This window comes from Sciurus vulgaris, assembly GCF_902686455.1.
Source record: "Sciurus vulgaris genome assembly, chromosome: 1".
Lineage (NCBI taxonomy): Eukaryota > Metazoa > Chordata > Mammalia > Rodentia > Sciuridae > Sciurus > Sciurus vulgaris.
This window is the reverse complement of record NC_136461.1, coordinates 170,770,952-170,915,130: the sequence shown is the minus strand read 5'-3', so window position 1 is coordinate 170,915,130 and position 144,179 is coordinate 170,770,952. Positions and strand designations below refer to the sequence as shown.

Sequence of the window (144,179 nt, the reverse complement as noted above, 5' to 3'; positions counted from 1 at the left end):
AAATAGACAGATAGATTAATAGCACAGAATACAGGACACAGACACAAACCCAAATAAATACAATTTTCTCATACTAGACAAAGGTGCCAAAAATATGCAATGGAGAAAAGATAGCCTCTTCAACAAATGGTGCTGGGAAAACTGGAATCCATATGCAACAGAATGAAACTAAATCCCTATCTCTCACCCTGCACAAAACTCAACTCAAAATGGACCAAGGACTTTGGAATCAGACCAGAGACCCTGCATCTTATAGAAGAAAAAGTAGATCCAAATCTTCAACATGTCAGCTTAGGATCAGACTTCCTTAACAGGACTCCCATAGCACAAGAAATAAAAGCAAGAATCAATAACTGGGACAGATTCAAACTAAAAAGCTTTCTCTCAGAAAAGTAAACTATTAGCAATGTGAAGAGAGAGCCTAGAGAGTGGGAGAATATCTTTGCCACTCATACTTCAGATAGAGCACTAATTTCCAGAATATATAAAGAACTCAAAAAACTCTACACCAAGAATACAAATAATCCAATCAACAAATGGGCTGAGAATATGAACAGACACTTCACAGAAGAAGATCTACAAGCAATCAACAGATATATGAAAAAATGTTCAACATCCCTAGTAATAAGAGAAATGCAAATCAAAACTACCCTAAGATTCTATCTCACCCCAATTAGAATGGCAATTATCAAGAATACAAGCAACAACAGGTGTTGGCGAGGATGTGGGGAAAAAGGTACACTCATACATTGCTGGTGGGGCTGCAAATTAGTGCAGCCACTCTGGAAAGCAATGTGGAGATTCCTTAGAAAACTTGGAATGGACCCACCATTTGACCCAGCTATTCCACTCCTTGGCCTATACCCAAAGGACTTAAAATTAGCATACTACAGTGATGCAGCCACATCAATGTTCATAGCTGCTCAATTCACAGTAGCCAGATTGTGGAACCAACCTAGATGCCCCTCAATTGATGAATGGATAAAGAAACTGTGATATATATATATATATGAAATTGGAGAATATCATGCTAAGTGAGATAAGCCAATCTCAAAAAACCAAAGGACGAATGATCTCGCTGATAAGTGGATGATGACACATAATGGGGGGGTGGGATGGGGGCAAGAATGGAGGAAGGAGGGACTGTATAGAGGGAAAAGAGGGATGGGAGGGGTGGGGTGAAAGAAAAAATTAACAGAACAAGTCAAAAACTATTACCCTAGGTGAAGTATGATTACACAAATGGTATGCCTCTACTTCATGTACAGAGAAACAAGATGTATCCCATTTATTTACAATTTTAAAAATCTAAAAAAAAATCATGGAGTAGTTCTAGTGCCTCTTTTGTGAGCATATCCTTGCTGGCTTATGTTTTGGCTTCTTTGCATTTTTCTTATTGAGTTGTTCAAAAGCTCTTTTTTGGATTTTCTGCACATGTTTTCTACAATTTCCCTTTTAACCTTCATTTTGCTGGTGGATTTCCTTTTTAATCAAATTTTAAAATTATCTCTACTGGTCCCCCTTTATCCATGGTTTTGCTTTTTATGATTTCAGTGACAAATCAACTGCAGTCCAAACATATTAAATGGAAAATTCAAAAACAAAAAAATTCATATGTTTTAAAAAATTTCCATTATAGTATGCTGTTACAATTATTCTATTTTATTAGTAGTAATTGTTCATCTCTTATTGTGCCTAATTTATAAATTAAACTTTATCATAAGTATGTTGTTATAGGGAAAAACATAATATCTAAAGGTTTCTGCATTATCCTTGGCTTCAGCTGCTTCTGAGCTTTAAAATGCTAAACATGGCTATTTCTGTCTTATTTTTCTCTTGCTAGAAACCACCTTGTGAGAAAATGCAAGCGTGTGCTTGTGTGTGTGCACACACGCGCACACAAAAGAGAGAATTCAGTGAAGAATTAAATGGGAGACTAAGAACACCGAGTCACTACAGGGCCCTCCTGCTTCTTGGTGATTCTGCTCTCTCTAATTCCAACTTCCCCACTGTATTTCTGTAGTGTTTCCTCTCCACAACTTGTCTCCTCACAAGAAACAAAGACATTAGCTACTTCTGTTGGGAGTAATTGCATTTTAATTGAGGTTTTCAGTCCCTGAACTACAAGGAATAATTTTCAAAGGAGTAATTCCAGGTGCCTGACAGTCAGTAGGAAGACAGCTTGAGGGAGGAACTCCTGACCACACCACCTGGCTTCTAAGATCAGCACTAAGTGTCACCTATCAAAATCTCATTTTTTTTTTTTTTTTTTTTTTTTTTTTTTTAATTTTCATGCTGACATTAAACACAGAGCCCAACTATCATTTGCTTGCCCTGTCTGGGTTAGCACGGCTTGATAGTGCTGTGTGGTTTATCTTTCCCTTGAGAGAGTGGCTCCTTCACCAGGTTACCCTACTTCTGTCCTTAGCCCTAATATAGGCTCAGTCCCCCAATGCCCTTCAGATATCCTCTCTGTTTCTGTGCTCTGGCAACACATCTCATCTGGAAATTTCTTCCACTTAACCAGAGCCACACAAGCATAGCTAACAGAAATCTTCTGAGCCCACAGAGGATCTCTGTCTATCGTAGCGGTCTCCAAAGTGGAGTGTCAATAGCAATCCTTTGGGATACAAAATGAAAGCATTGGATCTATGCTCACAAAGTTTCGACTTTTTAAGCCTTCCATTTTTTAAAATGGATATAATATATTCATTTAGAATCACATAGCTGGGCACCATGATGCACGCCTGCAATTCCAACAACTCAGGAGACTGAGGTAGGAGGATCTTGAGTTCAAAGCCAGCCTCAGCAAAAGCGAGGTGCTCAGCAATTCACTGAGACCCTGTCTCTAAATAAAAATAAAAAGTATAGGGCTGGGAATGTGACTCAGTGGTCAAGTGGCCCTGAGTTCAATCCCTAGTACCCCCCCCCCAAATAAATAAATAAAATAGAAATGCCTCACTTTTCTTTTGATCAGTTCTAAGGCATTCGTCATTTCACATTTTAACGTGTCTCACATTGGCATATATTTTACAATTGATGCCTATGCCATGATTTAATCGGCAATGGGCTTTTTTTTCTTTGTGGCATGTAACATGAAATAATGTACAACTGATAGTGTCTTGAATTCTATGAAATATATATTTTATAAACATATATATTATAAATATAAATTATATTCTATGAAATATAAATAAATATATGTGTGTATGTGTATATTTTGAGCTTGCTCAAAATGTTTTTAACTTTTCTTTTTAGGTGTAGATGGACACAATACCTTTATTATATTTACTTATTTATATGTGGTGCTGAGGATCAAACTCAGTGCCTCACACAAGCTAGGCAAATGCTCTACCACTGAGCCACAACCACAGCCCTGTTTTTAACTTTAATGGGGTTGCAAAATGAAAAAGATTGGAGGCCACTCCATCTGTATACTTGTTTATTTCTTGTCAAACACTACCTTGAATTAATGATGAATTTTGCATATGTGTGCGTCTATGTAGTTGTGCACATTACAATATAAACTTGACAAAGTACAAACCATGAGCAGCATCCATGGTCCAGGTAAGTAATTCTCATCCTTATCAGCAAAGACCCCTTCCTTAGTTCCTATTTAATAATGCCCTTACTACTTTAAAGTGAAATCCATAAATAAGTTTTTAATTAATATGACAATAGTAGTTAGGGTAACCTAATTGCTAAGATAAATACAGCCTCATATGTTTAAAGGCTTAAACACATTAGAAGTCTATTTTTAGCTCTTGATTGAGCTAGCTCTTTATTTCTAGTTCTGAGATTGGTTTCTGCAGTCAAGCAATGAATGGGGAGGAGAACCAGACATGGGAAAGTACATGTGGGAGCTTTTCACTGACCAGGCTTGGAAGAGGCATGTGTCACTGCTGCTCAGGAGTCATTGGCTAGAATTCAGTCCCTTGATCAAGGACTACCTGCAAGGGTGGCTAGGAAATAAAATCTAGATTGGGGGCCCAGAGGAGAGCATGGATTTGGGTGGGCAGTTTCTGCTGCAAACATAATGGCCTGTTTAAAAATAGAAATGTAAAATTTATATTAAAATAATATGATGTTCTGATGTAAATCCCCAGGATGGCCACACCATAAGACATAAGCCAAATACTTATTCCCATTGGAGACTCATGAACCTTGAATGCCTTCAGGTGATGTGTTGCATTGGTGATTAACATATTCTTCCCGATTTTACTAATACTACCTCAAAATGTATTACTACCAGCAATGAAAAAATGGCATTACTCCAGTAATGAGAGTTCCTGAGATGCTATACAACTATTGGTTAAAATCAAAACAAAGACAATCTTCTCTAATTTTCACAGATAACATATTCCTGGAAAACCCAGTGTGTATTAGAATTCTGGGGAAAAATACTTTGAATTTATATATAAAATAAATGGCTTTAGGCTCAGATAATTATGAAGTGTTTAATTTTTTGGGGGGTGCTGGGGATCGAACCTAGGGCCTTGTGCTTACAAGGCAAACACTCTACCTATTGAGTTATCTTCCCAGCCCCTTAAATTTTTCTAAAGACACAAATATCTAGTGAGATATGAAGAGGCCATGAGAGATGAAGGACACGTCTTCCTTCTGCAGGACTTTCCTATACACTGCAGGTTGTCCCTGGACCCTTCTGTTAAGTGCCAGTAGACCCCTTTCACGTACATACAAATCACTGAGACAACCAAATATAACTCTGCACTCTTTCGAAGCATTCCCTATGGGGTAGTACTGCTTCCACTGAGAACCACTGACCTTACTCAATAAATGCTTTTACATGGGTGCATGGATGAATAAATAAGCTAATTCTTAATTCCAGGATATTGCTATGAAAAAAGGAACATGAATATATTGGAATGCTAGTCTTGTGCTCTGTGTATTATACACACACACACACACACACACACACACATATACATATATCCTCCTAACAGTTTTGCATGGTATGTGTTAATATCCCTCATCTTTACAGAGAGCAAAGTGGGACTTCTGGGGGGTGAAGTAGCATGTCTGCTCATGTGTAAGTATGTGGGGGGCTGGGCATGAAATCTGGGCTTGACTTCAGGATTCATGGCATCTCCACCATTACTAGGGCAACTGTTTGAGTCAACATTTTCGCTGCTGTGACTAAAAGACCCAACCAGCACAGTAGAGGAGGAAAAGTTTGAGAGCTCATGATTTTAGAGGTCTTAGTCCATAAAAGGCAGACTCCATTCCTTGGGGCTCCAGGTGATGCTGAACATCATGGAGGAAGAGCAGAGGGAAGCAGCTCAAATGGTGATCAGGAAGCAGAGAGACTCTGCTCTCCAGATACAAAACATACCCCAAAGTCATGCTTCTAATGGCCTGCTTCCTCTAGCCACACCCCACCTGCCTCCAGTTACCATTCTGTTCATCCCATCAGGTGATTAATCCACTGATTGGGTTAAGGCTCTCGTAACCCAATCATTTCTTCTCTGAAGCTTTTGCATTGTCTTACATGTGAGCTTTTGGGGGACACCTCACATCCAAACCATAACAGCAACTATGTCTCCATTCAACTGTGTGGTTCTGGGGCACTAATTTCTAGCACTCCCTTTCACTCTCAAGGGGTCCCAGTCTGGATAATAATTTACATGACCATCCTACGTATCATATGCGGCTATTATCATTATTTTCTGTCATTGGGAAACTCGGGAGAGAGAATGAAAAACAATGTCCTTACGTCTCAGACGTCAGCGAATGATGAGGACACAGACTTGGTGTTCTCTTCCCATGCATTGTCTCTACACTTCTTAAATCATCCATAGAGATTTGCATCTGTTTATCTTTCAGTAAAACAATTTTTTAAACAGTAGGAAAAATCAACGCAGACTAGATATTCAATCTTTTCCCATCCAACAGATGTTGTTTTTTTACTTTGAAATCAGTTATGCAGTTGTGCTATCCATTGAAGAAGTCAAAGACTAGATATTCTTAAGCCTGAGAAATAGCTGAGGACCACAGGGGAAGATGAACTAGGACATTCCAGCCGGAAGAGGCTCTGACACTTGTTTTCTTTTGATGAACTGGACTTTTGATTCTTGAGTCAGGGAGAAGCCCTTGTTTTTTGTGTTCAAAAATCAGAATCCTACCTCTATGTGCTCCTGTTCCTGACAGTTTTCAAACAATTTTTTTTAAAACCACACATGCATGTATTCAGTCTCAAAGATATGGGAAAGTGCCAGAAAAACTCATAGGGCAATCTGAACACCCATAGGCAATATTCAACTTGGCTGAATATGCATGCTTAGTCTCTGGAACCTTTTCTATCTAGATCCTGGTGAGGAACTTCCCCTCACTCTATCCTGCCATCTCCTCACCTTTTGTCTCAGTTCCCCATGATTTGTTTGTTTGTTTGTTTGTTTGTTTGCCTTCCCAATCTGCAGACCAGCATCAGGGTCTGACTAGGCAATACTGATCAGCTTACCCTATCTCTCCCAGAACTGAACATTATCATGCTGGTTCCAATACAGATCAACCCAAACCCACCAGGGCCCTTCCACAGTTCCTGCCCCCACTCCCCTTTTGGGCAGTCTGAAGACATTTATTGAACAGGTTTCACCTTCTTGGTTTCCCATCAACAGCTCCTATATAGAGAGTCCTGGTTGGAGTCTGAGCCTAACTCCCTTTGGGACCTGATGGAAGACATGTCTCAGACACAGGTGAGGCAGAGCAGAAACAGGGAACTTCTGGGCTTTTCTGTTTATCTATGCACCGTTGCCAGAGCTTGGGAATGATGCTAGGCAAAGAACATAGCCTTCCATCAAAGACTCATATTAAAATTCTAAAATTTTAAAAATAGTAATGACTGAATTGGGCTTTTGAAACACCATCCTGTTGCAGTTGCTTGCTTCAGATTCTGCTGTCTCACTGAGGAAAAGAAATCAGAAATGGGTACAAGTTATTAAAATTTCCCACTCCTCGAGTCTCCACTGCAGCACAAAGACTGCCAAGGGACACCTTAAATCCTTAAAGGGAAGTAAGAAGGTAGATGTTAGACATCTTTTGCTGTATAAAGAAAATTGTTCTGCTGTGGCCATGGGCAATGCACTCCATAAATGCAATCTTTCCTCCCAACTCCCACAGCAGACACTGTTAATTGATCACCTACTATTCCTTGCTAATTCTCCATAGAGCACTTCAGGGAGAAACTGATGAAAGTTGGAAATGAAGGTGGAAAGCAATTTTCCCTTCTGACTGAGAGTCAAAACTCATACCTCTAAAGAGGTGCACATGTCTAGAATCTATTGCTCACCCAAGGGAGTTGTAGCACTGCATGCAGGAATTTGGAACATTAGTGAGTGGAGCTTAGATTTCCCTGCTAGGGATCTCCTGTCTCTCTGTTGCACCATCAGTGGATCTCGAGAAGTCTAGTTGTGCTGGAATATCTCCAGGTGGAAGGGACAGGTGCCAGGAGCCAGGTAGGGAAGCCTTGGAGAGGAACTCACAAGCTGGAGGTGACTAACTAACGCTTTGTAAGCCAGATTCCTTACTTAACTATTAGCTCTCTGGGTCTGCTTTTCTCTTTCACTATCTCTGGGCCTTAAGTAAAGCTCATTTATTCATTCATTCGGCAAACAATTGCTGAGCATCTATCCTGTGGCAGTCACCAAGCTATGATCTAGAATGTGAGGATGAGCGACATAGATACATTCCAAGGAAGGCAGACTAAACATCCCTTTGTGTGCTTGGTGGCAAGAACTTTGAGTGAAGAAATGCTGAAAGGAATGTGGGGAGCACATGACAGGGGGACGCAGCGCTCAGGCTAGGGGTGTTTATTCTTCACTATGGATTCACCAAATGGACTGGACATAGGGGAGGAATTATGGGCAGGACTTGGCAGGAAAATCAAAGAGGTAGTAGCTACTCCCCGACCAGTCAGGGATGTGAAATCCAGGCATCTCATCCACTAAGAACTCTTCTTCCACTGCCAACCTTAGAGGACTGGGCATGATATTCACAGGGGTTGAACTTTTGACAAGGGGTCGTAAAAGCTAAATCCTTGGCAACTAGCAATCTGTGAGTTTCCATTGTGTCTTTCTTTTCCCTCCCATTGGTGAGTCTTAGAAGTCTGGATTCTAAAGCCCTCTGGTCCTTCAACCAAGTATCCAACTCATCTCCACAGTTCTTCAAAGTCACCTTGAAGTCACTCCTCAAAGCTACTTTTCTTACCATTAAATACCACTACCAACGTTGTTCCTAATGAATAAGGCAGGAGGATCTGGGGCCAGGAGGCCAGCACGGTTGAAGAGGTGAGCAGAAAGTAGGCAAAGGCAGAGAAGCTTGGGAGTGGAGAAGAATTTCCTAAAAGCTATAATAAATGGAGACTTGACAGCTTTTCACAAACAGCCTAGTACGAGAAGAAGTGAAGAGGAAGGAGTCAGGTAGAGATAACACAGAGGGTGGGTGCCTGGTCTGTTTAGTGACTGAAAAGGGACTTATTGAGGGCTTGAGGAGCAGATCTGTAAAGAAGATATGAAAGAAGTAAGGAACTCAGTGTCTGGCATTCAGGTATGCAGTGGGGGTGAGAGGTGGTGGTAAACTGGACTAGGGAACCTGAGGGCTGGGTTGTCAGTTTGTGTTCTTGGAATGACTTCCTGAGGGCTTCATATCTAAACAAATATTAGCATTCATTTACTAAGTAAATACTCCTCTGTCTCTTGATGGGCAGGACTGGAGCATCATGTTTGATGTCATGCCTCTGAAAAAATAGCCACAAAGTGTTGTAGTCAGCTCTTTCACTGCTGAAACCAAAAAAACCTGACAAGAACAATTCGAGGAGGAAAAGTTTATTTTGGGGCTCACAGTTTCAGAGGTCTCAGTCTATAGGTGTCTGATTCCATTCCTCAGGACCTTAGGTAAGGCAGAACATCATGGCAGAAGCATGTGGTGGAGGAAAACAGCTGTGAACATGGCACCAGGAAACAGAGAGAACACTTCTCACCACAACAAAATATAACCCCAAAGGCACACCCCCAATGACCCACCTCCTCCAGCCCCACCCTGCCTGCCTATGTTACAACCCAGTTAATCTCTATCAGAGGATTAATGCACTGATTAAGTTAAGACTCTCATAACTCAATCATTTCACCTCTAAACTTTCTAGCATTGTCTCTCATGTGTGCTTTTGGGGGACACCATGAATCTAAACCATAACACAAAGACAATTCAATCTGTGATTCCAGGACTGTCCAGACTGAATAGTGCCTGAGAGCCTGGCAGGATTAGCTTGGTATGCAGACTAAGTGTCCAGGGATCCTAAGTGGCTGAAGAATACCCAGACTCATGACCCCCACAAGTTCAAGGTTGAGTTCAGTGAAGTATGGAGGAATAAACTCTTTCTAATATTGAAGTAAATAGGAGCAGAAAGAAAAAAGGTTCCATTATAAAATCACATTACAAAAAGTGTAATACACAAGGCATATGCAACAGAGGGTGGGAATCTTGGAACCATCTTTGAATTCTGCCCATCACAGAACATCTTAGCCACAGTCTGTGTGGAACAGCAAGTCACAGGGGCCTTGGTTGGGTCAGCATCACAGTGAAATTTCCCCCATGCCCAATCCTGCTTCCTTTCTGCTCTACTGTTGGTGGCTCCTATGGCTCTCCCAATAAACTTTCTGTACATAAATCTCTGCCTGTCTGTCTCTCAAGGATCCTGATCTAAGACAGCAGCACTGTTGTGCCACTGAGCCGGATGGCATGGAGGGAAGATTGACAACATTAAAAAAAAACCTGGGCATCAGTTATATCAGGTCAAAAATATGTGGATGGAGCAAGGGGGGTGTCCCTGAGGTGTCAAGTCAAGAGCATTGTACAGATGATCACTGACAACCATGTCACTCAATGGTCTTCCTCCAGATTCTGCTTGTTTTATAACTTGATCCTCCTCCTCCTTATAATCATCATCAGCAGTACCACCATCCCTACCACCACCACCATGATATCATGGTTACCACCCACTGAGAGCTCCAGAAACTGCAAAACATTTTATCCACCACCTAATGAGTCATTATAACAGAGCAGTTAAGAGTAGCAGGAGTTAGACTATGAATACCTCCTTCTCCATTTGATAATAATAGTAATCAATATATTGATTATATATACTGATAATATATATTGATAATCATATTAATTAATATGGCTTTAGTTATAGAAACTTCTGAAACCTCAGTATCCTCGCTTATAAAATTGGAATGATATCTATTTGGTCTAACAATCCTTCATATACCAACTTGTTTTTTTTCTTTTTGGTACTGAGAATTGAACCCAGGGCCACTGACTTTATCAATGAGCTAAGTCCCACCCCTTTTTATTTTTTATTTTGAGATGGGGTCTCACTAAGTTTTTGAGGCCATCCTGGAATTTGTTATCCTCCTGCCTCAGACTCTCAAGCTGCTGGGATATAGTAGTGCACCACCACATCCTGCCAAGACGCCTAAAACAAAGCCCAGTACAGTGCAAGCGTTCCATAAATGTCAGTCATTGTGTAGTCTCGTCTCTTACAGAACTCTGAAGGAGGGTTTGTAGCTGAATAAGCTGAGGTACAGAGAGGTCAAACAGCTACCAGAATCCAAACAGCTGAAGAGGGTCAGAGAGGTAGGATTTTCAACTAAGTTGCTTCTGAGCACAAAGAATCAGACCTTGGCCATTATTCTGCCTGGTTTCAGCATGGCAGGGCCCAGTGGGGTGATGAAGCCAATACTACCTTAAGTAAAGGTAAGGAAAGATGCAGAAAGAAGGAAAGATGAAAACATGCACAGAGAGTTGGAACTCTCTGAGAAGGACTGCTGGTGAGTGGCTCCTGTCACTTTCCTGAGGGGAATCAGGCTTCTGTCCCTAGCCTGCAGATGGGTCTGGGATTTCTGAAATGGGGCAGTGGAGATAGAGTTTCTCTTCTCAAGAAAACTAAGCTGGGCAATAGCTCCTCAGGAAAATAGGGTTACAGATCCGTGATCCAAAAATTCTGAACTTCAGACAGCTCTGACAACCAAAAGCTTTCCCTGATCATCCGTCATTTACTTGGTGGCCAAGCAGTGGACCTGCACTCGTGCAGACCCTTCGTGATCTTGTGGCCTCTTTTGAGGTGAATGGTTATGTTTGCTGCAGGAATGTTCAAAGGATGATTTATGAGGAGCTCATTTAGACCCCACAGAGGTGTCAGCTTGGCTGACAAATCTGAAAACTCTGAGTTCTAGAACACACATGGACTTCCAAGTATTTCTGATGAAGACTTGGGGACCTTTTATGTTTCCTTCTGACTATCTTCACTAATTGCCAGAGCATGAACACAAACCTACCAGATTTCATTCACAGGGTGACCTTCATTTAAAGAATCTTTGTCCAGGAGCTTTTCAAAAGATCCCTTGTTCTTAGATAAGGAAGAATAACAAGCCCCAGGCTGTGGGAACCTGTCCAGCTCTACCTGAAGGCGAGCCCAGGGATTCCTAGTGGCCACTGTCCAATCTGTTTCCCAGAACTATGCTTTTTGACTCTGTGTTGTAGGTCCCTCCTGCATCAGGTCCATGCCCCAGGACACTGATCCTGGTGTGACTGTGATGTATAGGACTGGAGTTGGGGTGAGGGAGGGTGTCGGGGTTGGGGATGAAGAAGTAGAAGAGAAACAAGAATTATGTCTTTCTCCAGCCTCCAGTTGCTTTCCTAGAACCCCTGGGAAGAGCAATCATCGGCTCACAGTATTTCCCACATAATCCCAAAGCACAAACTTTACATATTTTGAATACATAAATTTCACATCATCCTTTCTTCCTTTTTCACTATTTATTTAAATGAAATAAGTGCTCAATGAGATGTAGCCCTGGTCTTATTTTAAATGACAGATTCAGAATTGCAAAGGAAGGGTGCCTCTGAATAAATGACCTGTAGCTCGATATTCCTGCCGAGTCCATTTTCTAACATTGAAAACCCCATTTGGCCACTTTGATGTGGAGCCGAATAGGTAGAGCCTCATTTTACTACCATTTGTTCAGCTGCACTTTGGCAAATGTCAAGTCCAAGTCTGTATATTTGGACTGTGGTGGAGAAAATAAGGCCAGCATCCCGATGGTGGGCTTTCGGTCTTACTGACAGCACCTCGCCCACCTTCCCTCCACCAGGAATCACCACTCACAGAGAAGCATCGGGTGAATGTGGCTCACATGCAGTTGCTTTCTTCTCCTCAGGATAAACTAGGAGCTCAGTAGATGCAGAAGACACTTGCTACAACCCTAGCAGCAGAGTTCTGCCTAGGAGTAAATGCAGAGAAGATGTGGAACATTTGAAGTGAAAACAAACTAATGGTGTTTCTGTATTTGGTCACCTCCAGGTTATTCTCAAATTTATGGTCTTTCCCTGGTTGTGTCCCATCCATTCCCTTCTCATTAATTGTTTATCTTTGGCCAACCACATAGATGAGTGATCCCTCCTCTAAAGCATTGGTAGTAAACAGGTATGAAGGAAAACAAAATCAGTCTCTTTTGAGTTTAATTCAATTTTACAAACAAATGGAGCACCTATTCTGCTAGGCTCTAGAGTTACAGAAACTGGGAATAATAGCCAAATGCCAAGTGTAGGGGAAAGGCCCACTGACTCTCAAGAATAAGAAGTTAGCCGGACGAGGTGGCGCACACCTGTAATCCCAGCAGCTTAGGGGGCTGAGACAGGAGGATTGGCAGTTCAAAGCTAGCCTCAGCAAGAGGTGCTAAGCAACTCAGTGAGACCCTGTCTCTAAATAAAATACAAAATAGGGTAGGGGATGTGGCTCAGTGGTAAATTGCCCCTGAGTTCAATTCCTGGCACAGAAGAAAAAGAGAAGGAGGAGGAGGAGGAGGAGGAGGAGGAGGAGGAGGAAGGAGAGGAGGAGGAAGGAGAGGAGGAGGAAGGAGAGGAGGAGGAGGAGGAAGGAGAGGAGGAGGAAGGAGAGGAGGAGAGGAGGAAGAGGAGGAGAGGAGGAGGAAGGAGAGGAGGAGGAGGAGGAAGGAGAGGAGGAGGAGGAGGAAGGAGAGGAGGAGGAGGAGGAAGGAGAGGAGGAAGAAGTAGTTAGACCACAAAAGATGCTAAGAGCACATGGGAGAGGCATTCAAGTTCCCCTGTTGTGGAATCAAGGAAGGCTTCCAGGAGGAGGTGATAGCCATACCAAGACCTGGTTTGCATAGAGGTTTTTTGGGTAAATAGATGAAAAGAGAATGAAGACATTGTATGCAAAGGTTCTGAGGCATTGCACAAACAATATCACATATAATTGCTTTTTAAATACTTCAGCATGGACCGAGGAATGTGTGTTAGTTTTAATCAACACCCTAGGAGTACCTCGTTAACATGTGAAGTAACCTGATCAGGAATACATACTCCAGAGTGTTTCATTAGCTTTGAAAGGCTCTAATTGGAAGTTCACACTCCTGAGGTAGTTTCTGCAAGAGCTTCTGCAATCTTTATCTTCCTTCAGCACTGGAGGGTTCGTTCATTTGTATAATAGGTTTAGAAATGATTTTTCACTGGCAACACAAGTGGTACACATGATATATGGATGGCTAGGAATATGATCCGGGCCCTCCATGCTTGCATGAACACAGTGTAAGAATTCTTCAAGTTTGACAGCTTACATCCTTCATAATGGCTCACCAAGCATAAGGCCATCTGGTTCTATGTGCCAGACTTAACAAATAATTCTGTCGCCCGATTCTGACTAGTAGCTCTGCTAAATTCTGCCACTAGAATATTTTCTCATCATGCATGATGCATGTCGGACAGAGAGCAAAAATTTCAACAAGCTTAGAAAAAAATGCTCATGCATTAGTACGGTGTCTGCTTTTGGGCGGTTGGTGGTATGAATAGCAGAATTTGGTCTGCGTCTTACAACTTACTCATCTGCCTTAGTTGGGCAGTCACAGTGAAAGGGCTCTATGATGCTGTCTCGTTTTCACTATGGTAGGCTACAGATACCTTGCAAAAAGAACCTATTACCAGCTGCCAAATTGGCTAGAGTTGGTTTTCCACAGCACGGCTCCTGTGTTTGTTTTTAACAGTGCTAGCCATCCTTTCCCTCCATTCCAGGGAGGGAGTTATCCAAGGTGACTCAATTCAACTGAGCAGCAGGAAGGATCAGAATCCCGTGGAAAGGTGCCCACGTTCTGCCAGGAAGACAGTCCTGACAAATCTTCAGGGTAATTCAAGGACAAAAATAAGAAGATCTGGCGAACAGGGGAGCTGGGAGCAGGAAGAATAGGGTGTGAGGCACAGGTTAGGATGAGTAGGTCAGGACAGAGGCTCTGGCACACTTTCCTCTGGGTGCCAGAGCATACAGTGTCAGCTTAAAGGAGCCACCCCTGCTGTACACCAGTCAGCGATCCACGGTCGCGCTTACTACCTGTGACTCCTCCATTCACCTTCCCTCGTCTACACTGCCTCCTGTGTTTCCTGTTCAGCTAAAGGTGTGTCACCATTCTATCCACGTTTCCTTTTTTTTGGCACTGGGATTGAACTCAGGGGTGCTTTATCCCTGAGCTACATCCCCAGCCCTTCACTTTTTATTTTGAGATAGTGCCTCTCTAAGTTGCTGAAGCTGGACTCAAATTTGTGATCCTCTTGCCTCAGTCTCCCAAGTCGTGGGGATTGTAGGCATGAGTCACTGTGCCCAGTTCTTCTCCCCAATTTTAATTAATTACTAAGCCTCACAACTTCTACCATTGAAATGTCTCCTGATTCCTTCCGTTCCCTCTGACGCAAACCATCTGCCTTGGTCATGGCCCCCATCTTCTCTCCTTTGGACCGATGCCACAGCCCGCACTGCAGGAGGCTCCTGTGGGTCTCCCAATTCCAGCATCGTCCCTCCATTCCTACTTCAATGCCACATGACAGATGCCTTTCTAAAGCACAGATCGAAGCCTTATAGAGGCTCCCCATTGACACTAGTAAACTAAATTCCAGATCCTGGTGTATTAGGACTATTTTGTTCACAAGTAACAGAAACCTAACTAGAACTAGCTTGGATAAAAGTGGAAAAAAAACTGGTTTGGTTTATGTAACTGAATTACAAGCAATACAAGGGTTGCGCCTCAGGGACATGAATCAGGGACTCAAATGCTGAGTGGGTGTTTGGACACTATGACGAATTACCTGAGAAACTCAACTGAAAGGAAGAAAGACCTATTATGGCTCATAGTTTCGGAGGTTTTGGTTTATGGTGGCATGGCCCCATGGCTTTCTGCCTTTGGTGAGACAGAACATCATGGCTGGAAGCACCACGCCATGGTGGAACAGAGCGGCTCACCTCATGGCAGGCAAGAACCAAAGAGTCTGAGGAAGGGGCTGTGGACAAGATATGCCCTTCCAGGGCCTTCCCCAGTGGCATACTTCCTCCAACAAGGCCCCATGTCTTACAGTTTCCACCACCTCCCAACAATCCACTCAGTTGTGAACCCACCGATGAATCGACCTGTTGATGAGATCACAGTTTTATCATCTGTCACTTCCCCAAATCCCCAACTCTAAGCATTACCTGCATAGGAGACCAAGGCTTGAGCATGTGAGGCTTTAGGGACATTGCAGATCCAAATCATAACAAAAGGAACTGGAATTTTCTCTTTTTCTGTGTGTTGTCGATATCGTCTTCTCCAATAGCCTGCCTCATTCCCTGTTGCCTCCCGGGGTTCACAGCTACTCAATTGCACCCACTTTTTTCAGGTATGATTTTAAAACCCAGGGAAGACTTCCTATTGAACTGACTGGGATGATGAGACCATCTCTAGTCTAAGGAACAGGACTAGGATGGTTGACTGTATATGCTCCTGGACAAGGGCCAGAGTATGATGCACCATCAATACTGATGACAGTGGATGTCCTTACGTAACCTCTCAAAGTCCTGGCCATGGAAACACAGTCCAGTAATTTCCTCCCTGCCAGATGAGCCTTGGCAATAATAGTATAGGAGTCAAGCCCTCAGGCTCTGGAGTTAAAGATATATGGGGTCAAATCCCAGCTCTCCTAATTGTGGGTTGTGTGACTTTGGAGATGTAATGTGCATAACCCCAATGAGCCTCAGTTTCTTGATCTGTACAATGGAAAGGAAGGCATCGCAATACCTAAGTGAAAACTGAAGGAGATAGCCATCGAGAGCTCTTGGTACAGCCTTGCTTACAATCTGCACCTGCCAGCTCTTCCTGCTCTCAGTAGCCCTGGCATGAGTGGGCTGCCTTCGGAAGGCAGCCGGCTCCAGGGTACTGCCTGCTGCCAACAGAATGAGATCAGAGTCAATCGGAGGAACAGACTGACCTGATTCCCAGCACCCCAGTGAAGTGACCCATCTGACACCTCAGAGGAGGCAGTGCCAGGAAGAGTAGCTCTTGGCACATGCTCTCTTCCATACGGCCTGGTGGAGGTCCCTTCAAAGCACCTTTGTCTCCTTGCCAGAGGAGGACAACATCTGGGTGGCAGCTCTTCAGCTCTGTGGTTGAAATGCCTCCAGCCTTGCGGGTCACAGCCTGGAATCATCTCTTTATTAAATAATAATTAAGAGGTCCCTGTAAAGGGAATCTGGGTATAATTATCTGACTCATTAAGCTGCCCAGTCGAAACTGGGAGCCTGTTTTACTCTCTATGTTTCCACTCTTAGACAATTTTCATGTTTCTAGAAGCAGCAAGTGGAGTCTCGCTTTTTTGAGGGGCTCAGACTCAAGGTCACCCGTTTAAGTATACCCATCATTCAAGAAAGGCTCCCAACAAGCATTCGGCTAAAAGGGCAAGTCCTCCCCTTTCCTGCGCTGCTTGATCAAAATTGGTCTTGGAACAGAGAACACAAGGAAAGGCCGAGGGACCAGCCGGGCAAGGAATCAGCTCATTAGTCGTCTCTGTGGAGGTGTTGGAATTAAGCAAGTTAAAAGCATATTAGTTTAAATGAGACTTTTCATAAATGAGGGGAGGTGTTTAGGTAGGAAGCAAATGTAATCATTTTGTGATGGGGCATAATTTGATAATTAATGGGGAAGTTGTCAGTATAATCTTGAGGGAGCCCCAGGAAATGAAGAAATCTGTCTTTATTAAGAAAAACTCAGGAGAATAAGCTCTTGGAATGCAGGCAATTCACCAGTAAGGTCCTGATAGCAAGTCTTTATTAGATGTGTGTGTTGGGATGCAGCCTTTCTACCACATCTGTGTTTTGTCCTGATTCTCCAGGCCCACTTCCTCCCCTAATGGAAGTAGGGAGGAGAACAAAGAATGTCGCAGGGAGTGTGAAGCAAACAGTTTTCTTTCCGCTACTCAGATGATGGGGCAAGCATCTCTCCCTTGCTCCCCAAGAAAGCAGGGAAAGACTAAAGTTAACTGGCTCCCTGGAGGATCATCCGGAATCTCAATGCCCTACAGCCTGTCCAGCGGGTGCCCTGCTATTCCAGGGCCCTAGAAGCAAGTTACTAGTATCCCCCTATGAAGAAGGGCTGTACAGACTCCCAGTTGCACAGAAAAGGAGTCCTAGGGAAAAGTCCTACAAAGGTACCCATTGCACTGTGGCCAAGGCACCCTGGAGTCACAATGCCTGGGCTCACCTCTACTTGGCCACGCAGGGTCGCTTGACCTCATGCATGCTATTAAGGTCTCTGAGCTCCAATTTCCTGGTGCCTCACAGGGCCCTTGTGAGGATTAGAAGAGTCATTCTAGGTAAAGGACTCAGCACTGCCGCAACTTAAAGTCTGCCCCAAGCACCAGCTGTTACTAGAGCTTTTCTGTCCAGTACTAAAATTACTAGCCACATGTGGCAACTGAGCACTAGAAATGCAGCCATTCCTGGTTGATATGCGCTTTACATGTAAAATGCACACAGGTTTCAGATTCTGTACAAAAAAAAAGGATCAATTGTCTCATTGATCATTTTGATATTGATTGAGTACACAATGAAATGATAGCATTTTGAATAGGTTGAGTTAAATAAATACATTATCAAAATGGACTTCACATCGAAAAGATAGCATTTTGAATATGTCAAGTTAAAAAAATATATTATCAAAATGTATTTCACTTGTTCCTTTTAATCTTTTATGGTGACAAAAAGGATATAACATAAAAACTTACCATCCTGTTTTTAAGTGTCTGGTTCAGTCTTGTTGAGTACATTCACATTGTTGTAAAAAAGATCTCCAGAACTTCTTCATCCTGCAAATCGGAAAATACACCCATTAAATAATTCTTCATCTGCTCCTGCCCCAGCCTAGCAAACACCATTCCACATTCTGTTTCTATGAATTTGATGACTTCAAATGCCTAATGTAAGTGGAATCACATTTGTCTTTGTGCGACTGGCTTCTTTTACTCAGCATGATGTCCTCAAGCATCATCTATGTTGTAGCCAAGTAACAGAACATACATTCCTTTTAAGGCACAATAATATTCCATTATTTTATTTTTTTTAAGGTGGCTACTAGAAAACTCAGGGTTTTATTTGCATTTCATAGCACATTCTTGTTGGATTGTGATGGCCAAGAACCAAGGGTTCTCAGTCCTATCAGACCCAGACCTTCCTTATAACAATCCATTTGTAGCAGCCACCCCACAACTTTCCTGAAATGAATTCCATAGATAGTATAACTCATCTATACCTATAACTTTTATTAAAAAGTTCAATGAGGGCTGGGGAGATAGCTCAGTTGGTAGAGTGTTTTTGTTACAAGCACAAGTCCGTGGGTTCGATCCCTAGCACTGAAAAAAAAAAAAAAAAAAAAAAGTTTAATGACCTAACAGTAATATAAAGGATAAAGGAAAGGAATAAATAGAGAGAAAAATATATTTCAACATGAGTACTTGAAGACAAAGTAATCTTTGTATATGTAAAATCACCATTAATGGGATAGCTATCAGTGCAGAAGAATAACACAAGTGGTATTCCCATCAGATATGTGATTTTTCTAAAATGGAACAGCTCATTCAAGTTCCAACAAAACAAAGTGCAATCTTCTTTCTATTTATATGGTTACACTCCTGTGAAAATTAGTATAGATTTAAATGGATCAAAATATATAGGTACATATAGAAACTATCATTAGTTTCTAGGCTCAGACTTCCCAATAGTTTTTTTCTTTCTACCTAAATAAATGCCCAATGAGATATTTAGAAATAAGAGGACCCCACAGTAACTTTTCATTGTGCAGAACTACCCTGTGCACAGCAGAGCATCCTGTATCCCTGGGTACCCTGAATCCCCATTGAAGGCTGCAGCATCCCTCATCACTGGGACAATCCGAAGCAGCCTCTGTTTTCCAGCACTCCTCCTTGGAAAACGTAGAGCCTTCCTGAGGAGCAGCATGCTGTGTTTTGAGAAATGCTGTCTGGTGATACCAAAGGTCTGGTGTTCAGTGGGCTGCTCTGCTTTCTTCCCATTGGTCCCACCCAGCCACAGCTCCAGAAATGCGACATGAGTCTAGTCCTCTGCCCAGTATGGATCCCACTCCTATACTTGGAAGTTCCGCAGAACCTCAGACCACAGACAGCATCTTTCCCTTCCAACCTGCACCCTTCCTTGAGTTCCAGGTTCCAATATGACTAATGTTTCCTCAGCCCCAGAAACAACTTTCTCTCTCCCTCCACCCTTAGTCCTGATCCTGCTGCATGGCAGTCCCGAGAGCCGGTTCCTCTCTCATTCCAGCTTCATGCCTTGCACCTTGAGCCGCAGGCTTCTGCCTGGTTCCTCCCTGCTCTGCCGGCTGTCATTGGCAGCACCTCCAGGCCATCCTGCTCATCGCAGCCCCTGACTCAGCACTCAGCTCACCACTGGAGGCCCACGCTTCCTCTCGAGTCCTGCAGAAGTCCCCACCAGGACCTCTGGTCTCTCATCTGGGTTTGAGGCAATGTGGTTTAGTGGAAAACCCTGAGTGGGATCAGCAAGACCTATCACCCTGCGCTGGGTTTCTGTTCAAGCTCCACTCCTCGGCTGCCTGTGAGCCAGCTTCTCGCCATCTCCTCCCTCAACTATAAAATGGGCATCACGGCATCTGCTTTGTAGCACTGTTTTGGAGAATAAATAAAAACGTATTTGTAAGACCCCAATGGCTAGCCCGACACGCAGGAGAAATGAAGCAAATGCTGTTCCTTGAACCATATTTTCTCTTCTTTGGGTTTGTTCCCTCTTTCTCTGTACTAAGCCAAATATTTGCATGTGTCTCACATCATCTCCCTCAAGCAGATGTCCCGAAACAGACCACAAAGGGAACTAAAACGTCATTAGAAATGAATTGAGATGCAGAAATTTGTATGTTCTAGGGTACAAGGAAAGCACTTTCAGTGGGCTCCCAAGGGGCCTGAGAAGCAGCAAGGATAGCCACTGAGCAGGCCAGGTAACTGAATGCACAGCTGTGTTTTTGGAGGGTGGGAAGATGTTTGGGCAGAGCACAACTGGAGAGCCAGTAGAGACGGCCAGCCCTGCCCCTCGGTCCTGCATGCCCGCCACAGTCATCACGCCACGTTGCAGGTGAACATCAAGTAAAGATTTCGAGCACATTTGAAGGAGTACTCAACTGATGTTAGCTGAGGGTGACTTGTGTTTTCATTTGGGTGTGGTGATGTCAATCTCAGGCTATTATTTGCTGACCCCATGGCCCATCTGCTCTAGGGAACTTTTATATCCTCACAGGTCTTGACCATCCCTCCCCACCTGGAAGTCCTGAATACCTACCAAGGACACATCTGGTGAGCTTCTCTCTTTAGTTGCTTTGTCACTCTATGAAATTACGAATCTCTCAGGGGCAAGAACAGCATCTTCCTCTTCTTCTCATGCCTCAGCTCCAGGATACAGCTCTGCTAGGAGATACCTAGTAACATGGGACATACATGAAGGATAAAGATAAAGGAAGAGGCAAATGAAGGGGGGAAGTTGCAGAGTGTTGGCGGGTGGGAAAGGCTATGAGCTTACTTTCTCAGATGGCGTGGGCAAGGTCCTGCTTGGAGGGACAGGTGTGCTGGCCCAGCCCTAAGGATCCATGGCACTTCTGTCCTCGGGGAGCTTTGTTCTTCCCAAAATACACATGCTGAGACTCTTATAAGGATTTATCTTCCTCTGGGCAGATTTTGGCACAAGTTATCAGATAGAGATCAAAATTAGGTGTGGTCTCTGCTAACTAAAAGTTGAAGACCACCTCAGATTGCCCTGAGGAGCTGGACTTGATCCACCTAATGGTGCCTACCATCAGCTGGGGAGGAAATTGTTTTGGCATGAAAATCTAAGCATCCATTAGGAGGCCCTCCTTAAAAAAAGAAGAAAAAAAAAAGCTGTTCCCAAAATTGTTTCTTCCGAATATAGAACCTACTTGAAACAAAGTTTAACCTTTCTGGGGTTCAAGTTCATTTATTCTTTGCCTATACAACTCCAGCAGCTTCTTTATTTCTAAGAACAAAGGCTCGTTAAAAGAAAAAAAAAAGTCTTTAAAGTCTCCTTGGACATCAAATAGTTCTTCAGAGGAAACTCTTTGATGAGTTAAGTGTAAATGAGTAAGAAACATACGGATTAGATTTCTCATATTATACACATGGATTTGAGAATTGAGAGGGAAAATCTTTTTGGAAAATGTGGTTTGGATTTGGATTCTGCCTACTCGACAAACACTGATTAAGTTAAAGAAAATGGATTTTCCTTGTGTCTCATTCCCCACCTTCAACCTCAGGAACTAGCAATCATGCTCTCTAAAGAGTAATGTCAGACCATCAAAGACCAGGAGGATTTTTAAATAGGAAGCACACAGATTAGTGATGTTTAAGAACCGAAAAGATTTTGGTAGCCGACTCTCTTCCCAGCAGGCTGGTTTTAAAGCATTGCTTAGAAACACCTCCCTATTGGCTAACTGCGGCTCACTAAACATGAGGAACCCTGAGCCCTGTGTGTTGGTGAGCTAAACTCTCCGCCTCTGGTAACCAGATTCTGTGGCTGGTAATCCCATTTCAGGAGGCCTCTTCCTACCCTCGGGTAGATGATTTTACCAGTTGTGGCCTTGATGTGACATTATGCATACACCACAAGTTGAACCCAATTGAGAGTGTTTTCTTTGAGTCAGCATGAGCTTTCAAACAGTGAGATAAGAGATTAAATGGGATTAGGCTTGTGAAAACAGTTGACACAGAACGTGGCACATGGAAGGTGCTCATTAAATGTTGGTTCTGTCTAAAAAGTCTGAAAATAGACTCTTGTTGGCTCTAAGGATCAGAAAAGCTCATCCTGCACAGCCCTGCTAAGTGGAGGGCTGGCTGTAAAATCCAGGCAGCCTTGCTTCCTGGCACTGACCACTCTGGGCTAACAAGTCTCTGTCCAGGAGATTATGGAGATTCCTATTATATAGGCCCTGAAGCTGGAGAGAACACAGAGCAAGCCACAGGGCAGCCGTTTGTCCTTGGGTACAGAGAAAGGCAGTAGGAAATCCCTGCTCAGAAGGAGGGGGAGAAAGGTAGAAGCACAGAGAAAAGAGAGGAGCAGATCCCATCAGTTCTGCCTCCCAAGTATGGGTTGTTTTCCTTCTAAACAGCTTTGTCAAAATATAGTAACTCATATACTATACCATTCACCCATTTAAAGGGCACAATTGAAATAAAGTGGGGGAGGGAAGACTAGAAGTTCATCGGATTAGACAAAGGGGAATGGAGGGAAGGGAGGGGGGTGGGGTGGGAAAGACAGTGGAATGAATTGGACATGACTTTCCTCTATTCATACATGATATGTGACCAGTGTAACTCGATGTCATGTACAACCAAAAGAATGGGAAGTTATATTCCATGTATATATGATATGTCAAAATATACTCCACTGTCATGTATAACTACGAAGAGAGATTAAAAAATAAAGGGCACAATTGTAATCCATACACAAAAGTCAATTCAAAATGGATTAAAAACTTAAATGTAAAACATGAAACTATAAAAAAAATAATCTTAGAAGAAAGCAGGGGAAAAATTTCTAGCCATTGATTCTGCAATGACTTCTTGACTATGACACCAAAAACACAGGTAACCACAGCAAAACTGGACAAAAGGGACATTATCAAACAAAAAGCTTCCACACAGCAAGGAAACTACAGAGTGAAAAAGATACCCTGCCAGATAAGAGATGACATTTTTGAAGCATATATCCAATAGGGGTTATCCTCCAGAATATATAAGAAAGTCCTATGACTCAATAGTGAAAAATCCAAATAACATGCTTTTAAAACTGGGTAAAAGACCTGAATATACATTTTACCAAAGGAGACATGCAAATGGCCAACAAGTATATGACAAGAAGCTCAGAACCACTAAACATCAGGGAAGTGAAAGTCAAAAAATCAATGAGGTATTACCTCCACCTGTTAGAATGGCTGCTATTAAAAAAAAAAAAAAAAAAAAGTGATGGTGTGCTAGGTATAAATTCAGAATGAAGACCTTCCACATTCATTGCATTTGTATGCCTTCTCTCCAGTATGGATCCTCCAGTGACATGCTAGGAATGAATTCAGACTGAAAACCTTGCTACAGTCATCACATTTGTAAGATTTCTCCCCAGTATGAATTCTGTGATGATATGCAAGACATGAATTGCAGCTGAACAACGTGGCCACATTCATTACATTCATAAGGATTCCCTCCAGTGTGGATCCAACGTGTGCAACCTGATGAAGACCTTCCCACACTCATTACACTTGTAAGATTTCTCTCCAGTATGAATTCTACAAGGACTTGTAAGGATTGTTTTTTGACTGAAGACCTTGCTGCACTCATAGCATTTGTACAGTTTTTTTTTCCAAGTGTGGATTATCACATGTTGAACGAGATGTGACTTGTGACTGTAGACCTTGCCACACGCATTACATCTGAAAGATTTCTCTCCAGTAAGGATTTACCATGACTTGCCAGGGATGATATCTAATAAATGCACCGAGGGTGGCAAATCTTTAGTATGCACAGCCCTCTCTACACCTCAGGTCAGGCACAAAAGAATAATGACTTTGGTCAAGCCTCTCTTCAGTGTTTGCGTCTCAGTGGACATCGGTTGATCCACTCTGGAGAGAAATCATGGAAATGTCTGCACGTAACAAGTTTTTCTGGCACAGTTCATGACTTGCACACCACTGGAGAAGACGTCCTGGAGATAGAACTTGAATGTGGGGAGGGCGCATTATGAGTGCAAGCAGTAGTCAGAGTCCATGCTAAAGACGGACATCCAAAAAAATCATGACACTTGGGACAGGGACCTCCAGGCCTCAGAATCCAGTGGGCATCAAAGGGACATCTTTGAGGAAGCTGTGCAAAAGTCATGTGCATGATGGGGCTTAAATCCAAGCCTCAAACCCTGGAACAGAGTAACTGACCCAGAGAGCAACCATCCACCTGTCAGGAATGTGCTGAGTTTTTTGTCAAACATTTGTGATTTTGTTGTCCTGAGAAGATTTATTCTGGTCAGAAACCAGACAGACACTGTGACCCTGGATAGTTCATTCATCAAGGGAGTGTCCTCAGCATTCACCAGATAATCCATCCTAGAAAAGACACTAACGTCTGGTGTGGTACATTATTTCACCAATTCTCACATAATACTCCATGTCAGAGAATTTATAGGAAGAATAAATAAGTCTCCGATTCTCCAAGATTAGCTTTGGTCTTGCATACTATGGAAGAATTACAAGTCAGAATATGTTAAAACAATATGTCAAAGGAGCAAGGATGCTTGAAGAGGACCAGTTATCTTCAGGTTTTAAAGTGTATTTCTTGGAAAGCTACCTTGCTTGTCTTGGGTTCTGCGCCTTCTTTACAGGCCTTTCATGGCTGTGACCAGAAAGGAACCCACAGAAGCAAAGGTTAACTTACTGCATGAAATGAGGATCGCTGCTGTCCTTGCTCCTGGAGGAGGAGGACACTGACTATTAAAATTCAGTACTGTCTGCACCAAGGACCATTTGGAAGGGGCTGAGCAGGATGTAAGATTAGGATGCCAGTGTCCTGCTTGCTGTGGTCTGCGCACCCTCGTCCACATGGTCCAGTGTAAGATGCAGGTAAGGAACACTCTTCCAACTGCCTGAAGAATGGATTTTAATGCTTTTAAAACTGGGTAAAAGACCTGAATATACATTTTACCAAAGGAGACGTGCAAATGGCCAACAAGTATATGACAAGAAGCTCAGAACCACTAAACATCAGGGAAGTGAAAGTCAAAAAATCAATGAGGTATTACCTCCACCTGTTAGAATGGCTGCTATTTAAAAAAAAAAAAAAAAAAGTGATGGTGTGCTAGGTATAAATTCAGAATGAAGACCTTCCACATTCATTGCATACAAATGAAGAAGGGCAACCAAGACCACAGGGACTGGCTTAGTATTGGAGGAGAGGAGTGTGTTCCTAGGAACTGATTATGTCCAGGAAGAATGCAGGGAAATGGTGACCACCCACTGCATTTAATGGCCACAGCTGTTTAGTATGATTGGTCTTATTCTTGGAATTGAAAAGTTATCAGTGAGAAGAGATTAACTGAAAGAACCACGATAGCATGTTTTTGCTGAGGATTCACCTTTATCTGCTGATATTATGTTTGCTTCTGATTTATTCAGTTTTCATATGGTAACTAATAAAATTTAATCTTTTCATGTAAAGAAAAAAGCAAAAGATAAGAAGTGTGGGGGAGGATGTGAGAAAAGCAACCCTTGCACTCTCGGTGGGAATGTAAATTGGTATAGCCACTGTGGTGAACAGTATGGAGTTCCCTCCAACATATTAAAAACAGAATTACCTTATGATCTATCAACCCTGTTATGGTTTGGATCTGGGATGTCTCCCAACGTCTCATGTATTCAGAGGTGGGGTTCTTGGGAAGTGATTGGATCATGAGGTTTCTGACCTCTTCCGTGGATTAATTAATAGATGGCTAAATGGACCACGGGGAACTGGGACCTAGTTTGGGGACGTAGGTCACTGGGGACTGTGCTGGCAGAGTTTGTCTTCTCTCTGGCTCTCTTTTCCCTTTCTTCCTTCTCTTCTCTTTTCCTTTCTCTCTCTCTCTCTCCCTGCCCTGTCCCTCCCCCAGCTGCCATGAGCCTAGTAGCTCTCCTCTATTTGCCCTTCACAGTAGCCAAAAGGTGAAAAGCAGCTCTGCTTCCTGCTCCTGTCCTTTCCTGGTCAAGCATCTCTAAGTTCAGGCCATGCCCATGCAAGGGTGGGCGCTAAACAAGCTGGGGGTTTGTTCAGAGGCTTCCATAGGCCCCTGCCAGGGCACGCCCAGTGGACACTTTGTTCTGCAGAGCATGGGAAGGGACAAGGGCGGGACCAGCTCCCAGGTGGCCACACTGGAGGCCACTTGTTAGCCAGCACTGGCAGATGCATCCCTGGTGTTCCCCATCTGGATGTTACACAGCAGCTCCGGCCTCATCATCAATCTTCTGACGAGGCTGAGTCACCCCACTTCAATCTCTCCACTTTTACTCATTTCCAGTTGGTTCCTCTTTGCCCCAATCACAAGTGCTGCTAGCAGTAGGGGAATAGATTTAAATCCAAGGTATGATAGCTAAGAATGCTGTTTGGGGGGAAATATTTTGAAATAAGGAAGTGTAGGAAAAAACCCATCGGTCCCCAAGTCTTGAGACATTCTTGTAGAGACATTCCACAGGGTGACCATTAATCAATTCATTTGTACCCTTTAGGTACAGTCGTCAAACCAGCTGTGATTCCAATGAGCTCATTTTACCCTGTGTTTCTCTATCTCCTTCCCAGTTTATATGATAAAAGACTTTGCCAAACTTCACCTTGCTGAAGATTATCCAAAGCATCCTTTCTCCACATGTGTTTTGTGAGAAAGTTTCTTTGGTGCAGGACATCTCAGAGCCTTAATGTTCTACTGTGCCCTGTGACACTTGAGCTATACTGGACTTCTTGAACTATATGTACACACACACACACACACACACACAGAGTAGGATTTCTGGTCTGAGATTTACTCATTTGCTATATTCCCTTTATCTTCCAATTTAATAACCCTGTGGGAAAAAAATGATACAACACTAGCCTTGTGTGGCATGTTCCTGGTGACCTCCTGCTAATGCCCAGGGATCAATGGTTTCTTCTGTAAGGACAGTTCCAGAATACCCAGTAATAATCTGCTCTAGAAATTTACTGTAGGTTAAGACCAAGTTCATTTATCTATGCTTTTCAAAATCTACCCTTTCCTTCCTTTCCCCTGATGTGACCCTCCCTTGTTTCTCAGGACCTGACCCACACCAACTCTGAAGTTCAACGCCATGATAGTTAGAGTCCAGAGACGTGGTGTTTTAAACACGGTTAAGTGCGATCTTGGCCTTCAGTTCTCTCCTAGCCATGTGTGCTCCGCCCTTCCCAGAGAACATACAAACTAAATCTGAAAAACTCAGGTTCATGGTCAAGGTGGATTCCTACTGAACCTCCCTGAGACTTTCCTGATGGTCACAGGAGAAAGATGCTCTGGGGTGATAAAGGGTCTAGGTGAAGCCCTTCTTCCCAAAGTGCCGTTCCCCTTGAGAATGAAAGGAAGAGGGCGCACTTACCAGGGACGTGGGGGTGGGGGTGGGTGTGGGCAGGGAGGCAGGATGGAGAAGACTCTGATGAATATTCAAGGAATGAAAAGAGGGTCAGAGGACACAGATGAGGGGAAATGTTCCTGGAGGGTACAGAGCCACACCTTGACTTATAAGCCCCAGTAAAGAGCGAAGAGCCATTGTGGGAGGTTCTGAGCAGGAAGACACCATCACCTTGAACTTTTTCCCCAAACAATGGACACCCATTCTTTTGTCTCCTTCTCTTGTCCTGTATGTGGTTTTGGAAGCTCTGCCCTCTTCTTTTTAAAAATGGTCCTTAGCTTTTTCTAAACACCCCAGATGGCCCCATGTATCACTCCACTTTGAAGGGGTTTCTGCCACTCTTGGCATCTTTAGCTCTATGCACTCACTTTTTTAATAAATGTATTTTTACATACATTCTTAGTTGTTGATGGACCTTTATTTTATTCACTGATATGCATATGCAGTGCTGAGAATTGAACCCAGTGCCTCACGCGTGCTAGGCAAGTGCTCTACCACTGAGCCACAACCCCAGCCCCTGTGCACTCATTTTTTAACATGCCCTTTAACATTGTCAATTGTTAATGGTAAAGGCTTCAGAGGGCGGATCTGGGTTTCTGAAGATGAGTAATGTGCAGGTTGGGGAAGACAAAAAAAAAAAAAATAGTAGAAAAGACAAATTCCCCAAAGGCCTGAATCTTTGGAGGCTGTACAAGTAACCCTGGGGTCACCTTCTTCAGCTACTTGTGAGCAAACATGGTGAACAGGGGCAGGAACCTGAAGAGCAGGGATCAGCTGGTGGCCTGAACCCTGGCTCTCATACAGCCGGCTATGTGACCCCGGCCTAGGTAATGCTCTACTCAGTCTCGTGGCCTATGAAGTGTAGGGGTTCAGTCACTGATCTCTTCCTGCAGACTTCTCCATTGTCCCTTGTCTGCTCTATCTGCTTGTGCGTACATTGCAACGCATCAGCTATGTCTCCCAGAGCTTTTATCCATCCAAGCCACCACCTCCTGCCTTAAACCATTTGCAATTCAGAAGCCGGACGGCAGACACAGCATCTGGGAGCAACTTTCTTTGGGTGGGAAAGGGGGTGAAAATGTGTGATTTTGTTTCATTTCCTCAGCCATCTTTTAATACAGTTCTGTTTCTGGCATCCATCAGCAGAAGGGACTGGTAGGTGATTACAGGACTGTAATCTTGCAGAACTGAGGTCGGCCTTTCCCTGCAGCCAAATGAGTGATTTGTGTTTGGTTCAGTTAAACCCAGAGAGAAGTTAGATTAGCACAGACATTTACTTGGAAAAGGAGGATATTGCACATGAGAGTGACTTTCTTGAGGAAACACATTTCCAAAAACACACGTAAGTGCTTTTAGTCATAGGAAAACGTTTTACTCTATGGTCCGTCATCGGCCTGTTTGGAAAGCCTGTGGTGAGCAATGCAAGAGGGAAGAACACATGTGGACCAAAGCAAAAATAGTTCCCCAAACTCGTCACAGCAGGAGAGGGTTAGCAGGATGCCAGATAATTAGTTCAGTTTGGGAACAACCACCAATGGAAGTGCCTTTTATTTTGGGCTCTTTTTTTTTTTTTTTGTTAAAGAGCAGGCCTCACAAGACACAGAACATCTTCCTTAGATACAGAGCAGATGCAGCCTCTGGCAGCCCAGACCCTGCAGTTCAGCAAAGATGCAGAAAACCCCCTCCCCACCTTCACTGTCCCCATCTGAAAACCAGGGGGCAAATTTGTCAGATCCCCTGAAGCAGATCCTGCTGGCTTCTTAGGAGGAAAGAATCATATGACTGGGGACCGAGCAGCCTGCAGGAGCACAGCACTTCGGTTCTGCTCCTGTGGAGCACTAAAATACTTGCTTGTAACACCCGGTGTCTGCAAGGAGGGCCAGGGAGTCATCGTGAAGTCTGCAGAAAGGACACAGGGGAGGGAAGGGAGAAAGGGCTCCGCCCCTTTCCTTTTGAGGCTCCCCTCAATGGAAATCTCCTGGATGGATTAGTTGGTCTGGCAGGGATATGTATCAAGACCCCAAAGCAGAGCTCCCTGTGGGAAAGAGGATGGCTGGCTGGTGACGTGGTTTCCGCAAAGGGTGAGGAGTGGGTCTGGAGTAGAGTGTGTTTCAGGTTTGACCTCCAACCCTCCTGGCGTAGCCTTTGGGAATGACTTCTGGACCCATCCAGCTACCCACGTTGGAATGCTACCATTGTGGGAAAGGACTTGAAGTGTAATGGCAGAGCAGATCATTGTTCCCTGCCGGGTGCCAGGCCAGTGGGGCAGAACCTCAGGGCCACAGGGCTCCTGGGTTTGTGGAACGGCTCAGTTCTTTGACCTAGGATTGAAAGGCCTGGGGTGAGGTGATGTCACACTTCTGATGTGTGGCATCTTGGCATTTGAGCCATGAATTGGAAAACTAGGAGATGTGGCTCACTTGAACTCCATGCAGGTGAAGCAAACTATACTGGTCATGGTAGAGGGGGTCACTGTGAAGTCAATGAAGCTAATACTTTTCAGTCCCTTACTCTTGCATGGAGTTCTTTCAGACTCCAGAATTTGCCTAGCAATGGGGCCACATGGCATTTGTGAAATTTTGAGAGTAAGAGCTTTTTATATTATTCTTCTTAGAAGGAAACTCTAGGATTGTGAATCCCAAATAGAGGGTCCCACAAAACCTGAAGTTTGGCATTATTCCTATGAACTGGCATCCCAGGGAGAAAATCAGAATCTTCTTTGGGATCTGGCAATATCAAAACAGGAACTGGGGGAGAGAAGTGCTACCTTTGGCAACTGCAAGTGCTGAGGATCCGAAAGTTGCCCTCAGTTATTACCTCTGAAGAATGGATGTTTAGGAAACTTGTAAATATGGTATTTCCTGGTTAACACGTCAAAGGAAGGGCTATCAGTTTCCATGACTGGTGAGAGACTAAGAGGAAAAAAAGTGAGCAGAGTGGTCATCTGAAACACAGGATGGCCCCGTGCACTTGGTTCAGTGTATCAGCTGAGGAAGTGGGGACTGCAGGATTCACCTGCAGATGCATCCTGGGTGGCCTTGGCCAGAGGATCCCATGTAGGACTTCTGCACAATCAGAGGGAACCAGAGCTACATACCGGTTACAGGGAGCATTACTTCCTGGCAGGATTAGTTCATGGCCTCTGTCCTACCACCTCACTCAAAGAACATGTCCTGAACTGCTGCTGTGGGCCAGGAGTTGGGGACAAGCTCCTTAAAGAGTGCAGTCTAGTTGAGAAGAGGGTGGAAAACAACAGAACGTGGGAGGAGCAGGTCCCGTGCCTCAGGGGCGAGGGGAGTTGCACAGGGTGTGTCTGAGCTGACACTGGGTGAATGGAGTGTGCCAGGCAGAATGGCAGGTGTGGCACATGTGTTGAGAGTCTGAGGTGTGGTGTGCTTGGTGGGCAGTGGGGCAGGGCCAGAGGTAAGGAGTACAGAAGTCAGAGGAGGTGATGCTGGAACATGTCTGAGTTCCACCATGGTGATCCTGGATATGCCAGAGTGTGGGCTTTATCTGGGATTCCTCTCCCATTGGGTATCAAATCTCACTGCTTTTCTGTCCCTTCCTCTCCCTCCTGAGGCTGCCCTCGTCAGGTCCTCATCAGCTCCCACCCAGCTTCCTGTGATCACCTCCACTGTGGTTCTCTACCTCAAAAGAGGAGTTACTGTGCCATGATAATTGTGCATATTTATTGAGCACTTATAATAGGCTGCACACTGTTCTCTGTGTTCTTAAAAGAATGCATTTAGGGTTGGGGATGTGGTACAGTACTTGCCTGGCATGTGTGAGGCCCTGAGTTGGATCCTCAGCACCAAAAAACAAACAAAAAGAATGCATTTATTATCTCTTCTTAATAACCCCCTGAGGTAGATGTTATTTCCATTTTATAGAGGAGGAAACTAAAGCATGGAGATGAAATAACTTGCCCAAAGTCAAGTTATTGTTAGGGGTGGAGGCAGGATTTGAATCAGGAAAGTCTGATGCATGAGCTAGAATTCTTCCATTGTTGCCTCTCAGGTAGAGGGATCAAGACTTGCATTTGGGATTAGAATTCTCCAGTCACGTACCTTTTTCAAATCTTTTGTTTCTCCATCTGTAAAATGGGGCCACACCAGCAGGGTGCAGGGGCACACCTCTGTAATTCCAACAACTTAGGAGGCTAAAGAAGGAGGAATGCAGTTTTGAGGCCAGCCTCAGCAAATTAGTGAGGCCCTAAGTAACTTAGAAAGAACCTATCTTAAAATAAAAAAATAAAAAAGGGAGGTGGGCAACCTCAATGAAGAGGAATGAATCACATAATCCATGGGAATTGCCAAGCACTCTGTCCTGCCCACAGTTAGCCTAAGTGTTAGCTTTTAATATTAAGTATTTTGCTACGTAGGGAGAAAAGCATCACTTGCCAGTCACATTAGTGACTCAACAACAAAAGTGTGATGTCAATATATTAAATGTAAAGATTTTTTTGGGGAAACCTAAACATTCCTTTTCTCTCTCCCAACCCAAGCAGTAACATCAAAGAATTTTTCTAAACAATATATAACTAACAGTTTGTAACATTTTCTTCAAAAATCAAGGACTGGAATAGGACCAATGGGAGAAGCCGAGGCAGTGAGACACCCATGTTGTGGGTTTTTTGTTCTTATCCTTGGGCCCACTTTAGGATACCATCTTGGGTGAGATTTCATGATACTGGCCAGCTCTGAAGCAGAGTACCAGAAGTTGTGTTTACATCATTGTCATACCCTTAAAAGGCAATTCCGCTGTTCACAACAATGTTGTCTGAGAAAAGTGATGAGTTTATTTACACGGCAATGCATTTTGGAGCAGCCATTGCTCCAGAACTCTGACTCTGCCATTTCTTTTTTATTACTTTACCTTACAAACCAAATATGAGGCTGGGGATATCACTGTTGAACTTATCTCTTCTTTCTGCTGAAATTTCTTAGACTTATCCAAACAGAAGTTTCTGACAGGGACACAGTACTGAGGAAGGGACCTGCAGCTGAGATCATCTGGATGGTCAAAGCAAGCACATCCATCCGGACACCGTTGAGAACCAGATGGGTCAGTCCTCCCCTTCCTCCTCCGTGTGGATCTGGCTGGCCCCACCTTCAAGCTGAGGGTGGCATTTTATGAATCAAATGTGGCCCAAAGAAAATGACAGGAAGACACAAAGGGTGAGTGTGTGAGTGAATAGGTGTTTGTGAGATTATATATTGCTGAGGGTGGATGCGTTGGTGATTTTAGGCATCATATTCCCAGGTGCATCCTGCACCCTGCACCACCATCAGCATACCCACTGACCACACCAAAGAAAACCCAAGCCTACTGACTTCGACAGACCCTGGTAGAGTCAGGCTGTTGTAACAACAGCTTGGGAACTCTTGAGCCTGGCATATTTTTTCAGCTTTCACTCATCATTTTGAGCAGGGACCAGGCAGGATTTAAGGGGGAAAGTGCTGAACACCAGCACAGAAAACCCAGGCACTGACTCCTGTGGTCTGAGGATTCCGGCAGCAGGAATTCACGTGGCCACCAGTGGCTGCCCACCCCTCAGTGTGGCCAAGGGCTGCTGCTGCCCCACTTGTGAAATCTAAGCCAGGAGCTGACCCACCGCCGGAATGAAAACTGTAGAACAACTTTGTGGCTTCTCTTTACTGCTTGGGCAGCAATAAATCTGTTTCCAGTCAGCGAGCAGAATCCTAACTGATAAGGGAGACAGGAAGACAATTTCAAAAAAGTTTTACAGAAAATTCTTCTCCTACGAAGTTCAAATTATGGGGGTGGCTAAGTGAGAACACTGGGGGTGGGCTTGGGGTGGTGAGACACCAGATCACCAGGTTGATGAGTATGGGAATGTCACTGTCACCTACTGTCCCTTCCCCCTTCTTAGAGTGGTGTTTCAAAGTATTTGACCAGTGAGTCATCAGAGAAATGCTATTTTTCATTTTAGAAAAACACTGTATCTCAGCAGGACATTTTGCTGTTATCTGTTCTCCCTAGAAATATGGTTGTTGGGGGAAGGGTATTAGAAATTAAAGCCATATGCATCCCATATTTTAAAAAAAAATAACCCACCCAGGCCATTACATTATTGCTGACCATAGGAATTCAGTATTTATAATTTACATTCTTTCCCATACTTGCTGTTTTTCAGAAGTGAAGAGCAGAGCTTTACGGCCTCCCCAGATTGTAAATCACATTCCTGAGGGCAGAGGGAGCTGCTACGGGGGAGAGGAATTACCTTCTGACAGTTTGCAGAATACATCAAAAAGCCAGGAAAAGAACCCACATGGAGAGGCAGGACCCTGCTTCCAGGGCTGGCACCGTGGTCAATTTAGGCCAAAGACACAAAGGGATGTCAAGGCCTCAGCTCATCCACCCGTGACACTTGAGGGACACTGAAGACGGACACTGGTCATTTCTTCCACTAAATATGCAACCAGTCAATCAATCACATCTGGAGCCAACATCTGGAGAGTGGCTTGGCAGTGTGGCCATCTATAATAAAGTGAGCCCCTGAGATACGAGTCTCCTTGAAAGGAGACAAAGGTATGCGAGCCCACAAGGAGCCAGCTGCTCACCATCCACTTGCCAGCTGCTGAGGCTGGCCAGGAGCGGGATGGTGGGGTGACAGGAAACTGTGGTCCAGTGATGGGGAATAGGACACGTATCTGAGCAGCAAGGCAAGGAACGTGGGAGAAAGAGCCCCAAGCCCTGGGTTGATCTGACAGCTCCCTCCTGCACCAGTGTTCTGGGGGCAAGCACCCAACTGAAGCTTCATGTTCCAAGGGTGAGAACACCGCCAAATTCGCAGGAGTCCAAAAGAATATACGCATGGGCAAGAATCCAGGACACCTCTTCCCGTGGATCGAGATGCCACTCTGGCACATGACTCACTAGGGAAGCAAGCCTTGGGCTGTGGTGGCTGCTAGGAAGTTGGGGGCAAGAAGGGGGTCCTGAGAGCCCCAACCAGGGGGGTTTTGAAGACTCTAGTCTGAATTCCTTTGACTCCCGGGTGTCATCCCCCTTGAAGGAAAGGTGGGGGATCCAGAACAGAGAGCTGGAGACCTTCCATGAGCCCTGCCCAGGCTGCACCCATGATATACCTCATCAGCCCAGGAGTATGCACCTGGGTCAGAGGGGGAAGATGAGCCCAAACAGCCCTTGGTTAAGGCAGCAGGACTAGTCAGGTTTATTGTGCAGATTTCCAGTATGGGGTGTTCTGTAACCCTGCCTGTAAATGGACCCCATAATTAAGGCTATTGTGTGGATACTCCAGACACAAAAATGCAATGTTCTGGTTCTTTGGTCTCAAATTTTAAAAAACTGTTTTTCTTTTAAAGGTAGGCAAACCTCATTTCCCATGGTTTGTAAAGCCACAAGAGTCACCTTTACTCAGCAACCAGAAAGGGGACACACCCTGCCCTGAAACACCAGTGTCTGACGGCTGGAAATGAAGGTTAGGCGGCTGAGAGCCTTCCTGCTATTGCAGGGCACCATGGATGGACAGCATGCTAGCCCCTGCAGCTCAATGTCTTCAGAACCTTCCAGTATCAAAGAGAAAACATTAATTAGCACCAGGGCACCAAAGGTACAAGCACCAGCCCAGAGCGGTTAGTCTGGGTGACTGGTTGAATCAGCTGTGAAAGCAAAGCCCCGGGGAAATGCTATTTTCTGAGTGATGTTATTGTCCTTATTGGGCTTTGTGAGAGGGGAATGGATTTGCCCACATTCTTCTTTCTACTCCAAGAGGACGAATAATACTGGGGGCTTAGGAGACCAGTTTTTGGCTACAGTACTAGAGTACCACAGCATCACCAGGTAAAGACTGAGTTTAGCCATGGGAGGCCTTGTAGGGACCTGGACCTGTTGAAATCTTTCAAACAGTGTTACACTATGGCAACAAATATTATCTCTGAGGATTGAAGCAGCTTCACAATTCCACCCTTGTAAGAAAGGGAGGATCAGGGTAAACCAAGTCATCGATGGAATTTCTGAAATGGATTCAAGGCATTTTTAGTGAATATCAGAGACAAGAGTTTTATGATTCACCATGTCCACACACACACACACACACACAAAATCACATTCAGCTATTTCTCCTCCTTTTGAAGACATTAATATTCCTTTAAATTCACGTAAGATAGCAAAATGCAAATTCCCATATTGTACACTTCACCTGTGGTCATCCTATCATTAGGTTTAGAATAAAATGTGGCAAAGATAAATGTTTAAGTTACGTGGTAGCAGTAAGACTATAGCCCATTGGTCTGAGCCATTTCAATACTGACCCTTGCAAAGAACCAAATCTCAAATATAACCCTGCAAATGTGCATGGACATACGGACAGAGGTGTTCCATTAGGTAGTGAGATGCAGATAAACAGTTTCTGGCTCACCTTCCATCTTGATGCCTGTCATATTAAAGGGAGATATACTGAGTTCTGCGACAGTCAGCCTGGAGGATTCCTAGTTGTCATAATAAGAATGACATAAACACCACTCGCCTGGTAAACACTGTGGTGAGCCCAGGATTTCCCAGCAGCCATTGAGCAGCATCCAAAGAGCATGGAAGTTGCCCACCCCACCCTGTGCCACCTCCCATTTTAAAGGGTTTATTTCAGTCTGGCTTCTAATGGCTACATTTTTGTCTTTCCCATCCTGTTAAGCCTTCCCTTTTGTATCCAATCTACCTCCCTTCTGGTGACTCTGTGAAGGCCAAAACACCCCCGGAGACCAACTCCAAAGGGCGAGTCTTGACAAAAACAGTTATTACTTTGGGATGCTAGAAAGAGAGTGGCTTTTGTAGAAAGATCAGTAGGGTTGAACCTGATGTATTTACTAACAGATTTTCTTTCTCCTGGGCGAGAATGGACTAAGAGCTTACTCTAGAAGCAGTCCTGGGAAATCAGCTTTGCATTTACAGGAGGCCTCGTATGATCAGAGTGCTTAATGGGGCAGTGGAATGTCCCAGTGCAGCTGTGTGAGAGCAGTTCAGGCCAAGGTTCCTACAAATGGTGCCGAGACAGAAGGAAAGCAGAGGGAGGCCCTGGAAAGACCAAGAATGACAAAGGGGGAATGCATCCAACACCAAATGTAATGTGACTTACAGAGAAAAGTACATAAAACATTCCTCGTGCTTTTGGCCCTAAACACAGGTGTCTTTAAAGATACCAATTTGCCCACAGGAAACATGAGGTAATTTGCAATCAAATCATTTCTGGCACTGAAGTTAAGACTTTGAGGCATGTACTCATGTAGTCTCTTTCCATCAGTGTGAGGTCCATTTCCATAGAGCTGGGTGGAAAAGTAGGGGAAGCACTGGTACAGTATGATTTGGAAGAGGAATGGCAGCCACAGTACTGGCCTAGTCACAGAAAGCACTGGATTTGCAACGACTATGGTTAAGAGCTTTAACTGGAAGGGGAAAAAGAAAGTTTGAACTCAAAGAGAGTGCATGGAAAGTATCTGAGGCCTTTCCTGGCAGTTTCCTGTAAAGTATGTAGACTTTCCTCCTTGCATATGCCAAGTCAAGTTCGCCTCGTGCTCCATAGGTTCCTCCTCCATGCCAGTCATAGAGAGGGGACGCATGCCTCTCAGTGGAAATGGGCTGTCCATCAGAGGAGTACTACAGGTCAGGCCCAGCTCTCCTGGAAACAGGAACCTGAAAACCCTTGGTGATGGGCCACAGGCACAAGGAAGGAGAGGCACATACTAGGGACACGAGCCTTCTGGAATCTGAAAAGCAAAATGTAGAGAGCGAAACAAACTCGCCTATTTACAAAGTAATGTCCACAAACTGTGCCTATGTTAAAAAAAAAAAGAAAAAAGAAAAGACCCTTTGATGGGTTATAAGAGTGCAGGCAGGCTGAGATGTGGCTCAATGACAGAGCACTTGCCTAGCATGTGCAAGGCCCTTGGTTCCATCTCCCACAATTGCCGAAAAAAAAAAAAAAAAAAAAAGGCAGGTTTATGCATCTCTTCGCCTCTCTTAATGCTTCCGTGGGCAGGCTGCGGATGCTGCTCAGACACTGTGGGAAAGCTCAGAGCTGCGGCCACTCCAGTAGGTTCCCTTACTCATCATGTGGGCCAGAGGCTGCTGATGCTGTTCTCCATGTCACGTGTGGCTGCGGGAGCAAGTCTGTGGGTGGCTCTGAATCAAGGAGTCGCCCAGAGCATAGGATGTGACCCTGCCTTTGCATGATTCATTTAACCCCTTCACCTTAGAATTCTTTTGCAAACAAAGAAAAACACAACACTCTGATGGTTGAAAGATTTCCTTAAAGGGAGAAAAGATAGTGAGACCCTTGTACTCTGTGAAATGAGGAAAAGATTGCTTTCGGCAAGTTTATATCTGTAAGCTAATTAACTGGGTATGGGCCACTTATTAGAGGGGGAAAAAATTCCAACTCAGTAACCATGACCATAGTGAAAAACAGTAACTGTGCTGTTCACTTCCTAAGGATCACTTGGGAAGGTTAAAAAATAGGACATATGAGCCATTTAAAATACACACTCTCTGTTCTTTCTTCTCACCATATAAAACACACACACACACACACACACACACACACACAAATACTAAAGTCACTTGAAAAATATAGAGATTGCTTACAAATGAAAATACTAATAAGATGCAAAGAAATGAGCATTTTACAGAGACAGACCTTTGACGGGCTTTAATGTGAATTGTTTTATTTCAAACAGGGAACCATCAGAGGTGGTGAACTATCAGGAGAATGTTCTAGAGCATGGCACAGATGAAAGGTAATACTCACCAGCACCTCACTTGGGACTAAAAGACAACGTGGGCAACACACAGTGGAAGGAAACCAAGCACATGTAAAAGGCACCTGGGGGGAGGAGCTGTGGCGTCTGCTGCCCCTCTAGCAGGGCGCTGTAGTGTGCTGTGATAAGTCTGGACAAAGGACATTTGGAATGGAACAAAAAAGGTTCTGATCTTTACCCAAGTTCCCACTCAGGCAGCTGACCCCTCCTCGGCCTGCTGCTTACCTGCCACGTGGCTGATGGTCTTATACAGGGGGCTGAAGTTGCTAAACAGGAACACAAAACCTTCCCCCAATTTCAATTTCAGCAGTGGATTCTGAAGGCCTTAAAGCTTCCTAACTTGAAAACAACAACAAAATAAAAGATGGAGAAGTAGCCTGAACTTAAACAAATCAATCAAATGGAAAGGCAAATTCATAAAAATAAAAACTAGTGACCAGTCCATTAACAGTCCAGTTAAAACTGTGTCTAAATGAAGATGTTCACGCTGTATCCACAAGACACACCAGCACAGAGCTGCTCTTGACTGTGGCAAATAGCTACCTTTTCGTTCCAACACACTGTACTGCTACTGGTGACCGCATGCCAAGTGATGAAGTTAGGAGAGACCCCCAAGTTGGCAAAGGACCCAGGCAATGGTCTGCCTGATGTGGCAAGGTCTATGGGAAACAAGACTTACACTCTCAAATGATGACCGCCCCCCAAGTTCCCTCTCCTCTTCCTGTTTGCTCTGCACATTTTGATCTCCTAATGGGGAGGTCCAAATGAGGGCGGTCCAAAGGAGTTCCGTTTCCCTTTCAGTTCTAGGCACTCTCTGGAGCATCTTTGATTAACCAGGGTCTTTCATTTCTTTCCAACTCCATTGGTGACTTTTGACTTGGAATGTCGGTTCCTTCTCCTGGAAGAATGGCTTTCGCTGTTGCCTGAATGCTTGGGTGGGCTGTCTTCAGAACCTGGCCAAAGAAATCGGAATACACCATTACCTTGGGCTGCAGGGCTGCCAGGGCTTACTCCTATGATTTATAGCTCTCCCTTTCAAGTCTACCCTGGCCTGCCAGCTAAGAACAGGCTCTTTCCTGATACTCGCTCTCCCTCTAGTGGCCTCAATAAATTAAGACCAGGCACTGAAACCTAGCACTGAATTGAGTACAGTGGGTGCTTCAGGTGTGTAAGCCAACAGCCTGCAAAATCAGGATGGTTCCTGAGGAATTTTTACACCTGCACTGTGTAAGGTAGATTGTGGTCACAGTGATGGGGACCGTAAGTGAGAGTACAAATGATATCAAAGCACAGAGGAGGGACAATTAAAATTTAAATCACACGGTGTCCATTTTAGCCTTGCATAGGACAGATTTACCTGAGTTTCTACATCTTGAGGGGCTATACACCAAGGTCTCTAAACACTAAATTGCAAGGATTCTTGACTTTATAAAATTAAAGATCTTTTCTTTTTGGACATAGGATCTTATTACATCGCACCAGGCTGGCCTTGAACTTGTGATCCTCCTGCCTCAGCCTCCCCAGTAGCTAGGATTACAGGTGTGAACCATCAAGCCTGGCTTAATTAAAACTAATATTGGGAGACTGACACCTTTACAAGCCAGTTCCCTGCTGCCCAAGATGTACAGCCCTGGAGTCATACAATCACACTGGGCTGGCTCTGTCTTCTGATGGTATCTTCAGTCAACCCTTAACCTAGCAGCCAGGCCAAAGGGTTCTCTGGTTCTGTGCTTGGATCCAACCTTGTGGGAAATCTCTAAGATAGTCATAAAAAAAAAAAAAAAAAAAGTTCTGAGTTCTGTCTTCAAAGTATCATTGGTCTTAGTCAAAAAGATTATTTTACCATTCTGAAGATTTTGACTGTTTCATTTTTCACCTTTCCATTTAATAAATAAATTTATCACTGCTCAATTCTTCCAATGGAAAAACTAGAAGATCTCAGGATTATCTCTGTAAGGGGATAGCTCTCGAGAAGGTAGGTCTATGCCCACTAACATCAGTATTCCACAGGGGCTCCTGACTGACTCCTTGATCTGGGAGAAACTGTCCTTAAGAGGGTGGCCAGCAATTCAGGATGCACACTAGCATCTGCCCAGGGTAATCTCTAATGAGCGTGGCCCTGGAAGGACTGAGGAGGGCAATTGCTCAGGAGAATTTTCTTCTTCTCAGGCCCCAGTTTCCCTGGGCAACTCTGGAGCTGTTTCTAGTGTTCCTCCCCCTAGCCACGCCTCCCATCAGCTCAAAGGAATAGACCAGTGGATCCTCTTAGTGTCACTATTACATAAATCTAATTCTTTCACATAACCAAGTGGCCCTAGATCTTTCCAAAACATGTCCTTGAGAGAGGCCAATGGGAGTCGCCAACTACACTACTGAAATCCCTCTTGCACTGCTCTGCCTCCTGAAAAAATGTGATTAAACTGATCCACCTCTTCTGAAAGTCTTTTCCTCCCCGTACACAATTCTTCCTAACTCTTTCCACTCTGGACAAAAGCCAAGAGGGAGAACATTCCCATTAGGGAGCTTGAGATGGCGCAGGCCTTGTTCCGTCTCCTGCCTCCGGAAAGGCAGAGCCACATAAGCCTCTTAAAAGCAAGTGTCTTGGTAGATTCTGTGAATGCTTCTTAACAGGTGACAGGCGGCTCTCAATGAGCAGGTCTGAGAACCTTCGAGGCCCATGCCACCAACACTTAAGAGGATGAGTACCGATCCCAAATCTACTGGGCCTACCAGGGCAGAGGATCCAGTAAGGTTTTAAACAATGAACGAGGCAACGATACCTTTTGTACCTTTCCTGGGATGCCAAGAGATGTCTGGACTGTAGGTGCTGTCTTCACACTCTGAATAGGTCTAGAGAGAGAGACGGCTTAGTGAGGGGATTCAGGTGCGTCTGGGGGGAGTTCAGGGCAAAGATGGGTTCCTAGGCTGAGATGGCCAGGGAGTGACAAGAGCCTCATGACTGCTTCTGGGTTAGAAAATCAAGGTTCTTCTGCTAGGCCACACAGAATCGCCTTCTAGAAAGTGCCCTTAGTTCCTGAGACTAAAGATATGAGTAAGGGATGAAAGCATTGTTTTTTCTTTACAAAAACATTAGTAAACCCATTCACACTGATTCCCTACTTTCACCTTTCTATATACTAAAAAGAGGGCGGGGCAGGTGCTCTGCAGATGGGAAACGTCGGCTGGGTCACAGGAAGAGGGCTGCTCAAAGCAGAAGATTCAGGAATAAACCCAGCCTTCCCAGGATTGGTCCAGGCCTCTTCCACCTTTTCCTTTCCTTTTATTAAACATGTAGTTAAGATTTAAATTCTTTACCAAAGGAGATTAAAAAAAAGAAAAAATACTGACCAGGCCAGCCACAGCAGGGCCAGTGCTGACAAGGCATGAACTCTGACCCAGTCAAGTTCCCACAGGGTAAGATGGGAAGAGCTCCCAGGGGCCACCCCACCACCTTCTTCCATCAGTGGCTTGGAGCCAATCCTCCAAGTACAGGTGGCTATTTTAAACAAAGGCCATCTCTACCTCTCCTTCCATACCTTTTCTCGGTGACCATAGTGCTCCGCATACCAAACCATGCCATACAGGCACAGGAATGTGGTGAAGGCCTGGAAGACAATAAAACAGGCATGAAGCTGCTTTATAAAAGCTGGCGCACAGAAGTTCCCCAGTTCCTAGAACTTCAGGGTTTCAGTGGGAATTCACAGAAGACAGTTCATCGCGTTTCTGTCACCTGTCAAAGGGTGCTGGTCACAAAATGGCTGGATATGGCAGAGATGGGACCCCAGGGGATGAGCAGGAGTTGGGGAGGGCAGTGAACGCCCAAAGCTTTTGATAAGGGTTACGATGAGGCCGCAGTTGCCACATGCAAGACCACCTTCAGATGTGGGAGGGCAGGTGCGATTCCTAGCAGCTGTGCAGGTTCTGTGGGAGGGGACAGGTGGGGCTCTGGGTTTCCAATTTGCGTGGTCCGTCTTCTTCACCCTTCCCCATCGCTGGGGAGTGCGAGGGGATCAGCTTCATTCAGAAGAGGATTGCTGAACGAAAAGGAAGTTTCACTCAGCCAGGTCACAATGGCGCTTGAGGGCAGGGAGGACACACACCCCTTGTGTCCTGGCAGAGCTCGGCAGGACAATGCTGCCCTTGCTTTTCATGGCTTTTCTATGTCAGGGGCCCCACCTTGACACTGGTTCTTTTGTCTTCTTTTTTTAAGTAGACTGGAAAATACAGAGGAAACAGATGCTCTCTAAGGCCCTGAGCGTAATGAGAAAGGCTGGTCAGTGGGCACCCAGAGGCAGGGTCAACCTCTCCCTGCCTTGCATCGCCATCCAACTGGCACCACACCGGAAATGACACTCCCGCATTAAGGAAAGAAAAGTACATACTCTCAGCCCTCTGCATCCATAAGTTCTGCATCTGTGGGTTCCACCAACCATGGACCAAAAATGCTTTTTAAAAACCTGTGTTGGTACTGAGCACACACAAACTTATTTTTCTCATCATCATTCCCCAAACAACTACTTGCATACCATTCACATCATGTTAGGTATCATAAGTCATCTAGAGATAATTTAAAGAACACAGGGGATGTACCATTGGTTAGGTGCAAATATTACACCATTTTACATAAGGGACTTGAGCACTGGTTTCTATGGGGTGTCCTGGAACCAATTCCCCATGGACATTGAGAGACGACTGTACAAGAATCCAAAATTTCAAAATATATCAAGAAACTGAAAGTCAGGAAAAGTTTCTGGCTCCCCAGAGCCAGGGGAGAGAAGGGCAGAAGGAGGGCGTGAGTGGGGAGAGGGAGGACCAGCCTTACCTTCCAGGCTGCAAGTGAGGCAACCAAAACAAAGTGACAGCCTGTCCTCAGAACCCAAGCTTTGGGAACCACTTACCCCAGACAATCCCGTCAACCAGTCTCATTTCTCCCACTGCCTGTGCACCTGTTATTGCCTGTCATCTCTCCCCAACCATGGGACAACTGTGAAATCATGGTGGGACCTTCTCTTCTTAGGGGAATACTTTATTCCCAAGAATCAAAACTTCAGATCTAGAAGGTCACCTCAGAGGTCATTGGTTATTCCCCTACATTTTTCAGAAGAGGAATGAAGGCTGCAAGAGGCGAACGGCCTCCTAATGATGCACAGGCTTGTGCACAGCAAAACTGGAGCCAGGACGTGTCTCTTGATACCCCTGGGTCCAGATTTTAGGGATGGTTATTGATATGAACAAATATTGATTTTATGCTTACATATCTTTATATCTCTATCCATTCATCAAACTCATCCATCCCCCAAGAAATAAAAGCATCCTGAGAAAATCCAATGCCAATCACATCTGCTCTGTAAAACCCATGGTCTGGCGGGTGGAGCAAAGGCAGGCAGGGGAGGCATGGGCTGTGAACCCTCATCACTGCAGCCTGGAGTCTGGTTTGACCCAGTTCCTTTAAATGTCAGCAGCATTTGCTGAGTGTTCGCTGAGTGTACACTGTCCTCTTAAGTTCCCAAACACAAAGGAGTCCCAGTGGCTTCCCCCTTCCAGGAATGAAGTGGGAATAGTGACATGGTGGCAGGAGAACATAAAACACAAGAGCCACTGGTTCATTTTATATCAAACCCACTGAGTCCCAAGTTTTCAATTCTGTGGATATTTCAATGAAATCAGTGAAGGTGCATTAAAGTAGGTTGGAAATCATAATCTAGAGCTTATATGTCCTTTTTATATATTTTCATGTTTTCATACACACACACATACATACACACACATACACTAATCATTTATCTAATGGTTTCCTCAAAATAATAGATCTCTAAAAACATATCAATTATTTCAAAGTTACCATAGATGGTATATTTGTTGCTCAATTTAAGTTTTTCTAGGTATTTCACATGTAGGACAAAATGGGTTAAATGCATATGCAAGCTGGCACACATCTATAGATTAAGAGAACTCATATTCTCCCGTTAGAGAGTCAGACAGTGAATGAATATATTAAAATTATAAAATGAAAATGACTTCTAACCTTTACCATACTCTAATATGTGCTCAGATTTCTAACACATGCCAACTTTAAATGTGCTGTTTTCAAGGCATGGGATGAGTGGCAAAAGATACACTACGTATGTGTTAGGTCCTTTACAAAGAGAAAACAGGTCATCCTGGGTTTTATACAGGGGAAAGGCACTGGCTGTGGGGTGGGGCTGGGAGAAGAGTGGCAGGTCACACCACTAGATTGTCATTGCAAGTTCTGACCACCAGAGGTCAGGAGCGCAGGGCTCATCCCTTCCTTGGTGTCAGATTTGGAAGGGCAGGTGGCGGTAGTGGGTCTTTCCAGCAGCAAGTAGCAGGCAAAGCTGGTTTTACAGAGGGGCCAGGCAAACACTGGCAGGTGGCAGCAACAGTGCTTATCATCATGATGGCTGCACAAAGGGCAAGCTATGGCTGCCAAATCTACCACTTCACCTGGGTACAGGGAGCCCATTTTATAATGCCAGGAGACAAAAGTTCATAATTTACAGGTTTGCAGTCACACCTCTGGAAGTCTAGGCACGTACCCACTTAAAATGTCAAAGCCCAGGTCTAAAATAGCAATTGTACAGATTTTGTTTAAAGAGGGGTGAAAAGGGAAGGTAGAAAAGAACACTATGCAGGATGAGAGCCAGGAGTTTGACCATGGGTGTTGGAGACCATAAGGGTATAAAACCCAGCTTGGTTTCCATGGCATGGGAATGGGCATTAAAATTTATGATGACTGATTAGACAACAGTATCAACCAGCACCACATTAGTCTCAAGCTCTGTGTAAGTTCTTTTACAAGCAAGTAAAATGATTAGGGGCTTTTGTTTCTCCGAGTAGTGGGGGAGGCATGGCATAACTTAATGCTCTCTTGCTGAATCATGACCCCCACCTCACGCCTACATCAGAGATCAATCTTGCTCTTTAACAAAGGCTGTGAATATGAAAAAGAGCCAGGATCTTGTTTCCAGCCTTCTTCAATCAGTAAATGTGCAAGGCAGTGGGGACCTGCTATAGTCTGGAACTTGAATCTCCCCGAAAGGCTTAATCCCCATCTTGGTACTACTGGGAGCTGGTGGAAACCTTCAAGTGGTGGGGTCTAGTGGGAAGTCTGATGTCACTGCAAAGCTGTCCTCAGGAGGGACCCTCCACCCTCTCTCTGTCCTTTCTTTCATTTCCTGACCATGAAGTTGTTCCACATGAGGTCCTACCAGGATGTGCTGCCTCTCCACAGGCCCAAGAGCAATGGAGCCAAATGACCATGGGTTGAAATCTCTAAAATGTGAGCCGTATAAACTTTTTCCTACTTTAAGTTGATTATCTATTTGTTAAAGTAGTAGAAAACTAATAAAGGACCCCTACTCATCTCATCTAGTAGCCTCTTTTTGGGCCATGTCCTTCTCCATGTCTCTCATCAATCATCACTCCAATTAGGATTCTGCTTGTCCTGGGGTTACTCCTTATGTGTTCTTTGACCTCTTAAGTGTGGCTGCTGCCTGGAAGGTGTTTCTCTGGTACACATTGTTTTAGGGGTTCTATTTACAGCCAGCAAAGCCCTTCCTAAACAGGGGTCTGAACTTCCTCCTCCTCTAACTTGCCTCCCTCCCTCCTGCCCCTCAAATAGACCGCCACCCTCCTAAGCCACTGGGCGCTCTAACTGCCTCCCATCTGAACGTCTCAGTCCACCTGGATGTCTCCTCACGTTTGTCTCTCCAGCTCATTCCTTCTTCCCCACCCATTTGCCAAATGTCTCCTATACATCAGCCCCTGTTCTCAAGACAGTAGGGGCATCGTGAGAACAATTCCAACTTATTCTTTGTAAGCAAGAAGTGCAAGGTTGAGGAGACAGGTATGAACAAAACAAACTCCATCACACTGACTTAAGGGGTCAGGACTAAAGGTTATGTATGACATGCACCTCGGAGGCCCAGGAAGCAATGTGGGGAGAGGGACCCTTAGCTACTTCCCAGGAACCCTGCCAGCATTACCCTTTCTGTGACCCTTTTGGCTCTCTGGTTCCAGGCAAGCAAAGAAGCCACCTCGGCCCATGCAGCCAGGCCACATTCCAGTCCAAACCTGAGGTGCCCATGCCAGAGGGAAATCTAAGAACAGCAGAAAATCTCCACGTACATCTGACACACACCCTGGTTCCCTACATCTGGTCTCACTAGGATAGAAAAATACTTTTGAGCAGTAATTCTTTAAGTACAAAAGAGATCATTATTCCCTGATGTTGTTCAAGATGAAACAGGATGCAACAGGTTCAAGTTGCCCTGGCACAGTTAGGATTCCTAAGAGGTAGCCCTGAAAATAGATTCCACAAAAAAAGACCTGAATCAGGATTAAGCCTCTAGATCCAACTGCTGATATATAGAAAATACAGAAGACAAAAAATATGTTGAATTACAGAACAAGATGAAATCAGTATGATTCAGACGGTGGGAAAATCTGAAGGACAAAAGAGATGGTTTCTTCAACAAATACACTGTAAGGAAAGAGACAGAAAGAGAGAGACAAAAGGAACACCTACATAATGAGAGACTCAGGGGCATGGCAACACCTGTGAAGAGTGGATGGAGAGCTGGACACATTGTTAAAAACATGGAACTTAAGTAAAAATTAGAAACTTGAACACTGATGAGATATTTGCTACTACTGAAGAATTACTGTTCATTCTTTTACAGATGTGACAATGCAATGGTGGTCATAAAAAGAGACAAGAAAAAAAAATTCTTTAGGATATATCCTGAAACATTAAAGTTGGATCTGCTTCAAAAATACTTCGGGATAGTGGAAAGGACACAAATAGACAGACTGCCATCAGCTCATCACTGCTGAAACTAGATGACAGGTACCTGAGGAGACATCTAGTCTCTCTACTTGCAAATGTCTCTAAAATATCCTAAAAAAAATTTTAAGCCTGAATTAATTTTATAGACCAAGTAAAAATTCTTAAGTTCAAATGTAAAATAAGAACTCTTTTCTAAAATAATAACTTCAAACAAATTAAGAAGTACAGTGACCCATGTTTAAGCTCGGAAGAACTTATTTCATTTTAAAGCTGAGGAAAGCGTGGGGACAACAGAGCTGGAGCCCTGGGCCAAGGTGACGTCCCCTCTGGCCAACTCTCTTTAGGGCAGAGGCTCCTCTCAAGCAGACTGGTGTCCTCCAGTTGGTCCCTGGGACAGAAATCCCATGATCTGATCACCTTCAAAAACTCTTATGTTGCCTACCAACCACGTCATTTTTACATAAGCACATGTACACAGTGACATACCGTGACATGCATGTTAAAATGTACAAAGCATGATGACGAGATGAAGGAGAGGCAGTGGTTGTCTTGTCCCTTCATGGCAGTCCTTAAATGCTTAACACCTGTAGGTAAAGTCCCGTCCATGAAATAAGTGCACAGGTGCTGCACCAGCTAAGGGCACTTGTCTGGAATCTGCCAGGTGACCCAATTCAGATGCTAAGTGGTCATCTGTGTTTTATTCTTGAACTTCAGACTGACGGTCAACCTGGGGTTATTATAAGAACATCTTCCTCTGAATTTCTAAGGAAACCTGATGCACAAGAGAGCTTCATTCTTTTTGTTTATTTCCAAGACACCAGGGAGTTCAGCTAACACACACCTTGGGTGAAGACACAGTGACTTACCACACAGAGAAGCCAAAGCACAACATAGAGTATCTGGGTCTTAGAGAAGAGATCTTGTCCAAATTTTATGCAAACAATAGCTTCCAGGAAACCAATGACCCTAATGAGATAGGAAACAAGAGGTCAAATATTAATTTCATTCAACTTTCTTTCCTTCCTTCTTTCCTTTCTTCTTGGGTACTGGAGATTGAACCCAGGGGTGCTCTACCACTGGCTACATCCCCAGCCCTTTTTATTCTGAGACAGGATCTCATTAAGGTGAACCTTGAACTTGTGATCCTCCTGTCTCAGCCTGAGTTGCTGGGATTACAGGTGTAAGACTTCCTAACTTATCTTACTAGAGCACATACATTACCAGAAATATGCATGACTGAATTAAAAACTTAAGTGTTCACAGATTTCTGCTCCAGATACAGGAGGCAGGTACCCTACCAAATAACACTGTTCTAGCCCACTGTACTCTCTTTAGAACAATGTTTTTCATCTTTTTCTTCCTCCCACACCAAAATCTTGACCCATGGATTTGAACAGCTGGTGGCACCTGGAATCATGTAATCTGGAGCCTCTCTTCCCATCTGGGGTGGCCTCTCTCACTTCTCCTGGGGCACCTTCTCAGGCACAGGGTACCTCGCATCTCTGCCAGGCAGTTCACTGTTCAGGGTGAAAGCCTTCCAGCAGGGTCACTCAATATCTTGAAGGCATCCATCACCTTCCCTCCTGCCTTCTAAGAACTTCCAGTTAAAATCCTCTGTGTTTACTGATAATGCAAACCCTTTATCCTCTCAATTCGTAAATGCTTCTAAATACAAAAATGTTAACACACACACACACACACACACACACACCCCTCTCTCTTCATGTTTTCCCTTTTAATTAAAATACTGAAGAATATTAGGCCTTTAAAAAGACTCAGAGGTGGAAGGCAAGAACATAGGAGGTGAGGGTTATAGGGCTGGCCATATATCCCCAAAGAGGCAGAAGAACACCACTTTCAGGTAACTCCACTGTTGTTTTGTTTTGTTTTGTTGGTTTGTTTGTTTTTGGTGTTCCTTGCTTAATCCAGAATCTGGACATGCAGGAATTGACACACTCATATGGATATTCTCTAAAGAGGCAAGAGGGAACCAGATGCCCTTGGTCCCTGTCTACTGACAAACACAAAGGTCACATATGGCTTGTTCTAAACAGTGAAATGCCTGGAATTAGAACCACTTTGTCAAAGCAGAGAGATTGACGTTATCTTTAGAGAGCTGGGGACTGTTTTTCTCCTAACCCCAACCAGACAAGATTTAAGGATAGCTGACTTGAATCTGTAAAGACCACTGTCCTCTCTCCCCAACAAAGCATGCCACGCATGGGAAAGTTCATTTTGGTTGAGGAATACACACAGAAGGCTTCTCATTGTAATCCTGAAGTCCAGACAGTGGTCCAATGCCAGACAGCAGTTAAGACTCCTGTTACTTCAGCCTGCACAGTGCTGGGAAGAGAGTCTCTGGCTGAGACTTTCTGAAGAACTCCTACAATGGGGACTGGGTCAAGGATACAGTGTGACTGTCTGCCCTTAAGGTAGACAGAATGTCCTGGGTTTATTATGCAAGCTCTCTGAATATTCAACCAGACTTAGGTCCCCTTTCTAAAGCATGGTGACAAAGGACTAAAAAGGACAGGAAACATATCTTCCATTGTGACCCTCCACCCTCGAGCCACATCACTGAAATGTAAGTTTCACAAAGCAATGTGCTTCCTTTTTTGAATAGAAATTTTAGGAGGCCATTGTTTTCAACTAAGTTCCTGCCCAGGTCCTAACAGGTCAAGCTAAAAGTCAAAATGGAGTGACTCATGCTCAAGTCCCAGGAGAGATAAAAACCAAACTTCCCAAACAGTCCAGTTTCAACTGGCATGATAATGAAGTTCCTTCTGCCTTAATCCTTACACACACAAAAAAGGTAAAAGGAAGTAATCTGATGTTAACCAACCAGTTAGTTTCCTATTGCTGTCTCCTTGTCCACCATTGCAGGGAGAGGGATTTTGAAATGACCAATCCATTTTTTCTTCTTTGTTTCTGTTTTCTTTGGCCCTTTTCTGTCTGTAAAATCAACCTCTGCCTTGCTCATTCCAACACTTGCTCTGTTTTATAGAATGAAGTGTTACCTGATTCTAAAATCGAAAATAAAGCCAATTAAGAACGTTAACTGAATTGTTTCCTCCTTTGACATCTTATTCTGGCACTTTTCTATTGCATTTCATTTTAAAATGTTGATCAGGACCCACTCAACTGACTTCATAGCCACCTGAAGTGTTTTCTAAAGCCCAGTGCTTCTGAATCTGCCATTCTGGGTCGGATCTGCTCCAGGGTATGGAGGAGTCTTAAGTTAAACAGTTGTCTCTGCTTGTGGACACATTTCGGTGAGGAGGTGACAGCTGAGCCAAAACTAGAAGGAAATGAGGGGGCCAGCTACGGGATTATCTGGGTGTGGAGAGACTCAAGCTGAGGACTGGGCTACAGGCATAGGCAGGAGCGTGAGTGAGGAAGGGAAGGGGGTCAAATTAGGCTCAGGTAATTGGGTTTTGAGGGCCACTCTCATGGTTGGCTTTTAGTCTGAAGGGGCCATAAAAGGTCCGGAGCACAGGGTTTAACGCAACAGGATTTACATTTGAATCTGATCTTGGTGGCAGTTGGCAGAAGGCAAGAGTGGATGGACACAGGGAGGCTCCAGCACTAGCCGAGGTGCCAGGACCAGGGTAGGTAGGATCTGTGTGGTGGTGAGAAGTGATGGGGACAAAAATGCACTATACCCAGCAACACAGGGACTCCCCTAACCACCAGCCACTGACCCCCACCCACTAGGGGGAGTCCTAATCAACAGCAACCTTCTAGAAGGTTAACATTTCTTTCATACCAAGACTCAAATGGCAGCTAGTCTGGGCTGAGGCCAGGGCACAGGGAGCCTGTGTTGAGCCTGCCAGCTGAGATACCACCTACCTCCATTCTGGGTGGGGGCCTCCCTCTGCACAGCTCTGCCACATGTCCCTTCACTCGATTCCAGTGTAAATATCTGTGATCTTTCCTGGGCTGAGCCTGGGGGCCCAGCTGTAGTTCCTGGAATTCAATCAGTGCCCCCCTCCCTCTGGTGCCTGCTACTGTCCTTATCTTGATTTTGCTAGGTTAGAAGGCAAATAAACACATCGGCTGCCTGAAGAGCAGGCCTGGGGCAGGCACTAGGGATCCCAACTTGGTCCTGGTCTGCTGACCCTCAGCTGGGTCTGGCTTTGGAGCCAGCTACACTGAATGGGGGAGAAAAGTGGCTGTGACTGGCAAGGCAAGGGTCAGAGATCCTCAGCGTACAGAGCAAGACTGGAAGTAGGGTCACCACTGACACTGGGACACAAAAACTCCAGGCTCACGTGAAAGCTAGGTCTGCCAACAACGCCTGCTCTTGGATTCTGTGGATGCCACAGCAATGCCATGGCCGGGAAGGTCGCCAGCCTGGATGCCCAGTTCCCACAAAGAGTGCTCTGTAGATGTACAAGAACCTCAGGGGTGGGGGACCCACCCTCCAGCCAGCCAGGAGCTGGTCTCCCACAGTGGGAATGAGATGTGACCATGAAACACACTGATCACACAGTCCGATGGGAAGCCAGCAATGACCCTGAGGTTTAGGAGTGTGGTTCCAGTTTTGATCAGGGTGAGCTATGACATGTTTTTGGAGGAAGTGAGAGCTACACTGGACCTCAACAGAGATAAAACTACAACTGTGCTCTGGCACTTTCTTTCAGAGAACCCCTAGGTAAGGAGGAGAGGGGCAGAGGGTCCTGGAGCTGCTCAATAGTTTATGCATTTATTAGGGGTTAGGACAAGATGCCATTTGAGGAAAGGGAATGAATTGGTAAAGACGTCTTAGTAACTACTGCAGAGGTTTTGAGTTGTCAGTGGGGGTGCTCTGGAGCCAAGGAGAGGGGAGTGGCAGGACACAGAGTGGGACGCAGGGGAAGATCCTGCAGAAGGAAAACTGGCTCTGAGGCTGCCCGGGCAGTGTGAGTGCTCAGAGCCTGCAGCAGAGGCCAGGCGAAAGGCTGAGGCCACGGTTGATCAGCAAGAGGATGACGGTGACCTGGAAGTGCTGGACAGGGTCACAGAATGGACGAGGACACCCTACCAACATCTGTTCCCTTCAGCTTCCTTGTTGTTCAGGAGGAACGAACAAACTGTTTCATGGCTGCATGAAGAACGAGAGCAGTTATGAGAAATTATAGGGGGAGAGATGGGTGGAATGGGAAGCCAGCATAGGAAACTGAGAATGGAAAAGTGGGGGAAAATCTAGGTCAAAGTTTTCAGAAAGAAGAGAACAGTTTCAAGATGGCAGATCCTGTGGAGAAGATGAAAGAGGTAAGGGTTCTGGTCTGGAGTTGACTGCAGGGTGGAAGCATAGGTGACAGGGTGTGAGCAGGGTGGGGATGACAGATGCGGAGGGGATGCTGCTTGAGGGGGCAGCTGGGACAGCCAGGCAGGTTCTGGTCCTGGGCCTCATTCTCCCCTTGAAGGCTCAGCCCAAGGACTCAGGAGGAGGGGTCACTAGGCTCCTTCCTGTCCCAGCTCAGGTGCAAGAGCCCACAAAACAGCTGTCTTTTTTTTTTTTTTTTTAAAGCCAGGCTAATACTCTCTTTTTAAATTGATCAATTATAATCAAAATGGGAAAAAAGATAAAGAGGATACTAACTGCACATTTGGGGAATTTGTTCACACAGTGTAGTCCCCAAACTCCCGAGACCTCAAGGAACATAATAAGATCTCTCAATAGAGGGGAGACCAACTTCTCCACAGTATTACCTCCTCCTTGCTGGGGGTCCCGCTCCCTAGCTGTGTGGAGCCCTGGCCACACTGTGTGCCACATGATTAAGTACTGAGCTCAGAATAGCCTTTCATCTGTAGGGGTGACATGGAAGTCTGTGTTAAGGTAAATGAGCAAGTAACTTACACAAACATTTTTGGGATGTACTGCTTACAGATCAGGGGGAAAGGATGTGGAATGGTGGGAAGGAAACCTCAGGTGGGTGGTCTTGTTTGCTTTACCTACCCCTCCCACCTCCCAGAAGATGAAATCTCTCTCTTTATATGGCCCACTCTCTCACATGTTCACACCTGGCTAAAGCCTAAGATCACTAAAAGAGATAGTCATAAAACAGTTTCTGGTTATTAAAGGAAACTAGACATTTAAATAAATAAAATAAAATGAGGGCAACAGGGTCATGGGGTGAAACACAAGAAGGGAGGTGGGGGCCTGGGTGGTGAACACTGAGAGAAGAGCCAGGAAGCTCGTGTGCCCCCATCTTACCCTCCCTGGTCTTGGCTGAGTGCAGACGGCACCACAGGAGGTGCCTCTGGTCAGTGTCCACGCAGGCACACAGGCGGGATGGGGAATGTGACTTATGAAGAGAGACTTGTTCTTTTTCAGCACAGACTGCTAGTTCTCACACAATTCACAAGTGTTGGCACTACTGGTCTGGGAGTTCTCGATTCTCAATAAGGCATACTGAGTCAGATTTTTTTGGATTTTACTTTAATCACTGTCCAACAAGGCACCACTTTCTATCACAGCACTTACTACCATTCTTGAGCCCCGTTTACCTTTGCCATAACTATATAGGGGAACTATACTTTTTGGCTGCCCAGTCAGAAAGAAACTGTCACATTACTCTCTCTGACCCATACCTCTTTTCCTCCCCAGGTGAAGTGAAGGCCTTGCTGAGTACTTTTAAGCAGGAAGGAAAAAGATGCACATGGAAGGATCCTGTAACTGAGAAAGAAGGCCCCAACTGCTGGGGAGATCACTCCTCGGAATGGCCCACATGCCTCCTTCTAGGACACCATTCATGGGAAGCGCAAGGGTGTCCTTGGCTCAGTCCATTGGAAAAGGGAAGATGTGTGAATTCCCTCTCTTGCTGTGTGTCACCGAACAAAGGAAACCTAATCTACCTTGAAGCTTCAATGACTTGGGAGGAAAATCACTTTCCCCTACAGAATTTGTTAGAATCAAACAAATGGCCATTTGTCTCCTGGGGAGAGAGGGACTTGCCTAAATCTAACTCAAAAATCAACATGTTTAGCCTTCAATACTATAGGTAACCCCTCAGAATCTGGAATGAAAGCTCACACATGTGCGTATACACACACACACACACACACACACATTTTGAAGGACTGAAGGATTGCAGCAATTATCTCTGAAGGGTTGACTTCTTTGGGTGATCTTGAGTTTCTTCAATACTCTTTTTTGAAGTTTAATCCATGTGCCTGCATTATTTTTTAACCGGAAAAAAGTCTATTCTTTTAAATTCCATTTAAAATTCTGTTGGAATTAGCCATTTCTTTTCTACTATGGGTTTTCCTTAGATTTTCTCTGTATGGTCACACTTAATGCAGAAATTGGATTAGGTCTTAAATGTATGCTACCTCAGGGAACTAATCTGTATAGATTTGCTGGACATCTTGGGAACTCTGGTTGCTAAATAAGATGGTAAACTGTTAATATTTAAGTACAGAAGGACTTTGCTGAAATACTGAAGAGGGGCTCATGTTTAACGGAGGGGCTCAAACTAGCTAGTTAAATAATAGCAAATAATGAGAAAGCATTTGTGTATGTAACAAAAAATAAGTAATAACCATGTGGCTGTATGAATTCTTTGAACAGTACAATTATAGTTTGGTATATAGCAAGTAGCTGTCTTCAGGGGTTATTCTGGTGTCAAGGCAACACGAGCGTGGGTAGGCGCATGTCAGGATGAGGCCCCAAACTCAAGACATGTTTGAGGAAATTCTACAGGTCCATTCTCTATGTAATTTATTTCATAAGACAAGGTATCTGAGTTCTATGTGGCAAATAGTCTCTGATTTCCTAATATTTTTTCCTAAAAGAGAGCAGTTTCTACACCATGTTTTCTATAATTTGCCAAGTAAGTCAGGGAAGGAAATGTTAAATGAAAGATATGTAAAAAACAAAACAACAAAGAAAACAGCAAACCTTGTTCACCTGCCTTCATAGGGAAATGACATTGAAAGGCACTTAACACAGGGCCAAAAAATACCACATGAAATTTAAGGGCTGACATGTTTTCTACAGTTCCTCAAAGTCAGATACTCACCCAAACACCCAGCACTGTGTTCCCACGCGTTTGCACTGTGTGTCGGTGAGGTAAGCATAGTACTGTCTGAAAGAACAAAGATGGAATTCATTGAGAGCTTCTGGAAGACCCATGAGTGGATACCTAATAAAAATCACTTTCACAGTGAATGTGAACCAGGTCCCGCTTCACAAGGTCGTGCCTTGCTCCAGGTGCTCTACTTGGTCTAGTTCTATTCGCTGGGCTAGAGAGCCAGAGCCAAGTCAAGCATTCCTGCAAGAGAGTGAGGATTCAGAGGAGGGGAGCAGAGTTTAATGAATCACACTGCTGGGAAGGTGGTCTTGTCTCAGCAAGACGCCCTCAGCCTTGAGTCAGAGCAGCCCAGGCAGCATCGTCAGCCTCCCTCTAAGGAGGTGATTCCACAGGGTTGGCTCCACTGTTCACTGGTTGCCTCCTCTGGCACCCTCGGGACAAGGCTGAGGATCATAACTGGGCAAATATACACATCTTTGGCTCTCAGAAACTTATGGGACCCCAGATACACCTCACTGTCACTGAATGCCAGTGACTTTGAATACCGCTGACAAGATCAGAAAAAGGAGCTGCGATACTCAGAGTAGCACTGTCCAACACAACTATAGTATGAGCCACTGATGTCATTTTAAATTTGCCAGTTGCCATGTTAAAAGAGTAAAGAGGACAGACAAAATTCATTTTAATCATGTCATTTAAATAGATATTAAAAAATATTATAATGAGGTATTTTATATTGCTTTTGTACTAACTCTTTGAAATCTGGTGTGTAGTTTACACGCACAGCACAGGGCACTGGGGACTGGCTACATTTCTAGTGCTCAATAGCCACACGTGTTGAGTGGCTGCCAAACAGCACACAGGGCGACTTAGTCTCCTGGGTACCCTCAACTCATCCCCCTCTTCAGTGGTAGCATCTGAAACAGGAGCTTATCATCGTTTTAGGGTAACAGATGCTTCTGAGGATTTGATGAAAGCTTCATGATAAAGGCACATAAACAAGCACATAAAATGATGCATTTTACTGTGGGCTTCAGATACCTGAAGCTCATCCATGAACGAATGAGAGATCACTTCTTTACCCCAAAGACCCAAGAGAAGGATCCTTGCCATGAAGAATGCAGGCTACCATCTCACTTTACACGTGTTTTCATTACCCAATTTCCCTTTGATTGTACCTATCCCCTTATATTGCACCTTATGTTATCAAATTAAAAGAATGTTCACTCAGTGTCTTCTCAGAGCAGATTTGTGTGAGCCTTTAATCAAAAAAGAAGAAAATTATGTAGATGATTTATCCTGAACCTGCTAGGGTCTGGCATTTGCTAACTAGGATCTGGGTTAAAATTCACTAGAACTGATCAAGGCATCCACTTCCACGAGCACTACTTCAAGCAGTGTAAAAGCACACAAAGTGGTTGATTTTTAGGCTAAAAAGAATTACGTAGAAATTCATAGAATTTGGCAAAAAGTTAAGGGGAACTCTTAAAAGGTCAAAGCATTGAATTTTCTTATACTCTAGGTTTTCTTGTAGAATGTTTAATACTGAGATTTCATGATAACCCAGTTGCGACTTGCTATTTCGTTTTGTAAAGAGAGTTCCCCTTCCCCCCTTATTGACTTTGACGATTACTCCAAATTTTATATAAGAATTGCTCTAAACCTTTCCTGAAAAGAATTGGGAAGCTGAAGATTAAATTACATTTTAAACAAGGAAGGAAGTCTCCAAACCATCAAGGGAAACAGCATCTGTGAGACAAGGACTTCAACAGGTCACTGGTTTATAAAGTTTCCAAGGGCTGCTGGCTTACCAACTGTCACTTTCCTATTTGGTTCATAACAAAAAAAGAGAGATGGAATTTGGGGTATTAATTACACAAGACTCAGAGGTGTCTTATTTGGTTGGTAGTTCAGTTCAGGACCTGGGGATTTTTTTTTTTTTTTTTTTTTTTTTAAGATAATGAAGAGGTGCTGGCTAGGAGTCTCTTTGACCAAGGTGACCAAGGTGAAAATCCACTCTACTTGGGAAATGACCCCTCTACTTATGTGGCTTACCCACACATCAAAGATAATGAACTAGATAATCCTATGCTTTCTGAACTCTTTTAACTGCTTTAATTTACACTTGTTCCTCTGGAAGATCTTTAGTATTGCGACTGATCAAGGCCTATACTCCATATTGCTTATAAAACCTAAATGCTATTTCTTTTTTTTGTTAAATATTTTTTTTTAGATATTGATGGACCCTTATTTCATTCATTTATTTATATGTGGTGCTGAGAATCAAACCCAGTGCCTCACACATGCTAGGCAAGTGCTCTATCACTGAGCCACACCCCTAGCCTCCAAATGCCATTTCTAAACAGGAAAAATGAAACAAATGAAAATGTTTTGCTTAGAGCTTTGCTGGGTCAATGTCAGTAAGGGACAGTCTCTGAATAACATCTCTCTTTCTAAGGCCCTACCTCAAGGCAGGAGAATAACAGTATGAATACCCAGATTACTGCAGCTGTCTTGGATGATGACAAGAAGGTCATTTTTAAAAGGAAATTAGTTTAATGGGGTCTAAAAAAGCTAATAAAGTATCATTATAAAACTAATGTCATTTATGAATTCTATCATAAAAACTTTTGTACATTCCAATAATTTCATTTTAAGAAACCTCACTGTCACTACTACCAAATTTTAAAAAAATAGGCCATGAACAGGTTAAAAAAAAAAAGAAAAAAAAAAAAGACCAGCAGTGAAAGACTATGAAGGGGTTTGAAAATAATGAATAGTACTACCAGTGTGGCATTGATTATTCACTTTTTTTTTTTTTTTTTTTTTATGTCTCAATAACATGCTGAGGTTTAAGAACAAAACATTTTCTTCATATTCTGGATTCTGGATATGTAAGTCTTTAGAATGATATTTTCCTGGGAAATCTGCTAGTTGGCATGACTTCCCTTATGCCAGGAAGGAGAACTTAAAGCAGGTTAATGTCCTCAAATGACAGTCGGGCTATACACAATTACCTCACTGTGGGAGCTGTGATGCAGCCAATGAAGAGAATTCTACACCAACTTAATGGATGGCTGGCTTGGAACACAAAGATGTGCTTCAAGAAGAAGGTATTCAACTCAGTCAGCTGAAAAAAGGAGGCGAGATTTGTCACCCTGGGATGTCATGTTAAACCATATGCATATATTCCTTAAGCAGATATTTTATAGCTAAAAATAAGTGGTATGTTCAAAGCATTTTCAGAAAATGTGTGTGGTCTTCCCAGGGTTGCTGTTTAAACTAGTAACCACCAGTACAACATGAGCACTCACCAACTGGGGGGCTGCGTTTGGGGGTGGGGCACATGAGGGCTTGGAACAATAGCTATTGTCATGTTTCCTACTTTGCATGGTTGTCACTTGGTTCATGTGTGTGATCTACTGGGACAGTAAGGGAAAAATGCTTTAAGCACAGCAGAAAACATGATACAGGTGCTGTGGAACACCTGCACAGCCTTACAGAAACCAGGCCAGGTCTAAAGGAAGCCCAGCTGTGGACTAGAAAGCTTGTATGGAGAGATGACTATGTGCTGAGGGAGCACACACCTGGGACAGGGCAAATCCCTGACCACAGGGTATGGGGGTCATCCAAGTTTCACCTGGGGCAGTGTACTTTTCCTGGGATCAGCACCCTAGTGCAGTGCACCATGATGAGCCCTTGGCAGAAGCTCAGAAGACTGTGGCTGAGATGTGCTACCCTCTGTCCAGATCTGGGTTCCAGATCTCAAACAAAGGACAGAGACCACAGAAAGGTCACACTGTGCCTTGCGGTCACCATCAATGGACTGGCAAGTCCTTTTCAGTTACATAAAACATGCTATTTTCCCACAGCACTGACTTTGAGGATATAAAATAAAAATAGCACAATAATTCACACGACATATGGGGAGCTGATGGTAACATGGGGCTCAGAGCACTGGGAAAGGTGTGCTCTATAGAATGCTGCCAGGGTATTCCATTCTAGAAGAACCACACTCTCTCTCTCTCCCTCACAAATCCAATCATTCTTCCTTCTAATAAGAGAAAATTCAACCTTCTTTTGTCACATTTGCCCTGTGACAAAAAGCTTAATCCTTATCCATCTTATAGTCCCGTTTTATAGAAGTATCCCTTGGTATCCACAGGGGATTGGTTCTGGACATCCAGGAACATAGAAATCTGCTATTTATATATAAGGCATGCTCATCCTCCCATATACTTTAAATCATCTCTAGGTTACTTAAAATAACTTGTACAGTGTAAATGCTATATAAATCATTGTTGTTCAGGGAATAGGGACAAGAAAAATTTCTGTACATGTTCAGTATACACATGATTTCTTTTTCAAATATTTTCCATCTGCAGTTGTTTGGACCTATGGATGTGCAACCGGAAAATACGGAGGACTCTTAACTTCTCCAAACCATAGTTACTTAACTATTCATTATACTTCTGTATACATAAACTCCATTTATTGAGATGGATATTGCTATTCCTAGGTATGAATAAAGAAGACTGACTTAAAAGTGACATATATTGACAATTTCTTTTCATTGGGAGTATTCTGTGCTTATGTGTCCAAAATATAATTTCTGTTGATGCTGAAAGGTCTTTTAGGCAGACTCATCCCTTGATGAGTCTCCAAAAGTTGAGAAACCACCTAGGGATAGGAGGCTCAATAAGAGGCTCTCCCTAGAAATCAGAGATGTCTGAGAATCCTTTGCCAAGACTGTTGGCTGTCTGGATTACTTTCATTATATTAATAACCCTGCAACTGGGGACAAAAGCTTGTCACCACTGGGAAAAAAACACTGGAAGACTCATCATTAAAAGTGTCCCATGCCCATAGACAGCAGAGAGCTGATTCAGCTCCCTGCACTGTCCAAAGCAGGAACAACTGAGGAACAATTCTGAATATCACTCATGAATTAGGGATGGAAGAAGAGCCTTCTCATTTGTTCCTTTGGTACTGAAAATTATCATATTCTAAAAAGCAATCTGCTACCTAATTCATTGGGTAATGGATACCAACCGTGACCTTTTTCAGGGAATCTGTTTCTAACTTGTAGTTCAAAGATCCACATTTTAAAATGTCTTCAGAACCAAGCAAGGCCTTAGAAGTGACAACATCATGCTGCTTAATTATTCTATATGCCAAGCTGGTATGCAATATAAGTTAACATCACTTCTAAATTCCTGGAAGGTTAATGTTTTTTCCTCTAGTTACGGGCCAGATGATCATACCTGCCAGATGATCATGAAAAGGTATATTCCAGCCACTCTCTGAAAAGAAGATTTGGGGTCAAACCATCTGACATAGGTCCAGCTAGCAGGAGTGAACTGTAGCACAGCTCGTTTGATCTTCCCAGTGGTGGTGTGAATGTCCCTGTAAGGAGAGAAAGGCTTCAGTGAAAATCCGAAGAAAGAAAGGGGGCGGGGCAGGGAGAGAACAAATGCCAAAGAAAAATGTGCATTGATGATTTTATAGCAAATACCAGAACTGAAAGACTCCTTTCTATTTGAACAGTCTCAGACAAAGGTCTGAGGTGGGGCAAGGGACAGAAGCACACTGGATGGGAATTTCAGCAAGGACAAGAAGGACCTGCTTACTGTGGTCAGGGTCAGGGTATTGTGGAGCTAGAAGAGGTCTTAATTTACAAACTGGTGACAAAAGAAGCAGAGGGTCGGTAAAGACAACAACCTGGAATCAGCCCAGAAGAACTGGGATGCCAGCAAGGACACTCTGTCTCACTAGGGTGTGTTCTGATTAAATGGTACCTGCTCTTATGGTCTTGAGACTGCCCATGTCATTTCTCTACCTTATTTTTTCTCAAGAGATGTGAACGATTTGGGTGGTTGAACGTGGTTCTAACATTTCTTAGTTTTAACTCTAGAAAGCACTCAATTAAAAATTTCACATGCCCATGACAAAAATGGTCTTATATTTGAGAGAAAGAAGCTGGCTAATGTAGACTGACCTTATAAACATCAGAATGGTGTAGATTCCAGCCCTCTCAGACTAGTACAGGAGAGCAGAAATCCAAGGCAAATGTCATCTATTACCTGGCAGAGAGTCTTTAGTTCAATAAATATTGACATCAAGAATCTTTATGTCTCAGACATTGTGCTAAGTACAAAAGGCACAGGTACCAATAAGTCAGGCATTTTTTCTGGAGGGGAAGGAGACAGGGGAGAGTGGAGGAAACCAGGTCCATCCCTTCGCCCATTAACCTATCAACAAGGACATACTGGGAAAATATCACAGTAACAAGATTTGCAGCACAACAGCAACAAAAACAGAGACTGCCTTGAGACTGCCTGTTATGGTTTGGATGTGAGGTGTATCCCAAAAGCTCACATGTGAGACAATGCAGGAAGGTTCAGAGGAGAAATGATTGGAGTGTAAGAATCTTAACCCAACAGTGGTTTCATCCCTGATGGGATTAATTGAAGCGGTAGGGTGTAGCTGGAGGAGACTGGAATTGGGGTGTGGCTTTGGGGTATTTATTTTGTATCTGGAGCACGAAAACCCTCTCTCTCTCTCTCTCTCTCTGCTTCCTGATGATGTAGGCTGCTTCCCTCTACCACATTCTTCCACCACGATGTTCTTCTACCTCATCTCAAGCCCCAAGGAATGGAGCTGGCCTTCTGTGGACTAAGACCTCTGAAACGGTGAGCCCTCAAGTAAACCTTTCTTCCTCTATAATTGTGCTGGTCTGGTCATTTAGTCTCAGCAGCAGAACAGCTGACTAAAATACTGCCCCAGAACTCTAAAGGATGTATGTTTTAAAAAGGGCAATAAATGCATGGGAAGACCTAGAAGACAAACATAGAGATACGGCAGGATCCAGAAGCAGAATATTCAATGTAGTGAAGGGGCTCATTCAATTGAAATTAACCTACATTCATTTATACATTTAATGTTTTGTAAGAAAACACTAAGATTTCTTTTGTTTAGTAGTTGGGTTTATATTTTGGTAATTTGGCAAAATGATTCTGGAGTTGAATTTGAAGCATAAATGTTTAAAAACAGGGGAGCCGGGTGTCTATGTTTAAGGAATCTGCCTGATACAAACCCAGACTCCACTGTTTCTAGTTGTGTGTCCTCAGCAAATCACTAAATATGAGCCTCAGTATCGCCACCCTTGAAATGAAGAGAACAGTGACCACCCCGGCACCGATGGAAGGCTCAGATAAGATGCTGCTTATAAAGCTCACCTGTAGCAACATCTAGCCCAGTGACAGCATTGTCACATTATGTACTGCCTTTCGATCTTAAAATGTCTGGTCAAAATCAGTGACCAAAGAGAAGACCAGACAGGAAAACTGGTTAGTCAAAGGCAAAAACATGAAATCTCCCCTCATACCACATGCCAAAATAAATTTGAAATATTTTGTATATTCCTTTTAATAAAATAGACAACCATAAGAAAGTAGAAGAAAATATAGGTTGACATTAATAAAAAGATGAAAAATTTTCTGTCATTTCAATAAAAACCTATGATAACACTAGATTACAAAGGGGATAACAAAATGGAACATAAAGCCACAGTTATGGCAAAGTTATAATATCCTTCAAGCATAAGAAGCACTAATAAAAGAGAAAACAAAAAAAATAGATCCCACAATTTTATGTGGGATAAAATTGACAAAAGTTTAAAATAAAATTCAAGAAAACAGTGAATGTAATTACGTGTATGTGTTTGCATATATATATAATATACACATACACAATAGGTTAGAATATAAATTGGTCTACTCTTAAGTATTTATTATTTTAAAAAATCAGAGACACACACAAAAATACATCTAAGAATGTTCACTCTAGCCTTTATGAAAGCAAAAACCCTGAAGCAACCAAGTAACCATAAAAGGGAACTGGCTAAATACTTCATGGTTCATTTGTACAACAGGATATGAAGAATCCCTTTAAAATCATGTTTTAGAAGAATATTGAATGATATGGGAAATGCTCATATTTTGTTATATGAAATAAACAAAATTCTAAATACAAAGAAAACAACTACTTTCCTATCACCACCACGGTCTTCTCCTCCTCCTCAATAGCACATCACTTGCCACATTCAGTTGCACTAAGCAGAATAAAGCAAAGATGGTGGCATGCACTGCCCTCCCCAGAAGCACAGAAGAGGGGCATACAACTTAACACTAGAGTCAGGGACAGCTTCTGGAGTGGGTGGCAAGTGAGGCAAGTCAGCAAAGAAAAGGACAAGCAGCATGGTCCAAGAGAACATGGGCCAAAGCCCAGGTACAGAGGAAGGAGTGTGATTTAGCCACAGAGCATCAGGTAAGGGCATGGAGGAGGGTCCTCCCCTCCCAGTCCATCAGGTACACTTTGTCCTAAAGACCATAAGAAGCCACCACAGGGACCCAACCCGATGAACCTGACATTCTGAAGTAGTCCACTCAAGCAATGGTGTGAGAAGTGTTGTCTCCAGGGACAGGAGACCAATTAAGGCAGGGATGGGAGTCAGACTGCAGGCTGAGGCAGCAGGGAGCATCCATCTTAAATGGATGGATTTAAGAAACATTTTGAACCAAGAGGGTGTTAGGACCCTCTAAATATACAAGGGGAAAAAGAGAAAATCATAAGTGACAGCATATCCTGGACAACTGGTTGAAATCAGGTATATAATTTTTGAGTTTCGGCTGCTGACAGGGAATTTCATTCCTTGGCATCAAGGATGACACTACACATGACTTCTTGTAAAGCACTTAAACATATATTACAACACTGAGACTAACGTCCAAAAAGAAGAGGACTCACTTGAAGCTTGCCCAGTGGTAAGTCCTCATCTCTAAAAACCGGCAAACCACCATGCCCAGCCAGATGCCGCCGCCATTGCACAACAGGATGTCCAGAATGACTTGGTCCCACCAGCACTCGGCAAAATTGGGCAGAAGATGCATGAAGAAAAGCTGAAGAACACAAGAGATGAAGGTTGGGAAAAAAGCCAAAACTGAGACGCCATACAGAATGATACATTTCCTCTTAATAATGCATTGTTTCGGAAAAAGTGGTTTATTTTTTTCTAACGAATAAGAAAACAACCATAATAAAGTCTGGAATCTGGTCCTTCCTTTTTATATTGCACATGGTTTACAAACAACTTTTATCCAAATAGCTCTCCTTTTTTAAACATTGGGCTTTAAAGAGATGACAGCACCTCTTTAAAAATAGATTACCAATGAGTTACCTTGGCTGATGACAACACAACAGGATCTGAGACGGGAACAGGACTGAGTTTTCACAACTGACAACAAAGTACTGGCAGAGTTCTCAAAATTAGCAGATTGAGAATTTAAGCTGTGTATTTCAGAAATATTCCATAGGTGTATAGATAAATCAGGGGAAAAATTACAAATGCTGGAATATTAGATCTTGATGACATGATACAGGCATCTGACAGCTCGCCAGGATTTCTCACACTAGCCAACTCCCCATGATAACAGTCCTTTTTAAGCACCCATGATGTGCACAGTGGTGAGACAAGGTAAGCCACAGCAGCTGATCTCAAGGGGAGAGGCCAGATGTGCATCCAGCTATCCAGAACTACAAAGTGAGGTAGATGGAGGCAAGTGTTACCACGCTGACATCATTAGAACAGCATGGGGACGCAGCAGATTCACTCTGACTAAGGGCAACTGGGGAAGGCTTCTGGAAGGGAGACATATTGGAGTCATAACATTAGGCCATGAATGACTGATTTCAAGAAGTGTAGATGGAGATGAAGATGGTCCAGACAGGGGGAGCAGTTAAGGGTGTTCGAAAGGTGAACAAAAGTCTCTCTAGATACTGTTTTGTCCAAAACAAAAGTTGGGCTGGTTGTCTCCAGAGCAGCATGCCCTGCTGTGTGAAGGCCCAACCTAGGAAGATGAAGTTACAAAGCCCAGGTCAAAGAATTCTCTGGAAAGACACATCCAAGTCATTGCAAACCTCTGAAGTAACAGAATAAATACTGCAAAGTTAAGTTTCCACAGAGCATTTTGTAACCTATAAACAATATACACACATGAGAAACTTTTCTTGATGCATCTGTCACGGAGAAGCTACAGGACAGCCATTACATGTGATGACTTATTGCTGCATTCTTGCCCTGGTGGGCCTTACATTACCCCTGAAGGGTACTCCCAGGTTTCAAGCACAAAGTGAACTGGAACACTGGCCTTTGGACAAGAGGAAAAACTGCAGAAGCCAGCAGCATGTTTGCTGGAATAAAACTATGTACAGGAGTAATGGTGGAGAACACCCTTAGCATAGGGGCTTTCTGGAAAGTACCAGATTCTGGGGCAAGATGGGCCCCCAAGAGACCAAGTCTGAGGAGCTGGCAGTCACCTTCATTCATTCACTATGGAACCATGGCACATCCACCATATGTAAGGCAGAGTACAAGGGTCTGGGAAAATGCAGGCATGAGTCTTGCCCTCCAGAAGTTAAAGAGACACCTATCACATGTCCAAATGGAGCACAGCTAGCAGAGAGGCAGGGAGGAATTTCTTTCAGGAGCTTAGCTCTGGCATCAGCAGGCTAAGGTGAGGGGAGTAAGGAGCAGTGGGGCTAGGTGAAGGGCTCTGGTGGGGAAGGGCACAAGATCTTTGAAATGGAGCAGCACAGAGGTTAGGAGAGAGAGGCTCAGGGGACTGGGCTGGGAGGCAGCTGTCAGGTCCCCTTCTAGCCTCTCTGGCTGGCTCAGAAGTCTGCATTCTGTTTTAAGAGCAAGGGACAAACAAAGAGATCTTAGGAGGAGGGGTCTTGATCTGAGGAGGACTGAAAAGGAGTTCTCTGGCAATAAGTAGTGTGAAGACAAGTGCTTCAGACAAGAGACGACAGTGGATCAGAGGGGAGCAGGAGCAGAGAGGTGAAAAGACTCCTCTGCACTGTAGAAATGTTTAAGAAAGAGTCTCAGGACCCACGCACCACAGGACACTCGGGAGCAGGGCAAGGAATGGACAGAAATCTAGAGAGCCAGTGAGGGGCAAGGAAGCTGGGAAAGCCAGGTGCCTTACATACACAAGGCCAGGCAGCTGGATTAGGATGTAGAACGTGGTGCAAGGACATGAACATGGTTGTGGAATGCAATCCTGGCTCAACCAAGGAAGTGAGGCTCAGAGTTCCAGAGGATTCCTTGTCCATACAATGGGAGTGGACAGGTACCCACTGCCTTTCCCGTCCATCCTGAGGATTCGTGGTGACATATAAGGTGTTGAGCTCTGTCATGAATGATTTGAACTATGTTCTCTAAAAGTCCCTACACTTGAAGACCTAAAGCCAACTCCTCGGAAGGTGAACTTATTTGGGAATGAAGCTGTTGCTGATGTAGTTAAGATGAGGTTGAACTGGAGTGGAGGAGCCCCCAACCTATTATGACTTGTGTCCTTATAGAAATAACAAGAAGGAAGGCTGAGAGACACACAGGGGCAATGCCAGCTGACCAGGAAGGCAGGGTGCATCTACGAGTCAAGGAATGTAGAAGATGGACAACAAACTGCGAGAGGGTGGGAGAGGCCTTGGAAGATTCTCCACAACAACAGTCCTTGGAAGAAACCAACTGTACCTGCACCTTGATCTCAGACTTCCAAGCCTCCTCAGCCATGAGAGGTAGGGTATTAGAAGCCATATCTAACTGGCACTCTTCTTTAGGTTGGGACTGGGACAATGACAGCATTGAAGAATACACTGGGCACGTGGTCAAATTCTGTTCTCTGAGAATGATGAATAGTAATGTAAAATTGAACCATAATGAATTTGTTCTCCAAATTTTACTAAGTTTTTAAAGAGTATATCACTTTCATTAATTAAATGAGACAAAGTTTTGGTCACTGAGGTATCGTAGTTTCGATTGGGAATTCATTTTTCAGCTACAAAACCCCTTTGAATGCCCTTGTAATGCCTGAAAACCTGCTTATCTCAGACTGGAAAATAGTGAGTGGGTTATCCAACCTATTTACTTCTAAGCAGATTTCCCTCATTATCATTCATGTGTCTCACTTGGGAATTTCGCTTTATTCTTTAGCTTGATTTCATTTGTTTCTCTTAAGACTGTTGGAATAGAAACACATTTCATTAAGTAAACAAGGCAGCTTTTGTATAGTTTTTGTTTTTTTAAACAAAGGTATAAAATAGTCTCATGGGATGATGTAAATACAGTTTTTCACCATGGGGGCTGGAGAATGGATTGACTACTTGACAACCTTTTTCTTCCTGCATACGAAGTGTGTACAGTGTTAGTCTTGGAACCCCCTCCCACTTCTTACCTCAGTCAGCTCCCAGGTAATACTGATTGTCCAGCAGAGACCATAACTTCGGATCAACAGGGCCTTCATGGCCCAACCCCAGAAATGCCCGAATGCAAATATATCAAAATGGCTGACAATCCTCTCCCAGGTGATCACGTGGCAGTTCACAGCATACTCCTGTTGAACATGAAGGCAAACATCAATGGAACTCCAGGACCTACGGGCTTTCTAGGTTCAGAAGTGAATAAGAACTGCTCCTGAAAAATAATGTATGTCTTGATCCTTTAATAGAAAAGTTTAAATAACAAGATTCTTGGAGTAAATGAACAAGTCCTGCTTTACTCTGAATTGCAAATGCTGGGTTATAATGGGAAGCAAAATAATTTTACAGAGGCTTAACACATCTTAAAAAAGTAACTTCACACAGATCACGTCATCTGACCATAGAGCAACTAAGTTAAAGCCAGTAATGAAAACATTAATTAAAGAATCCCAGTAGATTTGGAAATTTAAAAACACATTTCTAAAAGTCATGGATTGAGGAAATCATAATAGAATTTTCTAAAAATTGAGTATCACTGATAATAAAATATTACATATCAAAACTGAAAGGTTAGGTGGGATCTGAGGAAATTATAAAGCCTTAAATGTTTATATTGGAAAAGAAGACAGAATAAACCCTACCCAAACTATCATAATTTAAATTTAAATACTAAATAATTTAATACTTAAAAGTTCTTATGCTTGTAAGAATTTTGGTTCCATTTCAGTGTCTTTTTGTTTTGAACATATTATATATTTATGAAAACTATAGGACAATATAACATTTCCTGGGACTCTATTTGTACCCTTTCTTCCCCAAATTATTCTGATAGAAAGTAGTAAAAGCTATTACATATGACCTATTACCAGTCAAATGGAAAAATTTGACTTAGGTATCCCCCAAAGCTCATCTATGAGACAATGCAAGAAAGTTTAGAGAAGAAATTAGAGTTATGAGATCCTTAACCTAATCAATGCACTAATTCACGGATGGGGATTAACTAGGTGATAACCATAGGTAGGTAAGCTGTAGCTGGAAGAGGCACGTCACTGGAAGTGTGCCTTTGGGGTTTATATTTTGTCCATGGTGAGGGCAGATCTTTCTGTGCTTCCTGGTGGCTACATTCTGTGCTGCTGTCCTCCACCACACTTAGGCTATGATGTGCTACCTCACCTTGGGGGCCCCAGAGCAATGGTGTCAGTCATTTGTGGACTGAGACCTCTGAAACTGTGAGCCCCAAATAAACTTTTCCTCCTCTAAAATTGTTCTTATTAGGTTTTTTGGTCACAGCAGTGAAAAAACTGACTAAAACAACTATAACGTTCTCAAATTCTAGAAATCACACTTTCTGAGAAATCAAAGCAAGCAGCTCAGTGCTTTCTTCTCTCTCCTAAAACCCACTGCATCTAATGTCTTCTCAGGTCAAGTACATTTTGGTTTGCAAAGCTGAAAGGACTCTCTTACGCCTTGCCTCTGGAACACCCCTCAAACCTCATGTGTTTGAAGCTTGGTCCCCAGTGTAGCAAGGTGCAGAGGTGAGGCTCTTGGGAGGGGCCCCTGAGCACGCTGACCTCATCAATGGATCAATCCACGACAGGCCTGTAGCTGATGGCATTACTGGGAAGTGGTGGAAACGGTAGGAGGTGGGTCCTAGTTAGAGGAAGTAGGTCACTGGGATGTACCCTGGAAGGGTATTTCTGCTTCCTTGTCCCTCTCTGCTTTCTCTTTGTTGGGACCTTCCACCTGATGTTTCTGCCTTGCTACGAGCCTAAAAGTAAACCTCTGAAACTGTGAGCCAAAATAAACTTTTCCTTCAGTTGTTCTTCTCAGGTATTTTGTCACAGAATTTTCTAAAAAGATCTACTTTTTGAAAAGCAGTAAAATGGAATATGGAATATGGAATATGGAATATGATGTAGAAGTGGGGAATCTGAAGAAAGGAGGATAAAAGCCCCAACTGCTCTGAGATGAAAGTTTCTCCCTAGATGCCGGAACAGCATGTTCTCATCACAGGGAATTCCAGGCTGACAGAAACATGTTGGGGCTGATGCAGGTTATACAGTAGGTTAAGGAGAGTGACAAGGTCCCTCCATCCCCAAATTCCACAGCCTCCTTACTCTCTATTTACTCTGGAACAGGCTGCTTAGGGAAAGCTAAAGAAGGGGAAGCTCTGCTTTCAGAAGGTTTCTTTTGCAGATGGCTTTCTCCAAAGAGAAATATAGGGTGATTAAAATACAGGGCATTTAAAAAATCACAAAGAGTCAAGTGCATATATTAGCAGAATTATTAATGAGCAGATTTGTCAATTAACTACCTTCAGAAGACTCCTGAGTGTCCTGCTCCTGGGAAGCCCCCAGGACATTGCAGTTTTACAGTGGTGCCTTGGAATGGGAAGGCATGGGTTGGTTCTAAGATACCCCAGAGATACAAAAATTAAAAGACACTCAAGTTCCTCATGTAAAATGGTGCAGTATTTGCATATAATCTATACAGAACTTCTTATATCTTAAATCATCTATAAATTATGACATGTACCTAAAATGATGCAAATGCCATGTAAATAGTTGTTACACTGTGCTGCTTATAGAATAATGTCAAGAAAACAGCAATAATTTCTCTGAATGCTTCTGATCTGCAGTTGGTTCAATCCACGGATGTTGACCCACAGACAGAAGGCTGGCTGGCGTGCTGCAGGAGCCTCGCATAGGTTCAAACATGACAATCAGGATGAACAGGCTCTGAGGACAGGCTGGAACCAGGGCCTGGAAAAGGACCAAGTATGTGTGTGCCTAGGTGTGTGTGTGAGGAAAGACAAATTGTGCTTACCTCCCAACTGGTCTCAGGATGATCTTGGTGACTCCTTCCCTCCCTTGCTTGCCCAACAGATAACCAAATACAAAGTCCCATTCATTTTAACTTTTCAACTTTTTCTTTTCTCCATCTATCTCATTGCCACTAATATTTCTTGCTTAGACTTCTTCAATAGTTTTCTGAATTCGTGAAATGTTTCAATACACACACACACACACACACACACACATACATATACAATAGTATATGATACTATTAATACGTACCTGGGTCCCTACCTCCACCAACTTTTACCCTCTAGCTTAAGAGTAGAAAGATGTTTAAGTGGTCACCCTGCATCCACTTGTGCTTCCTGTAATCAGTTCTTTACAAACAAAATGATCTTGAGTCAGGTGTGGTAGCACACACCTGTAATCCCAGCTGTCCGGGAGGCTGAGGCAGGAGGATCACAAGTTCCAAGTCGAACTCAGCAAAAGTGAGGTGCTAAGCAACTCAGTGAGACCCCATTTCTCAATAAAATTCAAAATAGGGCTAGGGATGTGACTCAATGGTCAAGTGCCCCTGAATTCAATCCCGAGTATGCCCCCCCGAAGATCTTGAATATCATAAATCAGATCAATTGCATAAGTATGTATGTTAAATGTATGTGGGTGTTTCTGCATGTGTGTACATGTAAAGACATGTATGTGTGTGTGCTGGGGAAGGCGAGGTGGTTGGATAATGCATCCTTCTCAGTATAGTCAGATCTCCACTACTGCACACTGTGGACTTCTAGTCCTGTTCTTTGAATGAAGTGGTGACTTTAGAAAAAGAAAAGATTTCAACCTCTTTTGGGTCTTGGAAATTATATGCCTACTGACAGCACAGGTTCTTATCTGCTCCTTCGACCATGCGGAAATCTTGTGGGACAAGCCCTGACTTGTGGAAGAAGCTTTCAGTTGTCCAAAGGGCCATGGGAGGACAGGCCTGCTTAATCTGTGGGTGGGAGTTCTAGTAAACCCTCGTGGCCCAGGTCTACAGCCATCTGCTCCACTTAGAGTTTACAGGAAGAAATCAGCTGATGTTCTGAACTCTTTCTTCTGTTTCCAAACTCAGCTACAGATCAGGGTATTGACTGACCCTCTAAAACATCAGCACAGATCACGTAACTGTTCTGTACGGCTTTTAGAATGACAGCCAAAGTCTATATTGTAGCCAGCCTGGCCCTGGCAGCCTCCCAGCCTCAGGCACAGCTCTCTGCTTCTGGATTCCCACACTCTCCAGCCCCTGACTGACCTGGCTGCCCAGTCAGGGCCTTCACAGGGGCTGTCCTGCTGACTAATGCCTGCCCTCCCTTGTGTCTGGCTACTCCCACTCGCCCCTTAGTCACCAGCTTGAACACCAGTGCTTGGCATGACCTTCCCCGACATTCCTGGCTCGACTGGGTCCCTGCTCTGTTAATGGCTCCCACTCCTTTCCCTTTAGTGCTGCAACCTCATGCGAGCATCGGGCTTCCTGGATTTGATGGCATGCCCTTGTCGCAATGTATTATTTTGAGAATCAGGATGCATATTTCAATATATCAAAATGTATGATTCTTTAAATACAAGGCTTCTTTATTCCCCTTCCAAAAGGCATACCTATAATTGATGGCTCATCTTAAGCTAGATGCTGACCTCCTGAACCCACAATTGATCTTAAGCTTATCAGGAGAGAATGGCAGATATCCTGTGCCTCCCGACACCTAAGAAGCAGTACACCATAAGAGCTGGACTGGAGTGTGAAACCCCGATGGTTGCTATGCCCAATTTTTGGTGTATAGAAAATGCAAGGGAACAGGGAGACACACTCGAGATATCCTGGAAATGCAAGCTACAAAACCCAGATGTGAGAATCTCTTATGGGGTAAACAATTTGGTTTATTCAACAAATAAACCTTAAGGAAAAAGACAATGTATAGAGGAACCTACTGATCAAAAAAAGATTTAAGAGACACATGAAATTCACTGTGTGGACCTTGTCAAGGTCCCACTTTGAATAAGTCAGTTGTAAAATACACTTATATCTGGCAACTGGGGAACTATGAACACTGAATGCATATATTGAATTGCATATATGAAGTGGTTATGTTAAAAAAAAAAAAAGAGTCCATGTATTTTCAATTTAATATCTGAGAACTATTTCAAAATAATCCAGGATGGGGGAATGAAACAAGATTGGGCAGTGTTGAAGCTGGGTGATGGGAACTTGGGAGTTGAAGGTTCTTTCTACTCTTCCCCACGTTTAAAGACTTCCATGAAAAAAATTTTAAAAATCATCGATACTGTCTTAGGGTTCAACAGACAACACTTATTTCTTTAAATGTGCCTATCCCTGAGCTCCAAGGGATAGGGAACATGCCCACCTGCCCCCCACACTCCACCACTATCACCACTCTAACCAGCAGCATACCAGTTGGAAAGGCTCAGTCAATGTTAACTAAACAAAAGACTGCTGCTGCAGACAGAGTGATTTATAAATGAGTTCTGCCCTCAGAGTTTCCCTCAAGTTTAGAACACATATTTAATAAAAATCAGTATTTTATTTTGGTGCTGGGAATTGAAGTCAGAGCCTTGTGCATGCTGAGCATATGTTCTACCACTGAGCTACACCTCCAGACCAGAATCAATTTTTAAAAAGCAGCAAACTGTCCAAGCAATTAGATGAGAAAATGCCTTTGATACAATTTCAATGATCCCTCAGTCCCAATTTATAAAAGAAATTATAAGGGAAAAATGGGAGTCTGGGTTTCAATGTGCCAGCGTCCACCAAGATCAGGAATGGGTAGCAGGGTAAAGGAATGGGAGAAGCAATGACCCTGGGGATCAGTGAATCAAAGACATTTGTCACACATGAAAGAATTTCGTTCCATAAATCCAACGAGGTCAGAGGCATTTCTCTCCAGTCACCAATAAACAGGTCCTTACAATTGTGAAAGACTGCTTTAAGGAAGTAGAAAGTGATGAGTGATAAAGAAGAGGCCCTCAGCCAGAACTGCAAAGAGCTTCAGCTTTGCTTTGCTTGGCAACAGAGAATTAGCCAATATGGGACAACTAGGTTTTAAAGCCACTTGCAGCTATTTTGGAGCTGTAGTCGTGACATTCAGATGTCCCTGTGAAGTCAAATTCCTAAGGAAGCTAGATGTCAAGAGCATTATTCAACTGAACCTCCTTCTACCAGCTCTGAGAGCTGGATCAGCAGAGACACCAGGTCCACAGCCTGCCTGTCAATTTGCTTTTGTAATGGGACCACTTTTGGTCAAAAGCCTAAAAAACTTGTTTGGGAAAGTACTGTACCTGATAAATCATTCTCCCAATTTCTATTTCCTAAGCCTTCTGTGAACAAAAAGGAGTAGCTATAATAAACAATCCATCATCAGTAAATGTTATTATCCTTACTATTACCATCTAGAACCACCATTTTCATTAATGTTATAGTTTGGATCTGAACAGCCCTCAAAGTCCTTGTGTTAAAGGCTTGGTCCCCAGCTTGGTGCTATGGAAGGTGGTTGAACCTTTATGAGATGGGGCCTTATGGGATATTTTAGGTCACTGGAGGCATGTCCTAAAAGGGGAATGTGGAATGGTAATCTCTTCTTGTTTCCCAGCTGTAAAATGGTAAGTACCTTCTTCTGCCACCTGTATGCTCCTGTCACAATGTGCTGCTGTCTTACCACAGGCCCAAGCAACAAGGCCAACAGACCACAAACTGAAGGCTCCAAAACCAGGCGGCAAAATAAACCTTTCTTCTTTTTAAATGATTATCTTAGGTAACTTATTACAGTAATGGAAGGCTGACTAACACAACCATCATCATTACAAGCTACTAAGTTTTGCCACTCTTCTCCTTAAGTGAACTTTGCTTATAATTTCTGCAGTTATTTTTGCTTTAAATGTGTCTCTTAAGAAAGTTAAAGATAAAAATTTAGAAATGCCCTTTCAAGAAGAGTCTTACCAGTGTCAACCCTGGTAGAATGATTACTGCTTAGATCTTTTATTAAGTCCCTCATATTACTTCCTATTTCTCAAAGTCATTATGTCCATGATCCACATGTGTGATTTCTCTCCTAAGTACCACCAGGTTTTAAGCATTGGAAAGAAAAAAATAGAGGAAAAAAAAAAAAAAACACACCAAATATTAGGAATTGGAAAGAAAAAGAAAAACAACACCACCTTTTTTGAAAGGAAGCATACAGTATAAAATAATGGGATATTGATTTTCGTCTTTGTCCCTGGTTCCTAGCTTAGAGCTTTTTTTAAAAACCTTATAATTTTCTGAGCAATAGGGCTGCTAGGTGCCTCTTTTGTTTGGTCTTTGACCCTAGCTCCTGACACAGAGCTCCTAATCCCTTTGAATTTCCTGGGTAACAGGAGTATTTTTGTTCTAATTGGGCAACTCCTAATGGGCTCCAGAACAGGGACTGGGCACCTAAAAGATCAAGTCACAGCCAGAGGCTTAAAGTTTGCAGCTCCACCCCTCATCTTCTGGAAGAGAGGACCCGGAGATGTTAATATCTGATTAATAATTGATTGTCTGGTGACAAATCTTTAGTCCCTGAAGACTGGAGAGCTTCCAGGTGGTGAACACACCCATGTCCTGGGAGTGGCCCACCCCATCTCCAGGTTAACAGAAGCTCCTGCATGCAGACCCTACCAGGCTTCATCCTGTGTACCTTTTTCTATTCCTCCACACTCTCTTACATCCTTTACAGTAAACTATGTAAATGTGTTTCCCTTAGTTCTGTGATCCGTCACAGTAAATTAGTATTGGGGCAACCTCCTTCTTGTGGCTGCTGGTCAGAAGCACAGGTGACCATGGAGGCTTTCAATTTGCATCTGAAATGTAGCTAAGTACTATGGGACTGAGTCCTTAACTTGTGGGAGCTGACACTAATTCCAGGCTGTGTCGGAATAGAACTGAACTCTAAGTCCCCCAGCTGGTGTCAGGAGAATTGTCTGGAGTGGGAGAAACTCGCACATCTGGTTAGAGAAGTGTTCCCTGTGAGTGTAGAGGAAAAAGCAGTTGATTTTTTCCATACACATAGTCTCTTCAGTAAAAAAGTCAAAATACAGCACAGCCAAGAATAAAACATTTGTGTGTGTGTGATTTAATAAAAATAACAAACGAAATGGCCTAAATCATGACAAGGGCCCCTTCGTGGCTGGCAGGTGGAAGGCTCTTTGCATTGGAGCTGAGGCGGTGAGAGCAGAGAGCTGAGGACGACGGAAGAGCAGCCTGAAGGCCTGTGCACCTGAGGCCCCGTGCAGGCCTGGGTGGGCCTCAGGAATAACACACCTTGGTTTAGCTCACACCAACTCTCCAAAAGAAGTGTTACTATCGTCACCTTATGAAAAGGGGAACAGGATGACAAACACTTTGCCCAAAGTCCCATGGTAGACAAGTGACAGACAGAATCAGGCTATCTGACGACACTCTTTATACTCTTCCTAGCATACACCTTTGATTCATGGGAAGATTTAATTCCCCTTAACTGTGTCACTTCTGTAAAACCATGCAACTCAGTGGCCTGCCCAGTGTCCTGGTTTTGAGCTATCTACTCTGGAAAAAAGGACAAGGAACAACTTAAAATGTGAAGTCTACTATCTCCCATCCCCAAGATGCTACCAACTCCTCTACTGGGTTACTGAAGAGTACATACCATGATATCTGCTTCCCTGGTGGCGTACCGAAGATTTGGATCTAGCCAATACATTAGGGATTTAACCTGCTCGAAATTCAGGAATAGGAGGAATACCAGGAACAGGAAGTAGAGTACGCTGAGTCCTGACAGAAACAAAAACAGGTTCAAGTTTAGGAGAGATACGAATACACATCAGATTTGAATGACTATTTGCCCAAACCTGCATTAACACTGCAACACAGACTGTCGAGATTCCTATCACCGACAGGTGTGCTCTTTGATGAGGGAGCCTAATAAACAGTCCCAACTCAGATTGAGAGAGGTCAATAAGATTGTCACTGAGAAAATCATGTTTAAGCCGAGCCTTGAAGGACTGGCTGCCAAAGACTATGTAGGGAGAGCGTGGTGGAGTGAGTGTGATGTTTAGGTAGAGCAGAGGATAGGTCCCTGGAGGGAGAAGTCGAGGACCACTATGTGGCTGAGGTGCTGGCAGGGAAGGAACAGGGCAAGCAGCAGTGAGGTGAAGTTAGGGCTGAGGCCACGGCAAGGATTTCTGATTCTTCTCTTCAGGAAAATAGGAAGAAATAAGATGACTTTGGTGATATTTTCTGAAGCAACTAGTAGGCAGGAGGGGGACATCCCCAACCTGGGGACCACTTTTGTACTCCAGGTTGGAGCTCTGAGGGGGCCCAGGGCTACTTCTCTAAGATTTGTCCTCCACTTTAGTCCTTGCAGGCATGACCTTACTGTCATAGCACAGCCTAACTGCCATCCCAATAACTCCACCATGTTGCTTAAAAAAGAAAGGCCAGTAATACAGTTTAAGAAGGTAAAAGCCTGTGTATTATATTACATTTCAGAAAGAAGAATTCAAAACCAACCACTGGGATACTGTCTTTTTTTTCTGTTGAATGCATTAGAATTAAAATGTTGAAATAGAGCATCTGGACACTGTGATAAATGACCTTGGGTCACAATGCCCAATCAAACGGGGCTCAGCAATAATCTCCAATGAGCCGCTCCAGAGAACATTTGATGCACAGAGCGCCAGGCCACCTGGCAGGGAGTGGGACTCAGTCCTCAGGGAGCTTGCAGAGGCCTGGAGGAGCCGCGTGATACACACGCTTGAGTCCCAAGGCCCAGGGAACACGTTTTAAGGCACACTGGTTTGAGAGCTGTCTTAGGTGTGCACTTATGTACCAGACACTTTTACACATTTTCACCTTAAATGACCCCCCACTGCACCTTTTAAAATAATCATCCTTTTGAAATAATTATTTTAAGACAGGAAGCAATCATTTGTAGTACGGGGGTTCTTAAAATGACCTTCTTGGTTGGACTCTGAGTTCTGTGAATCCCCCGATACTGATAAGCAAAATTGTGTATATGTGACTTCATGTATTGGGGAAGGGTCAATGATCTCATCAGATTTTCAAAGGGCCCCATGTTCTTGGGTAAGAAAGAAAACTGCTCATTACCTACAATGATTCATCTGAAATAGGGAAAACAAAACAAAATAAAACAAAACCCTCAGATGTGCCCAACTAGTTGAAAATAACTTAGAACTTAAAGCAGTAATATTAAGTCCATAGAATATAAGGAAGATACAGCCAGAACTGACTATCTATCTATCTATTCATCCATCCATCTATTTATTGGTACCAGGGATTGACCCCAGGGGCACTTAACCACTGAGCCACATTCCTGGCCTTTTTTACTTTGAGACAAGGTCTCCCTAAGTTGCTTAGGGCCTTGCTAAGTTGCTGAGGCTGGCTTTGAACTTGTGATCTTCCTGCCTCAGCCTCCCAAATAGTTGGGATTACAGGCGTAATTACAGGCTACTATACCTGGCTCAGCATTGGCTGTTTAAAAATGTAAATATAGCCATGTCACTCCTCTGGGAAAAGCCTCTTTACATTTCCCAGTGTCCTTTGCCCCCATACTCCGTATGCTGGTCCACAAGCCCTGGATGCATCTGTCTGTACCCTACCTTGTGATCTCTCTCTTCTCCCTGGGCCCACGGCACTGGGACCACAGTGGCCTGGAACACACCACCTTTCTAGCTGGGGGGCTATTTTGGCAGTCTTTCTCTTCACCTGGAACACCTCCCAACCTCGTGCCTCTGCAGAGTTAGATCCCTCTTTACAGCCAAGTCTTAGATTAAGTATCACTCCCTCAGGCCTCCCCTCAGTGCTCACGCTGAGGAGCTCGCCCAGTTGCTGTCACCTCACCTGAGATCAACTAACTTCCTGACACTGAGTGACTGCTGATCGTGATTACTGATTTAATAGTTCATTCACTATGGCTGCTCTCCTCCTCTGACTGGATAATGGCTCCCCAAGGCAGGCTCCCAACTGACTGGTCCTCCTCAGTGGCCTCAGGGCCTGTCACAAAGCCATACTCCATGAATAATTGTTCAGTGAAAGGTTCACTGTTAAATTTAGAGATGAAAAATTACCTATGATCTCTGAAGGGTGAAAGAAAAAAACAAACCAAAAAATAACCCTTAGTGAATTTTCAGTTTTCAGAATGCTTTTGTATTTTTTACACAAGTTACATTTTCTAAAAGTGCCCCTCTCAAAAAAAGTTATTTGATGTCTTATTTAGGTAACACTGAAGTCCAATGCCCTAAGTTTTGAAGCTTTATTTTAAATCCACTCAGGTGATTGGACTTTTGAACCACAAAATCAAGTCAATTAAGATACTCAATATTTAAATGCTAATCAATAAACTTTAGTTCAAATCGGGGCTCTTAGTCAGAAGACTCCTCCCTTTTTCATCTTTCTCTGTAATAACATCAAAAATATTGAATTGCCAGGTGTCCTTTCTCTCCTGGATGCAGACAAGACAAATGTGCTGACAGGATGCACTTCAGCCTGAACTATACCAGGGGCAACGGGAAGATGCTCACGGAAAACAAGCCACGTTTGCTTCAGTCAATTCCCGGGCACATCAAGAGACAGCAGTAGCAGGAGGGGACATGTGGAGGGGAAGCAGCTCACCTGTTCAAAACATCATTACCCTAAGTACATGTATGATTACATGAACGGTGTGAATCTGTATCATGTACAACCACAGAAACAAAAAGCTGTACCCCATTTGTGTACAATGAATCAAAATGCAGTCTGTAAAAATAAAAAAGGATCAAAACACAAAAAAGAAAAAAAAGGAAAAAGAATTAGACTATTGGTGCAACCGTGCACCTAAATAAATATTCAAATGGGAATGAAGAAAAAAAAAAGAATCTAAGCCACTTAAGTGTTTTATACTATGTCAAAGAAGTTTAAGAAAAATTTATACCACGAATACCAAAAAAGTAAATATCTATCATAAAGTGTTAACTGTAGAATGGTAAGTCAAATTGCTATAATGATGCTTGAAAAAAACAATATTTTAAAAAGTAGAATCTATTTTTACATCAATTAACAGAACTCACCAAAAACCATTCGCCATAAGGCTGGATGAGGTCGGGTAAATGGACCTGCAGAGAGAAGACATGAAGTTAGGGTGAAGTGGTTTAAAACAGAAGTGTTTCTACATACAGTTAATAAAAAGCTCTCTACTATTTTTTTTTCTTCCCCTACCTACATAAACACTTTAAGGTCAAAGTCTAGGTTGAAATGTTTCGCCCACGTTTCACCCATTACCATGGTGGTCCCAGGCACCAATCATAACAGAGTCTTTTAAGCTTTGTCCTTTAGAAGTGGGAACATAATTTTCCTGGAAAATGATGTTGTCATAGTGAAGAGGTCACCAGGCTGGCATTTGAGTGTGTGTAATACATGTTGTACCTTCACAAGGGAGATCTCACACACTGTCCCAGAGCCAGGGACAGAGGTTCAGGACAAGTCCAGCTGTGAGTGTGCACCTGTGCAAATACATGCACGCTCACACGGGGCTATATATAAGAGAGAGTGGGTAAGTGTGTGAGAGAATGAAAATGAGAAGAAACACTGTGCTTTGAAAACAAACCCTGAAGCACTGGCAAATGCCAGCACAGGGGCTTTTGATGATGACCTGTGGCACCAACACACCTCTAACGTGGCAGTCCAGTTCAGTTACAGATTCCACACTACTGAAACAAGATTCACAGGACACGGCAGCCTTACTCAAATGACACACCAATGCTTTCTCTTCTCCTGAAGATGGAGGAGGGGAGGGGAGGGAGAAGGAAAGCCAGCTAGCTAGTCAGCTTGGCCCTGACCTACTAAATCAATTCATCACTGCTCTGGTGGGTACCGATTCTGTTTGGGGGCCCCACACCCTTTGAACAGGCTTCTTATACTTGGAGAATTGCCAATGTTATGAATCCCATGTCCAGGGAGACACCAGAGCTTGTTTTCCAGACTTCTCCAGCTAGGGCTCATCTTCGGTTGCACCTGGGCTGGACTTGGCCTCAGCAGTTGGTGATCGTATGGGGGTGTGTGCAGAGCTCTCCCCTCTTGTCTCCAAGTCTGATGAGCAGGGGCATTAGCAGGGCAGTGGAAGCTCCACGTGGGATACCCTGGGGGCCCTGGCAGTGAGAATTTCATTAGGGTCCATTGCAGAAATGACAGTGGAGCCGAGTTTAGCTAAAGCTGGCTGAGCTTTCCTCCTTAGAACATTTCTGGGTGCAGTGCCCGTTCCTAGAAGTTTGGCCTGGGGCCTGGTACTTAAGTACTCCTAGCATTGTGAACCAGTCCATATTCTTGAACTGGTTTTTCAATGAGCAGAGTCAGCATCTTTGCTTGCAACCGTGAATCCTATCTAAGGCAAACATTACATTGTTATTTTTATTCTGGAATTTCTTCTAAAATCACCTATGGAGATGGAAGGGAAGGAGGGAGAAGTAAGTTCAATTATGTTTCAATACAATCCAATGAAATCTTAAAAAGATTACACTGAAACATAATTGATCTTCTTCCCTTTGAGGAATCAAGTTCATATTATGAAAAACAGTTACAAGAATTCTCCACCACCCTTATCTGTTCAGTTCCTGTGTTTAAATAGGGACAACTCAGGGTGAGTGGGTTCGTGACAGACCCTATTTTATCCAGATGTGTTTGGTTCTTGGGTTTTGGAGGGCAGTAAGTGAGCACTTGGAGGGTCAGGAATTCACTGAAAAAGTGTCTCCAAATCTATTCCATTTCTCAGTTCTGGGGGTGAGGGTTCAAATAAAAAAGAATACCTGCATTCCTTTTTAATCAGCTGCTCCTTTCTCAGAAAAATCACAGGAAAGCATATAAACCAGAATCCCCTTCCAGATAATATAACACGATTGCTTTTCATCAGAAGTCATTAGGAAAATGGTAGCTAAAATTGCCCTCCTCTAAGCAATTTTCTAAGTGCTCTTCCTCAGTGTTGGCTGATGGCTCTTGACTTGTCACCACAAATGGCTTTTATATTATGGTGGCTGCCTGGCTTGCAAATATTACTTCCTCAATACCATTAAATTGACCTTCTTGATGTAATATGGGGACCACAGCTTTCTCTATGGTTTCCTTTTAAGAAGATCCAACTTGAAATTTTAGGACCTGTTATTTGGCTTGCACCAGAATTCCATGACCGAACATTTAAAATCATAAAAATGGTGTTATTCTCAAGGACCCTCATAATGATAACAGTCAGCAGTGTTTTTGTGACTCTGCTCTAAGCACCAGGCTGTGGGAGGAGACATTCCTTCGAGTGATCTCCAAGTTGTCCTGAGGACTGGGTGATGAGGGTGCCACCACAACTCCTGCTGTGCAGATAAGGACACTGGCATGTGAAACTTGCACAGGGTCATGCAGCTCATGGGTTTCCAAACCAGCTGCCAGATTCTACCCTGTCAGCAGGCTGAGTGGTGAGGAGGACCTGTTTGCCTCCAAAAACTCTACAGAACAGGTCAGCACAGGAGGAGAGGGAGCAGGAGCCAAGGGTATGAGCCAGAAAGGTTTCAGGGCCAGCAGTACAAGGGAGAGAAAGGAGAAAAGGGAAATTCGAGTTGGAGTCCCTGGAGGGAAGCGGGCATTGGAGGGCTCAACACATCTTTGACTTAACAGTATGAAGTCCATAAATGATGTCAGGGAGAATGGGGAGAACCAGGGAAAGGGCAGGAAAGCCTCCACACATGCAAGCCAGGGGCTGCCCTGACTAGGCAGGTGGGAATTACTAGGGACTTTTGCTTCCAAAGGGTAACAAAGGCCTTTGGATATAACAGTAACAAAAACCCAGCCCAGGCTTTATTTCGGTCATGGAATCTGCCTCCCCTAAAGTTGTCAGGCTTGTCATAACTGCCTACTGCTTTTAAAAGCACTGAAGTTTTTAGGGTGGTAAAATTTTTTATTGCTGCTATATACCACTTTAGTAGCAATAACAGTATCATCTTTACCACCAAAGAGAGTAATAGCACTTAAAAAGAGAAGTCCAGGATGAGGCTGGCTGGTCTTCTATATTACAAACCTTGATATCTATGCTTAGTAGGTCACCCCCATTGGACACCTCAGTCAGGTCACCTCTGAAGATCCTGAGTGCAGGGGAAATGCACAGGAGCAGGCGCGCACTCCACAGCACGGGCCCGCCCAGGCAGGTCAGTACTCCTTGCACAACCCAAGAAGGCTGACTTTATCTCAGCGCCTCTCCCTCAAACCTGGCTTCCCAACAGACTTTCCTCAGGGGGCTCGTAAAGGTTGAAGTTTTCCTTTCTTCCCTCTGACTGTTGTTATGGTTTTGAAATTATTAGGAGCTGTCCACCTCATGATGGGCTTTCAATGGGGAGTTTGTGCTTTCTTTCTGATTTAATCAAAGCTTTGGGCAAAAGTGAGGACCTTTGGTGAGGTTGCTCATTTTCTCAACTGTGCAGGAGAAATGAGGAAGGTTTTTTAGGGCAGTGACACAGAAACAAATTCTGTTTTGTTTCTTCTAGATTATAGATTTTACACTTAAAAACTACATGTTTTGTTTTCTTTATCAACCTCTCCATCTAGAATACGTAATTATCAATCAGATATTAGAGGCAAGCTTCATATCAAAATAAACCAAAGGCAAATGTCTTCGTCATAAGAAGAGCTAGCATTTAAAACTCCAGCTCACAAACTATAAAATAGGATTATTGCTTGACTTACCAGAAACAGTTATAGCTATGAATAATTAAGTTCAAAGGACTACACCTTAGGAAAGTTTAATTCTTTTAATGAAAATCAGAAGTTGCCTGTCCAACAGTGACACATTAGTATTCTCAGGCCAGAGGCCCCCTGGCAAGTCCTCTTAGCTGCTTCTTCTCTTGATGATTATTATTTTAAAGTTTAAATTCTTTTAGGAAAACCTAGGATAAAATTATCTTTAAGCAAATTTCAAATCTAAGAATTATTAAAAAAAAATGTATTGAAGCAGGAGACAGAATGGGTGAGAAAGGAATTTTTTTAAATTTTTAAATTAAAAGAGAGCAAATCTTCTGGATCATTTTTAGACTATCAAGATACAGTTAGCATGATCTCAGCTTAAAGAAGGCAAATGAGGCAGAGAACACATGGAATGACAAACTCAGGACAATCAGGAAATACTAGTATTTAACTCTCCTCAAGATACCGTTCAGAAGTGTTGAATGGTGTTTCTCTTGCAGATGAGAAGAAGCTACTTCTGTGACCTTCTACCCTAGAGAATTAATTTCCTAATTCAATGTACATGTTCTGAGAAACGCCTGTGGGTCAGGCACTATGGGTACAGATGAGGTTGGCTGGTTTGGGTTGACAAGGACAACTGGCCTCAGGGAGCTCTCAGAAGCTAGAAGAGAACACCAGAAGGTCAGCAGCTGAAAGAAATCTCAGGGCTGACATGGACTCAAATGGGCTTGTAAGTTTACTCCAGTGACAAGGGGGTATAGTTAAAATTACATGTGCACTTGAAGGTCATTTTCTATAATGGAACGGAGATAGCATTTAATGTTTTTAAGAGTCCAAGGGGGATAAAGGAGAATGGGAAAAAAAAAAAAAAAGATGGCAGGAGAGAAGCATGAAGGCATGAAGTAGGCATGTCTCCTCTCTTCTGGGCATTTCCTGATAGTCTTCTCACAGCAGTAGGAAGGAACCCTGAAGTCTAGTCCTGCCACACACACTGCTGATTGCCTAGTGAAATTTTAAGTGCCCACTTCTCTTCTATTTAACTCAGGGGTGAATTCTAAGCCAATGGAGGCAATATTGGGCCTTTGCTATTTTTCAGTCAATAAGTATCTATTGAACATGTACTTTTCTGGGTTCTATAAATGCCTGTCCTCAGATCTAGCTGGAGAAGAGGCATGTGGCCCAATCCTAGTCCAAGAGATATATTAATGAGGGTGCTAGCAGGCTTCTAGAAAGGTGTCTTCTCTATTAAATAAGAGATACCCAGGAAGAGTTCATGTCTTCTTCTGTTGGACACTGCCCACTGCTATATGTCCAGTTTGAGAACATTAGAGCAAAGAGGCCCCGGCTAGGACCACCATGTTGATGTCAGAAGAAAAAGAGGTGAGGACCCTGGGTCTTCCCATGCCACTAAGCTACTCAGTTAGCCAGGCCGGGAGTCACCGTGTCTTAGAATGTTTTGTTCCATAAGAAAGTAAACATTTTCTTATTGTTTAAGGCATTGTGAAAGGGCTTTCTATTACTTGAAGCCAAAAGTATCCTGACTGCTATAAAACCCTGTGAAGAAAGTCAAGGGCCTTCTCTGCTACTTAGACTCTACAAAGAGAATCTCAGAGCTCCTTTCCTGTGGAAGTTGACCAATTCTACACAGATAACACACATGAACTCCCACACGTGACGTGAGACACATGGTCGTAATCAAATTTAGGCCTAGACACAAACATGCAGGGCAGCCTTTACTAGGTCAAGGATAAATGCCTCAGAAGTTGCCAAAACAGATTCATTCTGGGCATGCCGTCTACTGCAGACACTTCCCCAAAGCTGCCTTTGAAAGAGAAGGCAAGTTTTGGGCTCCATTTCCCCCACTGGTTTTTATTACTTAATTTGAAAACATGTGCCAACAGTGGGGAGAACAGATGATAAGGTAGCAAGCCTGAAGCAAGAAGAGGAAGGTATATTCTAATCAGAGAAGCGGTTATTCAGCACACTGGCTTCTGGAAAGGCTACAAGTGTAAAAGCTGGCATTCGGGGAGAGCAGAGCAGCTCAGGAAGACCTCTTCCCCGTGGCCCTGCCAGCTCTCCTTCTCCTCCACTGGCACCTCCCAAAGCTATGCCTGATTTTAGAACATTCAATAACATTCTTTCATGTAGAAAATGTCTACTCCTACTAATCTAATATAAAGTGTGAAGAACTAGATCTTTAGAAAACAAACTAAACACAAGGTGTGCCTCGATATCCTCCCTTCCCTAATGCTGTGGTTTGAATGCCATTTGTCCCCTTGAGACTCATGTTGAAATTCAACTGCTACCATGGCAGTGTTGGGAGGAGGAGTCCTTAGGAGCAGGTGGGGTCATTCATGCCACTCAAGGCCTGGGAATGGATGAGTTCTTGCTCTCACTGGTCTGGATTCGTTTCCATGAGAGCTGGTTGTTAGAAAGCTAGGCTGCCCTTCCCATTCTCTTTTCCACTTGTCCCTTCAGGCCCTTCTAACTTCCACCAAGTTACGATGAAGCATGAGGCCCTCACCAGATGTAGCCACCCCATCTTGGACTTCAGCCTCCGGCATTGAGGGGCAAAATAAATTTCTTTTCTTTATAAATTACTCAGTCTCAGGTATTTCAACATAGCAACATTTCAGAACTAAGACGCCTAACTAATGTCCCAATTTCTACCACACAGAATAATGAACTGCCATTGTTCTTTTCTCTACCTATCTGAAAGCTTAGTTTTGGCATGTTCTGCCTACAGAGTGGCAGAGGGGAAAGGACGAGAAGGCAGGAACAGAGTGGAAGAGGAGAAATGGGAAAGCGCAGATCTATATGCTAGCTTCTGCCAGTCATGGACCACACTGGGGCAACACAGAAGCATGGACCTCATGCACCCAATCTGCAGGATCCAAAACACACTGGGTACAGACCCCAATCTGAGGTAAAGGAAAAGCCAGAGACTGACAGAAGGAGACAGAAACACTACATAGGAAGACGGAGGTAAAAATACCTCACAATGGATCTAATATGAGCAAAGACTAGAGCAATCCTGAAGAAGAAAAACGCAGAGCCAGGGCCCTAATACCAGGCTGACAGAGTGGCCAGGTGGCCTCTGTGGATGACTGAAGGCTCTGGGTTTCAACTTTCTCATCTGTAACCTGAGCATCCTGAACTAGAAGAGCTCTGCAGGTCCTCCTCCCCTTGTATGTATCACAAAGTCACACAGCTGGGATAAGCACATGACAAACAGCATCAGGCAAGCTGACAGTTTTGTCTTTCCACAATCAACACTAAAGCACACCCCACAGTGACAGACTGAACAGGCTTGGTAAACTTTGAAGATGAGAGCGTTTCATCAGGAAATGGAGGACTGAAGCACAAAAATCACACAAAACATTACTTCAAATAGATTTAAGGCCCTAAACTTCAGTGCTGTTGGTGCCTTGGGAAAAACGTCTGTGAACGAAGCCCCAGTACTCAGCTCCTGCTGCAGGTTCACCAAAGGGATGGCTATAAAATCGGGGCTATTGAGAGACTATCTTTTATAGTCCTCAAACTTCAAAAATGGTCCTGAATTTAGAAATAGAAAAAAAAAAAAAAAAGGAAAAAAAGTAATCTTTAAGCCATAAAGAAATAACCATTGAGAACTAAGCAACAGATAAACTGGATGAGAAAAGCAAAGACTGGAGAATGAACCTGATATCTCTGGACTCATGAGTTTCCTGAGCATATATGCATGTACTGTGCTCTGCTGGACTCACATGGAAAAAAGAGACAGATAGAACAAGGGGACAGAAGAAATAAGAAAAATACAGGAATAAGGGCACAGACCAATAACAAAGTGCCACAGACTAGCAACAGAGAATAAGCAGTAGGCCTTTATGGGACACAGAGGATGGAAAAGCCAAGGAGCCATCGCTACTTTAAGTCAACTGTTCATGCTTCTGAGGCTCCAAAACTTCCCTGGAGGCTCTGGTCCTTAGCTTTGTGTCAGTATCTAACCTGAGAGGAGGTCACCATCGCCCTGCATCGAGTTGTTTCTTACGCCACCCTTTGTAGGAAAAGGCTGGTCCCAAAGCACAGGGAAACCACTTGCAGCTGGCCACATCTGCCACTCTACAGCATGGTACCCTTGAGGGAGAGGATGTGCTGTGTAATGTCCAAGTTCTCCTTCCAAACCTAAATTTCTTGTATGTTGGAGACCAGAGGGAAAAGAAAGTTGGTAAATCACCAAAAAGCTGTTTGACAGTAGGGAATTTTCTTAGCAAATTCTACAGCAAGGTGGATAAGGTTCACCTTGTCTTCATGTCCCAATAATTGTGCATTTTCAGAAACATCAATCATCATGGAAAAGTCAAACTATATTTGTCATATCTGAATAAGTTATGTAGGTTTCTATGTAGTGAAAGGTTTTCATCAAAAGAAATTTAATTTAAACGCTTGAGTGGTTGGAAAGTTAAATTCAGCTCCCAAATACCTTGGTCATCTAGAACAAATCATTCTTTAAGAAATTCAGAGTCATGAATTACTGGCTCAATTGCTATGTTACTGGCAAAAAGTCTATGTTCTTATAAACATAGTACTTCAAAAGAGAAACAAAACTATAAAACAAAATTCCACAGCTACCATCATGGGAAGCCTAAAGGACTTGCCATGAAACATTTCTAGACACAGTAACATTCATGATGAGCTTCCTATATTACACGTTACAGTCTACTGAACAGCATAGAAGGACAGAGACAAAATGCATCTTGAAGCATGACATTTAAAACCCATACTGGCCCCTGGAACATAACCCAGGAGAAAGACTGAAGTACTTTTAAAATTTTAAATACAGGAGTGACCATTTATAAATAGTTATAGGGAACATGGACAAAATATTCTAGGGAGGTCTTTCAGGAATAAGAAAAAAATTGAAGCAACTGTAAGGGATGATTTAGAAGAAAGGTCTGAATCAATTGGAAGCATGGCTAAAGAACAAATTATTATTATTATTATTATTATTATTATTATTATTATTTTGGTACTGGGGATTGAACGCTGGGTACTCTACCCTGAGTCACATAACCAGTCCTGTTTTTTATTTTGTGACAGGGTCTCACTAAGTTGCTCAGGGTCCTTCTAAGTTGCTGAGGCTGACCTTGAATTTGTGATCCTTCTGCCTCAGCCCCTGAGTCTCTGGGATTACAGGCAACCACCAACAAACTTATTTTTTAAAGAATAACAAAGGCTTTCCCTCATTCTCTCTATACTCATTATGAAGGGGAGATAAAATTCGCCAGTAATAATTATCTTTTTTTCTAATGATGAAAAATCATACTTCAAATGTATAATCAACAGAGTTGTGAGGAAAGGTCATTTGGGATGACAAATTGCTTGAGTAATTCTCATTATAGCATTGACCCTGTCCTTAGCAAAAAAGAGTAACTCAATAGGAATTGAGTATTGTATGACTCAGCTGATAATAATAAAAAACAGTAACAGAAAGAACAGCTGACATTTATCAAGGGCTTATAATTTGTTGGTCACTGTTCAGTCTGCTCTGGGTTGAATTTGGTGTGTTCCCCAGGGGTTCATGTGTTGGAAGCCTGGTCCCAGCGTTACCACACTGGGTGGTTAAGGGGTGGTAGAACCTTTAAAAGGTGGGCATAGTGGGAGGTCACTGGGTGCTGCCCTCAAAAAGAATTAATGTAGTTCTCAGGGGTCCTGGTTAGTTCTCTTCCAAGGGTTATTATAAAAGACAAATCAGGCCCCTCCCCAGTCTCTCGAGCTTCCAGTCTCACCATGTGATCTCTTCATCTCATAAGTACTACTATGATGCCATCTGCCATGATGTGAAGTCAAGGGGGCCTTGATCACAGACAGCATTGTGCTGTGTGGACCTTCAACTTCCAAAACTGTACTACATCAAGTCTATAGCCTCAGACGTTTTGTGATAGCAATGGAAAACAAACAAATACCACAGTGTTTAACATATATTCATTTAGCTAGCCCTCACAACAGTCTCTCCCTATTATCCTCTTTTTATAGAAGAGAAACTGAAGCACTCTTAGAGATTAGGGGGCTTTTCTAGGGCCACAGAGCTAGACAATGGCAAAATGGGCCTCTGAATCTGTGCTCCTAACCACTACACAAAAACCAGATTATTCTTTACTCCATCTTCTAGATGATTCACATCTCAAACAAGTCAGAAGGGCACAATGCACAGGCGAAATGCGATAACATTACATCACTTACCATTGGGGAAAGCTAATACGCTGATGATAAGGAAGAAGAAAATGACAGAGAGGATGCCTCTCCAGATGTTGTCTTCTGGAACAGAGTCATCCCTGAAAACAGAAAAACAACATTTTCAGATTCGCATAGTAAACTGAAAGGAGTATAACCTCTGCACTCTTTAACACTAGGAGGGAGACTACTAACTTTGTTTTACTCAGTAGAGTTATTGCACACATAAATTACTATTCACTAGTATTTCCTAAATCATAACTCTCATAATAAAGTCCAGATTTTAAAGAGAAATAGCTTGGGTCTGGAGTGTAGCTCAGTGGTAGAGTGCATGTATGCACAAGGCCCTAGGTTTAATTCCTAGCTCAAAAAAAAAAAAAAGGCAATTGGCAACCTTATACACCAACATACATTTTACTTAGACGTGCATTTAAAAGTCACTGTTCTTGAAAAAAAAATATGCGAAAACCTAAAGTTTATTTTGGCTTTTGGTTTAAAGAAGAGCTAAAGATGACCCTCATGGTATAGAACGTGGCAAACAAATTTTTCAGGAATCAGAAAGGAAGCAAAAGATCATAAGGAAGAAAGCAATGCAATAAAATGATATATCTATTCTTAAAAATGAATATCCAAGACATGCATGAAGAAGGGAAGAAATGCTGGATCATAAGAGAACTCCAGAAAAAAAAAAAAATTGCTAAAAGAAAATCAAGAGAAAACAAAATACAAGATTTAAAACCATATTAGAAGCAGAATTATACAGAAAGGGCATGAGCATCGGTTTAAAACAGAAGTGAATTCAGGTATCAGCTTCTGTTTAGCCAAGCTAAGTTTCTGCACCCAATTAATTAACTTCCAGAGTTATGACAGGATTGAACACAGATTCTGAAATAAGAGATAATACAAAAAAAAAAAAGAGATCATACAATGTTTCTTAGATCATCATATGCCCCAATAGCACTAAGAAACTAATATTGTTAACCTCATAACAAAACCAAACTACAGAATCAGACTTCATCTTATAGAAAAGTGCAATTTTACTTTAAAGGACACCATAACAATGATTTGCCCAGAGGTTGTGAACATGGCCATAAAAATGCCAGCCTAATCATTCCCAGGGTCCTTGTGATACCCCTTTGGCTTCAGCAGGGAAACTCCATATTCACAGGTGGGAACACCAGCTTTGACTAAAGAATGGCTATACAGAAAGGACCACAGTGTTCTCCTCCAAACCAACATCACATCACTGATATCAGTAGTGGTGGTGACAATAATAACAGCTCCTGTTTATCAAGTATTTGCTGTGCACCAAACATTCAACAGGCAGTTAATCAACATTATCTCTGACACAACCAATTGCAAAATATCAAAATGAAGCGACAACAGCCCAGAAAGGTTAAGTTACTTGCCTAAGGCTACATAGGTTAAGAAGCTGCCAAGTTAGCATTCAAACTCGGTCTGCTAGCCCCCGAAAATGATGTTTCCCCTATGCCAACCTGCCGTGTGAAAAGACTGTCACCCAAAATCAGTCTGTGTCATATTAGAGGCAAAGAAAGGGTTGGTAGGAAAGACTTTGATAAGATACACAATATGTAAGTTACAAATAAAAAGAAGTCTAAAATTAATAACTGCTGTGTGGGAAAAGAAAGAAGAGTCCAAGATTCACACTTCATAACAAAATATATTCTGGATGATTGGAAGGATTAAAGATTAAAAAAAAAAAAAAAAAAAAAAAGAAACACTAGACGAACTAATGAGAGACTTGACTAACAAATAAAAGCCAACAATCTCAGAGTGAGAAAAACTTTCTGAAGTATGGCATGAAATCCAGAAAGAACCCACACCGCAAAAGAATCAATAACAAATACAAGGAAAAGTGACAAATGTGAGAAAAATATTTGCAACTCATAAAGACAAAGGACTAATTCTTCTAATACACAAAGCACTCCCTCCAAAATGGGTTAATAGAAAGAACAATGGACATATAAAAACAAACAAAAATCTGAGCAAAGCATATAGTGATTACTGACAAGCTGGGATATCCAATGGCTCTCAGACAAGGGAAACGTTGTTCAACTTTACTCATGGGAAGAGATGGACAAATTAAAATAACACTAAGATGCCATTTCTTTTTATCTACCTCATTGATAAAGAAAACAATGGTGAGGATGTGAAGAAATAGGTAAACATGCACTCTTATATGCTGAGGGCAGTAGTATAAATTTGAACCTCTTTTATGGAGAGCAATTTGGCAATATATTACATTTACAAATGCATACACCTGGTGACTAAGCTATTTCACTTCTGGGAATTTATTCTTCAGATATATGTACAAATGATATACGTATCCATTTGTTCCCTGTGAAACTGTACATATTCACAAAAGACTGGAAACAAGCTAAACACTCGCCAAAAGAACATCCCAGTCTCATGGTGGAAAACTTGGCAGAGTGAAGACCATTTTTTGAGAATTGACCATTATGAATAATTTCAAAGATATCATGAAATAAAGAAAACTGCAGAACAGTGGGTATAACAAGCAACTATTTCTGCATGTGAGGGGACATGTATAAGTTATGACTTGTGCTTACAGCTGCAACGGCTATCTGGAAATCTACCCAAGAAATGGTGACACTGATTTTTCTAGAGAGGAGAAATGAGGGACTGTATAGGAGATATGGAGGGGAGACTGTCACATACCCTTTGGAATAACTTGGATTTCAGTGAGCCCATTTTAAAACAAAATAATTAAATTTAATTATTTAATTAAAAAAATTTAATTGCAATTAAATAAATGGTTACAAGAAATCAGCAAACCAGTCTCTACTAAAAATTATCTACTAGTCAAAATGCTTAAAAACATACAGCAGCACTAAATTTCAAAGAACTGGAGGTCAGTAATAAACAGGACATAAATCCAACAAAACTGCAACTTTGTAAACCTTGAGCAATTTTATTAGAATCAGACGGGTGGTCTAATTTCAGATAGGAAAAAAGGTGATGAAACAACTAATAAGTCTGAAAAGTTGGCAGTTTCATATTTGTCCAATTAGAAATAAAAGCATCAAAGATGGACAATGAGGCCTTTAGATAAACTAAAAACACACAGTACAGGAAGATCAAACTTCTGTGAAGATCAGGGTGTGGGTAGGTGATCTCGGGAGGATTGGATGCCCCACCTTCACAGCCTTGTAAGTTTCCTAAGTGCAGAAAGGGTGCTTCTGTGGCACCTAGCACAGCCGTAGCTGATGGGTGCACCCTAAGTGATGGGTGCACCAAAGAAGCCAAATGCATGGGGACGAGGCTGCCCAACACCCCTGGCCTCATGGCAATCTGAGAACACGTGGCCCTTCTGTAAGGCCTGGTATGAGTCCATTTTTTCTAAACTCCAAATACCCAGAGATATAACTGTATACCAAAGTACACAGAAATTTTCCATGGTTAATCATAAAAAGGAACTTGGCTGTAAAGGCCACATAGTGACACTAGAAACCCCACACTTAGGGACGAGAAGCAGTATTCATGGATATCCACTATATTCTGTGCCCCACTAAGCATGCCAACTGCTTTGCACGTGAGTTCAATCTTTATAGCACCCTAAAGGGAGAAATGATCATACTCTGCATTTTATGATGAAGTTTGGCTTCAAAGTGCAAGTTCCCTCCCTTGTAGGAGGCGTTGGTGTGGTGACAAGGAGTATAAGCCAGGGCAAGAAGGCTAGCTGTGTGACCTTGGGCAGATTACTTAATCTCTCTGTGCCTGTTTCCTCCAGAGTTAATAGAGGCTGGTAAAAGTCCTAACTCACAGGATCATTGTGAGGATTAAATTGCTTAACAGAGGTACTTAGAACAGTGCCTCACACAGAAGCGCCTACTATTACTAGTTCTCAATTCTGAACATTCTTCGTTTATGTACACTCATTCCTTCATCTAGTTAGTGTCTATCACTGGGTAGGGACTATGTTGGGGGCTGAGATGAGAAGACATGGCCTTATTCTTACGGGGATCATGATTTAAAAAAAAAGACAAGACATAAAACATTTCCTGTCTTGCTATGCAGGAAATGTGCTTGATTTATAGGACCTGAAAGCTAACAGAAGCAGACAAAAGCCCTACTTGGGCTGTTGGCATATGCCTGGCCCCTCTCAACACAGGCTGTGTGAAGGGGCAACGTAGTTCCCACTTCTCAGGGGAGATCACGCATTGTGGCCCTCATCTTGACTGTTCCTGGCCTCAGGAGTCTCCCTCCCTCAGACACTTTGCCTTATGGCAACAACAAAGAAGGAGGAGATTTTTGGTCCCCAAATGGGGTACTGTGTCCACTCCCTGATTTCTATTCTGAGTCTGCTGCAGCTACTAACAAAACAGCTCAGTCTGCAGCCCCTGAGCTTCCCAAAGAAATTCCCTTTGGAACTGGGATTTTCTTTACCTGCCCCACAGTTCCAAAGGGAAAGACAGGGCCAGGGATACCTTTGAAGGATGAGGGAAATGAAGCTTTTGGCTTCACATCTTGCCACAGCCAACACAGAGGTCAGTGCAATTTGGTGCCAGGGACTGGGGAATGCTAGTTCTAGGTCAAGGTTGCTACATTCAACAGGAATCACCCAAACTTATAGACTCAGGGAGGCAAAGTCCTCTTCCCTCTCTGCTAAACTTTGAGGGTGCTCTCAATGTGTGCTGGGATGGCACTGACCACAGACGGTGAAAACCGACGCTGAAAACCGACGCTGAAAATACAGCTTAAAATAAGCCTGCAAATGAAGCTCCGCAGGGTGCAGGTCCTCCCTGTTCCGTGGAGATACCTCCCATGCCCAGCACAATGCCTGGCACACAGCAGGCATCCTCAGCATAGTAGGTGGTAAGAATGTTCCAGATGATATGGCAGAATGGGCCAAGCGACTCAGGGAATGTGAGGGGGAATCACAGCCAGAGTCCATTGACAGTGACTTCCCGGTTTCCTTGCAGAAGGTTAGCCACAGGGGCAGATGGAGACCACCAGCAAATAGCTATAAGCCCAATCAGGTTTTCAAACACCTTGATCCTTTGTCAAATACTGCTTCAATTAGTACAGGGAACTCCCAAAGAAAATGTCCTTAAAAGCAGAGAAAGTGTAAGGAAAGCCCTGAGAAAAGGGGAGGGAGGGAGGGAGGGAGGGAGGGAATGAAGGAAGGAAGGAAGGAAAGAAGGAAAGAAGGAAGGAAGGAAGAAGGAAAAAGAAAAGATGAAATTCTGCACTCGGAACAACTTTTGGACTCAGAAGTCAGACTCAGATCCTGTGTCAATTCAGTTTCCATGTCAGTATAATGTCTAATGTCTGACTATAGGCAGTAGATATGGAGATTCACAAAACCAAAGCCAATTCCATTCACTTCACACAATCTTTGGACAAGTCTCTCCCTGGCCAGTCAGCTGAAAATGTCTAGCTTTCATCATGACTCCCAAGGCTTCTAGGCTAATTGTCCCTCCCTGCTCCCATCTTCTCCTTCATTACCTTTAATAAGAGTCCTTGAAAAGACTTACAGGGTCACGTTTAGCCACCCAGTCACTGTTAAGGACCTCTCTCCCCATGGAAAACATAATTTTGGGTGACACAGCAGATCCATGTCAACCAGCTCTGTTATTATCTTTAATGCCACATTCAATCAATTTTAAAGGAAGCTATGATGTTTCTTGAGAATTAATGCTGAGATATCAGCTAAAGAAGACCGGGTTTCTTTTCCCAAGCTCTTATTTAATAAATGATTTCTTGTGTTCTATTCACTCAGCATTTACTGGGCACCTATCACAGGATGATTAAGATATTTGGCCTCAAGAAATTAACATAGAAACAAATATTACAATAGGAGAGATACAATAATAAAAGGCATTTAGAAATATAATAACATTTCTTCTGTGCTTCTTGGAATATAAAGAAAGATGTCCAGGAGGGGAATCATCCAAATGGATTGTAAAGGGTGCCAAGGGCTTGTGGGTGGGCAGGAGGCGCCAGGAGGTGCTTTCCAGGGAGAGAGAGAGCCACACTGGGTGCAGGCCAGGGAGCTGTCTGGGCTTGCTGGGTGTGTTGTGTGTGGCGAGTGGAAGAGTGAGTTGGAAAAGGAGACCAGGAAGGAGTTCAGAATCCGGCTTGCACTTTCCTATAATGTAGTAGGCTCCAGTGAATGATTACAAGCAGGGGACAGATGGACTCATGGTTTTGTCTTAACAAATCATGAGGGCAGATGTGGAGGATGGGAGGCAGGGACATGGAGTCAAAGTCTGGGAACATGCTATTCCAAAGGGCTGGGGGTTTGCTGAGCTTAGGCTTGGACAGAGGAGAGTTGCTCCACAAGCTGTGGAGACCCAAGGAGTCCTTGATGAAGGTAAGCCAGATGGAGAACCCCAGGATGGCAGAGACCTGGGCTAGGTGTAAAAGGGACTACTGAGTTGAATTAACTGGGATGCCAACATTAAGGAAGCAGATCAGACTGACTGGATGAGTCCTGGTTTCTGGATTAGCCGAGATTGAAAAACAGTAACTTCCCTACAGAAATCTGGAGCAATAGGGATATCACAAGATAAATTGTGTTAGGTTTGGTAACAGGATTATGGCTGAAGTGCTAAACACAATTATTTGAAACAGACCAACTTGAATTAAGGTTGTTCATTAAACAGGGGTCTGAGAGGCAGCAGCTCCTAGAATTATAATCTCTCTGGGGTAAGGCACCACCTAACCCAAATAAATACTGAAGTCACCCAAGTGCCCATTCACTGCGGAAGACCCAAAGAAATATAGGGTACATTTTTCCCTTTAATAAGTTTATAATTTTACTACGGACAAAAAACATTAGAAGTTTAAGAAAAAAATATTAAAAGATGATTATTTAAATCCAGTTTTAAAAATACGACTCAAATAGTAACTAGGGAATAAAAATAGTAAAGATCAATGTTAACTGGACCTCAATTGACACCTAACACAGTGCTGTATGTTCACCTCCAGTTTAATCCCAGTACACAGTCCTATAGATGATCAATTAATACTGCTGGTGTTAGGGAACAAGGACACCCAGGACGTTTGTTCTTGAGAGAGAAAGAACATGATGTATATAAGGAAACAATACCAAGACAACTGAGTCAGCATTATCAGGAGACATTTTCTAATAGGTGTTTATATGGCCAGAAGGGAAAGAAGAGGGAAGGCTGGCAAGGACCCACGAGAGAATCACACAGAAGGTCAGAAACATGGCCCAATGATAAAACAGCAAAATTGGAGAACCAAAGCCAGTAAAAAATATTACTGACAATTAACTAAAAACAAATAAATCAAACATCTGTCCATTTCCCTGTCCTTGTCTGTCTCCTTAGTTCCACATCCAGGAGAAAACTAGCAGAGACAAATTGCTAACCATTGATGTATAGTCATCTGCAGGAAGGCAATCAATCTCCTCTAGGCATGGAATAATTTTTGTTGGGCAAGTGCTAAGAGAGGCTGATTGACTCTTTGATGGCAGGTGCCTCTAAATGAGAGGTGGGCTTCTATTAATATGATTTAGTAGATTTTTATGTTTTCAAATCTAAAGCTTGAGTTTTGACAACTAAGGCCATTCGGTATTTCCAAGTTTCCTCACCTTCAAAAGTAGCCACCTTAAAAAGGGAGTATGAAGGTACTCAATAATTATTACACACTGAGCTGAAGACAAAGGTTTTCCTTGCCTCACTTTGGCTAAACAAACTTATAAGCATATACCTAACCATCTACTTTACAGAAAGATTTATTCTAAAAGATGGCAAATGGGCTCTTTTGAAATCTTAAGGAAAGGATGAGGGGGCATCTGACACTTTTAAATGATGGTGATAGGGACAGGAGATTTAGACACCATGGTTTAATAGTGAGTTGATCTAGTTGCTATCTGTATCGGTTAGCTTTGCATCACTAAAATATAATACCTGATACTTATGCAGAGGAGGCTTATTTAGCTAGTTTGGGGCATTAGAAGTCTAAATGGAATAGCACAGGTTCTATGGTGAGGAATATCCCTTTGCCGCATCCCTTCAATGTGGGTCAGTCATGGTGGAACATGTGTGATTACATCTCAAAGCAGAGGCAGAAAGTGGGGGACAGGTATATTCCATTTAAAACTCTAGTGAGATTTCAGAAGGTTTCATAAGAGCAGCTCCAAGTGACCTAAGAACCTCCCACCAGGCCTCGCCTCCTAAAGGTTCTAACACCTCCCAATAGCAACACCCTGGGACCAAGCTTCCAGTCACAATGGATCCTTGGGTAACACTCAAACCACACCCAAAACATAGCACTATCTAACAAAAGAACTACTGAAAACTACTGTCAGACTTCCGTGAAGAGGATCTAATCCTTCGCAATCTAAATTTGTGCTGGGTCTCTGCAGCATGTGACATTACCCAGGTACTGCTTCTCTCACCTATCAGTAATGATGCTCCCCAAATAGTTTGTTGTTTCAGAAATCAGTCTTTGCAAAACAAACTAAAGTGTATTTTAAAGGCTTTACTGAAAGAATTGTACCAGAAAGTTATCTAACTAAAAATCCTTATAAAACAAGTGTAAGGTACTACAGATAATCATTATGAATGATCATGTAGTGAGTAATTTTCATTTCAGTCATTACTTTTAATCTTTCTGAAGATAAACCTATCATTATATTGTCCCACTTAAAAGTAACACAAATTATAAAAAGATATAATAGCTATTAACTATTAATGGTACTTATGATTTTATACAAGGTGAAATTTCATATTAATTATTCTTCATTATGTAATTTTTGTCTCTTTATGAAATTAATATAAGAAATAAAATTGTTATTATTTTGAGAAAAGGCCAGAATCTGAGGTTCAGATTAGGGTTTTTTAAATTATTTCTGACAAATGGTTAAAATTCATATTCATTTTTCATACTTTCACTGCTACAATTTATCAACTGCATTGGCAGAGTAGGCCATAAAAGAGAAATTCCAGAAGAATGTGACTTTCAGTATTGAAGATTTATTTTGAGAAAGGGTCTATAAAAATATGAAAGATAGATAAAAGGTTGAAACAAACTGCTCATTCTTGCTTCTAATCATTTAAAATAAAATAGTATAATTACATCATTAATTTCCAAATATACTTCCTCAAAATTTCACCATTAAAAACTCACATATAAAATAAAGTTAAATTGAAGTTAATGTGAAATAAGCATGTATATTATCCAGTGTTCATTTTTTAATGCCTTTATCCTTTTTCTCAATTACAGAGCACACTGTATCTTCATTCGGTAACAAATATAGAAATCATGTAATAATAATAATGTCTCTAAGTACTTAACTTTTGCTAAGCACTGAACTAAACACAAATTATCTAAAAAGGAGAATTTAGTTTTCATGACAACAATCCTGTAAGGTATCAGTACTGGGATCTTCACTTCACACATAAATAAGGAAACTGAGGTTTAACAAAATTAAGTGGTTACATAGCTATTAAATGGTAAATCAGGTGACATGTTGAAGCATTTGAAGATAACCATAACGAGGGTTAAGAATAATTTCTCTCCAAAGCTAGAAATACAACTGGTTAGATAATGTGGAAAGGTCTGGTCTGCATAGCATTAGGAGTCTTTACAGTAACAGTAGCAGTACCCTCAGTTATTAAAGAGTGTTACCTATTCTTTGTACCTTTAGGTGATTCATGAAAATAAACATAAGAAACAAGAGTCAAATGGACTATGGAGGTTAAAAAAAAAAAAAAAGCATGATGTGGGAGGATATTAGATATTTTATGAAAATCTGACGAGTTGCAGTTATTCCCAAGAGAGGCACCTCTGACACTTGGTGGGGGGGGGCATGACAATTTAGTCTTTGTGGTACAAATTTGTCCCATATTTCACAAGACTTTTAGTAGCCTTTACTCTCCCATCCACTAAGTACCAGAAATCTCCTCAATACATGTGATCACCCAATGATACCCCTAAACATTTTCCCCCAACCCTGATTAAGAAGCACTGGTTGCTGGGAAAAAAAATCAGGAGAAAAGAATGGATATTAATTGGGCATGGTGTATCAGGTACTCTGCTCAATGCATTCACACCTATTTATTTAGTCTTCTTAACCCTATATGAAGGTAAATACATACTTTATTACCTGTATGAGGTAGATACATATTTTACCCCTATTTTACAGATGTAGACTCTGACACTCAGAACAAAAAAAAGAAAAAAAAAAAAAAAAAAAAAAAAAAAAAAAAAAAAACAGCCAAAACCAGCCAGTTTCAAAACCAGCAGTCTGGTTCCAAAACTACACTACTCTAGGTTAGTCCTTAGAGCCTAAATGGTGTGGCAAGCATGACTTTTCTTTCTTTAAAGAACTTCATTCAGAAAACAGAAATTGTTTTAAATAGGAACCAGGATGTGTGTGTGCCATTAGGAATCAGACACCAATTAGCTCCCTGGTTGGAGCGCAGGGGCCACAGGTGCAGTCGAGTGGTATGGGTGTTCAAGAGTTGGGCTGGGCAGCTCCTGTGAACAGATATTAGAAGTGCTTTTGAGCATGTGAGTGTGTATGTTTTCTGGGGGATAAGCGTTGGGTTATGTTGTGTGAGGCTTATGTGATTTACTTAACACGTTTTACGAGGCACCAGGCACCATTATAACTGCCTGACAACATCGCAGTTTGGCATGTATGTCAGGTGAGGAATGGCTAGGGTGTGCACTACATGGTAGGGCTGGTGCCTGTGCAGCAATGTGCATAGAAGGTGACAGGTGTGCTGTCTACAGCAGCAGTTAGTGTTGTGGTATAGTTGGGGTGGGGGGACGGGACAGTACACTAGAGGATGTGTATGCAGTGCATATGGGAGGTGCTGCCCCCAAAAGACCATGCGGTGCATTTTATGTGTGTGTGTGCCAGATAGTGCTGAATACTGGAGGAGTTACACGGGAAGGGATCTAGGTTGTGTCCCGGGCCTGTGTGGTGCGTGCAGGAGCTGTGGACTGGGGTGTTTTATGTGTGTAGTGGTGGGTGCTGAAAGTGGTGCAAACGAGATGATTCATGCGGTGTGCTGAAAACGGACGGGGGCTGGAGGGGCTGCAGAGGAGGACGCCAGTGTCGTGACGTGTGCGGAGTGATGCTGAGTGTGAGTCTGTGTGTGTGGACGATCGTGCTAGGTGGCCCCAGTGTTTTCCTGATGTGGCCGAGGTGCTGTACAGGAGAGGTGGTATTGAGAGGTGGGGTGTGGGGAGTAGGCTGGACGTACAGTGAGACACCGGGCTGGTGGAAAAGCTGTGTGGGCGGTGGGTCTGCGAGTAAGTGTGCCTGAAGCGCCAGCCCGCTTCCTCACCCCGAGCCACTCGGGGCCACCCTCCCCGAGCCCGCCTCCCTTCGCCTCTTCCCTTCGCCCTCCGGCGCGCCTCCGGCGCGCCCCCGCCGCGACCGAGCCCGCCCCACCTGGTGAAGGCGAAGTACATGAGGCTGACGATAGTGAAGCTAAGCAGAGTGATGGTGTGCGGCCGATAGAAGAAGTCGATGGTGATGTCCTCCACTTGCTGCTCGTTGATCATCCGGAAATGCATCTTGTAGTTCACATCATCCTTGCTCAGGGTCCGGCTCCCCACGCAGGACGCCATGGCCCGTCTCCCCGTTCTGCCGCTGCCGCGGCGGCCCCGGCCCGCGAAGGCTGGGACCCCGGCTGTGTTGACGAGCCGCAGCGGACGAGCAGCCGGATGGCGGGGCCGGGTCTGGCGCCCAGCAAAGGCTGGGAGCAGAGGGAAGGACAGGCGCGGGAGGGCGGGGTCGCGGCGCCGTCGACTCGGCCTGGGGCGGGGGGCGCCGCCGGTTGGCCGCCAGCGGGCCTTCGGGCCGTGCCATCTCTAGGCACTCTGCTAGCCTTCAGACTGCCACTGCGAGGAGCTCAGGGAAAGCATGAGCGAGAGAAGCGCAGCTGTGGTTCCCATCAGGCCTTTTCCCCAGCTTTCAGGGCGCTCCCCCCCCCGCGCATCCGCCAGATGGTCTCGCCCACTCCGACCGCAGCCCACGTGGGCCCAGGAGCTCGACTGCTAGGCCCTGCAGGCCGGCAAGCCGGCGTGCGGGGCGGCGGCACGGGGCGGCGGCACGGGGCGGCGGCACGGGGCGCGCGGCCCAGCGAGCCCGACAGCCACCGCGGGACCCGACAACGCACACGCCTCGCCACAGGTAAAGCTGGAGCCCGGAGCTGGAGGGGCGCGTCCCCGGCGGGGCTCGGGCCCCGGTCTCCCGCGTCCAGGCGGCGCTCGCCAACCTGACGGCCTATAAGTCTCCCTGGCTCCACGGAGGGAGTTTGGTTCTGTGTGGTCTATATCCCCCGGCGGATGAGTGGGAAACGCAACCATGCTTGTTTGGTAGTGGCTCTGGGAAGACGCCGGAGGCCCAGCGTGTGAAGCGGCTTCCTGCGGAAGTTCGGTTTGAGGAACTAAAATGGACTGATTTTAAACGGCCTAGCGAGGGCGACAGCATTGAGAGGCCCTTTATTACGAAGCCACCCCATAGTCCCTCTTTCACCTGCTGAATTCATTTATTAGTTACAGAGGTAGAAGTCTGGAACCCTGAAAAACAGTCTACTTCAGTTCTTAGTCCTGTTCCTAAAGAAGTAGACAGTTGAGAACGAGTGTATCATCTATTAGTGTTGAGTTTTTCAGGGTGTTTTCTTCCATCTTCATGATCAAGGGCCGTGTTAGAAGACTTAACCATTAAACTTCACAGGGCTTATAGACACATTTGCAAAGCTATGTCCATTTTTGAATACTGTGTAGGCAAGGAAGTTGACTATACTTGCTGTTGATTCATTTCCTTTCAACAAACATTGACGCATAAGACTCTGGGCTGGTGGGGATAGTCATGGGAGGGTGGATCCAGAGATAAGACCCAGCGCTGCTATCCTGAACGAATAGTAATTAGGTGTTAGGACATATAGATAGCAGAGAAGTGGTAATGTAAAGATAATGCTTTTGCAAAGAAGAATGGAAGGTTAAAACCAGTTATATTCACAAAGGTCTTTTAATGCATGTGGATGGAATTTAAAAGTGAACCTGGCAGATGTGGAAGGGATATTAATTTGATTATGGAGAGAGACTAGAGTGAATTTGGGCTGGGGGGGGGGGGTGTTTGCTTTGAGGCAGGACAATGTGGTTGGACAAACTTTAATGTCTAAAATGCTAAAGCTCTTAAGGACCTAAAGCTCATTTTATTGTATCCTTAGCTTTTACCAGAAAAAAAAAAAAAAAAATATATATATATATATATATGTATTATATGTATACACACACATACACACACACACACACTATTTTGGCACTGGGGCTGTAGTTCAGTGATAAGAGTTCTATCTCTACCACCCCAAAAAATTGTTTTGAGTAATGGTAATTGTACCACTATCATGGGCTAGACATTTGTTAGACCCCTATCAAGGTAGCATAACTACCTTGGTCTTCTGGCTCACAATTTAGTGTCCTTATGACTGGGGCAGAGACAGATTTGGAGGCTCCTTTCCTGCCAAAATTTAACAAAGTCACCTGTCCCATAAGGTTATTGGGAACACTTACTTCCTAAGATCAAAATGAAACTGAGACTTTCACTCTTAAAAATCTTTTTCAACAAACTCCCTCAAACCACAAAATCTCCAAGAGATTAGACCTTCAAGTATTTAGTCTAATGCAGAGCATAAAACAAGCTGAATTCCACACTATAGAAGAACAAAGCACCAAGTTGTATGCAGGAATTAATTCACAGAATTAATTATTTTTGGTTGAGTAGTCAATAACAATAATGGTTAACATTTATTAATCATTTCCCAAATGCAGAACTCCATGCTGTGTTTTATATGGATTATCTTTTTTAACATAAAATTTACCTTTCTAATTAGCTGGCTAAGTGTAAAAATATTTCATATTCCTGGAGTTTAAAGTAGCAACAGTTCTTCCTGTTAAAAACAACTTTTTCAGTCAAAATATACATTTATGCCTATCTGCTTTCTTATTTGTTTCTGTCACTTTGTTTTGCTTTCTATTTCGACCTTTTCTTTTGAAGGCTGTTCTTTTTCTTGTTCCCTGCAGAGAAACAGAATTTGACAAAACTATTTTTGTTCAATTCCACTTTTAAGAACAGCTTCATCTGTGAAATAATCAACAGGGACAGCTCTAAGAATGAAGCAAGAAGTAACCTTCACTGTTCTACATAGCAATAATTATATTGTGATGATTCATTTAAGACAAAGTAGGTTTCTTTCTGTTTCTTTTGTGACTATATACATAAAGTGCATTTGAATAATTCAATATTATTTTGATTAGCAATGTTCTCCTTAAATGTCCTTCAAACCAAATTCAAAGAATAGTTAATTACCTCACTGTATTGAAAGAAAAATGATTAGCAGATGATTCCATTCTGTGTAATTTGAACATTTACAAGTTTTTGTTTTAATGCTTTTGTTACACCAATGATTTTACTTTTTGCTGTTAAATTGTAAATCTTACCTTTATTATTCCAGTTCAGAAATTCCTGTTTTTTGGCTTAAAAATAAGATGCCTTGTTTGTGGCTTTTCTTGTATATAAGAAACATTTCATTACTTTAGTCATCAAATGGAATTAAATACCTTTCATTTAGAAAAAAAAATTCCAATTTATGTTTTGTTGTTTGAATACAGTTTTAAACATTTAAGTAAATTGAATTTCTCTTTTGATAGTTTTTCCTTTGTAGATTACTTTAGGAAAAATGGCCTTGTCAGCCCAACAGATACTCAGAAGTTTCAACTCAATTAAATTGAGCAGCTTCATTAATGCCACACAACTCACAAAACGTTTTCCAAGACCAGGGAAAACATGGTTACAAAGCTCTTCTGCTTGGCCTCAGATGTCCTGTGACAATTGTTTTCTCCAGTGGGGATTTAAGACTTATAGAACTTCCTCCTTATGGAATAGTTCCCAGTCTACCAACTCAAGTAGGCAAGAGAATAATTCTGCCCAAAGCACCCCGCTTCCTTTGGCGAATGAGCAGTCAGAGAAGACACAAAAGATGCCCTGCTTTGACTCTGATCTGACTCTAGAAGGTAATGCTAAACTTTTAGAATTTCTACATTTCTGGTAGTTTAAACAAGCTACCTGTTTACATTCTGCTAGGCCATTTCTAGTCATACTTTGTACCAGTCAAGAAAAGGAACAATGCCAGCTCTATTCATTTTATACTTTGATTTTACAAGAATCTGTGGGTTAGTGTGTATAAGATTATTTTGTACATATAAAATCGATTATTTTATATATATATATAAAATCATATTTTTTTAATTACATTTGCTTTCTAAATACTTCAGTACTTAGAATATTTAAAATTTTTTTTCTTTTGGGACCAGGTATGATGACACATGCCTGTAATCCCAGCTATTGGGAGACTGAGGCAAGAGTATCTCAAGTTCAAGGCCAGCCTGGGCAACTCTGGGAGATGCTTTCTCAAAATTTAAAAAAAGAGCTAGAGATGTAACTCAGGGGTAAATTACATGCCTAGCATGCATCAAGCCTTGGGTTCAATCCCAGTACAAACACAAAACAAAATTAGATTTATTAGGGTATAATTGGTATCAAATAAAATCCATATTTTGGGGTATACAATTCTTTGAATTTTGATGTATACGTTTAGTTGTGTAACAACTACCAGTTGTCAACTAGAACAGTTATATCACTCCCAAAGTTCCTTTGTATTGCTTTTTAGTGAGTCGTTCCTTTCTAGCGTCTCCGGTTCTAGGAATTCAGAATTTCACCATAAATGTGGTGATATTCAGTTATGTAGAATATGAAAGAAAGAGAGCTGGACACAGGGAAGAGAGAGTGGCTAAAAAAGTGGGAGGGTATAGGGTAGTCAGTGAATAAGACAAAATATGGAACAAAAGATTGTGATCCAGAATCAATACTAGACCAGAGGAACCCCTTAGCAAAAGACTACAGGTGGTACAGACAGTTAGGCATCATCTTAAAGACACCAGAAAATAACTAGGAGAAGAGGGCACTGCATTAAAGCAGAATTTTCAGAATGTCGTGACTAACCTATGTGATTCAGGCTGTTGGAATATTTTGCTCTTTTGGCCAAGTTAATAAGCTATAGTAAACTAATTCTCTTTCTCAAAATATGCTTGAAGAGCAGTTCATCTCTAACATTTTTACCTGTCAATGAAAAGTAAAAGTGTGTGCCTTGAAACTTACCAACAAATTCTTACCTTGGAGAAACAGTAGCTGATCTTTCTAAATAGTCATAACCTACCTCTTAGTACTTAGAATACTCTTTTCGGATTTCTTGAACATTTAATTCTGAAGTGATATCAAGATTTAACCAGCAAAAGACACAAACTAAGGAAGAAGTGATGTTTGGGGAAATAGTTTGAAGCATATACACTGGAGCACTAATTTGCTTCTCTTTCCACATGGCTGGCTTCAAAGAATTGGATGATTTGCCTCCATTGTCTCCACTGCAACCTCTTTCAGAGGAAGAGGCTATTCAGATTGTTGCAGACCCTCTGTTGCCTCCAGATTCGTTCACACTTCGAGACTACGTAGATCATTCTGAGACTCTGCAGAAGTTAGTGCTTCTAGGTAAGTTTGACTGACCTACGAGTACTTTAGTGCACTATTTTTTTTTGTTTTGTTTTTGTTTTTCTGTTTTGTTTTTACCTTACTCTTTAGCATTTTAATCTTTATCAAAGTAGTATATACACATGTGAGCAAAAGTCAAGTAGTGTGAAAGGCCTCCAGTGTAAAACCATATTCTGTTTCATCCTTACTGACCTTGCATCCCATTTACCAAAGGTATCTACTTTTATCACTGTTTGTACTTAACTGCCACATTTTAAAAAAGCAGTTGTTTATAATACTATTCCTTGTTTCATCAGTTTCAGACAACAGTTGATCTTTTATGTATGCACATATACTTTTCCTATATTCTCTAAAATTCTCTCAGTATATTACATTATAATTTTTAGATACATCGTTAATCGGTTATACATCATTAGTTGGTGATCACATTATGACTATAAATATTGTTAGCAACTCTAACAAGAAGTGTACTTACTATTGTTTTCCTTCCTATGTAACTTTTCTTTTTCTGGGAGTTAATAATTGCCTTGTTTTCATTTGATTAAATTTCCTTGTCTCTAGGGGCAAATTTTCCCACACCTTCCAATAACCTATCGCTACAGATTTCCAGTCAGTATTATCACCACTGTCTGTTTTCCCCATCACTTCCTGACCTTTCTCCTGGAGCCTGTGTCCTAATTTGGATTATTTCTCCCTTGGCTTCTTCTCTAACTATCTTAGCTTGCTGACTAGTTGCATCTGGATAGTGAAAGGGCCAGGTTATTTTTAATCTAGCCCCTTATTTCATCCTTTTGATTGCCTCTTCCTGGTTGTCTCCTGCTTGCCTTTCAGCTTCATCCCTTTTTGGGTTGGCCAGCTCTGACAACTGAAGAAGTTAGCTTAAGTTTCAGTAACTTTGAAAATGTTTTCTTTGACCCTGCAGACAGAGTGGTCCTCCATTAAACTCCCACTTCCTTCCCTTCTTATTTTGAGTCTAGCATTTGGTAATGTGTGACGATTGTTTATACTTCTGTTCCTGTGTTGAATTAGCTGAATGTGACACAAATGTATATGGAATGGCCTTTGTTCATAACAAACTCCAAGTATCCAGAAACATCTAAACACATACCCTAGAGTACTTGGAATACAAGGATGAAAGGTAATGTACTAAGTCCCATATCAGAGGCACAATAAGGTTTTTCCTGAATCCACATAAGTGTACATCAGTAAATGAAGGGATAAAGAAAACATGCTATACACAGCGGAATACTATCCATTCTTAAGGAAATCCATTTGCAACAACATGAATGAAGGACATTATTCTAAGTGAAATAAGATAAACACAGAAAGACAAATACCACATGATCTCTCTTACATGTGAAAACTAAAAGAAAAAGCCAAACACATAGTAGCGGAGAGTAGAGTGGTGGAAGGAGGAGGCAAGTAGAGGAAGACATAAGGAGATAATGGTCAGAACATACAAAGTTTCAGTTAGATGGGAAAAATAAGTTCTAGAGGGCCAGAGTGCAGCATGATGACTATAGTTAATGTTCTGTATATTTGAAAATTGCTAACAGTAGATTTTAAATTTTCTTGTCATAAAAAAAGGTGAGTGTGTAGAAGGTGAATATGTTAATAATTTTATGTAATTATTCGATAGCATATGCATACATCAAAACATCTGTTTTACCCCCCAAATTACATACAATAGAGTATCCACCGAGTTCAAAGATGGGAGATGACATCTGCTATAAGCATGAAAGCCAGTCACCTTTCTTTTCAAAACAGCTTTCTTTGCCTATGGCAGCTGCTCTTGTGATGCAAGACAATCCTAAGCTGCAGTCCTTACCTGTACATGAATTACAGCATTTCACAGCTTCGGATATGGTTCCACCATTCCTTCTTCTATCGCTGATACTAAGCAGCATTGTCTTAGAAGTAACTAAAAGACAGTGACTTAGAGGAACTGTGATTGCTTTGCCAAACTGTGTTTTTGAGTACTAAGTCCTAGTCCTTCTGTTTGCTTTGCAGAGCTGTTTCTGCCTTTTTTTTGCTTGTTCTGTATCCCAGGAGGCCAAATGCTGTCTGCTGGAGCTTTAGAGCAGGCAGCCAGCTGGCTTCTGGGCAGCTTCAACTGGTGGGAGGTACCTGCAGGACAGAGACTAGGAGGACCTACTGGGAGTGTTTCCCATGTTTCCTCCCTTCTTTGGGTCCTGTTGCTTTCTCCATGACAACAGCTCCTCCTGAGCAGCCCTTCCATAATAGCTTCCATATCCCTCTGGGCCCTGTTAAACTCTGGCCTTCATGTCTCTGGTGCTATCAGTGCCCTCCAATGTTCCCTTCTCTCTGTCCATGCATGCCACACTATTGAGTCCCTTTCTTAACATTCTTTCCATTTTAACTTTCTAGGGCAGTATCTGTTGCCTGTCAGACCTTACTGATAGCTAAATATGTGTAACTGTACCTGAATGCAATTGTATATTTGTAATTACTGAACAGTTAAGCTAAAGCCCAACTAGACTGCTTGCCTACAGTTCGGATCATATGTACTACTCATTTTTTCTATCCCCAGTGCTTAGCAGAAGTCCTGGTTCATAGCAGGCATTCAGTGACTGTATTTTCAAGTTAATTAAATCATGAGTGAAACCAAGTGATTTGACTGAACAGGGTGCTCTCCTGATGAGATTCTCTTTTCCATTGCTATTAAAAAGTAGCTTTTCAGGATTTCTGCTTTAACAGTTATGATGTGACAGCTTGTGCTGAGCAAGGCACGTCAACACATGAAAGCTCTGGTATTTACTTAAATTTGAAGTCTGAGCCCTTGGTGCTATTTTTAAAGTTCCTCTCTCCCAGCTTTTTGGAACTGGTTTCCATTTTGTTTCTTATCCATCAAGTAATTGGATTTATTTTGTATTAATATCATTATTTTAAAATTACAGATGAATTACATCTAGTTGTTTAAAATGCATATATTACAAGAAATAGATCTTCCATCCTCTTTACATCTTCATTTCACTTCCCAAAAGCGACCACTTACTGAAATGATTGTTTTCCAGACCTTTTTCCAAACAAATATGAATCACACAGAAAGCCATTCATATATCTTATATATACACATATATAAGATGTATACATAAGATTTTTTATTTTTTTATACCAGGGACTGAACCAAGGGGCACTTTACCATGAGCCACATCCTCAACCCTTTTTTTAAATACATATTTTATTTTTTAGAGACAGGATCTTGCTGAGTTGCTAACAGCCTCACTGAGGTGCTGAGGCTGGCTTTGAACTCACGATCCTCTTGCCTTGGCCTCCTGAGCCACTGCATCTTATTTTTTTGAAGTTAAACTTAATACTGATTTTTGAGTTCTGTGTTTTCTTTCAGTAGTTAGTGTACATTTAAATTCTGAATCTATCTGGAATTAATTTTGCATGAGACACAAAGAATTTTTAATTTTTTCTGAAGTATGGTAAGTGGTCCCATTATATTTTAATGAATATGTTTTCCTTCTTGATATAAAATACCATTATTAGTGTACAGTGAATTACTTTATCCTAGTTCTGTTTTCTAGTCTTCATTTTGATGTGTGTGTGTCTGTGTGTTCTGTTTTAATCTGTTTTGCTAATTGTTGTTATCTGTTTAATATCAAGATATTTGGATCTAAAATTATATTTGGGTCTAATGTATTTGGACTTATGAATACAATGATTTATTTTTTTGATCATGTTTACCATTACAGAAAGAATGTTTTTATTTCATTATGTGTATATGTAATACTATAAAGTTATTTCTATCGGTTATTTTTAATCTGAAGACATATTTTTAAGATTATGAAATTTGAGTCTAAACTTAAAGTTTTATGTTACATAAATGTTTATTTGAAAGATGTTGGAGGGGCCTTTGATTTTCATCTTCTTAAAAATCAGATAAAAGAGAAAAGAATGAAATGCTCAGTTTTAATGAGAATTTTGAATTATAGGTTCTTTGATTCTCTGCCTAATTAATGCTGAAATCTAACTGTATCTGAAAGCAAAGAATACTTTAAAATATCAACTTGCTTTCTCCCTTTTTGACTCTTACATTTCTTGTCTTGTTTACTTAGATTACATTAGATTAGAAAGGTTTGTAAAGGTTGTGCTTTCTGCTTTCTGGGGTGTTTGAGAGTTGTATGTGTGTATCCATTTTCACTCAGACATTTGTGAGCCCCTTTATCGTTCTTGTCTCTGCAATAAAGACCTGGAGATGCCTACTGATCAGTAAGAAATAGGGTAATTTTTATTCCCCTTATGAAGGGGATCATGAACATATTTTTTAAATAAAGATTTTTAACTAAGGGAATGATTTAAAAATTTCAACGTAAGAATTTATTCATAGAGTTTGTACCCTGAAGATTTACCAGTTGAGCAGTTACTATAGAGATCATTAAGGGATCCCAACTATCTTTCAAACCATATCCCAGAAGTCATAGACAAGGATGATGATCCAGTGATTAGTTAATTGTCTTGGGAGAAATTTAGCCACAAATACTTGTTTCCCTCTACATGTCTTTGAAATAAATACTATAATTCATTCTAATTCGTTTTATTTCTGCAACCAGTTTAGCTTGCAGATATTTAGAAGTTTCTATTGTCTATCTCAGTTCTCCTTTGAATAAGTTATTCATCAGTAATTTCTTATGCTTATATGTATGAATTTTAATGACTAAACTAAGAAGTGATTTTCAAACAGTGTTTACAATTTATTGTAGGAGTGGATTTGTCGAAGATAGAAAAACATCCAGATGCAGCCAACTTTCTTCTAAGGCTGGATTTTGAGAAAGATATTAAGCAAATACTCCTGTTTCTTAAGGATTTGGGTTTAGAGGATAACCAATTGGGACCATTCCTGACTAAAAACTATGCTATTTTCTCTGAAGACCTTGAAAATCTTAAGATCAGGTAGGACTTTTAGAATGATTTTCACATAACCTAAGAAGTGGTTGTAGAGGAAATATATGTATAAGAAGTTTTTAAATTCTCTGTTGTACAAGGATCTACTGAGATAATGAACATGAATGTTATTTTTTTGTTATGGATTTTCTTTTATTTAAATAATTTATTCAACTGCCCATTATTTTATTGTTTCATCTTATTGCTAAATCAGTACTTAACCATTTCTTTTCAGAAACTGGCATAAGTTGGTTTTTTATAACTGAACAAAATGCTATATCTTCTGAGAGTACCCTTAGTTATGAAAACATAATCTTGTGTGGTTTTTCTATATCCAGTTTTTTTGGGGAACTGGGGAGGTTCTGGATTGAACTCAGGGGCACTCAACCACTGAGCAATATCCTCAACTCTTTTAAAATTTTATTTAGAAACAGGGTCTCACTGAGTTGCTTAGGGCCTCACTAAGTTGCTGAGGCTGGCTTTGAACTCATGATCCTCCTGCCTCAGCCTCCTGAGCCATTGGGATTACAGGTGTGCTCCACTGACCCCGGCACTATATCCAATTTTTGATAATAGACATTTGACATTCTCTTGACTAATTATTGTATAATATTCTTAATCATGTCTTAAGTTAACTGTTTTGGTGGTTCCTTTTTTCGTCTTTAAATAGCACTTTAATAAACATGTTTGTACTACATTCAAAGAATTATTGACTTGTGAGAGTAGTGAGACAATGTTGATCTGTGAGTGAAGGTCCTGCTAAGCATGAAGAACCACACAGTAAGACAAGTCACTGTCCTGAAATTAACATTTTGAGTTCATCACCACCCCTCTCTCCCATCTAAATTAGTCCACATTCCATGATTTGCTATATGGGGTCACTATTTACCCTGTTATCCAGGTCAGAAATGCTGGTATTAACTTTGGCTTCTCTTCTTTTGGCATCCACATCTAACAAATCACCAAGGCCCATAGGTTCTACCTTATTTTCTCTGAAATCAATCCGTGTGTTTCTCTTAATCTCCACTTGAGATACTTAGCTTCAGGTCCCAATCATTTCATACCAAGATTACTACAGCGGTCTTCTAGTTGCCTTGCTTCTAATCTTGACCCCCAGACTATTTTCCACACTAGTATTGAGCCTCCCTACATTTCAGAAAACTTTGCTATTTCTTATACCATTTCTCTGAATTAGGAAAAACAAACAAACAAACAAAACATATTCCTTGCACTGAACAACTTGAGCCCTTATGTATTCAAGTCACTGGGCTGGACTCCAGACATAAAACCTGTGCTCTGCCCGGTCATGCAGCTTAAAGTCTGGTGTGATACAGACAGGCAGTCACAATAAAGGGGAAAGAAAGTGATTCCAGGAAGCTCTACATCCAGTGCTGCTCCCCCTGGCTGTCAGAACACTGATTTCTTTCCCATTAGTCAGCCAGCTTGCCTTGTTGCTCAAAATTTATTCCAAAGAAGTATCAATACCTCACAATGGGGATCCCTGTCAGAGGCTATACCATAATTTTTATTGTCCTTATTGTACATGGTAGGCACAGAGAAGTTCAGTAATTTGCCTGAGATTAAGAGTTAATGTTAAGCGGCAGAGCTGGGATTCAAACCCAGTTAATACAACTCCAGAGGGCTGGCTACTGCACCATGATGTTTCCCTATGTTTAATAGTGTGAAGGCAACTTAAACTTTAAAGGAACTTCAGTTACCTGTTCAAGATCACACATTCTCATAAGAGCTGAGGGATCTTCTCTAATGTAGTTTTATCTGTGATTCCTAAACCTGGCTAACTGTCAAATTGAAGTGTGGAACATTTTTTAATTACTTAGAATTTTTTAATAGGAATACATCCATCCATATGTATCAAAAGGACATATGATAAAAAATAAACTTCTGAATGGGCAAGGACATGATAATCTTTATTTAATCAAACTTAGTTTCTGGCTCTACTTTGAATAGCCTTTTTTATTTCTAGAATTTATATAACACCACTGATTTCATATACTCATTTCCTTTTCAAGAAAAATTTTAAATGTATAAAAATAATTATCTACAATTTTCAAAGAATAATCTACATTTAAATTATTTAAAATTTTTTTGCTCTGGTTGGCTTTATATCTTAATTGTTATTGAAAAAAATCACCACAATGTTGATAGCAATTTTAATAATATTTTAGTCAGACACTGAAGCTGGCTGCCTACCGTCCCCCAAAACACTTATCCTATTCCCCTCGCACTTCTGCTTCTTGGCCTTCTAAGACTCACCTAGGGAGCCGCTACCAGCCACCCAGCACAGTCCATACTACAGATCTATCTAGTTCCCTACTGATGAACCTCCAGGGTCTTCCTGGTCTTTCCTGTCACAATCCTTTAGTGACTTCTATACACCTGATTTCACAAATATTATCTGTAGGATAAATTTCCCAATGTGGAATTGCTAGATCAGAGGACATATTCATTTGCAATTTTAATCGATATTGCATTTATCTGACTTGTTTTTCAGTTTGTACTTACCCCAGTAGTATACAGAAGTGCCAATTTCTGTATTAATCATCACTAATACAATGTTATCAACTTTATGATTTCTTTTCATTTTACAAATAAGAATAATACCTTATTGTTAATTTTGGAAACTGTTTTAAACAACAAATGTTGGAGTTCTTTTCATGTTTCAAATTACTTTCTATGTGTTGAATTCCTATTTAAATTTCCTTTTCTTTAAATCATATGTGGCCTTTTCCATTTTTTCTTTTCTTTTTTTTTTTTTTTTTTTTTGTGGCAGGGATTGAACCCAGGAGTGCCGTATCACTGAGCTACACCCCATTCTTTTTATTTTTTATTTTGATAGGGTCTTGCTAAGTTGCCCAGGTAGGCCTCCAACTTGTAATCCTTCTGTTTCAGCCTCCCAAGTCACTGTGATTATAGGCGTGTGCCACTACACTTGGCAACATTTTTAATTGAGCCATTTTTTTTTCTTGTAAGTGTTCTTAGGAACATTGGTTCTTTCTTTAAGGCATGTTGCAATTATTTTTCCCAGAGTCATTTTTCTTTTGGCTTTTATAGTGTTTCTTTGTATAATTAAATTTATCAATTATTTCCTCTGATGCTTCAAAGGAGCTACTTTGAAGGAGTAATATTCATCTTACTAAAGTAATTTAAATTCTGATATAGAACCATCATAGCTTTAGATGTAGGCATGTTACACTCAAATTTGTATTAGCACTAATTATTTGATAATCCAAGACAAATTATTTAACTTCTTTGAATCTATATTTCTTCAAATGCAATGTGGATAATTTATCTGGTTCACAATGTTTTTTATTTTTCTGATAAGAATTAAAAAAAATCACATCTTGATACATTTTAGGCATATAATAAAATGACCTTTTACTGTGTTTTTAGATTTTAAAAATGTTATTGTATAGTTAAACTTTTTATATTATACTACCATGTTTAGGTTCCCAGAAACTTGGAAAAATTTCTGAGTTGTTAACAAAACACATATTAAAAGACTGTAGTAAAATTATTTATGAAAATTTATGGTTAATATACTAACATTACAAAAATTCCACTGGGCATGGTGGCTCATACCTATAATCCCAGTGGTTCGGGAGACTGAGGCAGGGGGATCAAAAGTACAAAGCCAGTCTCAGCAAAAGTGAGGCACTAAGCAATTCAGTGAGACCCTGTCTCTAAATAAAATACAAAATAGTGCTGGGGGTGTGGCTGAGTGGTCAAGTGCTCCCCCCTGCAAAAAAAATTCCTTTCTTATTTATAGCCATGCTTCAGGGGTCCTTGGTATAGAGTTCCAGATCTCTTATATTCTTAGTTGGTGTTTTCTGTTCTTAGCAATAAAAAAAAAAAAAGGATAAAGTTCATTTTTTCTTACCAATAACTCATATTAAATGAAAAAGGAATCTCCCTGCTGGTGAATTTCAGAATTGTTTTCTATTTTCAAATCTAAATGAAAATCATTCTAGGACTTAGTGAATAAATGTTCAGTTTTTATCCATGTTTGGGCCATTATTACAGAATGGTTTTATTCTCTTTTATTTTTTTCTATTACACACCATTTTCTATTTTATTTTATATTCTATTTTATTTTACTTATGTTTTATTTATCCTTTACTTTTTCAAGTTCTTCAAAAGTGTGAAGCTAGTACATGTTTATCATATGGACATGTATTTTTATTTACTTCTCTAGGGTGACTTATCTACAATCAAAAAATTTTAGTAAGGCAGATATTGCACAGATGGTCAGAAATGCCCCATTTTTGCTGAATTTTTCAGTGGAAAGACTGGATAACAGATTGGGATTTTTTCAAAAAGAACTTGAACTTAATGTGAAGAAGGTAAAGAATGAAGAGACTGAACATTTTCTCATTAGTACATTTAGTGACTGTTAAACTTTTGTTTCGAACAAATGCTGGCTCGTCTGAATCCTATAAATTCTTGGTATCTTATGTAAGCAAATGAACTACACTACTAGTTTAAACATAAAACTGCATCGTTTTATAGTATTCCATCAACTTGGAATCCTTAAGGTTTGTTTTCAATATTTGTTTTTTTCCTCAAACAGCATTATATTTTTCTGAGATTCCTATCATTTGTCTAATTGAGTCATCTTTTAAATTTTAGCTTATTCCCTCTAATGCCTTAGTTTTCCAAACTAGGTAAAAATGCATATATACTAATAATAGATTGTTTTGTCTATAACTGTAGACTAGAGATCTGGTTGTTCGTCTTCCAAGGCTACTAACTGGAAGTCTGGAGCCTGTGAAAGAAAATATGAAGGTAGGACAATGTAAAGCTTTGAGAAATCATTTTCTTTCTTTATGTGTTTAATCCCTTTGAAGAGAATAAATTTCTACTGTCATCTTAAAGAAAATTGGATTTTAAAATAATTTTATTTTTAAATGTCAAAAATGTAAAATATAATATAAAAATATCTAGCAAGCAACTTATGTTATTTAATGATATTTTCATATTTTTTTTTCAATGGCAAGATTTTTATTTATATTTTCATCTAGAGAAACAATTTCTCCTTTGCTTTTTTCTTTTTTCATAATTTATTTTGATTCATCGTAACCAAATGTGGTACAACTAGTTTCTCTGGTTGTACATGAAGTAGAGTCATACCATTTGTGTAATCATACATGTACACAGGGTAATAATGTTGTCTCATTCTGTTATTTTTCCTTCCCCCACCCCTCTTTTTCCTCTATACAATCCATCCTTCCTCCATTCTTGCCTCCCTCCCACCCCCCATTATGTATTTTCATCTGCTTATCAGAGAGATCATTTGGCCTTTAATTTTTGGGAATTGGCTTATCTCACTTAGCATGATATTCTCCAATTTCATCCATTTGCCATAATTTTATTCTTTATGACTGAGTAATATTCCATTGTGTATATATACCACAGTTTCTTTATCCATTCATCAGTCAAAGGGCATCTAGGTTTGTTCCACAATCTGGCTATTGTAAATTGAGCAGCTATGAACATTGATGTGGCTGCATCACTGTGGTATGCTGATTTTAAGTCCTTTGGGTATAGGCCAAGGAGTGGGATAGCTGGGTCAAATGGTGGTTCCATTCCAAGTTTTCTAAGGAATCTCCACACTGCTTTCCAGAGTGGCTGCACCAATTTGCAACCCCACCAGCAGTGTATGAGTGTACCTTTTTCCCCACATCCTCGCCAACACCTGTTGTTGCTTGTATTCTTGATAATTGCCATTCTAATTGGGGTGAGATGGAATCTTTGGGTAGTTTTGGTTTGCATTTCTCTCATTACTAGAGATGTTGAACATTTTTTCATATATCTGTTGATTGCTTGTAGATCTTCTGTGAAGTGTCTGTTCATTTCCTTAGCCCATTTATTGATTGGGTTATTTGTATTCTTGGTGTAAAGTTTTTTGAGTTCTTTATATATTCTGGAAATCAGTGCTCTATCTGAAGTATGAGTGGCAAAGATATTCTCCCACTCTGTAGGCTCTCTCTTCACATTGCTGATAGTTTCCTTTGCTGAGAAAAAGCTTTTTAGTTTGAATCTATCCCAATTACTGATTCCTGCTTTTATTTCTTGTGCTTTGGGAGTCCTGTTAAGGAAGTCTGGTCCTAAGCCAACATGATGAAGATTTGGACCTACTTTTTCTTCTATAAGATGCAGGGTCTCTGGTCTGATTTCAAAGTCCTTGATCCATTTTGAGTTGAGTTTTGTGCAGGGTGAGAGATAGGGGTTTAGTTTCATTCTGCTGCATATGGATTTCCAGTTTTCCAGCACCATTTGTTGAACAGGCTATCTTTTCTCCATTTGGTACCTTTGTCTAGTATGAGAAAACTGTATTTATTTGGGTTTGTCTCTGTGTCCTCTATTCTGTAACATTGATCTACCTGTCTATTTTGGTGCCAATACCATGCTGTTTTTGTTATTACTATTGCTCTGTAGTGTAGTTGAAGTTCTGGTATTGTGATACCCCCTGCTTCACTCTTCCTGCTAAGGATTGCTTTAGCTATTCTGGGTTTCTTATTCTTCCAGATGAATTTCATGATTGCTTGCTCTATTTCTGTGAGGTACGTCATTGGGATTTTAATTGGAATTGCATCGAATTTATGTAGCACTTTTGGTAGTATGGCCATTTTAACAATATATTAATTCTGCCTATCCAAGAACATGGGAGATCTTTCCATCTTCTAAGGTTTTCTTTAATATCTTTCTTTAGTGTTCTGTAGATCTCATTGTAGAGGTCTTTCACCTCTTTTGTTAGATTGATTCCCAAGTTTTTTTTTTTTTTTTAGGATATTGTGAATGGGGTCATCTTCCTAAATTCTCTTTCAGAGGATTCATCACTTATGAATAAAAGTGCATTAGATTTATGAGCATTGATTTTATATCCTGCTACTTTAATGAATTCACTTATGAGTTCTAGAAGTTTTCGGGTGGAATTTTCCGCCTCCGCTAAATATAGAATCATGTCATCGGCAAATAGTGATAGTTTGAGTTCTTCTTTTCCTATACGTATCCCTTTAATTTCTTTGCTCTGGCTAGAGTTTCAAGGATGATGCTGAACAGAAGTGGTGAAAGAGGGCATCCCTGCCTTGTTCCAGTGTTTCTCCATTTAGAATGATATTGACCATGGGCTTAGCATAGATAGCCTTTACAATGTTGAGGAATGTTCCTACTGTGTCTATTTTTTCTAGTGTTTTGAGCATGAAGGGATGCTGTATTTTATCAAACACTGTCTCAGCATTTATTGAAATAATCATGTGATTCTTAACTTTAAGTTTGTTGATGTGGTAAATTACATTTATTGATTTCTGGATGTTGAACCAACCTTGCATCCCTGGAATAAAACCCACTTGATCATGGTGCACTATCTTTTTAATATGTTTTTGTATGTGATTTGCTAAAATTTTGTTAAGAATTTTTGCATCTTTATTCATTAGGGATATTTGTCTGAAATTTTCTTTCCTCCATTTGTCTCTGTCTGATTTTGGTATCAGGTGATATTAGCTTCATAGAATGAGTTTGGAAGAGTTCCCTCCTCTTCTATTTCATGGAATATTTTGAGGATATTGAGGGTATTGGAATGAGCTCTTCTTTGAAGGTCTTATAGAACCTGGCCGAGAAACCATCTGGTCCTCGACTTCTTTGTTGGTAGGTTTTTGATGACTTCTATTGCATTGCTTGAAATTGATCTATTTAAATTGTGTATGTACTCCTCATTCAGTTTGGGTGGATCATATGTCTCTAGAAACCTGTTGATGTCTTCAAGATTTTCTATTCTGTTGGAGTATAGATTTTCAAAATAGCTTCTAATTATGTTTTGTATTTCAATCCTGTCTGTCATGATATTTCCTTGTTCATCCCAAATTTTAGTAATTTGAGTTATCTCTCACCTTCTCTTTGTTAGTGTGGCTAAAGGTTTATCAATTTTGTTTATTTTTTCAAAGAACCAACTTTTTATTTTGTCAGTTTTTTTCAGTTGTTTCTTTTGTTTCAGTTTCATTGATTTCAGCTCTGATTTTAACTATTTCCTGTCTTCTACTACTTTTGGTATTAATCTGTTCTTCTTTTTCTAGGGCTTTCAGCTGTAGTGTTAGGTTATTTATTTATTGACTTTTCCTTCTTTTACTGAATGTGCTCCATGAAATGAATTTTCCTCTTAGTACTGCTTTCCTAGTGTCCCAGAGATTTTGATATGTTGTATCTTTGTTCTCCTTTACTTCTAAGAATTTTTTTTTTATTTCCCCCCTGATGTCTTCTGTTATCCATGTATCATTCAGTAGCATATTATTTAATCTCCATGGGTTGGAGTAGTTTCTGTTTTTTATTTTGTCATGGATTTCTAATTTCATTCCATTATGATCTGATACAATACAAGGTAGTATCTCTGTCTTTTTTTAAGAGTGGCTGTGTGGCATAACATATGATCTATTTTAGAGAAGGATCCATGTGTTGCTGAGAAGAAAGTGTATTCGCTCATTGATGGAATATTCTATATATGTTAAGTCTAAATTTAATCAATTGTGTTATTGAGATCTGTGGTTTCTTTGTTCAAGTTTGTTTGGAAGATCTGTCCAGTGGTGAGAGAGGTGTGTTAAAGTCACGTAGTATTATTGTGTTGTGGTCTATTTGGTTCCTGGAATTGAGAAGAATTTGTTTGACATACATGGATGAGCCATTGTTTGGGGCATAAATATTTATGATTGTTATGTCTTGCTGATTTATGCCTCCCTTAAGCAGTATGAAATGTCCTTCTTTATCCCTTCTGACTAACTTTTGCTTGAAGTCTACTTTATCTGATATGAAGATGGATATCCTAGCTTTTTTGCTGAGTCCATGTGCATGATATGTTTTTTCCCATCCTTTCACCTTTAGTCTGTGGATGTCTTTTTCTATGAGGTGAGTCTTTTGAAAGCAGCATATTGTTGGATCTTTCTTTTAAATCAAATCTGCCAGCTGTGTCTTTTGATTGATGAGTTCTGGCCATTAACATTCAGGGTTATTATTGAGATATGATTTGTATTTCCGGTCATTTTGGCTTATTTTTGGTTTTTAACTTGACTTGGTTTCTCCTTTATTTGGCTATTCCTTTAGGGTAGTTCCTCCCTTTGCTGACTTAAATCGTTGTTTTTCATTTCTTCCTCATGGAATATTTTGCTGAGAATATTCTGTAGTGCCGGCTTTCTATTCGTAAATTCTTTTAGTTTTTGTTTATCATGGAAGGGTTTTATTTTGTCATCAAATCTGAAGGTATGTTTTGCTGGGTATGAGATTTTTGGTTTGCATCCATTTTCTTTCAGATCTTGAAAAATGCTGTTCCAGGCCCTTCTAGCTTTTAGGGTCTGGAGAGAGAAATCTGCTGATATCCATATTGGTTTCCCCCTGAATGTAATTTGATTTTTTTTCCTCTCACATCCTTTAAAATTCTATCTCTATTTTGGAGGAAGGAGGGACTGTATAGAGGGAAAAGAGAGGTGGGCGGGGTGGGGGTGAAGGAAAAAATAACGGTATGAATCAAACATCATTACCCTATGTAAATGTATGATTATGCGATCTTTTATTATGTTTTCTCTCCCCCTGACTCACTTTATTTCTCCTCCTCGCTTTTCCACCCTCTATAGAGCGCACTCTTTATCTTTTCTTCTCATTTTCTCTCTTACCCTGCAGGGAGACACTCTGTTTGCTTAATAAACTCCCTTATGTGAAAAAAAAAATGTATGATTATGCAAATGGTATGCTGTTACTCCATGTACAAACAGAAACAACATGTATCCCATTTGTTTACAATAAAAATAAATTTTAAAAAGAATTCTATCTCTATTTTGTATGTTAGGTATTTTCATTAATGTGCCTTGGTATGGATCTGTTGTTATTTTGTACATTTGGTGTCCTATAAGCCTCTTGAATTTGATTTTTCATTTCATTCTTCAGATTTGGGAAATTTTCTGATATTATTTCATTGAATAGATTGTTCATTCCTTTGGTTTGTTTCTCTGTGCCTTCCTCAATCCCAGTCATTCTTAAATTTGATCTTTTCATGATATCCCATAATTCTTGAAGATTCTGTCCATGATTTCTTACCATCTTCTCTGTTTGGTCAACTTTGTTTTCAAGATTAAATATTTTTTCTTCAATGTCTGAGATTCTGTCTTCCAGGTGTTCTATCCTATTTGTTTCTATGGAGTTTTTAATTTGGTTTATTGTTTCATTCATTTCAAGAATTGGTTTTTTTGTTTTGTTTTTGTTTTTTTTCAGAATCTCTTTCTCTATTGAAATGATCCTTTGCTTCCTGCATTTGCTGTTTTAACTGTTGATTGGTGCAATCATTCAATGCCTGCATTTGCTCTCTTTTCTCATCGTTTGCTTTTCTGATCATTTTAATTATGTACATTCTGAACTCCCTTTCAGACATTTCTTCTGCCATGCTATCATTGGATTTTATTGATGTAACATCTAGTTTTGTTTGGGACACTTTGTTCCCTTGTTTTCTCATATTGCTCATGTATATTCCCCGCTAGGAGTGCAAATCTGAGGTATTGCAGTTTCCCCCTATAGACTTATAGTGTCCCTGCAGTTTTCCAGTATCTCACCTCCTAGTCTTCAGTAGCCTGAAGTCTTGGAGGAACTTGATAATGCAGTGATCCAGAAAGGATGCTGCCCCTCTAGGGATAGTGTCCTCCACCTGGGGTATATTCTCTGCTGGTGGGCAGAGGCACCTCCACGTGTTGACAGATGGTCAACTGCAGGGGCACTAGACTGTGGGCTGGGCCCAGCTGGTCTGGGTCCAGCTCTCTGGTCCTACCTCCCCAGCTGATATTTTCATGTGTTGACCAGGCGTTACCACATCTTGCAGACACTGGTAGCTGTTAGTGTATCTAGAAACTGCTTCTGTGGCTTGGCATGAGAGGCTATGTCTCTGTTTCCTCGTCTATGTTACCAGTCTGTGAAAATGCTTTGTTTACCCATCTTGAGTCTTTCTATGTCTTAGGGCATTTGGAGAGTGAGTTTGAAAGACTCTTGTGAACAGAGCAGTGGGCTGCACATTGCTGTTCTTGACACCTGTGCCAGTTGCCAGCTCTACTTCCATCACAGAACATATCAGATATTCTTTATTGTCCTTCCTCCAAAGAAAAGTATGACAACTGACTAGTAAATGTTCAAAGTTGTTGAAGTATCTAAAATTATATAAGGCCTATTCTCTGAGGTACTGAAGTGTTTCATTCGTGGATAAAGAAAATGTGGTATGCACACATAATGGAGTAAGACATTTACCAATAAATGAATGGATCTGGAGACTGTCATACTAAGTGAAATAAGCCAGTCCCCAAAAGCCAAAGGTTGAATGTTTTCTCTGACATGTGGAAGCTCATGCACAACAAGGGGCTGTGGGGGAGGGGGGGAAGAATAGAAGTTCAGTAGATTAGACAGTGGAGAATGGAGGAAAGGGAGTGGGGATAGGAAAAGGAAAGACAGTGGAATGAATCTGACATAATTCTCCTGTATACATATATGAAAACATCACAGTGAACCCCACCATCATGTACATCCACAAGAATAGGATCCTAACTAAAATAAGATATATTCCATGCTTTTGTAATTATATCAGAATGGATTCCACTGTCATGTGTAACTAAAAGGAAGCAATAAAAATAAATAAAGTTTCATTCTCAGTCAGTGCTAGGGAGAGGAGTCCCTGCTCTTGTGGAGCTTCGACTCTGGTGGGATAAAGTAAGGAATATTAAGAGTGATGTCTTGGTGGGGGAATGATGGACACCTATTCCCTGTTTGAGTGTTTAGTTTTGTCATCTGTTTGGAATTTGGACAGGTAGTTTTTTCAATAACATGTATGAGAGTGTGCTTGGGAATGAAAGCTCAAAAGCACTGTGGAATCTTACTACTGGTCTGTTTGTACCTGGCCCATCCACCAGCCTGCCCAGGCCACCCTTGTGCACTGTTATGTTACTCCATCTCATAATTATGCTGCTCCTTCATGATGATCACCCATCATTTTTAGGAGATGGGTTTGAAATTCAGTTTACCCCAGAAGCAGTAAATAGTAATCCCTTGAGGGCATTGACAGGCTGTCCCCAGATTTTAAAATGTCATTATTTTAAATTTTGAAAGAATCAATGTGTCCTTTGGCATAGTACCAAAATTATTATTTCTATTCATGACTTATAGAAAATTAATTTTCTTGTAGGTTTATCGTCTTGAACTTGGTTTTAATCATAATGAAATTCAACATATGATCACCAGAATCCCAAAGATGCTAACTGCAAATAAAAGGAAACTTACGGAGACTTTTGATTATGTGCACAATGTGATGAGCATTCCCCACCACATCATTGTCAAGTTCCCACAGGTATGCAGCTCAGGGCTCACTCTGAGAAAGCTGCCCTTGCCCTGCACTCGCGGCTGCTGTCCAGGCGCATAGTGTGGTGCACCTGTGGGATGTTCACAGCTGCAGGGCAGAGGTCCACATCTCCTGAAGAGAATTAGTGATTTGTCTGTGTCTCTCTGGTTGCCACCTTCCCCTCATTCCTGTTGGAATCAGGCAGAAAAATCTACTGTCTCTCCCTTGTGTTTTTCTCCATTTCTCTCTAAAGATCCTTTAAATGCTCCATGAACTTTTTATTCAGTCTTAAATCTGTGAATTAACAAGTGATATTGTAGTGCTCTCCTACCAAAGCATAAAACAGTTCCAATTTGTCATTATGCCAAAGCCAGTTACATTTTCTAAAGTAATCAGACATGCCTGTTTACCTCCTGAGTGCAGAGACCTTGTCTGATTCACACATGGCTGAATCCCCAAGTCTAGATCTATACTTGGTACTTAGTAGGCATGTAATAAATATTTGTTGAACAAATGATCAACAGATAAATGACAGAAGAAACTTCATTAAAGTGATTCCTTTACTCTGGGCTAGGCATGTTCCTGTTGGTGATATACAGAGGAACAAAAGAAATATGACCTTAGGACAACCGATAGAACTAGACTGCATTTGGTCCAGTTCCTTCACATATAGCAATGTTTATTGGCCTATCATACTATGAATGGCCCTTAATCCAGGATTTTCCTGGCACATTATAATAACAGTGTTAGAAACTACAGTTGTATGAATTTGGCTGATGGAGCAATTATAATGTAAGTAATTTTCAACTGAAAACCAGTGACAATTTGTTTACCCTGGTTTGGTTGATAATTCAATGACAGTAGATTACAATAAGAGAAGCTGACCTTTGTCCCCTCTAAATCTTAGTGGTCTAGTCATTCACTTAGTACATAATGAGCATCCACTGTGTGGAAACTAAGGATATAAAAATCAAGAAGATATGGCTGCGTTCTTGTGGAACTTAGAATGCAGTGTGGTAGACAGGGTTCTAAGAATATGATTACTTTACATAATGTTAAATTCTTAACCAGAGGACAGGTAGAAGTAGGAGAATCATAGTAAGAGCTCTTGAGTGCTTACCAGGTGCCACTCCATCTCCACTGCTTTCCTTGTACTAACTCATTATAATAATTCTGACAACCACCAGATGAGGTACTATTTTTAATACCTATTTTACAAATGAAGAAAGTAAGCATAAAGGGATTAAGTAACCTGCCCTAGGTTACCAAGTAGGGACAGAGCCAGGATTAGAACTCTGGCAGTGGAGTTTAAAAACCCACACTCTTTATCAGAATACACCACCACCCTGGTGTTGGTGTTTCTCAATTAAATAATGAGTGGCACTTAACAGGCTGAGAGAGACCTTCCCAGTGGAGGAAACTGTAAACTGACAGGTACATCACAATCACTTGTTCAAAGCCCAGTCATGTAACTGTCATTTCCAACTTGGGATTCTCAGGCTCCTGAGGTCTGGGTAGTATTGTAAAATCAAAATAAAAAGTTAATGGGGAAGTACATTAACTGACAGGCTATGAGGGGAACTGGTAAAAAGGTTCAGTTTTTGGCAAATGTTTTAAAATTCAGTGGAATGAAACTAATTTTCTCATGCAGTAATGGTTGTGGTTGGCATATATACCTTAGGATTAATTAAAAATGGGGAAAGAATTATAACTTCATAACTGGTGAATTCAGTTTAAAGAAGAGGTTGCAGAAGGTGAAAGATAACAAAAGCAGTTTCAGAGTCATGAACATGAAATCTCTAAGGAAGAAGGAGGTTATATTCAGGGTCCCCTTAAACCTGACTCTCCCCTCCCAACTGGATTTCAGTAATTCTCAGGCTAGGGGACTTTTTTTTTTTTTTTTTTTTTTTTTTTTTCCCCAATCCCTAAGACTAATCTCATCTCATTAATGAGATGAAATTTTTGTGACAATGGCAAAGTGATCCTTGGTGGTCAACAACCCCCCGCCCCCCTCCAATTCAGTGATAAAGTAACCTTAAGTTATTGGAAAAGCAAACATTATCTGGTCAAAAGCTATATAAATGCTTCAGACTATTATTTTACTTAGGAAATTAATCATAGTTTGGGAACTTCAGAATCACTTGTAGTTTTGTCTCATATAATAATTTTGTAAGCCAAAAGTTACTGCCTCGGAGCCATACTTGGGCGGGGGAAACATTAAAAAAAAAAAAAAAAAAAACTAAACTAAAACTAAAGTGTCTTCCATCTTCTTTAGCAATAATAATGTTATAATAGGAAATTAAGTTACCAAAAATGAGGGCAGAACAGGATGTCATTTGTTTTTACAGAGACAGAAAAAGGATATGTATTGTTCCAAAAGCACACCAGCCCCATGCTGAGTTAGCACCCTGTACTTTTTTTGTTACTGTTCTCAACAGTTTTGCACAGTGTCCTTTCCAAGTCAACTGTTATTATTTTGTTTCCACTTGAACACTGGGAAAGAGGCTCGGAGGTTATGTGCCATGCTGAGTATTCTCACTGTATCTGGAACGAGCAAGAGAGGAGGTCCAGTACTCACAGAGTAGGTCACCTGGGCCTTACCAGAAGCCCCGCAAACCTCGCTGAGGTGTGGTCAGACCTCCTGTTGCACCCTCCTCTCTTGCAGTGAGCTGTAGGGATTGGGCCTGCTTCTTATTCCTTTTTAAAGTTGCTCCCACTCTCCCTACTCATTGGTAGTTTTAACCCCAAGTGGGGAAACATACTTTCCCTAGTTGATCCCCAAACAGATAAAATTCATTTTATTTTGATTCCAGCAGAGGAGCAATACGAATTTTAGAAATAGGGAAGCTTTTCAGATTAGGAAACCTTACAGATTTTTTTGCTAACATAGATCTTGATCATTTATTGGAATCATCTAGAAGGCTTGTTAAAACATTTCTAAGCCCTATTCTCAAGTTAGTTTTGGGATGAAGCCTGAGGGTTTACTCTTCTAATAGATTATCTCTGGAGTAGCCCTTAATTTATTATTCTGGTTGTTAGCTTTGAGTCCCATTGTAATTATAATTTCTTATCTAATGATTTTAGTGGGGTGCTTGGGATCAAAACCAAGCCTCACATATGCTAGGCATGTACTCTTGAGCAATACCCCTTGTCCGTTTAATCGTAATTTCTTAACAGAAGCTATAGAATTTAGTCCTGTTGCATTAATCACATTTACTGAGTATGTGGTCAGTATATTTGTTAACCTACTAAAATATTTGGCCAAGTAAACTTGAAATTTCATTTTTATTCTATAGTGTTTTTTAAACGTTTCTTTTCCAGGTATTTAACACAAGGTTGTTTAAAATCAAAGAAAGACACTTGTTTCTTACCTATTTGGGAAGAGCACAGTATGATCCAGCAAAACCTAATTACATCTCTTTGGAAAAATTAGTATCTATTCCTGATGAAATATTTTGTGAAGAGATTGCCAAAACCTCAGTACAGGACTTTGAAAAATTCTTAAAAAGTCTTTAGTTTTCGATCAATGTTAACATGTAATGTTGTAAAATGAGCATGTATGAGTAAAATATATTTTAAAATAAATGCCTTGGGTCTCAATTGTTGTTAGAAACGGCTTCTTGATATTATTATACATTTGGATACATATACTCCGGTAGAACTTTCTTACAAGCTCCTAGTGACTTAATTCTTATTTTACTCTCCTCAGGAAGGAGAGAACTAAAATATAACAAGCTTAGAGAAAAGAAGTGAGAGTTTACTATACACTGGTACTTTGTCATTCTGATGAAGATGAGAACAGTGGAAGGTTTTCCTGCTCTTACAGTCACAAATCTTTCCAAGTGTTCATCACTAGATGGCTTTATTTCCTTTGAAATGTTATGAGTTTCTAAAGCGTAGTATACCATTCATCTAATAACTACTATTCAGTGCTCCAAACACATTTCACTTTGAATTATCTACAGTGTTACCTTGCTGAGCACAGATATTCAAAGTTGCCTGTAGTTGACTACTAAAATTCAGGAAAGGGAAAGGGACAGGGAGGAAAGTTTGAAGAGAAGTAGGGACAATAAGACTAATAGTCATAATAAAGTGACTTACTTCCAGGAAGCAGATTTATAGCATGAATACCCTCACCATGTGTTATCCCGGGCAAGTGATTTCATCTCTGAGCTTTGCTTCTATATTTGTAAATGAGACACCATGACTATCTGCCTTAGGATCACCAGATTGAGTAGACTTAATATTGGTGGTGCCCAAGGAACCATACCTATTATTTACACTTTAAAAAAAAAAAATTATTAGTTGTCAATAGATCTTTTATTTATTTATATGCAGTGCTGAGGATCAAACCCAGGCCTCACACATGCCAGGCAAGTGTTCTACCAATGGGCCACAACTCCAGCCATGTTATTTACACTCTTGAGAAGTTCCTTCTCATTATAACTGAGCCCAATGAGATTTGGCCCATGGGACATTATCAAGTAGATTCTTGATAAGCATTTGGACATTGAGGTTTGTCTTCTTGGAATCCTGAGCTATTATTTAAAGAGATCTAGTCATTCTACTAGAGAAGGTAGGTGGAAAGAAAAAACAGATGCCTAGCCAAACCTGTTGGTCCACCCATGCCAACCAAATGCCAGATGTGTGAAGCAGCTATTTCAGTGAGTATTGCAGCCTTAACTATAGCTGGATTCAGAAATGGGAGAAATTGATTTAAAGCCACCAACTTTGGGGGTGATATGCACAAGGATTTGTAGTATGCCTGATGTCCTGAAAGAAACGAGAAACTTAATTTGTAATTGGTCAGAGTCAGGTATAATGTCCTTCCTGTTAAAGATATTTTATTCATTCATTCAATAGACATTTGAGGTCCTAGGACACAGTGGCAAAGATGACATAGATGTATGCTTTCAGAGAATTCTTCAATGGATTGAGGTCAATAAACAGGAATCAATGAAGGTACTGCTGGGAGACAGCACGGAACAATCTTGCCTGGTCTTTCTGTACCATAGAACTTCATTTTGCCTTTTTGAACAACACACTCATAACAGATTAGGTTAGCTGAGCTACACAAATGAATCCTCCTAAAATCCCAAGTGATTTAAAACCATACACATTTCTCATACGTGTCTCTTGGGACCACAAAGGCTACGTTCCATGTTGTTTTAGTTATACAGGTCAACATATCCCAGATGTCTCCACTAGGACACTGTGACTGAAGAGTTGCCAATCTACTTATGGGGAAAGGCATGTTGCAAATTTGACACATCATACATAAGGGAGTATAACTTCTCATTCTTCTGATTGTACATGATGTAGAATCACACCAGTTGTATAATCATTATGTGCACATGGGGTAGTAATGTCTAGTTCATTCTATCCTTCCTACCCCCATGTCCTCTCCCCTCCCTTCACTCCCTTCTGCCTAATGCAAAGTACCTCTATTTTTCCCTAGCTCCCCCTTACTGTGAACAAGTGTTAGCATCATCATATTATAGAAAACATTTGGCCTTTGTTTTTTGTGATTGGCTTATTTCACTTAGCATGATAATTCACTTACTGACAAATGCCATAATTTCATTCTTCAAGGCTGGGTAATATTCCATTGTGTATACATACCACATTTTCTTTATCCATTCATCTGCTGAAGGACATCTAGAATTGTTCCATAGTTTGGCTATTATAAATGGAGCTGCTATATACACTGATGTGGCTGCATCACTGTTAGTATGCTGACTTTAAGCCCTTTAGGTATAAACCAAGGAGTGGGATAGCTGGGTCAAATGGTGGTTCTAGTCCAAGTTTTCTGAGGAATCTCCATACTGCTTTCCATAACAGTTGCACCAATTTGCAGTCCCACCAGCAATGTCCAAGTATACCTCTTTTCCCATATTCTTGCCAACATTTATTGTTGCTTGTATTCCTAATAACTACCATTCTGACTGGAATGAGAGAAAATCTTAAGAGTAGTTTTAATTTGCATTTCTGTTATTGCTAGAGATGTTGAACATTTTTTCATATATTTGTTGATCGATTATATTTCTTCTGTGAATTATCTATTCAGTTCCTTAGCTCAGTGCCTTTTTTAAAAAAATATTTTTTTAGTTGTTATGGACCTTTATTTTATTTATTTATATATGGTGTTGAGAATTGAACCCAGCATTTCACACATGCTAGGGAAGTGCTCTACCACACCCCCAGTCCCCTGGTGCCTAACTTTTAAAAGGACAAAGAAGTGTAATCCCTGCCCTATATCAGGAGATATTCAACCTAAAATAACTTTTGAATCAGCAATACTACCAGGCTCCAGGCTTAACGCCTAGAGGAACTGAATTATGTGACAATCCTGGGTATCTGATCCCTTTACATAGGTCTTTCTTCTCTGGCCACTTGCACTCTGTAACCAGCTGCTACTTAAAGGATAAAGAAGAGTTTATGGACTACCTCTCCCTTTGTAAAACAATGTACAAATTATTGCATTTCTTCATATCTTTCAGACTTAACCCTTGCTCATGTAGGCTGTAAGTGGCCATTCATTAGTTTTTAGGGCTGCATAGAGGACGAAGTCAAAGGAAGAAATTATGGCAGCAGAGACAGAAGAAAGAAGGCAACATAACTAAAATTGGTTTGTGACTAAGATTATTAAATAACACTTCAAATATACAAAACCAAGTTCTAAATTGTCCCAGGCCTCAGCTTAGAACTGAAAGAAAAAACAAAAAAATAAGGTATTATTTGGTAATGATGGAAGCACACCAGTAACTATCAGTCATGCTAATGCCATCAATTGTTTTCTGTCCCTAGATTTTTATACCTCAGACTTTACATGTTGGGGCTTAGAACTTGAAAGTGGAAAAAAATCTATGTACTTACTCCTCTTTTATATATGCAAAATCTACAATATCTCTTAGATTTAATATTTTTAAAACTTTTTGAGATGCTGGGGATTGAACTCAGGGGCACTCTACCACTGAGCTGCATTTCAAGCCCTTTTGTATTTTGAGACAGGGTCTTGCTAAGTTTTCCAGGCCAGCCTTAAACTTTCAATCCTCAGCCTCCCAAATTGCTAGAATTACAGGTGACCACCACCAGGCCTGGTGATAGTTTAAATCTTTTTGACCCAACATGTCATTAAAAATGGTTTGATGTAGAACTTCGGCTGGAGAAACTGAAGACCAGAGAGGTTTAGTTCTCTATGAGATTAGTAGTGTATCTCTTATGGCTCTAGAATTAAGGAGGCTTAGATTTGTATCTGGATTCTCAGATTTTGGAAGAATCTGGATTCGTATTGGTGACAAAGAGGACAAACTATTCAATCTTTCTGAATCTCACCTTCCTCTCTCTACAAAGAAAATAATCATAGTACTTACATCATAAATTTAGAATTGAATGAGGATTCAATCCTCCATTTCTGCAGGTTTCACATATGTGGATTCAGTCCACCACGGATCAAAAATATATGAAAAACACTGCACCTGTATTGAATATGTACAGACTTTTCTTGTCATCATTCCCTAAATAATACAGTATCACAACTGTTTACATAGATTTACATTGTGCTAAATATTAAAAGTAATCCAGAGATGTCATAAAGAACACAGAAGATGCGTGTAGGTTATAAGCAAATACTACACTACTTTTTTAAAGAAACTTTAACATCAAGGGTATCCTCTGGGCTGGTGGATCCAACCCCCCAACCCATGTGGAGGGACTGTATACCTGAAAAATATTCCCCAAGTTCTTACAGCTAGTAAGTAACCGAACCTGCACTAAAGCCGGGTCTTCTAACTCTTCGCCTAGTGTTCTTCGCATGGCACAAATCTTGGAACAGCATGCAAAATGCCCATTCTACTCCATTGACCTCATCCATTCAGGGAGGTACAGCAGATGCCTAACGCTGGCTGTCGGAACTGCGCCTGCGCGGATGTCCTCCCTTGACTCGCGCCGTGACGTAAGGCGCCTGCGCACTGCGCCCGGCGCGTCCTCTAGGACGTACCCAGAAAGCAACGCTTCGCTCCCGGGTCAAAATGGCGACCAGGCCTGCTGGTAAGTTACGGGGGTAGTTTCTGGTGGGCACTGCGGTGCTCAGCCTTATTTTCGCAGCGACTTGCTCTTTTTCTGATCTCCCAAAATGGCCAGGTTTGCGAGTAAGGGAAAGTGGCGGCTCCCGTTCAGCGGGCTTCCCTTTTCCAGGTCCGGCTGGCCTGAGGGTTGAGACGACCTGCTGCTGCGGTCGTGCCAGTGGTAACTCACATCCCTGAGCGCCAGCTGCCGCTGCTCGGCGTCCTTCCCCTCAGCCCTTGGAAAGTTCAAAGACGCAAAGAGATAATTAATGGGTGTCAGCCAAAGTGAACCGAGTGCTTACTAAATGAGCCAAGCTCTGTCAATTGCATTGGCTCGATAAATTCTACCACTTGAGGTTTCTTTCATGCCTGGTAACAGACAATGGTTATTGGAGGAAATGGAATTGGAGCCCTTGTTTCGCCCCTCGAGTTCTCCCTGGAAATTAGAGGTAGCTGAGCTACGTTTACAGTGAGGCTTCAGTTTACCCTTGGTTTATCTGGAACGTGAGCTTATCTGTAGGTTTGGAGAAGCCTGTGTTTGTTGTAGGAATTGGAACAAACACATTTATTATAGAGTACATTGCAGAAATTTTCGGAACATTTAAAGCAACCTCGTGGTGTTTTTTATTTTCTTTTTTCTTTTTGCTAATCTCTGCCCTCTGGCGGTATAAATTGGAAGTTTGTAAAATATTGGACCCTTTCTTCATACCCCCAGCAATTTTGAAATCATTAATGAAAGATTGCCAGATAAATCTGTTAACCTAAATGACATTGAGCTTTTAGGGAATGGAGAAGACATATAAGGATTTATTAATTAATTAATCTAACATATTTGGGGCGTTCTTCTGTGTTGTGTTTGGGAACCATATATACCTAATGTTAGTAGCTAACTCTGGCTCTGGGTGAGATCACTTCTGTAGGCTGCTTCTTTTTATTTTTTCCTGAAAGTGATATTATACATAACTGCTAATTTCCAAGGAGATTTGTTAATGCCATGTTATCCATAATGTACTAAGGAGTCAGGGTGTGATGAGGTTATAGTGAAAGGAGAGTTTGCATTTCTTCCTTGGTAAGGGGCTAACCCTAGAAAAAATTTTAAAAGAAAGTTTAAACTTGTTCTGACTTCCTATCTGTACCATATCTCTTTGTGTATATCAGGAACAGTCATGTCCTTAGCCCCTACTGGATTATCTCAGTGAGGCTCAGCTTTATTCCCCCAAGAGTTTTAACATTACTTATTTTTTTTTTTTTCAAATATTCATTCTCTTAAGGAAAGGTAGCCGCTTGGAAAGAGGAAATGGGTTTCTTTTTCTAATCCATATTAATGTTTAAATTACTAACTTATGGTACTGAAAATTCTTCTAGAAATATATATATATATATATATTTTTTTTTTAAAGTATAGCCAAGTCAAATAATGGTAATGTTGACTAAAAATTTTAGCAGATGAGAGTCTTTAGACCTGTTGCTCTATTCTGAAATATCACCCTTATTTTCATACTGTTTTCTTTGAAAAGACAAATTTATAGTTATTCCTGTAGTATATTTTGTAACTAACAATGATAGAAATCTTTCAAGTCCGTTTCCTGTCTCCCGCTCCTTCAATTCTAGTGGTAGTAGGTGGACATAAGGACCCTGCATGTTGTATTTAAACTGGAGTGGCAATAATATACCTATGGATCATTTGTATACTTGTGTTTGAGCTCACCCTTTTCTCCCATGACTTGCTACATAATTTTTTACCCAGAGTTACTTTTGTTCATTAAAAAAATAAGCAGTTTTTAATGAAAATGTATAGAGTGTAAGTTTTTGAAAGGAAATTCCTTCTTATATTTGTAAGAAGGTAACTATAGGAGTGTACTGGCTGTTTATCTAACACTGTGTTCATGGAATGTAAGTGAATTGGAGCAACTAACTGTGATAATTACTAGTTGCAGCATCAGGCCGGTGGCTGGATGGTATTCGAAAATGGTATTATAATGCTGCAGGATTCAATAAACTAGGTGAGTATTTTGCGATCTTCTGTTTTCTTCGTTTTCATCCTCTTTTTCTGAGAATAGTGTTTTTGTACGATGTATTATGGTTGCAAAAACACTTTTGCTTCTGTGTACATCAGAAAATTTTAAAATTAGACCACACTTCTTTATTTTTTATTCTTTTTGAGAGGAGAGGGATGAAATCCTCTAAAAATATTTGAGATGGAAACAATTTATGGTTGCAGAACAATTTTCCTTACGTTCTCCCTTATGTGAACATTGAATAAAAACATTTTTTCCAAATATTAAAATTGAATCACATCTTAAAATGTGACATGACATTTTTTAAAAAATCTTTTTAGTTGTAGATGGACACAGTATCTTTATTTTTATGTGGTGCTGAGGATTGAACCCAGTGCCTCACATGTGCTAGGCAAGTGCTGTACCACTGAGCTACAATCCCAACCCCCATGACATTTTTTTGAACTTTATAATTTGCTATGAACTTCATCTTTTGCTGTTGAAGCTAATGGAAAGCATTATTGAATGTTACTAGGTCTTTGGTTCACTGACATTTTAAGATTCTTGATCTCAGATTTGAAGTATAAGAAAATAGAGATGTGGTTTTTAGATATGTGTTCAAGGACAACATTTGAAATGTTTTGGAATTGGATTAGATGAAATATACAATTTGTGATGGTGATCATAAGAGGCCCATATATTGTTTCAAGAAATAGCTCATTATATTTGAGATGCTTTAGGTTTCAAAACATCATACCTGGTGATTTAAACTCTTGATATTTCAACCTGTCTTAAGCTATAAGTCATATAGATATTGTACTCTTAAAAAAAGAAAAAGAAAAATCACTACTTTTTGAAGTGCATATTTTATTTAACTCTTTTATTTTCTATCATAGGGTTAATGCGAGATGATACGATATATGAGGATGAAGATGTAAAAGAAGCCATAAGAAGGCTTCCCGAGAACCTTTATAATGACAGGATGTTTCGCATTAAGAGAGCCCTGGACCTGACCATGAGGCAACAGATCTTGCCTAAAGAGCAGTGGACAAAATATGAGGAGGTAGAACAACTTTTATGTGTCTGACATTGTTGGCTTTTAAGAATGGAATATTAGAAACAAAAGAAGCACATTCATTTGTGTAGACTTTAGAAGTCTCAAAGTTGTACCAAATAAATATTATTTTAATAGCCTGGGTAGGTTAATAAGGAAAGCATTGGCTCCATTTTAGAGAAAGGTACATTGAGACTAGAGGTGAAGTGATTTCCAGAATCACTAAATAGGTCTTAATATAGAAAGTCAGAAATAGAATCTTTAGTCTTCTGCTTCCCAAGCCATTTCTCTCCCTCTATAGTTGGCTTCCTACTCAAATAAAAACATTTTGGTGTTCATACGAAGGCCGCAGAATGGTCCTCTGATGCCCAGGAAGGAATTGTGAAGCATAGCCTCACCCTTTGATCTGCAATAAAACCAGACAAAACCCTATGAACACTGATTTCTTTTTCTTCCCTGATGGATTTACCTCTCATAATCTATGAAAGCAGCTTATTGTAGTGTCTTTTTGGGGTTTTGCATTTTAAAAAGTGTCTAGTTCTTAGTCTGGTTGAGATTATACTTTCTTAATATAACAGTATATGTGTTTTGGAGATAAAAGGTAATTAATTTTGATGTTTAAGACCTATTGAGTGTTTGGAATATATCAGTATGTCATGGTAGAATATAATATTTTTCTTTTATTTATTCTTTAGGATAAATTCTATCTTGAACCGTATCTTAAAGAGGTTATTCGGGAAAGAAAAGAACGAGAAGAATGGGAAAAGAAGTAATCATGTAATTGAAATCTGTGGATATAATTGTCCTCATAGATTTCTATGAAGTTGGTTAAACTTGAAACATACAATTAAAAAATTATTTCGTCTGCATATATATTACTTTAAATAAATGTCTATCATAATCATTGTTGGAGTTTTTGACTTCTAAATCTTAGCCTGATAAGTCCTGAATTCACTTACCTGTCAAAATTCTTTCCAGAGTTTTAAGATATTTTAAGTCAGTGTTAAACTGCTTCTTGGAAATCAGAGAGGCCACTTGAATCTTTCCCTCATTGTTTGGATAACCTTTTAGTTTTCTGAAGGATATAACTTTCTACCAAGCAGAATCACCCTTAGATGACCTTTGTTGACTTGCAAGATACTTGGGAGCTGCATCAAGACCTTACTTGGCAGATATGGGATGGGGCAAGAAGCAAGAGCACTCATGCAGAATGGCTTTCAGCTTCAGAAGAGACTGAATGAAAAAAGGGAGACAAACAGCTTCTTAAACACCTGCTTTCCAAGTAGATTTATTTTGTATCTTTCTATTAGAAATCGATTGTGTATACCTCAATATGAGTATATCTGTATGTGCCCTTGTGAGGATAACGTAGGTTAGAAAACCAAAGTAGATAAGTATAAAAATATGCAAATGCAAAAAAAAGTTGTTATCAAGTATATTGTAAGATTTGGGTACTAGTTCGTTTAAAAGTTTTAAGATTGTAGGCTAATTTTTAAAATATACATTAGAATCATTCATTGTCCTCATTTCCATCCCTAAATTCTGAAATGCTTTTTTCGGAGGTGAGAGCATGGAAACCATAGTGAGCCAGGCAGGAATAGTAGGACCTGTGGTGCATGGTGTTCCATGCCCACTGCTGTGTGAGGGAAGATACCTTGAGTGGGATCTTACCATGAAGGACAAGACAACAGGGTGAGAAATAAATTTTGTCTTATGTTTAAAATTCATAAAATGTGCTGGCATATTTGGTTTTTTTCACATAAAGAGTTTTGTTTGAAAGACATGTTTGACCTTTGCAACATGATCATAAAGAGCAACTTAAAAGTTGTGCTAAAATATCGGAAAGCCTTGTTAAATTCTATAAGGGCTGGGATGTAACTCCACAGTAGAGCATTTGCCTGGCATGTGCGAGGCCCTTGGTTTGATCCCCAGCACTGGAAAAACATTTTTTTCCTTAGGATATTCTGATATTCAGACTGTATTTTGAAAATACATATTCTGAAAATCGTTCTTGTTGATTCTGTTTATTCTGACTTAGATCCTCATTTGATAATAATTTTGCTCATGGTAAAAGCTATTCTTATAATCATTAATTTTTAAGTTCTTTTAATATTTAAAGTAAGACTAAGGGAAACACTGAAAGAATCAAACAGTTGACCAAGGTTGAGGTCTATCATGAACAGGGGCTTCTAGGCTATCCACCTGCTCAAAATGTGACAGGACAATAGACCAGCCTCTGACTGGGAGAGTTCCTCCTAAAGCCAATTGTGCTTATTCTACATTGCTTGATTACTTTTTTTGGGGGGTGGGGGCAGTGGTACCAGGGATTGAACCCGGGGTATGCAACCACTCATCTTTATCCCTAGTCCTTTTTATTTTGAGACAGGGTCTGGCTAAGTTGCTGAGACTGGCTTTGAACTGGTGATCCTCCTGCCTCAGCCTCCCAAGCCACTGGGAATTGCCTTTATCTAAATGAGCAGCAAGTTCCCAGTGACTCAGGAGGCCAAGGTCAGGATTGCAAGTTTGAGGCCAGACTTAGCAATTTATCAGGTCTTGAGCAGCTTAACAAGACACTGTCTCAAAATTGTTAAGAAGGGTGTGGGGATGGGGAGATAGTGGTTGAGCAGCCCTGGGTTCAATCTCTGCCCTCCTGCCAAAAAAAGACTGTGTTATCAAAGGTGTCCTGTTAAAAATCATTGTAGGAGTGTCTGAAACAGGCCTGTTATTCTGAAGACAGAATAGGAGAGCTGATTGTGGATCAGACCACACAGGCCTCAGTGCATTCACTTAACGTGGAACTTCAGGATTATGCTTTAACTTCTTTATACCTGTTTCCTCAGCTCTAAAATGGGGTTCTTGATACAACCTATTTTATAGGACTTTTGTGAAAATTAATTCACTGTTATATGTCAAGCATTTAGAACAATTTGGTACACTGTAGGTGCTATGTAAGGGTTCACTTCTTTTTGTGAATGGAGGGAGAATAAAATATTTGAAAAAACAGACTATCATTAAGTCTCACTTTTCATCCATCTATTCCCCTTGAATGTCTGACTTCCTTTAATGAAGTACCCATTAACTGAGATGAGAAGAGGAGGAATTGGATCTGTATGATAGCTTCAATTAGACAAAGCCTGGCTAAGACTTTGCTGCCTGCACCTGTTTTGTTTTTCAGATTTGACAGTATTTCAAACTTCCAACACATCACATCCTGCTAATTTGCTTTGTACAGTTTAATATGTAAGATACCTTATGTTGTCCAAAGTTTGACATAGGTCTAGGTTTTGAATGTATGTCTTTCCTAGACCTTGAAGGAAAATAGATTCATTTGCTCAGAAGTGGTCTATGTTCTATTTTTCTATTTTACTGTACTTTCAGTTCCATCCCAAACCAGATAGTTGGCTGATGTTCACTGTCATAGTGCACTTCCTAGTAATACTTCAACCTTCATGTTGCCAAGGTGTAGAAAGCAGAGTAAGATATGTTGGGGCCTCAGCATATCCCAAATGCTGGCCTTGTTCCTAATTGCATGTTGCCTGGAAATATTTGATAACATTCCTGAACTAAGTTCTTGTGGCCTAAATATTTATGTGATTCTCTGTGGTACAAAAATGTTAACTAAAAAAATCTTCATTAACAGCACCTGTGCTTTTTTTTTTAATGCTGGAATCTTAATAAATTGTGAAGTGTAGATTGTAGTAATAATCTCATGTAGCTTTTTAAGTGATCACTTTTATTTTTAATTTTTTTTTCTTTTGCTACTGAGCAATTGAACCCAGGGGTGCTTAACCACTGAGCCACATCCTCTGCCCTTTTTATATATTTTTTTAGAGACAGAGTCTCACTAAGTTGCTTAAAACCTTGCTAAGTTGCTGAAGCTGGCTTTAAACTCCCAATCCTCCTGCCTCAGCCTCCAGAACAGCAGCTGGGACTACAGGCATCCACCACCAGACCCAGCCCATAAGGGCTCCCTTTTAAAGCATTAACTTTGCATTACTTCTGTCTTTCTCAAAGATCCAAAAATAAAATAAAGCTTGGGCAGAGCCCACAGCTCCTATAGCCATAATAATCCTGCCAAATTCAAATTGAGATGATGTTTTTAAAATATAGACATCCTCTGTGCAGCTTTGAAGTAATTAACTGAAGTACTTGGAATTTAAAGGTTAGGTGAATGTAAAAACTGTCATAATCAAATCTTTGACAGCCTAGTGGATAAAAAGCAGATGGGTTTACCAGTGGAGCAGCGCGCACTTTAGGAGCTACAGCATCAGAGAGGAATACAGTTACAAGGTGAACAAGGTGAATGAAACCTTTTCAAGTTGCGGGAGCCCCTTTGTCAGAACAAGGACTGAAATTCTGCCACTAGGTGGCGGTGTACTACAACTTTACCACTTGAGGTATACCACACTGGAAGATTTATCCATTTTGTATCCTACCAACTCCCTCCCCTTCATTTTTCATGATGACAACACCTTAGAGGTTTATGGCCACCAGGAGAATTTACTACTAAGCTATATACTGATGTAATGAAATCTAATATATGCTGTGCAATGAATTATGAGATGTTATTTAGTTTCAGGATTTTACTACTTAAATCAGTTATGACCATATTTTCTTTTATATGATTGCTCACTCTTTAAAAATACCATATGACTGTATAAGGAACACCTAATAAAGTCTGTATATGTTAAAATATAAATTTTTAAATTTATTTGCCATAATTTTTAAATTCTGATTTTATGAGTGTTCATATTAAAAGCCATAACTTGTTAGAATCTAAGATCTCAGATGGGATGGTGCCTCTAAGTTATATTTTGCTAAGAACTTTTATTGTGTGTATTAGCAATTGAACAGAAAGAACTGAATTATTTACAAGATAATTAATTTTTAGCCTAAATGTCCAAAAATCTGTTGATATTTGAGTAGTTTTGGACAAACTGCTTAAATAGTCATTCTGAATTCTGACTAAATCTCTTACAGTAGAAAGAATGTATTATTTGTTTAACTTTGTATTTTAATACATTTGCCTATTTTTGCATAAATGCCATAAATGTGATTTAAAAATAAACCCCTGTGAAACTTCTGGTAATGATATTCAATTGAATCATTGTTCTTTTAGAATTCTAATTATATTAAGGAAAATTTTATACATATCTATGAAAACTGAATTTACAAGCCAAACCCCAAATGATAATTACTTGTTTTAGGAGAGTCAGCTTTCTTTCTTATGCACGCATTAAGATGCGGTTTCCCATTAAACTAGAAACTAAGATCTGAGACCAGCGATTTGACAAGGTCGTTAGCCTTTATAGTTGGGATTCTTCAGCTATGAAATGGGGAGTTTGACTGCAAAGTCTTTAAGACTCATTTCAGCACTAAACCTCTGGGATTTAGTTCTGTACTTCATCATTAGGATTAACTAATACTGATTAAGTACCAGCTTTGTACCAGGCACTTGTTCCTACTTTGTCCCTTTTCATCTTCCCTGCAAACTTCTGGCATAATTATTGTTAAATGATTGTAAGGAAGAAAAATATTGTGCTTTGAAAGTTCATGTCTCTCTATTTCAGTATATAATTTTATGGGGTTTTGGGGAAGAGAGTGTATGCTTTTATGTACCAGGCTAGTCAGAAGCTAGTTATAAAACAGGGCTTCTCAAACTCAGCACTATTGACATTTCAGGCTGGATAACTCTTTGTCATGGAGAATTGTCCTGTACATTGTAGAATATTTAACAACATCTTTGGCTTCTATACACTAGATAATGGTACCACCTCCCCACTTCTCCCAGTTGTAAAAAAAAAAATTTAAAAATTTAAAAAAATGTTTCTGGATATTGCCAAATGTCCCCTGGGGAATGGAATTGTCCTCAATTGAAAACCACCAGTGCTGGGAATGCAAAGAGAGAAACAAAGATGGGGGAGACAAATAGGTAATTAAATAAATGTGTAAACAAATATGTAGATTATATATAATAATTAGTTGCTGGGTGTTCTGGAAACATGGAGAAGGGAAACTAACCCTGGGGTCGGGGATCAGGGAAGACCATCTGACAAGTGATTCCAGAGGAGTGAGCAGTTAGTCAAGAAGGTGGCAAAGGGCTCTCCTAGAAGAGAAAGATGAACAGAAAATGCTTTCAGGCACATAAGTATAAGTTTGGCATCGATGGAGTGATAGATGTCAGCTGGAGAGATGTGGGAGATGAAACATGAAAGGTAGATGCCATATTGAGCTGCTCGGACCTCACTCTTGAGGAGCAAAGTGAATAGATTGAAGGAAGTGGAGATGTTGGGTCTCAGGAGATGAAATAAATTTCTCAATGCTTAACTGTCAAGTTGCTTTTTTAAAGTTTATAGTAATTTATACTCCTCAAGACAATTCATGAGAGTCCTTTTCATTGCATCTCTGCCTACAATGAGTGCTCTCATTAAAAACAAAAAACAAAAAAACTAAATTTGATGGAGAAAGTTTCTTGTTCATAGGTGCATTTCTTGGATTGAGCAAACATTTTTTCATATGCTATTATCAAGTTAATTTTCCTCTTTCATCAATCTTGTTCATGCCCTTTGCCTAAATTTCTACTTCTATTTTCACAAGTTTTCCCTTATTTGTTTGGTTTTCCTCTTAGCCCCACTTTTCCCTCAAATTTGGATCAGTCCTTATCTACTTGTGTGAGGACTTTATATATTTAGACAGTACTCCTTTCACTTAAATTTGCTGAAGTGATAATATTTCGTTATTTGAACTTTATTTTTTTATGTCTTTTCAACTGTGCTCATGGTGGTTTTCATCAAATGAAAGATTCCCATTTATATGTGGTACAAACTATCAATCTTCTCCTCTGTGGTTTTGTCATAAAGGTCTTGCTTTGAGGAGGCCTCCCTTTACTCCAGGGTTATATAAATATTCAATGAGGTTTTCATTCATTCCTTTTAGCTGTAAGAAGTAAAGCCATAAATCTTAATTCCCTATGGAATTTAAGTGTAAGGTGTGAGTAGAATATATTTTCTCAATAGATAACAGGAGATCCAAGGCTAGATGATCAATTTGTTGTCCAGGGGAATGGACCTTACAAAGGGAGGTATGAAAGGGATCTACTGAGGGGGATGCAGGATGGTAATCAGCACCTTCTGTGAGTTTGTCATCCTATAAGATTTTTTGCTGTGCTGGATATTCCAGACCCACCCTGTCCTCCTTCATCCTGCTCCACACGCCAGGAGGCTGCCCCATATGGACTACATCAATAGACACCCTTTCCCTCTGATTCTGGCTTGAACTTGGCCAGCAGTAGAGTCACCTGTAGGAAAGGGCAGATGAGAGAAAATGGGGTATTTCTTCCCCAGCCTACTTCCTGCTTGGTCATGGGCTGGCACTGGTCACACTCCTCTGTAGAAAGTGACTGCTCCTGTCAGATAGCTCCCTCCCATGCTCCACCCTCCCTTTCAAAGGGAGGCTCTCCCTATCAAAGTTGGCTCTACTTGAGCTTGCTTGCCCCTGATGTTCCTTAGTTGCCAGGCTAGGTGTGCTTTCTTTCCCTGCCAAGACCCTGGCTCATAGACCTGGCTCCACCTGAGAGTAGTTGGGTTGTCCCATGGAAGCACCAAATGCTGCCACTTAGAACAGGTTTGGGATCCATCCCTGGGAAACCTTATACACTTGCTTCTCTGAGGTTGGCTAACTCGTGCCCCGAGTCAGTCTCCAGGAGACCACACAAGTTCCCGTTACAGGGAGTGGCCTTCCAAAACCTGTTTCCTACCACCCCCACCTCTGCCTCTATCCATGACAGATCTGCTTCCAATCAGAGACTTACTTTCCTACATAATTTAATGCAGGTAAATGCCAGTGCTAAAAAGATGCCATATGATAGAAAACAGAAGTTTCTCCCATCCTGACATATTGCTGTGCTCTCTTTCCAAACTCTTTCCTCCTGTTTAACTCTCTCATCCCCGAACACACTGACAAATTCTGCCTCTAAACTTTGTTCCTCCTGTTCCTAATCCCCTGGGATGCTGCTGGGTGGGTGACACTCATAATCCTCACCATTCTCTCTGCTTTACTTTAAGACAAACACTAAGTTCTTACCTGCTCAGAGAAGCTCTCTCTGATCTCCAGACACCTGACATTTCTGTTTTCTTTGGCTTTCTGAAGTACTTATTGCTTCAAACAATCATGTTACTCAATAATAATGAATCCTATTTACCTACTTGTTATGGTTTAGTTCTGGAAGTTCCCCCAAAGGCTCATGTGGGGTAGGGAGGGAAGCAAATCAGGAGATTTCCAGGGGTGTGGAGGGAAGTCTCCCTGGGGACTTTGTCCCCAATGCACCAATGTTCAGAGGTGAGACTTTGGGGAAGTGATTGGATCATGAGGGCACTGACCTCACCAGTAGATCAGATAATTGGGTGGCATTAATGGGAGGTGGTGGAACCTGTAGGTGGTGGGGTCTAACCAGAGGAAGTAGGTCATTTGGAGTGGGCCCTGGAAGACTTTACCTTGTCTCCTTCCCCTCCCTGCCTCTGCTTTCTGGCAGATATGAGCTGAGAAGCTCTGTTCCACCATGCCTTCTCCACTATCATGTTCTGCCTCACCACAGGAGCCAGCTGACCTTGCACTGAGACCTCTGAAACTGCAAGCCAGAATAAGTCTTTCCTTCTTTAGGATGTTTCCCTCAGGTGTCATTGCTGCAATGGGAAGCTAACATGTTAGGGTTCTCTGTTGCCTTTCATGGTCTCAGGTGTTCCTTCTGGAGATTAGTACCAGTACCTTCGTTTGATAGAGGATCAGAGGCGTGAAGCGACTGGTGTAAGATCACAGTTAGCAAGTGAGCAAAGCGAAATCTGAATTGTCTGCCTTGATATTGTTATGCTGTCCTCTATTTAAGGTGTACAACATGATGTTTTGATACACATATAATCTTGAAATTGTTGCTACTGTCAAGCAAATTAAAATACCATCACTACACATAGTTAATTCTTTGTACATGTGGTAAGAGCACCTAACATCTCTCTTAGCAAATCTTCAGTATACATGCAATGTAATTAACCATAGTCCTCATGCTGCACATCAGATCTCTAGACTTATGCATAACTTGCAAGTTTATACCCTTGACATACTTCTCCTGATTTCCTTCTCTCTACACCCCTGGCAACTACCATTCTACTCTCCATTCCTTTGTGTTTGCTTTTTTTTTTTTTTTTACATTCTTCATATAAGTGAGATTATGTAGTATTTTTTTTTTCTGTATCTGGTATTTCACTCAGCATAATGTCCTTCAGGTTCATCCATATTGTTGCAAATGACAGTTATCTTGTTTTTTATAAAGACTGAATAATATTCTGTCATATATATACATCACAATTTATGTATCCATTCATCTATCACCAGACACTTCGGTTGTTTCTATAACTTGGCTATATGAACGAAGCTACAATAATGAGGTAGTGATTTATTTTCCTTTGGGTGTATACCCAGCAACAGAATTGCTGGATGATATGACAGTTCTACTTTTAATTTATCGAGAAGCCTCCATAGTGTTTTCCATAATGGCTGCACCAATTACACTCCCACTAACAGTGTACAGAGTTACCTTTTCTCCCCACTCTCACCAACATTTGCTATCTCTTATCTTTTTCATGATAGCCATTCTAACATATAAGAGGTGATATCTCATTTTAGTTCTGATTTGCATATCCCTGATGATTAGGGATTTTGGACACTTTTTCATACACTGTTGGCCACTTGTATGTCTTCTTTGGTAAGGTGTCTATTCAGGTTCTTATTTTTTTAATTGCCTTTTTTTAGGGTTATTTTTAATGTTATTTTTTCAATACATGCTGTTCACATTTATCATTACATTTACAGATTCAATTTCAGTTTGTATTCATCTTTTGCATATACTTTACCTAAACTCTATCCACT

The 144,179-nt window shown here is 41.4% G+C and overlaps 3 protein-coding genes and 1 long non-coding RNA gene across 5 annotated transcripts; 3 read left to right on the top strand and 1 right to left on the bottom strand.

Moving 5' to 3' along the window:
• Window positions 1-38,237: 38,237 nt before the first annotated feature.
• Window positions 38,238-101,020, bottom strand: PTDSS1 (phosphatidylserine synthase 1). The gene is made up of 13 exons (XM_079126275.1): window positions 100,707-101,020; window positions 89,294-89,385; window positions 79,429-79,473; window positions 76,011-76,135; window positions 67,498-67,656; window positions 64,010-64,161; window positions 60,466-60,607; window positions 58,219-58,331; window positions 55,190-55,255; window positions 48,050-48,149; window positions 41,911-41,979; window positions 41,155-41,224; window positions 38,238-39,327 (listed from the first exon to the last, which is right to left on the bottom strand). Exons 1-13 carry the CDS (start codon window positions 100,883-100,885, stop codon window positions 39,218-39,220), a joined length of 1,422 nt encoding a protein of 473 aa, XP_078982401.1. The 5' UTR covers window positions 100,886-101,020; the 3' UTR covers window positions 38,238-39,217.
• LOC306653455 lies at window positions 49,503-55,111 on the top strand. The gene is made up of 2 exons (XR_013761725.1): window positions 49,503-50,413; window positions 51,572-55,111. It is a non-coding gene; the product is annotated as an uncharacterized lncRNA (long non-coding RNA).
• Window positions 101,021-101,369: 349 nt separating the features above from the next.
• On the top strand, window positions 101,370-126,729 carry MTERF3 (mitochondrial transcription termination factor 3). Of its 2 annotated transcripts, none has more exons than XM_079126314.1 (9): window positions 101,370-101,450; window positions 103,346-103,505; window positions 103,973-104,335; window positions 105,714-105,866; window positions 110,597-110,786; window positions 114,991-115,138; window positions 115,509-115,580; window positions 122,992-123,153; window positions 126,466-126,729. In XM_079126314.1, exons 3-9 carry the CDS (start codon window positions 104,002-104,004, stop codon window positions 126,658-126,660), a joined length of 1,254 nt encoding a protein of 417 aa, XP_078982440.1. In that variant the 5' UTR covers window positions 101,370-101,450; window positions 103,346-103,505; window positions 103,973-104,001; the 3' UTR covers window positions 126,661-126,729. The 2 variants fall into 2 exon arrangements, with proteins under 2 accessions (XP_078982440.1, XP_078982441.1); XM_079126315.1 differs by having other exon boundaries at window positions 101,373-101,450; window positions 103,393-103,505.
• Window positions 126,730-131,109: 4,380 nt separating this feature from the next.
• UQCRB (ubiquinol-cytochrome c reductase binding protein) lies at window positions 131,110-135,165 on the top strand. Its single transcript, XM_079126155.1, has 4 exons — window positions 131,110-131,193; window positions 133,142-133,213; window positions 134,104-134,270; window positions 134,957-135,165. Exons 1-4 carry the CDS (start codon window positions 131,175-131,177, stop codon window positions 135,032-135,034), a joined length of 336 nt encoding a protein of 111 aa, XP_078982281.1. The 5' UTR covers window positions 131,110-131,174; the 3' UTR covers window positions 135,035-135,165.
• Window positions 135,166-144,179: the final 9,014 nt, after the last annotated feature.

What these genes read in the sequence shown, in the direction of transcription:
- UQCRB (XM_079126155.1), top strand. An exon ending in TGCAGGATTCAATAAACTAG is followed by an intron (nt 133,214 to 134,103) that starts GTGAGTATTTTG and finishes TTTCTATCATAG; the next exon opens with GGTTAATGCGAGATGATACG. An exon ending in AGTGGACAAAATATGAGGAG is followed by an intron (nt 134,271 to 134,956) that starts GTAGAACAACTT and finishes TTTATTCTTTAG; the next exon opens with GATAAATTCTATCTTGAACC.
- PTDSS1 (XM_079126275.1), bottom strand. Translation starts at nt 100,885, where the DNA reads ATGGCGTCCTGCGTGGGGAGCCGGACCCTGAGCAAGGATGATGTGAAC. An exon ending in TACCACTGGGCAAGCTTCAA is followed by an intron (nt 60,608 to 64,009) that starts GTGAGTCCTCTT and finishes CTCTCCTTACAG; the next exon opens with GGACATTCACACCACCACTG. An exon ending in ACTATGGTCACCGAGAAAAG is followed by an intron (nt 41,225 to 41,910) that starts GTATGGAAGGAG and finishes CTCTCTCTCTAG; the next exon opens with ACCTATTCAGAGTGTGAAGA.
- MTERF3 (XM_079126314.1), top strand. Translation starts at nt 104,002, where the DNA reads ATGGCCTTGTCAGCCCAACAGATACTCAGAAGTTTCAACTCAATTAAA. An exon ending in CTTGAAAATCTTAAGATCAG is followed by an intron (nt 110,787 to 114,990) that starts GTAGGACTTTTA and finishes TTACTTCTCTAG; the next exon opens with GGTGACTTATCTACAATCAA. An exon ending in CTGTGAAAGAAAATATGAAG is followed by an intron (nt 115,581 to 122,991) that starts GTAGGACAATGT and finishes ATTTTCTTGTAG; the next exon opens with GTTTATCGTCTTGAACTTGG.